Source organism: Trichosurus vulpecula, chromosome 4 (assembly GCF_011100635.1).
Source record: "Trichosurus vulpecula isolate mTriVul1 chromosome 4, mTriVul1.pri, whole genome shotgun sequence".
NCBI classification, from domain to species: domain Eukaryota; kingdom Metazoa; phylum Chordata; class Mammalia; order Diprotodontia; family Phalangeridae; genus Trichosurus; species Trichosurus vulpecula.
The window spans coordinates 156,994,250-157,138,428 of NC_050576.1; the positions used below are offsets into that span (position 1 = coordinate 156,994,250).

At 38.3% G+C, this 144,179-nt stretch overlaps 3 protein-coding genes and 2 pseudogenes across 3 annotated transcripts; 4 read left to right on the forward strand and 1 right to left on the reverse strand.

Moving 5' to 3' along the window:
• The first annotated feature begins 4,564 nt into the window (after positions 1-4,564).
• Positions 4,565-7,536, forward strand: LOC118846647 (C-reactive protein-like). Its single transcript, XM_036755401.1, has 2 exons — positions 4,565-4,730; positions 4,930-7,536. The coding sequence occupies exons 1-2, from the start codon at positions 4,661-4,663 to the stop codon at positions 5,535-5,537; spliced, it is 678 nt and encodes a 225-aa protein (XP_036611296.1). The 5' UTR covers positions 4,565-4,660; the 3' UTR covers positions 5,538-7,536.
• A 15,137-nt stretch (positions 7,537-22,673) lies between these two features.
• LOC118846866 lies at positions 22,674-23,962 on the forward strand (annotated as a pseudogene).
• A 4,924-nt stretch (positions 23,963-28,886) lies between these two features.
• LOC118846868 lies at positions 28,887-29,546 on the forward strand (annotated as a pseudogene).
• A 16,406-nt stretch (positions 29,547-45,952) lies between these two features.
• LOC118848144 (putative olfactory receptor 10J6) lies at positions 45,953-96,534 on the reverse strand. Its single transcript, XM_036756908.1, is given in 3 exon segments — positions 45,953-45,997; positions 46,000-46,842; positions 96,019-96,534. Coding segments are annotated over 3 exon segments (1,404 nt in total).
• A 36,096-nt stretch (positions 96,535-132,630) lies between these two features.
• Positions 132,631-133,972, forward strand: LOC118848694 (serum amyloid P-component-like). The gene is made up of 2 exons (XM_036757698.1): positions 132,631-132,823; positions 133,223-133,972. The coding sequence occupies exons 1-2, from the start codon at positions 132,760-132,762 to the stop codon at positions 133,828-133,830; spliced, it is 672 nt and encodes a 223-aa protein (XP_036613593.1). The 5' UTR covers positions 132,631-132,759; the 3' UTR covers positions 133,831-133,972.
• The last annotated feature ends 10,207 nt before the right edge of the window (positions 133,973-144,179 follow it).

The following is a 144,179-nucleotide window of genomic DNA, read 5'->3' on the forward strand; positions in this document are numbered from 1 at the left end:
ATGTTTGGTAGAATTCTCTTGTAAATACATCTAGTTCTGGGGATTTTTTTCTTAAGGAACTCATTTATGGCTTTTCAATTTCTTTTTTCTAAAATAAGGTTATTTGATTATTCTACTTCCTTTTCTAATAATTTGGGCAATTGGTATATTTTTAAATAAGTTTTGTTGTCATATAATTAGGCAAAATAGTGTCTAATAATTGCTTTAATTTCATCTTCATTGGTGGTGCATTCACCCTTTTAATTTTTGATGCTAGTAATTTGGTTTTCTTTCTTTTTTAAAATTAAATTAAATGACAGTATATCTGTTTTATTTTTTTTCATAAAACCAGCTCCTAATATTATTATTACTTCAATTTTTTACTTTTAATTTTATTAATTTCTCCTTTGATTTTTCAGGATTTCTATTTTGGTGTTTAGTTGAGGATTTTTAATTTGTTCTTTTTCTACTTTTTAAAATTGCATATCCAATTCATTGTTCTGCTTTTTTTTTGTTGTTGATGTAAGCATTTAGAAATATGAAATTTCCCCTAAGTACTGCTTAAGCTGAATCCCACAAATTTTGGTATGTTGTCTTATTATTGTCATTGTCTTTAATGAAATTATTGTTTATTTCTATGATTTGTTCTTTGACCCATTCATGCTTTAGGGTTAGATTATTTAGTTTCCAAATAATTTTTTTAACATATGCTTCCAAGGCCCTTTATTAAATATAATTTTTATTAAATAATTTGTTAGTGAGGTTTTTATGGCCTAATACATGATCAGTTTTTGTGTAGGGGCCATGTACAATTGAGAGAAAGATATATTCCTTCCTATTCCCATTCAGTTTTCTCCAGAGCTCTATCATATCCAACTTTTCCAAAATTCTATTCATTTCCTTAAATTCTTTCTTATTTATTTTATCCTTAGATTTATCTAGTTCTGAGAGGTCTAAGTTGAGGTCCCCCACTAGTATAGTTCTACTGTCTATGTCTTCTTGTAACTCATTAAATTTTCCTTTGAGAATTTCGATGCTCTGCCATTTTGTATGTATATGTTTAGTATTGATATTACTTCATTGTCTATGGTATTTTTTTTTTTAGCAAAATGTAATTTTCCTGATGTTCTCTTTTAATTGGGTCTATTTTTTTGTCTGGGATAATGATTGCTATACTTTCCTTTCTTTTTCCTGAGCTGAACCTTAATAGATTTTGTTCTATCCCCTTATTTTCACCTTTTTTGTGATACTTCCAAAGTGGTGTGATCCTGGGAGAGGTGTGGTCCCTGCTCTCATGGTCTGTGCTCTGGTTTTTACCTAGGAAGGACCCCTGCTCCCCTTCAGCCACAAGCACTAGTGCTCCTCTCTAACTTGAAACTACAACCAGGGCCCCCGCTTCCTTGCAGCCATAACCTCTCCTCTCTGTCCCTGAAATGTGACTCAGAACTGCATACGGTCAACAGATTTGCCAAACAGCAGCCAGTCCTCTACCCAGGGCCAGCTCATGGTTTCTGGTAATATCTTTCTGACCATTTGTCCAATCACCTAACCATTTTGGGACTGAGAACTCCTGAAGCTGTTGGTATTGTCATTGCACTTACTTCCAAGGTCCATTGCTGGTGTTGCTGATGCATGTGCTCTGGACTGGCCTCCACCTCACTGTCACATACCTCTTCTTCTGACCTCTTAAGTTGTCCTGGGCTAGAAAAATGTCTCTCTGTGACCTTTTGTTTGCTATGCCACTCCAGAATTGGATTTGAAATTTTATTTTAAAGTTTTTTAGAGAGGAATGTTGGGAGAGTTCAGCTGGGTTGCTGCCTCTGCTCTGCCATCTTGGTTCTGCCTCCAACTATGCCAGTTATTAGAGGAAGAAATCACAACTGACAAAATCATCCTGGAATCTTAATGCCCAAGCTATGACCCAACTGGTCAAACAACTTGGACCCTGAGCTGTTGCTTGGATAGTGCAGACCAAGACAAAAGTGAAATCTACTCAAGAGTACCACAAGTCTCCCACCTACTGGGTGAGCATAATAGCAGTGCTAAGTTTCTGTATTGGTTTAGAGATTTTTGTAGTCCTTAGAATGACTCATATAATTTTTTCTGTCTGAGTTCCTTTGCATCCTCAAATGTAGCAAATTTTCCTTTTATCTTAGACAAATAATTTAGGATTAATGGGTTACTGTTTTATAGTTTCAGAATTTGTTAATGCATGTTTATGATTCTTTTGGTTTTTAAGCATTTCTTCTATGCTGATGGAAATAAATAGTTGCCCTATACTTGATTTTTACTATTTTATATATAAGTACCTTTCTACTGGAACTCATGCCTTTGAGGGAAGACCCTGAAGATAAACCAAACCTAAGCCAGATTTTAAGAGATTTTCAGTAGGCCTTTGGAGGTGGATAAATAGTGAGCTAGAGTGTACCAGAAATAGCCTGACTCTTCTCTTTGGGGGAGGGAAGGCTCCCCAGGACTCAATCTAGTTTAGATGACCTTAGAGCTGGGACCTTTTGTAGACGGGATCCTTAAGCCTCCACTCCTTATGGGGCCTAAAATTCCATATTATTAAAAAGATGCTTGCTGAACCTCAAGAAATGGAAGTGGGATTTCAAAGAGAATAGGACATCCAGACTAACCTTATTTTCTTTTGGGGGGGAATAGGGCATTATTCTTATTAAACTAGTAGATCGGTAGAATACTTCTTATAGTTTAAGTTTCACAAAATATATGACAAAGTATTTAATGATTTTCTTATTTTAAAGATGAAGAGGTGTGGGATAGATGACAACTCAATGAGGTGAATTCATAACTGGTCAAGTGACCAGACTCAACAAGTTGTCATTAATAACTCAATATCAGTTTAGCAGAAATTTTCCAGTGGCACACTCCAGGGTTATGTGAATGTCTGTGTGCTATTTAACACTTGATCAATGACTTGGAGAAAGGCATAGATGGGATGATAACAATAATAAAATCTAACATTTACATAGTGCTTACTGTGTGCCAAGCATTGTGCTTTGCTCTTAAAAATTATCATTTCATTTGATCCTCACAACAAACCTGAAAGGTAGATGTTATTATTAGCCCCATTTTACAGATAAGAAAACTGAGGCAAACAGAGGTTAAGTGATCTGCCAAGAATCACATAGCTAGTAAGTGTCTGAGGCCTGCTTTGAACTCAGGTCTTCCTGGCTCCAGGACCAGCACTCTACTGTGCCACCTAGCTGCCCATGAAACACTCATCAAATTTACAAATGATGATATTGAATGGCTAGAACATTTAGTGGCATCCATTAAGATCAAATGTCAGATGGATGAATCTAAAATCTTACAAAATGGTTTAAAAAACACGCTTCTTAAATGCAAGGTAGAAATGTCATTGCTTGTCTTAAAAAATCTCAAAATTTTAGTGGACCACAAGCTCAATGTGAGTCGTAAGTATGAGGGTGGCAGCCAAAAAGTTTACTTTAACAGCATCAAAATGGGCAAACCCTTAGGAGTAAGGAAATAGTATTCCTCTAGTATCCTCCCAGTGAAAGCCAAACTGGGAATATTGCATTTGGTCCTCAGCACCACAGTTTAGGAAGTGTATTAGTATATTGGATAGTGTCTAGAGGATAGCAAAGGGAATGGAGAAGGACCTAAACTCTATTCTGAAGATCCATTGAAGAAGTGGAAATGTTTAGCCTGCAGAAGACTGGTTGGGAGTAGGAGTGGGGAATAGCTGAGTTCAAGTATTTATAGAGGGATCAAATGTCAGGTGGATCAATCTGATGGATGAATCAAATGGATAAATGAAGGGGGATCAGACTTTTTTCTGTCTTCCCCCAAGAGGGGTAAACTAGGAACAATTAGTAAATATTACAAAGAGGCCAAATTAGGTGTGATGACTGGAAGGATCTCTCAAAAGCAGAATAGGTCACCTCAGGAAATAGGGGGTCTGTTATCATGCCAGTCCCTTAGACAAAGTGGGTAACTACTTGTCATATATGTTGTAAAAGAGATTCATTTGTGCCTTTGGGTTGGATTAGGTGGCTAATAAAGTCCTTTTCCATTTTGACCTTCCATGATTCTGCAACAGCAGCTTAGGCCAGCCTAGGGTACCAGATGAGAGGCTCTGACATCTCTCTAATTTTATTTTTTATATCGCTCAGAGTGGAAGAAAATCAGGTCTATACCTCAGGACTGCTTGCCTAATTCACAATACTTCTTTGGATTCCTTGATATGATAGCTCCTAGACTGAAGGTATATTCTTGCCAGTAGGGAACTATGCTCTTTACTGTTCTTATAACCTGCGATGAGGCCTGAGCAGCCTTGTTTTCCTGCTTATACATTGAAGATATGGCCCTGAGACTCTTCCCACCAGGGCCCAATGCTGTTTGCATTTCTGCCTCTTCAATTTGTGCCCCCACCAAGGCTAAATTTCAACCATCTCTCTAATAAATAACTCACATCGATTTCTCAGTTTAGAGGTGATCCTGACTCTATGTCCCTGCCTCCCAAACCTCAAAGGTAGTTTTGGAAAATCATTTACACATTTTTGCTTACATCCTGACTGGTGTGGATATAAATAGTCACCAAGGGGATCCTTACAAAGAGAGAGCTCCCTGAGAGAGTCGGGGATTTCAGTCATAGATATTCTCTGCTCCCTGTGGTTTGATTGAGCAGAAGTGGAAAATGAACATGGAGAAGCTGCCCCTGTGCTTTCTGTTCATCATGAGTCTCTCAAATGCTTTTGAAGAGACAGGTAAGGGCTGTCTACAGCTATGTCTGAGATGTGATATGGAAGAGGGGTCTTTACAAAGAGCACTCAAATGCATTCTTCATAAGAGATGTGGGGAGGGTACTGGATTTTCTATTCTTGATTTTCTGTGTAAGTGAGGGAACTAATCTGTGAATTGTCTGAAACTTGACTTTCTTTTTCTGCCGTTCTTCCTTTCCTACAGACCTTAGTGGGAAAGCCTTCGTGTTCCCAAAACAATCTCAGGATTCCTATGTGACCCTAATACCACACCTGGAGAAACCCCTGAAGGCTTTCACAGTGTGCCTAAAAGTCTACACTGACCTGACCAGGAGCTACAGCCTTTTCTCTGTTGCTTCTCAGACACTGGATAATGAGATCCTCCTCTTTCATGAAGGGAACTGCAAGTTAAGCTTGTCTGTGGGCAATGTTGGGGTAGTGTTCCAGGTTCCTGTGGCTATTCCTGCTCCAAGACACTTCTGTGCCACCTGGGAGTCGGAGTCAGGCGTTGCTGAACTCTGGGTAGATGGAAAGCCCATGGTGAGGAAGGCCTTAAAGCAGGGGTATACTGTGGAGAAACAATCAAAGATTATCCTTGGGCAAGAACAGGATTCTTTTGGAGGAGGGTTTGATGAGAAGCAATCCCTGGTGGGAGACATCGGAGATGTGTTCATGTGGGACTTTGTGTTGTCACCAGGAGATATTAATACTGTGTACCTTGGTGGGAACTTTAGTCCTAATATCCTAGACTGGAGTGGGCTGAACTTTGAGAAAAAGGGCTATGTGGTCATTAAGCCTCAGCTGTGGGCATGAGCCCCTGCTGCCTTCTGAGATTCAGGCTCTTATGATTGCTCCTTTCCCCCAAAGAAATTAAGTTTCATTTTCCATATGTCTGAGTTCCTGCCATCTTTGTGTTTCCCCATATGCATATCTGTCTGTTGAGGGGGCAGAGCTACTATTGGGATATGTTCTGGGCTCCACACTTTGCCATTTTCACAGAAAAGAAGAGGATACAAGCAATGACTTGAGAAGAAATGAATCACTTTTGGGAGTTTTGTTCATTTCCAAAGGCATCAATCACAGAATATTAGAGCTGGGATGGACGTGAAAGATCCTCTAGTTAAAGTCTCCCATTTAATAAATGAAGAGTCTAAGACTAAGAAATGGGAAGTCATTATCTCATCATCACACAGCTAGTTTGTGCCAGATTTGGGTTGTAGAGTCATGGGATAATGGATAAAGATGGGGCATCAGAGGTTATGTAGTTCAATACTTTATTTTAGAAATGAGGAAACTGCGCTCCAGAGTTTAGTGACTTATACACCTTACTCAGTTAGTAAGTGGTAAAGGTAGGTTTCAATCTAGGTCCTTTGAATTCAGATCCAGTCCTCTTTCTAATTTTGGGCAAAGAGGAGAGTATGTTTAAAACCCGAATCCTCAATTCTCCTATCCAGTATTTTTTGTACATAATCACCTTTTCTTTATAATTTTATGATTTATTTTCTCCTAGAATATCAAAATCTTACCAGATATACAGTAGGACCATCCTAGAATTCTAGAGTTGAACGGAAGCCTAAGGACATCTAATCAATATGGCCAGCAGCCAAGACAATCCAGAATTCCCTTCTCTTTGAGGTCCGTTGTTAGAATCTCAAAAGAACCAAAAAGTTACAAAACTGGTGAAGACGTTTAAATGTAATCTTGTAGTTCCTTTACTTGGTTTCCACTTAGGTCTGTGCCATGTGAACCAAGGCTTGTTCTACAGGTTGTGAGCATTTAATAATTTGAATTTGAAATTTAGCAACTCTGGATTCAGTCAAGCATGAGAGGGACCCAAGAGGGCCTCAGGAGAGAGTACATTTTTATTGGTGAAACAAATGGTTCCAAGAAAGAGTGTTTTAAGCTATCTTTGCCATTAATCCTCTAAAAATAGTCTATAATGATCCCAGTGATCATCACCAAATCACTATTAAATAACCCATTTATACCTGGCTGTTCTATGACCAAGAGGAGCACAACTTAAGTCTGGCAATTGATAATTATGGTAGGAGCAGGTTTCCTTTTAAAATGGGAAGAAAGTTGACCTTGGGAATTGGTTGACAAGTAGAATTGGTAGATAAGTAAGACTTGACCTATTGGTTGGCCTTCCTTGTCACCGACTGCACTGCAAGACGCAGTGTAGCTGCCCTGGTGAATGGGGAGACAGAAAGGAACAACATCTATTTTTGGAAAATATCCTTTCAATCATTGTGAGTGCTGTAAATTTATTTTTATGGAATGTTATAATACATGAATGTTTTATTGCATTCAATCCTGAGCCTGAATCATTGGGTTGGCCTAAGCTAGACCTGATCCAGAATAATACCAAAAACCAGACCTGTGAAGATAGGATAGTCCTCCTGGAGTGCTGCAGGGAGAATTTGGAACAGCTCTTGGGTAGTTTGAAGGTCCTACTGCATGGAGATTTTTGTGATGAAACAGATCCCATGTAGGCAGAAGACTGGCTGAATGTAGGACCAAATAATTCACTTGGATTTATCTTTCTTTGTTTCATTTCATCTTACTGGCTACCAGCCCAAAGGCTTTGTTCAGACTCTAGGTGATACCTCCTATATTTCTCTGTGACTTTCCTCTGTGCTCACTTAACTAGGCATCTTGTTAATTTTCCCTTAGTGTACTGTTGCCAGGGTGTCATGGACTTAGCATAAGCATGCCCAAGAGAATAGGAAATGGTTTTGAAGGTGTAGTCAGTGACATAGCTGTTGATCAATGTGATGATGAGCCATGACTCCAGAAGTTTGAAGATGAAGCATGCTACGCAACTCCTACCAGAGAAATGATGGACTTCACATGCAAAATGGGACAACCATTTCTGAACATGGACAATGTGGGAGTTTGTTTTATTTTTACTATATGTATTTGTTATGAAGGTATTCTTATTTTTTTGTTCAATGTGGGGCGAAGGCTTTGGAGGGAGAGAAAAACAATTGCTTGTTAACCAGAAAAAAATAAAAGGACACAAAATTGTTATTGATCTTTTCCATTAAAGTAATATGGTGTAGTAGGACGAGCACTGGGAGGTAGAGCTGGGACACTTGGATTCACATCTGTGCCCTGACACTAGTTATATGACCAGGGCCAAGTCACTTAAGCTCCCCTAGCCTGAGTCTTCATTTATAAAATGGATATAACAATGTTTGCATAACCCACAGTGCCTTGAGAATCCTAAAATGAGTTTACAGTGATTCCTCCAGTCTGATCATCATGAATAATCCACAAACCTTTTCATGTTTTCTCTGTCAAAGACTTTAAGTAGTTCTTAGAACCAAAAAGTCACATATCATGAAGTAGGAAGAGAACAACACTCAGAAACACTAGACTCTTCAGAATAAGCAAGAATGGAGAAGGGCAAATGTCACAATAATTAAGGAAGGGAAGTGCTTAGAATGAGGAAGCTGTAGTCCTGTGAGCTGATTTCCTGAGGAAATTTAGAATGGATCTTTAAAGAGAGGATAAGGAATATCTAAAAAGGGAAGTGAGCGGCTAGGTGACACAGTGGATAGAGCACCAGCCCTGGAGTCAGGAAGAACTGAATTCAAATCTAGCCTCAGATACTTACTAGCTGTGTGACCCCGGGCAAGTCACTTAACCTGTTTGCCTCAGTTTCCTCATCTATAAAATGAGCTAGAGAAGGAAATGGCAAATCATTCCAGGATCTTTGCCAAGAAACCCCCAAATGGAGTCACAGAGAATCAGACATGACTGAAATGATCAAACAACAAAAATGGAAGCGGTAGTCTCAAAGAGCTATTGGAGTCACACTAAGAATGGGTCTTGCATCAGACTAACCTTATATCTTTTTTTAGATAAAGTTATTGATAGATTCACATTGATATTGATAAGTATTTACTGAGTATGTTGTGGGTGGGATTGATTTGTATATGTGGGTTGGATTCCATACCCGTTGAGAATTCTGAATGATTCCAACTCTGCCATTCTTCGATTCTGTAACAACAGTATAATGGGTCAACTTATGGCACCAACTGAAAACCTTTGACCCTTCCTATTTTTTGGTGCCTGTAGTAATTCAGAGGGGAAGAGAATAAATCTGGGAAATGTTCTTGATGTAGTTTAACTTAGATTCTGGTAAAGCATTCAATAAAACATATTATTCTATTACCACCGTAAAGATGGAGACAGATGGATGAAGGGGATAGTACAATTAGAGGGCTCTAGAAGAGAATGAATGACTGGATTCAAAGAGTGATACTGTAGACTTTATATGAGGTCTTTAGTAGCACATTATTTTAATTTTATCAATGACTTAGATAAGGGCATAGACTGCATCCTCACAAGACTAGAAGATAACACAAAACCAGGAAGGATAGATAGCACAACAGTTGACAGAATCAGGATCCTAAAAAGATCTTCACATGTCAGAAGATTAGGTTGAATCAATTAGTGAGCAATTTCCTATGAAAAAAATAGGCCTGAACAATTCGTTAATCAATTGGAGAGGAGTGTGAAGTGCTTTATTAATTGGGTGAAAATAGATGATGCTGCATAGGAAATGTCTTGTGATTGGCTGAAAGAATCAAACTCCTGGTTCCAGTAAGTCAGTACGAAATTGCAGATTCTAGCAGTAGGTGTATTGGAAGGTGCTGAGTCCCTGGGTGAAGGTCTCCTGAGAGAGAATTGGGAGGGGAAGGAGGGAGTTTCTTTATTTCTGTTTCCCTCTCCTGCCCCACTAATCAGGTGAAGGCCTTGTGAATGTTAAAAGAAGATTTGGAATTCCTATTAGCATTGGTAGCAGTGTCCACCAGAACCAGTAGCAATGCCCTTGGACCATGAGTGACTGACAGCAGTGTTTGCACTGAGATTTGAGAAACCCAGGTTTCTACAAGGGCACTGGAATCCAGCAAGGAGTTATGCCTGAGGAGATTTTATAAGGACTCCGTAAAGGGAGAAAAGTACTTGTAATGACCAGTAGCTGTGAATTTACCCTTTGATCATGTGTGTTCTTCAGGCACTTTCTATATGTAAGGGGAGAGTGAGCTCCTGGCTTGAGGGTATGTTTTAGTAAGAATTGTACTTTCTATATCTGCATAGTAAATACCCTTTCTAAAGCTAATTAACCTTGGCTAATATCAGTGGCAAGCACAACAGTGGAGACTTAAATCCCAGGCACTCAGTTTCCCCTAGACAGAGGTGGGGAACTGGTGGCCTCAAGGCCACATGTGGCCCTCTAGGTCCTCAAGAGTAGGCTTTGGACTGAATCCAAACTTCATAGAATAAATCCTTCCATTAAGGGGATTTATTCTGTAAGGCTTGGACTCAGTTAAAAGGCTGCATTCAAGGACCTAGAGGGCCACCTTGAGGCTGCAGATTCCCCACCTCTGCCCTAGAACTTTAAAGGGGGAGTGAAGGGCTAGGGACTCAATCTGCCAGGGTGAGTGGAAATTTTGAGAGTGGAGTTAGAGGGAGTAATATATAACTGCGAAATGGAAGCCAAAAAGCTAGTGTGAACTTGAGTAAGAATAGAACTTAAGTAAGTTCTTGTTACAGTAGTTAAGGTGGGACTTTTTTTTTTTTTACTGTTTTCTCTTTTGGAGCACTTATTTAATCAAGTGCCCTTGATGAGTCTGGTCTTTCTAAAAATTTTTTTTTTTATTAAATCAGGAATCTTTGATGACCTGCTTACCTCAAGGGAAAGCCTAGTTTACATGAGTTTGAGTCGCATGTTGTTATGCCCTTTGACCCTGAACAGGGCAAATAAACTCAGAGGTTGGCATTTTGTCTTTGGGGCTCACCCATGGAAGGAGTATTGATTCTCTGGGCAAGCCGTTATAACTTCCCCCCAGCTTCGCTAACCCAGACCCATTGGTTCTTTTCTGGTAACTATTGTGATTTGGTCAGACAGATAAGAGGCCTGTTGATTCATGTTTATTTGCTCTGTTTATATAATGTATGTTTGTAATTTGTTTGTATTTGCTCTGAAGTTCAGGGTGCTGGCTTTTTTCCCTGAACTAAGTGAATGATATATGCATGTGTGATTAAAGTGAGATTGTTAACTCCTTACAGTTGATTTCCTTAGAAAAGTAGATCAAAAAACCTGTGCTAGCAGCTCTTGTGGCTGGTCTTGTTGGGTCTTACACCCCTACGGCAGCTGCTAGCAACCTTGTTGTTACAGTTCTCTCTAAGTACTTAAGTAAGAAGTAACTTAAGTAAGAATCCTAGAGTTTCCTGGGAAAAGTAAGTGATAGTCCCGTTGTACTCTGCCCCAGTTAGATTACATCTGGAGTATTGTGTTTGAAGCATATCAGTAAGCTGGAGAGTGTCCACAGAAGGGTAACTAGGATGGTCAAGGGTCTCATATTCATATTATATGAGGATCATTTAAGTCTCAGTGGAGACATGATAACTTCTTCAAATTTTTGAAGGGCTGGACCATGTAAGAGCTATTAGAATTCTGCTTGTTCCCAGACAGTTTCTGAAGGGATTCTAGATACAAACCCTGACAGGTTCGCTCATGCTGGAGTACGATCCCAGCAGAAGGCTTTATCAGTTTTCTCAGGATTAGTTTGGTTAAATTTGCAGAGTTTCATCATCAGTAGGCTAGATGGTTGGTGATGAATTCTTTGACAATGGAAATGTGTGAGACAAAAGAAAATATAAATTGACCCTCAGCGTTGTGCAGTTGCCTTCTACTTCCAAAGTAAAGGTGTTAGAAAAAGAACAAGGGAAGCAAACAATTACACAGTTCTAAAATTGTCTATAAACTTCACTGCAGGTTTTCTTTTTTGTTTGTTTGTTTTTGTAATTGATATGTGAGATCCTCTACCAAAGACCAGCTCCAGTAGACATAGTATGTGAGAAACTGAATCATCTCAATATTGTCCTTTTTGCCTTAAAAAATGAGGAGATATCCTTGGATAGAAATAATAAAAGAATTTGAATCTTCAAAGAGATTTGCTGTCAGGAAAGAATATTACCAACATTCTGAGCTACAGAAATGTGAAATAAGCTGCCTTAGGAATTTTTTTACTGGTATTATTCAAGCCAAGGAAGGAAGAATACAACATGCCAGCCAATATGCTAAATGCCTTACAAATATTATTACATTTGATCCTCACAACTCTTTTTTAAAAAAAATTAAAATTTATTTTGTAAAATATTTCGTGATTATTCTCACAACATCTCTTGAAGGTGGGTGCTATTACTATCACCATTTTACAGTTGAGGAAACTGAGTCAAATAGAAGTTAAATGACTTACCCAGGGTCACACAGTTAGTAATTATCTGATTCCAGGCCCAGTGCACTATTTACTGCACCACCTAACTGCCTCTTAGTCTTGGTAAAAACTCACTGGGTGTGTTGTGGATGAAGTTGATTTGTGTATGTGGGTTGGATTCCATACCCATTGAGAATTCTGAACTATTCTGACTCTGCCATTCTCTGATTGTGTAACAGCAGTATAATGGGTCAACTTATGGCACCAACTGAAAACCTTTGGCCCTTCCTATTTTTTATTTGGTGCCTAGGATGATTCAGAAGGGAAGAGAATTTGGTGCTTACCTAAGGATTATTACTTACTGCTGTATGTATGTACATGTATATTGCTGTATATATGTATACTACTGTATATATGTATAATCATGATTGAAATCTGCAAATAAAAGAAACTGAGGCAAAAGTATTCCGAGCACAACCAGTTTATTAGCATTAGCTGGCAATTTATCAATAAAATGGATCCAAGTCCACTGATTTGGTACAAGGACCACATTATGAGCTTACAGAGCATTTTATAGGTATAAATGGAAAACATTAGAAAGGGGAACATAAACAATAAACGAGGAACATTGATCACAATTTGAAGAACATGATATTGATTAACATGGGTGTTCATGTTTTCTGATTGTCTGGGGGGGGTATTACATCATGGAAATCTGTCTTATGTAAGCATCTCTGAGAAGAACAGGGGACATTTATAGAAGTAGGGAACTTTAACAGATTGGCAATACTCAAGATGTGGGTATTCCTAGCCCCATGTGTCTGTAATTGATAGTGGAGTAATTATGATTTATCATCCATAACAGGACTTTTAATAAGAATGAGGAACCTAGCTCATCAGCTGAGCTCTGTAGGAGCTCAACTTTGCAAAAATTGAGAAGTTGGCTAATAGGGAAGTTAGCTAGAATCAATGCCCTGTCAGCTGGCACAGGGTTATATATATACTTCTTAACCTACTATGATTTATAAGAGCAAAATGATATATGTGATTAAAAGAAATTGATTAAAAGTAATTAATAGATTACAATATCAAAATTCCCCCCTTTGATTCTTGAGAGATATATCTTCCATGAATCACCTTATCTACAAACTTGGAAAATCAATTAAACATTTTTTTTGCTAATTTCCTGACTGGTATGGCGATGCATCCCCACCAACTGTATCCTTACATAAGGAGAGCTCAGAGAGTGAGCTGAAGATCCCAGCTACAGCCGTTCTCTTTGGAGGCTACCTCTCCAATGCCGGATTGAGCAGAAGTAGTGAAGGAACATGGAGAAGCTGCCCCTGTGCTTTTTGGTCATCACAAGTCTCTTAAATGCTCTTGATCAGAAAGGTAGAGGCTGTCTACAGCTATGTCTGAGATGTGATATATGGGAGGAGGCTTTGCAAAGATAAGTTGGAGGCATTCTTTTTTGTTTGTTTTGTAAATAGTATTTAATTTTTTTCCAATTACATGTAAAGATAGTTTTCAACATTACTTTTTATAAAATTTTGAGTTCCTAATTTTTCTCTCTCCCTCTTTTCTCTCCTACCTCTCCACTCCGCAAACAATCTGATATAGGTTATATATGTGCAATCATGGAAACATTTCCACATTAGTCATGTCATGAAAGAAGAAATAGAACAAAAGGGAAAAGGTGCAAAAAACAAACACCCCCCCCAAAAAAAACCTCCCCCAAAGTGAAAATAATATGCTTTGATCTGCATTCAGACTCCATAGTTCTTTCTCTGGATGTAGATAGCATTTTCTGTCATGAGTCTTTTGGAATTGTCTTGGATCATTGTATTGCTGAGAAGAACTAATTCAATCATAGTTGTTACTGTTACTGTGTACAATATTGTCCTGATTCTGCTCACTTCACTCAATGTAAATTCAAATAAGTCTTTCCAGGTTTTTCTGAAATCCACCTGCTCATCATTTCTTATAGCTCAGCAATATTCCATTACATTCATATTGTTCAGCCATTCCCCAACTGATGGGCATCCCCTCAGTTTCCAATTCTTTGCTGCCACAAAAAGAGGTGCTATAAGTATTTTTGTACATGTAGGTCCTTTCCCCTTTTTAATGATCTCTTTGGGATACAGACCTAGGAGTAGTATTGCTGGGTCAAAGGGAATGCACAGTTTGATTGTCTTTTGGGTGTAGTTCCAAATTGTTCTCCAGAATAGTTGGATCAGTTTACAATTCCAGCAGCAATGCATGTGTCCCAATTTTCCTACATTTATCATTTTCCTTTTCTGTCGTATTTACCAATCTGATAGGTATGAGGTGGTATCTTAGCATTGTTTGAATTTGTGTTTCTCTAATCAATAGAGCATTCTATCTATATGACTATAGATAGCTTTAATTTCTTCATCTGAACACTGCCTATTCACATCCTTTGGAAATCTATCAATTGGGGAATGACTTCTATACCTATAATGTTGGGTCACTTCTCTGTATATTTGAGAAATAAGGCCTTTTTTAGAAACGCTTGCTGTAAAAATTGTCTCCCATCTTTCTGCTTTCCTTCTAATCTTGACTGCATTGGCTTTGTTTGTGCAAAAAGTTTTTAATTTACTGTAATCAAAATTGTGCATTTTGTGTTTCATAACATTCTCTGTGTCTTGCTTGGTCATAAATTCTTCCATTCTTCATAAATCTGACAGTTAAACTATTCCTTGCTCTCCTAATTTGCTTTTTATGTCCAAATCATGTGCCCATTTTGACCTTATCTTGGTATATTGGTATGGTATGTTGGTCTATGCCTAGTTTCTGCCATACTATTTTCCAGTTTTTCTAGCAGTTTTTGTCAAATAGTGAGTTTTTATCCCAGGAGCTGGAATTCTTGGGTTTATCAAATGGTAGATTACTATAGATACTTAGTGCTGTTTCTTGCACACATAATGTATTCCACTGATCCTCCACTCGGTTTCTTAGCCAGTACTAAATAGTTTGATGATTACTGCTTTGTAATATAGTTTTGGATCTGGTATGGCTCTGTCCTTTGCATTTCCTTTCATTAATTCCCTTCATATTTTGACCTTTTGTTCTTTCAGGTGAATTTTATTATTTTTTTTGTAACTCTATAAAATAATTTTTTGGTGGTTTGACTTGTATGGCACTGAATAAGTAAATTAATTTAGGTAGAATTGTCATTTTTATTATATTAGTTCAGCCTACCCATGAGCAATCGATATTTTTCTAATTGTTTAGATCTGACCTTATTTGTGTGAAAGTATTTTGTAATTGTGTTCATATAGTTCCTGTGTTTGTCTTGGTGAGTGCCAAATACTTTACATTGTCTCCAGCTATTTTAAATGGAATTTCTCTTTCTATGTCTTGCTGCTGAGCTTTGTTGGTAATATATAGAAATGATGATGATTTATATTTGCTTATTTTATTAGCAAAAGTTGTTAATTATTTCAAGAAGTTTTTTAATTGATTCTCTAGATTCTCTAAGTCTAACATCATATATCATATGCAAAAAGTGTTAGTTTTGTCTCCTCATTGCCTATTCCAATTCTTTAATTTCTTTTTTCTCATATTGCTAAAGCCCAAATTTCTAGTACAATATTGAATAATAGTGATGACAACAGGCGTCCTTGTTTCACTCTTTATGTTACTGGTAAGACTTCTAGCTCATCCCCATTACAGGCAATGATGGCTGATTGTTTTAGATAGATATTACTTATCATTTAAGGAAAACTCCATTTATTCCTGTGCTCTTTACTGATTTTAATAGGAGTGGGTGCTGTATTTTGTCAAAGCTTTTTCTGCATCTATTGAGATAACCATATGATTTCTGTTGGTTTTGTTATTGATATGGTCAATTATGCAAATAGTTTTCCTAATATTGAACCAGCCCTGCATTCCTGGTACAAATCCTACCTGGTCATAGTGTATTATTCAGGTGATAAATTGATGTAATCTCTTTGTTAATATTTTATTTAAAAATTTTGGTCTATAATTGGTCTATAATTTTCTTTCTCTGTTTTGGCTCTTCCTGGTTTAGGTATCAGCACCATATTTGTGTCACAAAAGGAATTTGGTAGGACTCCTTCTTCACCTATTTTTCCACATAGGTTGTATAGTATTGGAATTAATTGTTCTTTAAATGTTTGGTAGAATTCACTTGTAAATTCATCTGATCCTGGAGACTTTTTCTTAGTGAGTTCATTGATGGGTTGTTCAATTTCTTTTTCTAAAATGGGGTTTTTAAAATATTTTATTTACTCTTCTGTTAATCTAGGTAATTTATATTTTTGTAAATATTCATCAATTTCAGTAAGATTGTCAGATTTATTGGCACACAGTTGGGCAAATAACTCCTAATTAGTGCTTTAATTTCCTCTTCATTGGTGGTGAATTCACCCTTTTCATTTTTGATACTGGCAATTTTTTTCTTTCTTTTTTTTTAAATCAAATTAACCAAAGGTTTATCTGTTTTATTGTTTTTCCCCCATAAACCAGTTCTTAGTTTGATTTATTAGTTCAATAGTTTTCTTACTTTTAGTTTTATTAATCTCTCCTTTGAGTTTCAGAAGTTCTAATTTGGTGTTTAATCTGTTTTTTTCTAACTTTTTTAGTTGTATGCCCAATTCACCAATCTTCTCTTTCTCTATTTTGTTCATGTAAACGTTTAGAAATATAAAATTTCACCGAAGTACTGCTTTGGCTCATAAATTTTGGTATGTTGTCTCATTATTGTCATTCCCTTTCATGAAATTATTGATTGTTTCTACAATTTGTTGTTTGACCCACTCATTCTTCAGAATTAGAGTATTTAAGTTTCCAATTAATTTTTAATCTATCTTTCTGTGGCCCTTTACTACACATCATTTTTATTGCAGCATGATCTAAAAAGGATTCATTTAATATTTCTGCCTTTCTGCATTTGATTGTGAGGTTTTTATGCCCTAATACATGGTCAGATTTTGTGTAGGTGCCACATACCACTGAGAAAAAGGTATATTCTTTTCTATCCTCATTCAATTTTCTCCAGAGCTCTGTCATATCTAAATTTTCTAAAATTCTATTCACTTCCTTAACTTCTTTTTTGTTTATTTTGTGGTTAGATTTATCTGTCTCTGAGAGGGAGATGTTGGGGTCCTCCACTAGTATAGTTTCATTGTCTATTTCTTCTGAAACTCACTTAACTTCTTCTATAAGGATTTGGATGCTGTACCACTTGGTGCATATATGTTTAGTATTGATATTACTTCATTGTCTATGGTACCTTTCAGCAAGATGTAGTTTCCTTCCTTGTCTCTTTTAATTAGATCTATTTTTGTTTTGCTTTCTCTGGGATCAGGATTGCTACCATTGCTTTTTTTTTACTTCAGTTGAAGCATGATATATTCATCTCTAGCCTTTTACCATTATTCTCTGTGTTCTTGTTTCAACAATCTGGCTAGCAGCTGTTGTGGGGGCAAAAGACCAACACAAGCCCAACAACAAGCATTCTACCAGCATGCTGCAAAAGCCCAGGTTCTTTTGATCTGCTTTACTAAGGAAAGCAACGTTAAGGGATTGACAAGTTTATTTTAATCCAGCATACAGACATCGTTCACTTAGTTCAGGGGAAAAAGCCAGCATCCTGAACTTCAGAGCAAAATACAAACAAATTACAAACATCGACAGACAGACCAAATACAATTTGTAGTTACCAACATCTAGGTTCAGCCTGGGAGCTCATAATAAGGGCTGGCCCAGAGTCACATGTACCACCAAGGCTGTGGGTAAGAGCTGAAAAAGAGAAAGCCAACCCCTGGTTTTATATCTTTTTCAGGGTCAAGGGTGAGTCACACATGTGACTCACCGTGTGACCTAGAATTGTCACAAAGAGGCAACTTAAACCCATGTGGTCTAAAAGCCTCTGATGTCCCAAACATGTCACTCAAACTTATGTGTAAACTAGGCCCTCCCCTGAGGCAAGGAAGTCACCAAGGACTCCCAAATCTAATCAAGGAAACAAAGACCAAACTCTTCAAGGGCACTTGGTTAAACTGAGTGCTAATAGCCCATTTTACTTACCAACACAGTTCCTCCCTGCTTCAGATGTGTTTCTTATAAACAACATATTGTAGGATTCTATTTTTTAATCCACTCTGCTATCCACTTTTGTTTAATGGGAGAGTTCATGCCACTCACATTCACAGTTATGATTACTGTGTATTTCCCTCCATCCTACTTTTCCCCTGTTTGTACTTTCTTCTCTTTCTCTCTCCTTTCACCCTGTGCCTCCTTACCAGTGTGCTTTTGACCACTGCCTCCCTCAATCTGCCCTCCCTTCTATCAGCCCCTCTACACATTTTTCTTTTCCCCTTCCTTTCCTACTTCTCTATAGGGTAAAGTAGGTTTCTGTACCCAACTGAGTGTGTATGTTATTCCCTCTTTGAGCCAAATTCAATGAAAGTAAGGTTCAAACAATGCTCACCCCCTCTATTATTTACCTCTGCTATAATAAGTCTTCCATGCCTCTTCATGTGAGATAATTTATCCCATTCTGCCTCCCTCTTTCCCCTTCTCCCAAAACAATCTCTTTTTTCACTCCTCAATTAATTTTTGTCCTCACGTCAAAGTCAACTTTTACCCACATCCTCTAAGAATATTTCTTGTAACTGCCCCAATAGAGATACGGTTCTTAAGAGTTACAAGTGTCATCTTCCCATGTAGGCATGTAAACAGTTTAATCTTATTGAATACAATTTTTTCCTGTTTACTTTTTTATGCTTCTCTTGAGTCTTACATTTGAAGATGAAATTTTCTGCTCAGTTGTGTTCTTTTCATCAGGAAAGTTTGAAAGTCACTTATTTCATCCATCTTTTCCCTGAAAGATTATGCTTAATTTTGCTGCGTAGTTGATTCTTGGTTATAATCCAACCTCCTTTGCCTTCCACAATATCATATTACGAATGTTCTAATCCTTTAATGTAGAGTCTGCTAACTCCTGTGTAATCCTGACTGTAGCTCCTTGATATTTGAATTGTTTCCTTCTGGCTGCTTGCAGTATTTTCTCCTTGACCTGATAGTTATGGAATTTGGCTACAGTATTCCTTGGAGTTTTCATTGTGGTGTCTCTTTCAGGAACAGGTTGGTGGATTCTTTCAATGACTGTTTTACCCTCTGGTTCTAGGATATCAGAGGAGTTTTCCTTGATAATTTCTTGAAAGGTGCTGGCCAGGCTCTTTTTTTGATTGTGGCTTTCAGGTAGACCAATAATTCTTAGACCATCTCTCCTGGATCTATTTTCCAGATCAGTTGTTTTTCCAATGAGGTATTTTACATTTTCTTCTATTTTTTCATTCTTTTGATTTTGTTTGACTGATTTTTGATGTCTCAAAGAGCTTCAACTTGCCAAATTCTAATTTTTAAAGAATTATTTTCTTCATTTTGTTTTTGTGCTTCCATTTGGCCAATTCTACTTTTTTAAAAATCTTTTTATTAAATAACTAATTTTTAACTTTTAACATTCACTTCCACAAGATTTTGAGTTCCAAATTTTCTCCCCATTTCTTCCCTCCCCCACCCCAAAACAGCATGCATTCTGATTAACCCTTCCCCCAATCTGCCTTCCCTTCTATCACCCCTCCCCCTTCTCTTATCCCCTTCCCTTCTATTTTCCTGTAGGGCAAGATTGATTTCTATACCCCATTGCCTGTATATCTTATTTCCCAGTTGCATGTAAAAACAACTTTTAACATTCATTTTTAAAACTTCAAATTCTCTCCCTTTCTCCCTTACCACCCACCTTCATTGAGAAGGCAAGCAATTTGATATAAGTTATACATGTGTAGCCATGCAAAACACTTCCATAATGGTCATGTTGTGAAAGATGAAGTATATTTCCCTCTATCCTATCCTACCCCCCCATTTATTCTATTCTCTCCTTTGACCTTGCCCCTCCTCAAAAGTCGTTCCTTCTGAGAACCTCCTCCCCTAATCTGACCTCCCTTCTATCATCACCCCTCATATCTCCTTGTCTCCTATTTTCCTGTAGGGTAAGATAGATTTTCATACCCAATTGAGTGTGTATGTTATTCTCTCTTTAAGTCAGATCTGATGAGAGTAAGGTTCACTCATTCCCTCTCACCTCCCCCCTATTCCCCACCACTGTAGAAGCTTTTTCTTGCTTCTTTTAGTGAAATAATTTACCATGAGAACATGGTAAATTTCTCCTCCCAGTACATTCCTCTCTCACCCCTTAATTTTACTTTTTAGATATCATCCCTTCATATTCAACTCATTCTGTGCCCTCTCTCTCTCTCTTTCTCTCTGTATTTCCTCCAACTACCCTAATACTGAGAAAGGTCTCATGAGTTACAAGTATCATCTTTCCATGTAGGAATGTAAACAGTTCAACTTTAATGAATCCCTTATGATTTCTCTTTCCTGTTTACCTTTTCATGCTTCTCTTAAGTCCTGTATTTGAAAGTCAAATTTTCTGTTCAGCTCTGGTGTTTTTATCAAGAATGCTTAAAAGTCCTCTATTTCACTGAATGACCATTTTTTACCCTGAAAGATTATACTCAGTTTTGCTGGGTAAATGATTCTTGGTTTTAATCCTAGTTCCTTTGATCTCCAGAATATCATATTCTATGCCCTCAGATCCCTTAATGTAGAAGCTGCTAAATCTTGTATTATCCTGATTGTGTTTCCATGATACTTGAATTGTTTGTTTCTGGATGCTTGCAATAGTTTTTCCTTGACCTGGGAACTCTGGAATTTGCCTGTAATATTCCTAGGAATTTTCCTTTTGGGATCTCTTTCATGAGGTGATCAGTGGATTCTTTCAATTTCTATTTTACCCTCTAGTTCTAGAATATCAAGACAGTTTTCTTTGATAATTTCTTGAAAGATGGTGTCTAGGCTCTTTTTTGATCATGGCTTTTGCTTAGTTCAATAATTTTCAAATTTTCTCTCCTGGATCTATTTTTGAGGTCAGTTGTTTTTCCAATGGGATATTTCACATTGTCTCCTATTTTTCATTCTTTTGGTTTTGTTTAATAATTTCTTCATTTCTCATAGAGTCATTAACTTCCATTTGCTCCATTCTAATTTTTAAGGAATTATTTTCTTCAGTAAGTCTTTGGACCTCCTTTTCCATTTGGCTGATTCTGCTTTTTAAGGCATTCTTATCTTCACTGCATTTTGGGGCCTTTTTTGCCCTTTGGGTTAGTTTATTTCTTAAGGTATTATTTTCTTCACTATTTTTTGGGTCTCCTTTAGCAAGCTGTTGACTCATTTTTCATGATTATTTTGCATCGTTCCCATTTCTCTTCCCATTTTCTCCTCCACTTCTTTTACTTGATTTTCAAAATCTTTTTGAGCTCTTCTATGGTTTTTGACCAATTCATATTTTTCTTGCAGTCTTTGGATGTAGGAGCTTTGACTTTGTTGTCTTTTTCTGGTTATATGTTTTGATCTTCTTTGTCAGCAAAGTAAGATTCTATAGTTTGAATTTTTCCCTGTTGTTTGCTAATTTTCCTAGTCATTTACTTGACTTTTTAACTCTTTGTTAAGGTAGGGCCTGGCTTTCAATGTGGAGGGTGAACTGTCCCAAGCTTTAGGGGTTTTGTCAGCTGTTTTCAGAGATACTTCTTCCAAGTTGATATGATCAAAGGAGATATGTTTACTCCTCTCTTGGCTTGTCCTCTCGTTTGTGAGTGACCACAAGCACTCTTTTCTGCCTTGGAACCGTGAGGAAGACTCCCACTCCATCGTGGCCACAAGCTCTGCCATGCCAGCAGTTCTCACCCCAGGACTGCCATCCAGGACTGTGATCCAGATCCAAGCACCAGCAAAACAACAAAATCCTGACCCAGTGCCAGCAAAGAGATCCCTGCAATCCCCTTCCAATCAGCCACTTGTTCCCCCCACCCTCTGTGGGCTGATGGCTCTAGAAGCAGCCACTGCCACTGCTGCTGCCACCCTTGGGCTGGGGCCGGACAGCACTCCTCTCTCACTCAGGTCCAATAGAGGTTTCCTACTGACCTAAGTTGTCTTTGGTGTTTGTGGGCTGAGAAGTCTGGAAACCACCACAGTTGCCAGTGATTCAGTGCCTTGAGGCCTGCTCCAGTTTTGCTGGAGCCTGGTCTCGAATTCAACTTTTAAAGGAATTGTTTTCTTCTGTGGAATTTTCCCTCCAATTTGGCCAATTCTGTTTTTTAAAGAGTTGTTTCTTCAGTCAATTTTTGTGCTTCCTTTTCCAAGATGTTGACTCTTTTTTTATAATTCTCTTGTGTAACTTTCATTTCTTCTCTTATTTTTCTTCTATCTCTCTTACTTGATTTTAAAAATCTTTTTTAAGCTCTTCCAAGAGAACTTTTTGGCTTGATACCAATTCATAGTCCCCTTTGAGGCTTCACATGTAGGCATTTTGACATTGCTGTCCTCTTCTGAGTCTGGGTATGGATCTTCCCTGTTGCTATAGAACCTTTCTATGGTCAGCACTTTTTTTGCTCATTTTTAAAAGTTTAGCTCTGTTCCTGTGGTGCAGGAGGCACTGCACCACTGTCCCAACCTTCTTGCACTGAGGGCTAGGGGCTTGGTCATTGGCTTCCTGCACTGGGGCCTCTGGATCTGGTGGCTTGCCCAGTGAGCTAGGGTAGCCTGACTTAGTTGTGCCTGTTCTGCCTTGGGTTCTGGGGCTGGCAGTTTGCCTGTTGTGCTGAGGATGGAGCCCTTACAGCTGTCCTGTTATGCCACAGGTCTGCTGAGCCAGGACCCTGGGGCCTTGGATGATGATCTGTGCTGTGTCTGAGAGCCTCACCCTGCTTGCCTGGATATCACCCATGCTAGGCTGCATTCCCCCTTTACTCAAGTGTCTCAGACTTTTCTTGAAGTCCTTCTAAGTTATCTTAGGCTGGAAAACTATTTAACTCTGTCTTTTTGTGGATTCTGTCCCTCTAAAATTCTTTTAGAGGCTTGATTTAACATTTCTGAGGGAAATGGGGGAGAACTCAGGCAATTTCCTGGCTTCTCTCTGCCACCTTGGCTCTGCAAGCCCCATTCCCCTCATTCTTTATATGGATTGTGGGGACGGTGTTGGATGGTCTATGGTTGACTTCATGTGTAAGTAAGGGAACCTATTCAAGATTTCTCTGGAGCTTGACTTTTCTTTCCTACCCTTCTGTCTTTTCCACAGACCTGAGTGGGAAAGCCTTTGTATTCCCACTAGAATCTGCAGATTCCTATGTGACCCTGACACCACTCCTGGAGAATTCCCTGAATGCCTTTACTGTGTGCCTGAAAGTTTACACTGACCTGACAAGGAGCTACAGCCTTTTCTCCTATGCCACTGAGTCAATTTTTAATGAGATTCTCCTGTATAAGAGAATGACTGGGACATACACCTTTACAGTGGGTAATAAAGAAGTATTGTTCCAGGTCCCTGAGGCTGATCCTGCTCCAATGCACTTCTGTGCCACCTGGGAATCAGAGTCAGGCATTGCTGAACTCTGGGTAGATGGGAAGCCCATGGTAAGGAAGGCCCTACAACAAGGATACTCTCTGGGGATGAAGTCAAAGATTATCCTTGGGCAAGAGCAGGATTCTTTTGGGGGAGGATTTCAAAAGTCTCCGTCCCTGGTGGGGGACATTGGAGATGTGTTCATGTGGGACTTTGTGTTGTTGCTGGGAGAAATTAATACTGTGTACCTTGTGTACCGTTAGTCCTAATATCCTAGACTGGAGGGGGCTGAACTTTGAGAAAAAGGTCTATGTGGTCATTAAGCCTCAGTTATGGGCATGAGCCCCTGCTAGTCTCTGAGATCCCAGACTTTTCTGATGACTGCTTCTCACCTGAGAAATTAAATTTCATTTCCATATCTTAGATTCTGCTGTTGTTATTTTCCTGCTGGCATGGCTATTTCCTTATGATGGAATCCTAATAAAGCTGCCCTCAGCCCCAATAGTCTGATGTTTTATGGTCTCCACTGAACAGTAGGCATGCCCTGATTTGACCACACAATCTGGCTTTAACCACACCTCAGGCCCCTGGACTCAATATAGCCATTGCTTCTAGCTAGCCACTGCCCCAACCTAGCCATTACCCCCAAACTCAATTCTCTAAGGACCATAGTAGCTAGCCAATTAGAAACAGCGTGACCAGGATGTTTTACCACTGAACCATAGGAGGGATCCCTCCCCATTACCTAATCCCTTAAGAAATCCCTCCTGCCTTCTTAATATTCATAATTTCTGTTGTGTAGTAAGCATCATTGCACTATAATTTTGCCTGTGTTGTCTTACTAAGTTGCTGGTTCCTCTTGGAACATAGCCTGCTTCTGAGGGGCATCAATTCTCAATAAATGCCTGTACTTGGATTAGAGGTGGTCTGACTCTGAATTCTTTGAGACTGTGCTGCCACAATACACCATGAAACTGCAACACTTATACTGTATTATTTCTATGCTCCTCATTCTGCCCTTATAGCAAAGGCAGAGAGCGCAAGAAATAATCCAAGAGCAAATGCGTTACTTTTGGAAACTTTACCCATTGGGCATTAGGTTCATAAATATTAGAACTGGAAGGGGACATTCAAGACCATCTCCTACAAATCCTTCTATTTTATAGATGAAGAATTTACGCTGTCAGAGGGGAAGTCACTGTCTCAAGCTCACACAGCTAGTTTTTGCCAAATTTATAGAATAAGACTATAGAACAATAGTCAAAGATGGCATATCTTATGGTATCAAGTCTACCCTCATTTTACAGAGGAAGACATTGATGCCCAGAAAAGTTAAATGGCTTACTCAAGGTGAATCAGGTGTAAAGTGATAGAAGCAAATTTGAACTCAGTTACTTGGGCTTCACATCTAGCATTCTTTCTATTTCTAGGTAAATGGGGGAGGAGCGTATCTAGAACCCAAATCTTCTGTCTCCTCCATTCAATGCTTTTCCCACTTTATCATCTTTCCTTTCTTGTTATATGACATTAATCATTGTAGAATTTTAAAATCCTAAAAGACTGTACTGGAATTCTGGAATTTTACTGGACCCTAGAAGTTATTTATTGCACCCTATAGCCAACACAGATCCTGATTAGTATGAATAATGAATCCCATGAAGTGGCTGCATTATTTGAATTTTCATTGCATGCTTCTATTGGGCTAGAACTAATTATCAAAATAATCAGACTTTGATTCCAGTGAAAAATATAAAGTGGATCATTAACAAGGTATTTAGGGAACATCTGGAAAAGGACTTAATGATTGCCAAGGACTAGCTTGCTTTCATTAAGAACAAGCTATGCCAGTCCAATCTTACATACTTTTTTTTGGATAAGGTTACTAAATCTGTGGATCAGAGAGGTATGATGTAGATCAGGCCTGCACAACATAAGGCCTATGGGTCATTTATGGCCTGCTGAAGGATTTTGGACAGCCCTCAAAAAATGTAGAGGATGTAAAAGAAAGTAAAGATGCAATGAGTGCTTTATCTGTGTAGTCACTATTGTGCCAGTCATGTAACTTGGTGGTGGGTTGCCACTGTGCACTCGCCTGTTTGTCACATGACCTGTGGCAACCAATTATCGTCAGTCTGTCTCTAGTCTGAGAGGAGCGAGAGTCATATCTTTTCGCTGTGTTTTCAGTCATTACTGGTATTGAACAGGGGCAAAGTGAGTGCAGCTATAGGCCAACACAACTGAGTCCTGCTATGTGATGAGTGGCAACAACACGAGGGCTTCTTCCCCTCCCTTGCTGCACAGCTGCCCTCTAAGTTACATGAATGTCTGGTGCTCTTTCCAAGGTCAGACACTCAGTTCAGTATTTCTTTGTATGTGAGCAGTTTCTGTGGAGATTTTTTTGGTTCTAACATTAAAGTTTTTGGGATGACTTTGTAAAATGAGTGATGAAAAGAAATGGAAGATTGAATCAGAGCATAGAGTGTTTAATCCAGAGTGAACAAATAGATACTTACATGAGAGACAAAATACTGTGCCTTGTTCATTGGGAAGTAATAGCTGTTCCGAAGGAATACAATCTTTGTTGCCTCTTCAAATCAAAATATCCTGACTTAAGCAAATTGGACACCAATGAAAAATCAAAGCAACCAAATTGTTGAAAAGTATCAGTGGGGAAGAATGGTTTTTCAAGAAAGTAAACTCAGAAAATGAGGTGGTTACTAAGGTTAGTTTTCAGATTTCTAAAGAAATTTAATTCAAACATGATTCTGTGTGTGATAAACTGATTGCTGACAAGAAGTGTGATGTGTCCCAATAACTGAGTGTAAACAGTAAGAAAACCTGAAAAATGTATTAAAACTTGTACTTCTTAGCAAATTAATTTTTTAACATTAATGTGACTTCATGATCAATAAAAATCTTAAGTAATAAGTGTAATTAATTAATATTAATTGAGATTCCTCCTTTTTAACCATGGCTTATTTGTAAAATAGTTTAATAATGAATTATACCTTTACTTGGAAAGTGAGCTGCTAAAAACCTATCTGCATTCTGAAGTTTAGCCTGTTTTAATTTTGGCCCATACTTACTACCAAGTTGTGCAGGTCTACTATAGATACAATTTACCCATATTTTAGCAAAGTATTCTTGTCCAGAAGATGGAGAGATGTATATTAGAATATGGTACTTTCAGATGGATTCAGGATGGTTTTTATAACTGACCTCAAGAACAATCACTATCAACTTGACAGGAGGTCTGCATTGGAGTACTCAAGGGAACTGTCCTTGGTCCTGTGCTGTTTGATATTTTATCAATGACTTAGATCAGGACAAAGAAAGTATGTTCATTAAATTAGAAGCTGACATAAAATTGGGAGGGATAGATAGTATGCTGGATGATAGAATCAAGACCCAAGAAGATCTTGACAGCCTAGAGTGTTGAACTAAAACTACAAAATTCAATTTAATAGAGTAAAATATAATGTCTTCCGTGTGAGTTACAAAAAATATTTCACAAGCACAAAAAATGAGAGGCATGGTTAGGCAGAAGTTTGTGTGCAAGGGGCCTTATAATTATAGGTGATGGCAAGCTCAATATGTCAATAATATGAAATAGCAACTATAAAGGTAGTATGATTTTGGGCTCTATTATAGTTGCTTAACTTCCTAAAATAAGGAAGTAATAATTCCAGTATGCTCTATCCTTGATCAGACCACACATGGAATATTGTGTTCAGTTCTGAGAATCAAATTTTAGGAAGGAAATCAATCAACTGGAAAGCAGACAAATGAGGGTAACCAGAATGGTGAAGGGTCTAGAGTTCATTTAGTGTGAGGATCATTTGAAGGAAAAGTGTATGTTTAGTATAAAGAAGAGAAGACTTAGAGGAGACATAATAATCATCTTGAAGTATTTAAAGAGCTGATCCATGTAAGGAAGTTCAAATTTGTTGAGTTTATTGCCAGAGGGTTCTTGAAGGCTATTTCACTGAAATGCAAACTATGCCTGGGTCTGGCAAATTGCAGAGCCTTTGAGTGCAGCCTCAGTGATAGACTTCATGCATTGGGGACCAGAATACCTAAAAATGAGAGGATCATCAGTAGCTAGAAGGCTCTTTGGTGATGAATTCTTTGACCATGGAAAAATGTAAAATGGTCTTTTGCCCTTTGTGTCACCCTATTCAACTTCTGAGGTAATGGTGTCAGAATGGTGTAAAACAGAATAAAGTATGCTAAGGATTACACAGTTGTTAGATTGTTTATAAACATCAACCCAACTATTGAGCCTTTACATGTGAGATTCTTGTCCAATGACCAATGAGTAAGTTTACCACTAGAGAAACCGAATCATATCAGAAAATAAAAGAAGAGAGAAGATAGTTGAAACAAAATGGAAGGATGGCTTTCAGATTCTTCTTAGAGAAGTAAATAAAGGAATTTGGAGCTACAAAGAAGCAAATTGAGGTATAGCTTTAGGGAAAAATCCTAACAATTTGAGCTCTACAAAAGTGTAATGGGCTTCATTTCTCTTTACTGAAGGAATTTTGGTAAAAGCTGGATAACTACTTGTGAGATATATTGTAGCAGGGATTCTTTAGTGGATATTGGGTGGGATTCAATAAGTACTGAGGTCATTCCAACTCATTAGTGGATATTGGGTGGGATTCAATAAGTACTGAGGTCCTTCCAACTCTGATGTTCCTTTATACTATGATTCTGCTACCACAGAATAGTGGACCAGCCTATGATGCCAGTTGACAGACTATGGCTTAGTATGTATTTATCTAATACCTGGGGTAGTTCAGGGTGGGAACAAAACTGGTGCCCATGACAGGGCAAGTGTGCACAGGTTCTGCTTAACTAAACTCATAAGACGCCTCTTCTGATATTCTTGATGTTGCAGCACCTTAGAGACTGAAGCAGGTGCTCTACATACCAGGGGGGTATGTTTCCTTGGATAGCTTTCAATGGGTTCTTTAGGAGCCCGAATTTTCTGCCTATTCCTCAAAGTCATGTCCTGGTATGTTTTCATACCTTTCTAAAAGTATTTATATTCTTCTGTCTTCTATTTATTGCTACCAAAAGTTGAAACTCCAACCATCCCTCTAATAAATAACTAACATCAACTTCCCTGGTCAGAAACAATCCTGTGTCTTTTGATGCTACCACAACCCTGATTCCTTAATCCAACAGGCAGTTTTGGAAAATCATTTATACATTATTGGTGACATCTTGACTGGTGTGGATAAAAACCCTCATCAAGCAGATCTTTACACAGGGCAAACTCAGACAGCCAGTCCTAGAGACTTCAGTACAACAGTTCCCTCCAGAGCCATATCCCCAAGGCCTGACTGAGCAGAAGCAGAGAATGACCATGAAGAAGCTGCCACTGTGTTTCTTCGTCATCATGAGTCTTGAGAGATGCTCTTTCTTAGACAGGTAGGAACTGTCTATAGCTGTGTCTGAGTTTTGTTATGGGGGATGAGGCTTTGCAAAGGTAAGTCAGAGGAATGCTCTGTATGGGATGTGGGAAATGTGTTGGATTTAATATTGTTGATTTAATATGTACGTAAGGAAACCTCTTTATGAATCGTCTAGATCTCGACTCTCCTCTGTTTTTCTGTCTTTGCCACAGAACTGAGTGGGAAAACCTTTGTATTCCCAAGATTCTTATGTGACCTTGATACCACATCTGGAGAAGCCCCTGAAAGCCTTCACTGTGTGCCTGAAAGTCTACACTGACCTTATAAGAAGCTGTAGCCTTTTCTCCTATGCCACTGAGTCAAATTAAAATGAGATGTAAGAGAGGGATTGGGATGTATGGTAGGTCCCTGAGACCACTTCTTCTCCAATGCACTTGTGTGCTAGCTGGGAGTCAGACTCACTGCTGAACTCTGGGTAAATGGGAAGCCCATGGTGAGGAAGGCCCAAAAGCAAGAATACTCTCTGGAGTTTGAGTTAAATATTATCTTTGAGCAAGAGCAGGATTCTTTTGGGGGGAGGCTTTGATAAAACTCAATCCTTGGCGAGGGACATTGGAGATGTGTTCATGTGGGACTTTGTGTTGTCAATGGGAGAGATTAAAGCTTGTACTTTGGAGGGATCTTTAGTCCTAATGTCCTAGAAAGGGCTGAATTCTGAGCAGAAGGGCTATGTAAGTTCAACTATTGGCACAAGCCCTTGCTACTCTTTGTAATCTAGGGTTTTCAGTTCATTCCTTCTCGCCCAAGAAATTAAATCTGATTGTGTATATATAAATATATATATACACATATATATGCATATGCACACACATATGTATGTATACATACACACATATTTACACATACATGTATACACCCATACACATAGATACGCATATACACATAAATATATACACACATATAAATCAAAATATATAAATGCAATACATACATATATGTACATATATTTATATGCATATATATAGATAGATAGGCTCTGCCATCTTTGTGTTTCCACACATGCTCAGCTTTCTTGTCCTGAAGGACAATTTTCCTATACTGTAAGGACTGCTACACTCTACTCCACAAGGACTCTTACTTTACTCTGAATGAGAATATTTTAAGTTATGCACATCCAGGCAAAGATCAGCACCTTTCTAGTCATCATATACAAGAACTTTTCGAAGGATGGGTGATGCCTTATCAGAGGCAAGGCAGAATGCATAAGGGGAAATGGGCCACTTTTGGCAGTTTTGCTCACTGGCATCAGAATCATAAAATTATTGGAGCTGGGGGTGGGGATATTCAAGCTTCAAATCTCTCATTTTATAGATGAAGACTAAGGCTCAGAGTAGCTAAATCATTGGGTTAAGATCACACAGATTATTTTTGGCAGAATCAGGTCATACGATCATTTGGAAAATAGATAAATATGCGAAACCAGGGGCCATCTAGTCAAATCCTCTCATTTTACCCAGGAGGAAATTGAGGCCTAGATAAGTTAAATGATTTGCTAAATGTCACGCAGGTAATAATTGGTAGAGACAAATATAAACCCAGTCTATTGACTGCAAATCTGTTGCTCTATTTCCCCAGAGTGGGTCTAGAATTCAAGTTTTTTATTCCCCATCTTATACTTTTCCTATAATACTATACTTATATTATGTAATACCTTTTATCCTATGAGTTCAAAACCCTAAAACACTGAAAGCTCTCCTAGAAACTTAGTATTGGAAGGGACTCCTGAGATTACCAGTCGCAATTAAAAGTCCCCTCCACCTGGAGGCCCATTATAATGGGTGATCAAGGGAGCTAAAAAGGTAGAGAATAAAGGAGGATATTTTAATGTAATCTTGTAGCTCCTCCGCTTGCTGTCTTGCTTATTCTGTATTGTGTGAACAATGCCTATGAGTGGCTGCAGCTAGGTGGTGCAGAGGATAGAGCACCGGGCTTGAAATTACGAAGACTCATCTTCCTGAGTTCAAATCTGGCCTCAGACGTTTATTAGCTATGTGACCCTGGGCAAGTCACTTAACCCTGTTTTCCCTAGTTCCTCATTTGTAAAATGAGTTGGAGAAGGAAATGGCAAACCATTCCAGTATCTTTACTCATGAAAAATCAGACATGACTGAGTCACAACTTAGAAGTTTTAAACAATGAAAACTCAGCAACTTTTCTCTTCCCTTTCTCTATGGTCAGGGAAGGAATCAGGAGAGGTCCAACTAGAAAGGTTCATTCTTTGCTTTTTTATTGGTTAAAAAAAAGATCCACAGAAGTAAGAGTTTAAGCTACCTTGGCAAGCAACCTTCCAACAACAGTTTTGGTGATCCCAGTATAATCATCACTAACATATTGTTGAAAACCCCCTACACCCTGACCTGCCATAGACCATTCTATAGTTATCCACTCCAGAGGAACACTGCTGGATGTAACTAATTGAGAGAAAGTCACTTGGAGGCAAGATAGGTTGGAGGTGGGGCTTGGAGTAGAGTTTGGGACAGCCAGAGGGTAATCTAAAGGTACAGTACCAGAATCTAGTCAGCCAATAAACATTGATTATGATTCGACTATATGCCAGGTCCTGTGCTAAGAGCTGGGAATACAAAGGAAGGCAAAAGACAGTTTCTACTCACAAGGAACTTACGGACAACATGCTATGTACAAACAAGATACAAGCAGGGTAAATTGGAGATAATCAGGAGAGGGAAAGCACTAGGATTAAGGAGGATTGGGAAAGGCTTCCTGTGGAAGGTGGGGTTTTAGGTGGGACTTGAAGGAAGCCAGAGAAGGCAAGAGGTGACAGTGAGGAGAGATAGCACTCCATGACTGGGGAATGGCCAGGGGAACTTCCTGTATATAGGAAATGGTATACCTTGCCCAAGGAACAGCAAGAAGGCCAATGTCACTGGAAGAAAGAGTAGGTGGTATCATGCGTGAAATTTAACAAAGAGGTAAACTGAGGCACTTTTCTCCAGGCAAGATAACATTAATGGGAATATACTTCCTTCAAATAAAAAAGTTAATGACACTGTCTCTGGCCCAACACCCTGAGAAAAAAATCTCTTGTTTTGTAGGTTTTGGGGAGTACAGAACAAAGAACACAATAGGGTAGGTGACATCATGAGGCTAAGGGCTACATGATTGGTTACAGAGCTGGGGGACAGGGAACGATATAACTGGTTGGAAGTTTGGTAACGAAGGGCTAGCAATGACTCCCTCCTCTCCTGAGACTAAGAAGTGCTCATTGTTTGAGTCCAGGTGCAAGACAGCTGTCCAGGTTTTTTGGACAGTGAACCAGATATTCTTGAAAGATAGCTTGGTGGTGTAAAGATATTAGGTCCAAGTCCCTTGTGTTCACACACATCCCCCAAGGTCAGCTAACTCCTTGAGGTAAGAATACAACAATGATTAGGGGGAGAGCTAGATTTTCAAACTCTACTTATTACAGACCAGCTGAATCCCTGAACCAAGCTCAGAGACAAAGAAGCATGGCTTAAGCAGTTACAGGACAAACGCAGTTACCAGACAAAATCGATCAATTAAAAATGATAAAGGATCAATTTTAATCTTTTCAGTGGGGAGAATACAGGTGTATGAAGACTGGAAGAGGGTAGGGGGTTATGAAGGGCTTTAAAAAGCCAAACAGAGGATGGTCTATTTGAGCCTGGAGATGATAGGGAGCCACTGGAATTTAGTGTGTGTGTGATGTGTATGTGTGGTGTGTGTGTGTGTGTGTGTGTGTGTGTGTGTGTGTGTGGGCTGTCATGGTCAGAGCTGCACTTTAGGAAGATTACTTTGACAGCAGTCATGATGAAACAGACCCCAAGCAGAATGAAGCCGGGCCTGACCCAGTCTCTTTGGGGTTTGCCTTCCTTTGTTCTATTCTATCTTCCAGGCTATCAATCCAGAGACTTCTTGTGACTGTTTCATAACTTCTTTCAGTGCTCACCACTGTTTGGTGCTGATACCCTTTTCAGTCTCCCCTTAGTGTGTAGTGAACTCCGCCATAAGCAGGCCCAAGAGAAGGGGAAAGGGCCCAGCTGTAATCAAGGACACGACTGTCATTGACCTTGTTCCATAGAGCAGTACTCTGTAGTGGAATGAGGACAATAGCAAACACATGGGTTCACACTTGTAGCTGTGAGACCAGGGCCAAGTTACTTGATCTCTCTTAGCTGCAGATTCATCACTTATAAAATGAATATAATAGTGTTGGTGAGCCTTGAACCTTTATAATGCTTAAAGTGCTATAGAAATGTGACCTAAATAATAATAGCTAGCAATTACACAGGTCTTTAAGGTTTACAAAGCACTTTACAAATATTATCTTATTTTATCCTCACAACAACCCTAGGAGGTAGGTGTTACTTATTTTATAGATAAGGAAACTGAGGCAAGCAAGGATTAAGTGACTTGTCCAGGGTTAAACAGCTTGTAAGTATCCAATACTAGATTTGAATTTAGGTCTTCCTAACTTCAGGTTTGGCATTCTAACCACTGAGGCACCTAGCTGCTTAATAGTAATAACATTGAAAATGTTTAAGAAATAGTTTATTTTTATTTCCAAATTCTCTCTCTCCCTAACTCCCTTTCCCACCTATTGAGAAGGAAAGAAATCCAATATTCATTATATATATGAAATCATGCAAAAACATTTCTACATTAGCCATATTGGGAAAAAAATCAAGAAAAATAAATAAAGAAAAAATATGCTTTAATCTGTCCTCAGAGTCCAACAGCAATAACTAATTGCAATTTCTAATAGACTTAACCTAATAGCAATTTCTTTTGCATTGTTATCATGACCAGTCACTAAGCCCTTTTGTTTTTCTAACCTCTTCTAGCCCCAGTTTTTACAACTATAAATGAATATACTAATATTTGCATAAGCTATTTCATAGTATTGCTTTGAGGAAAGCACTTTGCAAATCCCGAAAAACCACAGAAATGACTTAATCAAAATATTAGCAGAAGCATTCTATTTCCTGAATCCTTTAGTATTTTCTCTGTCTAAAACCTCATGTAGCTCACAACGCAATCAGATGTACAAGAGTCCTCCAGGGACATTGGAACATAAAGAAAGATACCTAGCAACCCCAGACTCCCAGTACCGTACTGTTGTGCTATGAAGGGGTCCTATCTGGCTCTATTTCTCTGTCTTTCCAACATATACAGCTCCATATCTGTAGTATGACAAGCTACCACCATCACAGGATGCTGGGCTCTTCCATCCCCGCCCCCCATCTATAGGCAACCTCAGGGTGAGAGAGAGGGCGTGCCCTCCATAGGGATATTTGGAAGAGCTGTACGCTTCTTCTAAGACTTAACTGATCTATTTCTCCTACTGGACTAATATCCGGAGAAAAGTTGGGTTTCCCACAAAGGACGTTGCTAGTGACAATTGAAAATAAGGCAAATGAAGAGAAGCTCATAGCAAAAGATCGATAACACATGTAGATCCCAGGAATTTTATCACTAATTTTACTTTTAATCCCTTATGTCCAGCATAGCTTCCTAGACTAATCAGTTCTTGCTTACAGCTACACAGGCCCACAGCAGGTGACTGTCTGGTGGTAGTTAGTCCTGATCTGTCTCTTCTACTGGACTAATATCTATCTAGACAGAAACATTGAGTTTCCCACATAGGACTTTACTAGTGACTAAAGAAAACAAGCTAAGTGAAAAGAAACTCATAGCACAGAACTGATAAATTGTAGATCCCAGGAATTAAAAAAATGCTTTAGTTCTATTTAGTGGGGCTGGTATGACTGATACCAACCAGATCTAAAGAACATTTTACACTGGTCCGAACCTCAGTGCTGGATCCACTCACTTCCTTAATTCGGACTCAGTAAAGGTCTTCGTATACAATAATAATTCAACAACCATTTTTAAGTGCCTATTGTATTTAGGGTACTAATAACTCATGGTCTCTACCTTTATGGAGTTTACTTTTTAGTGCCACAATCATTACTTCACAAGAGTGCCAAGAGTTAGGAGAAGAGACAAAATGGCTCCCAAAGGACCCTTAAGTAGGGACAGATCACAAATGTACTACCATCTATAGCTTTTCATGAGAGTATTTTTTATATTTCATTGATTAATTGCCTCCATTTCTGAATATATTCCAATCACCTTCTTTAGGCAGAGATTCTTCTCTTGTAACGTGGATTTATTAAGAAAAAAATTTTTGAAAAGTAGTTTAGTAAAATTAGCAGTATATACAGTATTTTGTACCCATAGTTCTCCATCTCTGAATTGAAGGGAGCATATTTCATTTTCTCAACCCTTCTTTGGGTTCAAGCACGGCCTTTTTAATATTTTATTTTTTTCTAGTAACATGTAAAAACAATTTTTAGCTTTCATTTTTCTAAAATTTTGAGGTCTAAATTCTCTGTATCCCTTCTCCCCTTGAGAAAGCAAGCAATTTGATATCGATTATACACGTGCAGTTGATGGGGTGCTTGAGCCCCAGCCCTAAGATCAATTTCTCAGCAGGCTCTTGCCCTGTGAGAAAATTTCCTCTTGCTGCAGAATACATTCTCTTATCAAAATAGACAGAGAGGTGCCTGGCCCATGGATTTTTGTCCCTGGCTGACCTAAGGACTCTCTTGGCATCAGATCCCCAAGGTCCATTCCTCTGGCAACTAAACAAAAAACACCTGTCTTTTCTCCTTCACTGTCTGGTATCTCTGCAAAGTTATCTCTGCAAAACTCCCTATGTGTTTCCATCCATAAATCACTGACACCTGTTCCCAAGATACCTGGACCCCTTAGATTACCTAATTATTCCTTTCCCTGCCCTGTTTCTAACATAAGCTTTAGATTCACTCCCATTAAGTTGCAAGTTCCCCAAAGGAACTTTACCTGCTTCTATTGGCATAACAATAAACCGCCTCTTGACTGAAAGACAGCTTGAGTGTGTGGATTCATTCCAGGCACCGTGACATTGGCATTATCGAGCTCTTAGTACACCTAACCTCTACCCCAAACCTCTTCACAGTCATGCAAAACACATTTCCACATTAGCCATATTGTGAAAGAAAATACAGACCAAAAAAAGACAAGAAAAATAAGGAAAGTAAAAAAAAAAAAAGTATGCTTTGATCTGTATTCATACTCCATCAGTTCTTTCTCTGGAGATGGATAGCATTTTTAAAAAAAAATCATAAGTCCTTTGGAATTGTCTTGGATCACAGTGTTATTGAGAATAACTGATTCATTTATAGCTGATCATTATACAATATTGTTGTAACTGTGTACAAAGTTCTCCTGGTTCTGCTCACTTCTGTGAGCCTCAGTTCATATAAGTCTTCCCAGGTTTTTCTGAAACCATCCTGTTCATCATTTCTTATAGTACAAAAGTATTCCATCACCATTATATGCCACAATTTGTTCAGCCATTTCCCAGTTCAGGGACATCCTTTCAATTTCCAATTCTTTGCCACCACAAAAAGAACTACTATAACATTTTTGTACATATGGGTCCTTTTCCTTTTCATTTGATCTCTTTGGGATACAGACCTAGTAGTGGTATTGTTGGGTTAAAGGGTACTGCTTCATAAACTTGTCTGAATACCAGAATTTGAAGAATCCTTAAAATCAGTTTGTCTAACTGGTATCTGTACTAGAATTCTCTGCATGATATTCCTGATAGCCATCAATATTCCTCTTGAAGACCTTTACTGCTTCCCAAATGTAGCTCTTTCTATATTTCAATAATTCTTTTTGGGAAGTATTATTTTCTCCATTGATCCATTTTCCCTCAATTTTTACAATTCTATCTAGTCCACCTTGGGTCAAGTGGAACAATTCAAATGAAAGACATTGGAATGTGAATCAGATGCTATAAATTTAAAGTCTATTGTATACTACTTGTGTGAACCTGGTTGAATCCTTATTATCTCTGAGTCTTTGTTTCTGCTTTTATAAAACAAGAGGGTTGGACTAGATGATCTCTGAGGTCTCTTCTAGTAATATAACTACAATTTATTATCCTAAGTCTGTTAAAATAATTAAAAGCTGATATCATGTCTTCCCAAGTCTTATATCCTTTAAGGTTAAATATTCTCAAATCCTTCAATGGATCTACTACAACTTTTTCACCATTCAAGATGTCCCTTTTGAATATATGCTCACTTGCCCATTTTCTCCCCTAAAATGAGTGCCCAAAGGAGCAAAATATTTTAGACCTGGCCTGGCTATGATTAAGATCAGTCCACCTCTCTACTTTGAGAAGCTATGGCTCTTATAATGGCTTAAATTCACATCAACCTTTTTGTTTATGTAAGAAGGAAAGCAATCTAGGTTGCTTGAAATATTTCAGGGCAAAGGCTGACTGCTCTACTATAGCTCCACCCCTCCCCTACAGTATTGCTAAGTGAAGGTCCAAGGAAATTCACATGGGCTTAGTTCTAACTGTCAGGACATATTGAGAACTGAAAAAATTTATTCATTCCAAACTAAATTATCAATCGATTCTGTGGTAATTTCTGTGAAGGAAAAATGGAATTGACAAAAAATCTTAGATATAGGGCTACTTCCTCTGCTTTGTGAGAATGGCTATGAGTCTAACTAACAAAAGAACTGCCATAGAATGTATACAGTATTGCAAAAGAGTAAGGAAAAACCCCTCCCTTTGAGGAAGAAGAAACTCCTGAGGAGAGGGCATCAGCTCAGAGGAGAATCAGTCCAGCAGTAACTGATAGCAGTATCTCAGTGGGGAAGAGGTCTGGAAACAGTAGCAGTAGCTCTATGGAGAAGCAGTAAGCATCTGATTCAGAGGTATAACAAGCAAGGCACAGTAGGATGCTGAAAGGTTAAGCTTATAGAATCCTGGGATATGTTTCATTTAGAATGCAACCCTAGGAATGTGATTCTGGCAACATGAGAATCTGAGTGTGGTTGTGCCACTTTGTGTGTGGGAGATTAAAAAAAGATGCTATCTGTTTTGCTATTCTAGTCTAACAAAATGCCTCCTGTGTTGAACTAATGTGTTTTTTGGTGTGGTCTGGATAGATCATGGTACTGAGAGATTGCCATTATAGATCTGAATAAATGCTGACACAACAGCACCTTGAACCTAGGAAGTAATGAAGGATTGCAAAGTCACTTGAAAGAGGTTGTGTTGGATTTGTGGGTCTTTTAACAATTACTAATGGAATATCATTTTGAGTATTGGACCAAACTGTGAGGCTACATGCCTACCACAGGGATCCATTGAAGATAATTTCTTTTTTTTAAAGTTACAAATTTGATAGTGAACTTTTAAAATGAAATTTGCTAGTCAGACCAATTGACTTAAGATAGTCAAGATACTGTTGTATGTCAACATGTCAATGAAGTTTTGTTGTTTGTTGCTGGAGTGACTGATATTATAAAACTGTTGTGACTTTCACATTTAAATATTGAGTCATTAGTTTCTATCACAAATGATGATTATTAGCAAACTTGTACTCAGTAATGAGTCTTGATCCTTTATTCGATCGTTTTATTATTAATAGTTTTCGGAGTGCCAGGATCAAATACAAAATCCTCTGTTTGGTGTACAAAGTCCTTCACAATCTAGCTCTCATACATTTCCAGTTTTTTTTAGCATCTTACCGCCTACCCTTCCATCCAGTGATCCTGGCCTCCTGGCTGTACCAAGAACAAGATACTCCATCTCTCAACTCCAGGCATGTATTTTCTCTAGCTATCTCCCATGCTTAGAATGTTCTTCCTCCTCATCTCTGCCTCATGTTTTCTTTAAGTCCTAACTAAAATCCTATCTTCTATAAGAATCCTTTCTCAACCCCTCTTAATTCTAATGGCTCTCCCTTTGAATTATTTCCTCTTTATCCTGTACATAGCTTGTGGGTATATATCTATGTACTTATTGTCTTCCTCATTAGATTGTGAATTACTTGAGGGCAGAGACTGTCTTTTTCCTTGGCGCTAGCTAATCATAGAAAGTAAACTGTCAGGCTATCAATATAACTACAAAGACTCAATATTGGGAATCCTTGTTTTTTTTCTGGTGGGCACTCTTACCCACCAGAAGAGAAAACCTCTGAGTCCTGTCTAGGATATGTCACAGAAGCAATATGAAAGTAACAGGCATCTGATTCCAAATATAAAAGGCCAATGGAGAATTTTTAGGGACTTGCTTTCCACTCTCTGTTCTTTCCCTTCCACAGCCATCACCCAGGGGAGCAAGCCTTGTGGAGATGTGACCTGGCAACTGCTTCTTTGGGTTCTGGAGCTCTTACCTTCTCAGCAAAGTTACTGAAGACCCAGAAAATAGGATTCTTGCCTCTAAAATCCTTGGTATTTTCAAATGGTTCAATATCAGAAATGGATGTGATTATCCACAGAAATTACATGAAAGAATATGCATTGCCATCTGCCTTGCTCCCACACTCTAAGGACTATGGGACCTTCCCATCTGACTTGCAGCTGAACAATTCCATATGTGTTGTCTCCCTCAATAGAACGTAAACTCTTTGAAAGCAAGGACTATCTTGCTTTTTGATTGCTTAGCATAGTATTATGTGCATAGTAAGTGATTGACAGATAATTTTTTTTCATTCATTCCAAAAAGTCCAGAGTCATAGGGCTTAAATGTATGTAGAGATTGAATGGAAACCATATTGGTACTGAGTACACAGAAATATGTATGTCCAATTCCTTAATATTGTTCATAATGAAAGACAGAATGTTCTTAACCTTATAATACACTTGAAAAGGCCTCTCTAGAGAGGCAGTGCCTGAGAAGTAGATGGACAATGTCAGATTTATCTAAATGAGCAGGAGTTTGACATATAATTAATCCTCATAGGTGTATTTATTAGTGAGGGAAGAACAAGGACAATGTCTTGGTTATTCAGAATTGCTGTATGTGATGAAGAATCTAGAACTAAAGATAGTGGAAAGAAAGAGAGGTTGGAAATGGAAGACATTGGTTCCACTAGCTCCAGGACATTTCTTTAGGTATGGGCCATTATAAACAAGAAGGAAACCAACAGAGATTATTTGAATTCCACTGAAAAAGGTTGAAGAAAGTCTGCTAGAAGATGTATCAGCATGCAGTCATTATTTAAGCAAGGGCAAAGAAGCTTGGGGCCACAGATAGTAAACTCACTGCAAGACCAGCATAAAGAGAGCACAGCTGAAGAGGCAGAGGTACACTGTGTCTGTATTCAAGATGGTCACATGCATGGGTATATAAAAGAAGAAATTCGGTACTGGTCTGCCAGAAGCAAAAGGCAGATGGATATGTATTTGGAAATAGAGATGGGTTTGGAGACAGGTTTATCTCAGACCCAGAAGGCTTTAAAATCTGACTCATCAACCTTGACCAACTAACCAAGGTCAGTCAATAAACATTTATTAAACACTTACCATATGCCAGGAATTGTGGTAAACACTGGTTATACAAATATGAAAAAAAGAAAGACAATCTCTGCCCTCAAGGAGCTTATAATCTAATGGGGGAAGATAACACCTAGAAGAAAGCTGAAAAGCAGGAGTTGGGATCCAGGGAAGGTGCTCAACACAGAGTGTGAACAGAGAAGTCCCATAAGTAGTATAGCCATGTGAGAACTGAGGAGATGTTTTGATCTGTGCTCTCTTCTTAAACTGGAGGTTCTGGAGTTCGTGGCTAATGCAGCAATGCTAGTGAGGATTAAAGATAAAGAATGTCCTGTTTTGTTGGATAGTGGATCTCCACTTGCACTACATGACCTTTATAGCAGAGGTTGCAGCCCAATACTCCTGAGGCAACCAGATTAAAATGTAATTGGGAAATACTAACAAAATAAGTAAAAATGCAAAAGTGTTCATAAGAGTCAGACATGACTGAAAAATGACTAAAGGAAAAAAAAGCTAATATGATACCAATAGAGATTGGTTTCTATTTGAGTTTGACACAATTACTCTACAGCCTATTAGAGAATGGGTCCCTCTAGACAAATATTTATCTTATGTTAGGGGAAGCTTAGAATTCTCAAGGGAAGATAGAAACATCAGCAAGATGGTAGCCTCTTGATCCTGGTGATCCAGACTTGGCAAACATCTTGGGAGGTATAACTTCCTGGATAAAAGAAAGAGCATTTAGATTAGATTTATATGGGCCATGAGTCAGTAGCAGGGTGAGGTGGACAAATAGGAGTGGTTGAACAATGCATCTCAACACTCCATCCCAGCACTAGTAACTTGAAACTCCATTCAAACACTAGTTATACTTTCTTTCATATAATTATTCAAGCAATATTTGTTGGTTGATTGATTGGCTGATATTTATTAGTTAATCTATTGGAGAAAACCCGACTTCATCTCATTCAAAATACTGGAAGAATATTAAAGGCAGTAAGCTGTAGTGTATTACCAGGATACCAAGATAATCCAGAATTTCTGTCCAGAACCTTGTAAGAAGATAGAGGTCAGTATTGTCAAAGGGTATCACAGGAGCAATGAACTCTTTATTCAAAGATGAAATCAGAACAGATGACTCTCCAATGCTTTAAGAATAGTTATATCATCAGAGGAAGAAATGGCATACCAGGGCTGCCCTGTTTTTACTGTGCGAATGACATGGAAGTGTTCCTGAGGAACTGCAGATACAATCCATCTCAACTATACCTCACCCCTTTGAGAACAGTCTCAGAAAATTTCCCTCTCTGAAATGCACAACCTCAGGGACCACTTGATGGAACTCTTAGTCAACTGCCTCATTTCAAAGTCATATTTTTTAGGCATTACCTGTAGTAGTGACACTGATGGACAAAGAAAGAATAGATTCATAACGTGTGAGTCTTTTAAGACCTTGAATGTGAGAGCTAACATGGATCAGGACAGCACACCTTAAGATGAGATAAATGCTCAGACTGCCAATCAACCTGCTGGGAGGATTTGAGATAATGTGGGCTGTGGACAGATGGAGAAGATAGAGGATATGAGGAATGGAGATACAGGCACTGGAGTGGTGGAGTTGGGGAGGACAAAGCTGGACAATATAGGTCTGCCTTATCAGCAACTTTACCACTGTTTTGCCCGCTTCTCTGTAGCATGAGTTTCAGAGGCAATAGATTACAATCCTTTGGTGATATGTATGATTGTGTATCTCAATTCCTCTGCTAAGTGATTTAATCCAGATTGAAAGTTTGGCTTTAAAAATGTATGTTTCTTGCCTGGTCTGCAAATCAAGATTCAAACTGAATACAGCTGATTTTTCAGCTTCCAGCTGGTTGGGAAGTCGAGCCAAATGAGTACTTTCAATATATCCTACGTGGAAGCTAATTGTTCACATGGGTTCAGAGTTGAGTTAACAGTTGGGTTCAAAACAATCAACTTTACAAGCACAATGTTGAGGGGATATGACTGAGATAGTAATGCATCTGAAAAAAAGATCTAGAGGTTTTAGTGGACCATGAGCTCAACATGAGTTAACAGTAACATGTGGTAGCAAATAAAGCTAGTAGGATTTCAAGTATTCCGGATTAAAGGGATGATAGTTCTATTCTACTCCATTCTGCTTTGACCTCATATGCATATTATCTGATTGGTTCCCAGAACCAATTTTAGGGAGGACATTAATAAATAAAGGCACTCTCCAGAGGAAGGCAATCAAGATGATAAAGGGACTCAAGATCATGCCATATGATGACTGAAGGAACTGCAGATGTTTTGCCCTTGGTAAGAAGACTCTTAAGGGGGAAGGAATACACTTTTTGGTCCCTGAAGGCAGAAGTGGGAGCAATGATCAGACATTGAAATGAGGCAATTTTAAGCTTGATGCAAAGAAAATTCAAGCTTTTGAAAAGTGTAGTGGGCTGCTTCAGGAGGTAGTTTGCTCCTTCTCAGTGGTTTTCTTTAAGTCAAGGTTGGATAACCATTTATAAGGTGTGATATAGAGTTTAGTTTTTTGTTCAAGTAAAATTTGGACTTCATGACATTAGAGGTCCTTTCCAACTCTAAAGATTCTGTGATTTTTGTGATTGGTGATTCTGACCCTTGAATATTGGAATTTGAGTAACTTAGAAGATGGTTGATACTATTGACACAAGCATTGAAACGGATAAATTAGGATGAGGAGCAGGGTTTTGGGAGAAGAGAATGAGCTACAATCATAAAGGATCTTCCTGAGGTTTTTACTTCAATTACTCATTTTTAAGCTGGCCTTTGGAAACTTGACTTTTGGCATATCCTTTTTTCTTTTGAATTGCATGTCAGCTGTTAGGCCTGACAAGATGATAAACTAGAAAGGCTTTCTGTTTTGGATGCGAAAGAATTACCGTCTAGTTGTGGTATAACTGTGCATGTTATAGGAATATTTACAATGGGAAGAAAGGCAGCAAAAAGGCATTCTTGAATTAGTTTCTCAAAAAGCCATTCAGAATCTTTCTCCAAATGTCTTCCCAAATATGCTGGAGAAAATCTCCTTTTTCTGAATTCCAAGACTTTCTAAAATTGTTCTTTCTAAAATTGTTTTGGGGGCAGTAAAAATAAAACTAGGGTTGTGAAAAAAGTTTTAAATGAGTCAAGGGTAGAAAGGGTGTTGCAATATATTGCAGGGTAGCAACAGATTGTGGAGAACCTTGAATGCCAAGGAAAATAGTTTGATTATTACTTGGTATGCTACAAAGGTATTTTGAGGAGAGGGATATCAAGATGAAGTCCTTCCTCTGACACAAAATGGTTGAGTGATCCTGGACAAGCCATTTAACCTCTCAAGTGCTCTTTTCAACATTCTAAAACCATGAATTGGTAAGAAGGTGCCTACCTGTATTGGTATGAGGAGTTTCCTCATTCAGAAATTTTCTAGAGCAATGCAATTCTTATTCTAGTCCCTATCCCTGTAACGAGATCACATCAGTGCATAAAAATTATTCTGACTCTTCATTGTCTTAACTCTGTTTCTGCCATGAAATTACTGTATGGTTTTGGGTAAATCACTTAAAACCTCCAGTTTTCTCATCAATATCATAAAATTGGCTCAGATGACACCTAAGGTCCATTGAACTTTTACATTCCATGATATGCTCTCTAGTACATGTATCAAATTATATACAATTTATTGTAATTAGGTCCTCTCTCAATCCATTTATGGACATCTTAGAAATCCTATACTGTACAGATATATTGAGCTGAATGAACATGGTGTTTGTAGTCACTTCTGTTAAAAGTGGCACATGAATTCATTGGCCAAGAATGTGAGTGCCTATTACATTATCTTCATGTTGGCAAATCAGATTTGATTTATAACATTTTAAGTTTTAGTGCCTTTAAAATTTAGTCCCTTTCCCAGGAATTCCAATTCTCATATTTCAGTGAGTTGAGGGGAATGAGTGAAAGAGCAGCCTTGATAGCTCTCGGGCCTAACTAGATTCAATCCCTGACTAGAAGAGTAGAAGCATGGGTAGAGACAGCTGGTCAATACCCTGGGATTGAGCCTATATGGGCTCATCGAGGATGAGAAGATGTCAAGATGGATGTTCCCTTATGGGAACCTGAAGCCTTTTCTCCTGGATGCAGAAAAGCCTGTTAATATTCAGTTTATCTTTTCACACAATATGTCTGGATGTACTTATTGGGAATCCAGTTGGGAAAAGTCAGTTGAAGGAGGAGCATCTCTGGAGAAGAAAGATAGATTTTTTACACTGAAGTATTTTGCCAGAACATTGTCCCTAGTGGCAGGAGGGAAGTAGAGGCATATTAAAGCCCATTTTTTAGTTCAACTGAAAATATTAAGAAATAATATTTTCTCCAGAACAAAAATCTTTTCATACTTTTCCCTTTAGGAAAGTGGATAGAATAAAAGTTAAGACCTTTTTTTTTTCAGGAAAATGGATTTTAAGGGCAATAACTAAACCTATTTTTTTGTTCTATTTAGATATTAGTCTTTCCCACTCTCTGAAGCCATTGGCCTCTTGTGACCAATCTCAGGGAAAGGTTCTCTTCTCTTCTTCAGAAAGGATTGTGATATTGATTGCCAAAAGGAAGCCTTTTTATTTCTCGGGTCGAGGAAGAAATTAAATAGTGACTATTGTTCTGAAATGTTAATCCCTAACTGTATTTTACTAACATACTATATATTTTAATATGTTATAATCTTTTCCTTGTTCAGGATTATAAACATTATAAAAGTTACTTCAATTTGTCTTTGGGTAGAGAGATGTATCTGAGGGCATGGGATAGAATGGCATGTGATTAGGCCAGTTTGGACATTCTCTCTCTCTCTCTCTCTCTCCTCTCCTAGAAATGCTTAGATATTCAATTAGTGTTAAATTTAATAAATATTCCCAGAACACAGAAGACAACATTAATGTTTTTTTTTCTTAGACAGGGCTTGGAGAGGACAGGACAGATAGACAGTCAGAGACAGAGACTCAGAGACAGATAGAAACCCAGACATGAACTGAAAGAAAAGAGAGAAAAAGACAGAAGAGAGAGCTAATTAGAGACTGTTTTGGTACAACTTCCTGGATCAAAGAAAGAGCATTTAGATTAGATTTATATGAGCCATGAGTCAGTAGTAGGGTGAGGTGGACAAATAGGAGTGGTTGAACAATGCATCTCAACACTCCATCCCAGCACTAGTAACTCGACACTCCATTCCAACACTAATTATACTTTCTTTCATATAATTATTCAAGCAATATTTGTTGGTTGATTGATTGGCTGATATTTATTAGTTAATCTATTGGAGAAAACCCACCCTCTATCTCCAGGCCAACTAAAGAGGGAGAATGGGCATTTCTGCCTAAGCCAAATGAATCTGTGTGGGCATTAATTAAACCTTCAATCAATCTATAGACACCAAGGATCCCCAAAGACCAGGCAAGGAGGGACATAGTGCCTACTTTCTTTTTCACCAATGTTTGCCCTGCCCAGTCTCCAGTTTCTCAACCCCATACTACTTATACATAGTAGAGAAGTATGAGTTTTGCTTCAAATTCAGGGACAAGTATATTTAGTACACTTGAACTGTTTATAATATTTGTGGTCAGCACATAAGGTTTATGGACCCAAAGACTGCTTGAGAAACACACGGTTGCTTAGGGCAGCTTTTTGCCCATGGCTCGCCTTAGGGCATCCTTGACTTCCTTATTTCTCAGGCTGTACACAACAGGGTTCAGCAATGGTGTGATCAGGGTGTAAGTAATGGAGAGTAATCTGTCTTGTTCTATTGAATTCTCTGACTTGGGCTTGAGATAGGCAATGGAGGCACAGCCATAGTGGACAATGACCACTGTGAGGTGGGAGGCACAAGTGGCAAAAGTCTTTTTTCGCCCTTCAGCTGAGGCAATCTTGAGGATGGCAGAGATAATGAGGATGTAGGAGATAAAGACTAAGCCCATGGGTACCAGGATCACCCCTGAGCTGACAACAAAGTTGATGATCTCATTGACTGTGGTATCTATACAGGCAAGTTTCATCATGGGGCGGATGTCACAGTAGAAATGGGCCACTTCAGCTTCACAGAAAGGCAAGCTGAATATGGATGTCAACTGTACAGATGCCATGGTTAGACCAATGGCACATGCCCCACCCACTAAGTAGGCGCATACCTTTTTATTCATGACAATCATATATCTCAGGGGGTTGCAAATGGCCACGTAGCGATCATACCCCATCGCTGTGAGCAGGAAGCAGTTGTTGATGGCCAAAGTGACAAAAAAGAACATTTGAGTGGCACAACCTTCCAGTGAGATTGACTGGCTCCATCCAATGAGGCTGGACAGCATCCGTGGGATGATGACCAGTGTGTACAAAGTCTCAGAAGTGGACAAAATGCTCAGGAAGAAGTACATGGGAGTGTGGAGATGGTGGTCAATGCAGATGATAGTCACAATGATGACATTGCTGGCCAGGGTTATAATGTATAAAGTGAGGAACACTGAAAAGAGTGTGATCTGGTGCTCATGGAAGCTGGAGAATCCCTGGAAGGTAAACATGGTCACCTGTGTGTAGTTCTTTCTCTGCATGGTGAAATCCTAGGGCCTGAAAGCAATGAAGGGAGTCAACATGGGGAAGTTTTCATTCTCAAGAGGACTTTAGTTTGTAGGAAAAGAAATGAGGACAGTGTCAACCAAAATGTGCTCAGTAATCTCCTTATGGCCAGGATGTTTCTTGGAAGACATATGAAAACATTCACCTAATCCCTGCCTTTAAGAATGAGCCTCCTTTGAGGCCTAGCAAACTCCTTTTAAAAGTTAATGTGGATAACAACAACAACAAGGATAACAATTTCCAGATTAGACTGTAAGAACCTTGAGGGCACAGACTATCTTTTGCCTCTTTTTGTTTCCCCAGTGCTTAGCACAGTGCCTGACACATAGTAAGAACTTGCTAAATGTTTATTGGTTGATTGATAATGAATAATAATAGCATTAGTATAATGCTTTAAGGTTTGCAAAGCATTTTATACAAATTCTCTCATTTGAACCTCACAACTGAGTCACAGAGAGGCCAAGTGGTCACACTACTAGTTAGGTATCTGAGGCAAGACTTTAACCCAGGTCCTTCTGATTCCACGTCTAGCCCTCTCTCCACTGTATTACCTGGCTGCTTGGATGAGGTATCACCGAATTGTGGCATATTCTCTGAGAATTTCTGGGAATGCCCTTCTTCCTCCCATTAAGTCATCAGAAGGTCTTTCAGGTGATGTATTCATATCTTTCTCCTTGTTTCTACTAGTTTGTATTTGTATTGTGGATAATCCAGAAGAGAGGTGATCAGATTAAATGCTTCTCAAGTCAATAACTTAATCTCTCACTTAAGAAAAACTTACTTAATTTGTAAAGTTTAAACCGATGAACATAATTATTATTTTAAAAAACTGTGACATTTTACCCACTATATCGTTCTTCTTATTCCATCGTGTTTGTGGGAGTGACCCAGTACCATTGACAACTGAAGTCTTAAACTCGATGTCCCACAAAGATGGGCCATTTCAGAGGCTCAGCAAGCGTCATTCCCACCCCCTCCCCACCAAACAGTTCCTTTTAAGGTATCCATCAGTGAACAAACATTTATCAATTATTTGTTTTCTTTGTTGTATGCTAAGCATTGTACTAGGTCCTGAGGATACGAAGAAAAAAAATGAAATGATCCCCACCCTCAAGGAACTTCATTGGGAGAAGATATGTACATTTAAAAGCACAGATAAAAATTATACTTACTCCTGGAGGGGTACTATCAGCTTAGTCATTAGCATGCTGGTTGTTTAGGAGTTGAGTTATAGGAGTCTATAGAGAGAGGAAATAATGAATGTGTTGGAGTAGCCTTCCAGAGCTTGTTGTACAAATGGACACTGCCCCCTCAACTGAAGCCTTGCACCATTATTCCAACACACCTTGATTATTTCTCCCCTGTGTAGGCTCCTATAAGACCTGGACTCAGGGCCAGCCACAGGCTTGACATTAATTCTATTCTGTATTGTGTTAGGTCTCTTTGTCACATGCATACATCTTGTCATTGCAAGCAGATTCTAAGAGCCTTCAGGGTCAAGATTGTATCTTAGACTTTACATATATTTTCTATAGTGGCTGGAACAGTTCTGGGCACATAGTATTTTGATTGATGAACAAATCATGCATATAATAAACAGATGCTGCTGCAAATCTTTCCCAGCTGGATCCATAAACAACAAACATGCTGAAGACAGAATAGCATATTCAAGGTGGGATTTATTTTTTTTTAGTTTTTTTATTTTAAAAAAATATTATGGGGATTTTTGCACATTTGTTTTATATTGTGGTGGCTATTTGCTGTTCTTTGAGGGGAGAGGGAAGAGCTAGAGCTCTGCCTCATGAAGCTTTTGCAAATAATGAAGTGGCTTCACATAACAGGCAGCTTGGAAGGCCACTCTGGGCTTTCTCTATGTGGTCCATATTCATAGCTCTCAGACTTGAGGGATTTTTCCTGTGCATTATCTTTTGACATGCTGAGGCCAAACTTTTTTTTTAAATTTTCCAAGTTTTTGTATTACTTGAAATGAATATGCCTTTTCTCTTTTCTGTAGGCACAAAAATAATGGGAATATCCTAGGTACTTTGGCTAACAATAATAGCTGTTAACTGTATACAATGACATATATGGTTATGCTTCTAACAATACGAGCCTGGGCTGAGCATTGGGGAGTTAAGCAACTGACACAGTTGACCCACATAAGTTTTTGTATAAACCTGTTCTATTTAAATGGTTATTGGCATTCTCTGAAATTGTGTTTGGCCTATCTACTGTTGCTAGAGGCTATCATCACTAGCCTGCTGAGAGAACATCCTGCACTCATAGATAGCCTGGTCCATAGTAGACGCTTAATAAATACTTATAGATTGGTTGGTTAGCTCACACCGTAATATACCTCCTTCTTGAGGTAAAATCTAAGTAAAGGGGTAAAATCATAGGATCATAGATTCACAGTGGGAAGAAATTTTAGAGATCACTTAGTCCCACCATCTCATTTTAAAAATGAGGAAACTGAGACTTGGGTTGTGATTTGTCCAAGGTCACATAGCTAATACCATAGGTGAGATTGGTTTTCAAGTGTTTTTTAGCTACGTCCAACACTTTTTTCACTACGAGTAAGGATTAAGTATGAATGCTGATTCCACTATCTATTGATAGCCACCAAAAGGGGTACTTTACATGGTGGGCAGAAAAATACTAATGATGATAAACATGTTGATAACTGCTGACATTTAGATATTACTTTTAAATTTTATGAAGATCTTTTCTTATATTATCATATTTGAGACCTACTACAATTCTATGAGGTTAGGATTATAGGCATTTTTATCCCTGTGTTAAAGCTGAGGAAATTAAAACTCAGAATAAATGGGAAGGAAAGAGCTTCATCTGCATCTAGGTAGATTTAAGCCAAATATCAGGCCATAGTAAGTCTTCTAGCTCTGGCATAGAGGAATGCTTCTTCGTGGAATTTGTGACTCTTTCCTGGGAGTCTTTAGTACAAAGGAATCTATTGTTAGTCTGACTAATTTGGGGAAATGAGGACCCTATAAACCGCAGAATGAATTATTAGAAGTATGGCACTTATGTGGCAATGTCCCGATTAAAGGTCAGGGTTCTGTAAATAGGGCAAGATTAGGAATAACCTTAACTCATGACCAGAGACTTGAGACTATTTACATGTGATAGTCATGCTAGGGGATGGGAACTATGGTTAAGAGATTTTGTAATGTATAAATGATCCCAGGTAACAGAACCGTGACAAGCAATTTTGTCATCTAGGTCAAGCTTCAGAATAAGACACTTTTGTAGGATCAAAGATTTAGAGCTGGAAGGGACTTTAGAGGTCATCTAGTCCAACCTCTCATTTTACAGATGAGGAAACTAAGTCACAGAAAGTGAAATGATTCACCTATTGTTACATAGTTAGTGGCAAAGCCACTATGTTTAAAAGTCCAGATTCTGACTCCAATGCATCATGCCTGGCAAATAGTAGGTGCTTAATAAATGTTTCTTGTTTAACTGACTGACTGCACTGCAACATAATGGCTCTCTAGACCAAGGCAGGAGAAATAGTTCATGATGATCTTTTTTAAAAAGTTTATTTAATTTTTAATTTAAGGAATAAAACAAGCATTTCCAAAACATAACATGATAAAAAAGATGATTGCGTGTGAAACTGCAAATCCATTATGAACAACTTGCTAATTTTTAAAATATATAATAAAGTTATCATGTAAATTTTTTCTTTTTTTTCTTCCCTTTTCCCCCTTGCCCCCACCCCACCCTGGAGATGGCTACTATTAGGTGAAGACTATAGGTACCCTGAGCTTATTGTTGGAAATATTAATGACAGAGTTAGGAGCAGAGTAGGTCCAGACCAGGTAAGAATCGGGCTGCAGAATCTAGTGAAATGAAGTCAACAATCTACTATTTTTCTGTTTTTACTAATTATTTTCACAAACTAGCTCTTAACTGAAAGGTACTGTGTTGTAGTATAATGGTATCAAACTCAAATAGAAACAGATCCCTGTTTGCCACATATTCCCTTAGAAGATCACAAATGAACATTATCTATGTTCTATTGTATTTTTATTTATTTTGTTAAACATTTCCCAATTGAATTTTAATGTGGTTTGGACCCTACTCAGGAGTTTTGTGGCCAAGTTTAATACTTCTGTTGTAATGGTTGACTCCTGGTATCAGGAAGACCTTAGGTTAAAGTATTACTTCTGGATGTGTTACCATGGGAAAGTCAATTAACCTCTCATTTCTCCCAAACAACTCCCTGAGACTGTAAGTTGCAGATGAGTTGATATTTTACATCAGTGGAGAGAAGCTCTGGGAAAGGGGTTTCCTGATGCTGATGAAATCATAGGACCAGATTGGGAAAAACAATGCCTCCCTCCTCTCCCAACTGAAATGCTAAATTTGGTTGTTTTTACTTGTTCAAAAAGAAGTGTAGTAATGTCCCTTTACATTTTGGAGTCATAGGGCAAAGCCTGAATATGTGACCTTGAGACAATTCTTCCAATAAAAGTAATAGTTTGGTTTGGGGTTTAGCCCAAAGACATAAATAGAAAACAGAATTAAGAGAAGATACAATCATCTGGGAAAGTGACTCAATTTCTCAGGTCCTCAGTTTCCTTATTTCTAAAATGAGGCATTTTTGCTAGATGCTAACAATCTATGGGTATATAGCCTACTTTGAAAATCTTTTCTTTAAGGCTTTAAAAGGATTGTTTCACAATAAAGGTGAGGCAGGAAGTTGTATCATGCCACATGAGGGTTTAATTATGTGATTCAATTGGCTGAAATGTTTAAGTTTTTACAACAAGGACTCTTGACTCCCTTTTCTAAGGAGGAATAAGACACAGTCTTGTCTGGCAGAAAAAAAAAACCCACGTATGTTCTATGCAAGAACAGGTCGAAGTGGGAGTGAAGCCTATGGGATCCAGATTTTAAGTGAAGTGAGAAGTCTTATACAGAACTAGACCACTCAAGAATGGGCAGTAACCCTCAACAACATCTCAAAGGAGAGGGGAGGCAGAAAAAGGATTTTTAATAATAATCCCAGGCAGCTAGGTGGCACAGTGGATAGAGCATTGGGCCTGGAGTTAGGAAGATCATTTTTATGAGTTCAAATCTGGCCACAAACCCTAATTAGCTGTGTGACCCTGGGTGAGTCACTTAACCTTGTTTGCCTCAGTCTTCTTATCTGTAAAATGAGCTGGAGAAGGAAATGGCAAACCACTCCAGTATTTCTGCCAAGAAAATCCAAATGGGGTCACAAAAAGTTGGACATGATTGAAAATGACCGAACAACAACAATAAAAAATAATCATAATGATAGCAATAGCAGTGTTTCTATCTAGCATGTTATAGTTTTCTTTACAAATATTATTTCATTTGAGCCTATCTATTTTTTTCTCTCTTTTTTTCTTTTTTTTTTGGAGGGGAAAGGCAGAGCAATTGGGGTTAAGTGACTTGCCCAAGGTCACACAGCTAGTAAATGTGTCAAGTATCTGACACCAGATTTGAACTCAGATCCTCCTGACTCCAGGGCCGGTGTTCTCCTCACTGCACCATCTAGCTGCCCCTGATCCTATTAAAATAAAAATAATAGCTAGTATTTATGTAGTGCTTTAAGATTTGCAAAGAAGTTTACAAATATTACCTAATTTGATCTCTACAACATCCCCAAGAGGTAGGTGCTATTATTATCCTCATCTTACAGATGAGGAAATACAGGCTGAGAAAGGTGATATTGCCCAGGGTCACACAGCTAGCAGGATTTGAACTCAGTTCTTCTTGAGTCCAAGTCCGGCATTCTATCTACTGTTTCTAAGAAGTGGAGGAAGAAGGAAGTGAGGAGAATTTCAGCTATTTGGGGACAAAGATGAGAAAAGCAGAGTAAAAGATGAAGGTGGTTGTAAGGATGGTTGAAAATGCAGATCTGGAATTCAGAAGAGAAGTCAGGACTAGAGATAGAGATTTGGGAAGGCTCTGCACAGGGGCCATAGTCCAAATAATGAGATTAAATATGCTTTCCCACTTTGGATTTTAGTTTTTTCATCCGTACAATGAAGGGGTTATACTAGCTGATCTCAGAATCTATGGGATGTTGATAAATGCTCATGGTGGGCATTGCAACAGACTGTGCATGAGGATATAAAAGATATCTGAGTGCCTATAATGTCAAATGCTTCAGTGGGTACAAAGCAGTCTAAGATAACTCCTGTCATCTAGGATGTTATGGTCTTGTTAGAATCAAGACACACAAGGTTAAGTAGGAGATTTTACAAAGGTCAAGAAAAGACAAGAAATGTCATAAGATAGTATGTGATTAATTGACATAAAATAGTATGGGATGGATTAATTAGCTGATAAATGAATGATGAAGATCTGAATCTCAGGAGGATAGAGGAAGGAAAGATAAGATCTGGTAATGGGAGTAGGAAGGCTTCATGGGGCAAGTGGCATTTGAACTGGGTGGTGAAGGATGAGCAGGATTTAAAGAAATATGGGACAGAAGAGGCAATTTCTGGAATTCTATTTAATCAGTCAATGAATAGCCATTTATTTAGTGCCTATTACAAACCAGGGAATCTATTTGATTTTTGAAGCCCTGACCTGACCCTTTCCTACCTTTCCAATCTCCTTACACATTATTCCCTTCCATTGAATCTGTGACCCAGTGACACTGTTCTTCACATAAGACACTCCGTCTCCTAACTCCAGGCATTTTCACTGACTGTCCCCCATGCTTGGAATCCACTCCCTCCTTACCCCTTCTTGGCTTCCCTAGCTTCTTTTAAATCTCAGCTCTGATTCTACCTTCTGCAAGAAGCCTTTCCTGCTCTCCATTAATGCTAGTGCCTCCTCTCTGAGATTACTCTCTCTTAGTGTGTGTGTGTGTGTGTGTATACACACACACACACACACACATATACATACACACATATATACACGCACACATATACACACATATTTATACATATATGTATAGTACACGCACACACACTCACACACATGTATAGTATGTGAGGGGAGAGTAGAAGCCACTGGGAGGAAAGGCCTGATGAATGAAGTGGTATTTGAACTGAGCTTTGATTGAAACTCAAGATGCTAAGAAATTGAGGTAAGGAAGAAGTGCATTCCAGGTGCGGGAAATAGCTTGTTCAAATGCACAGAGCCTGGAGATGAGAGGCTGCATGTGAGGAACAGCAATTAGGAGTGTTTGGCTAGGATGCAGAGAGCATGATAAGGATGAATAGAATTCTGGAAAGGTGGGCTGGTACTAGATTGTGAGGGTCTTTAAATGCCAAGTAGATATGCTTGAATTTTGTCATAGAGACAAGAGGGTCCCTGGAACTTCTTGAGCGGGCAAATGGCATGGTCAGACCTGCAATTTAGGAATGTCACCTTGGGAATTATGTAGAAGATGAATTGGAGAGGAGTGACTTCAAGTGAGGAGTCCAACTAGCAGGCTACTATAATAGTACAAGCTAGAGGTGATGGCAGCCTAAATTGGAGTAATAACCATGTGAGTGGGTGTTAGGGATGATATCAGAGATGTCATACAGAAGGAATGCTTGAGACTGGGCAACTGATTTGGCATGGCAGGAGTAGGGAGTTGAGGCAGAATGAGGAGTCAAGAATGACTCTGAAATCAGGGAGGATTCAAACTCTAATTAAATGCTTAGAGTTTTCTTCCTACGTTCAGCTATGACAGGACCCTATTCTTGAGGAGCTTACCATTGAATTGTTGGAATGGGACTGGGTGAGGAAGACAAGTCCACAGAAATATTTATGAAGGAGAGATCCAAGCAGAGTGTTATGGTTCTATGGAGGAAAGAGATATTTTTTACTCTTTTGTGGGAAAGGGTGAGGATCAAGGAAGATTTTAGCACCTAGCTTAGGTGTCACCTCCTTTCAACTAAGTGGGGAACTTAGAGTTGTCCTCAGACTCTAATGCCTATCATATATGGCTGAACCCTTAAGCCTGGTGGACCTAATCCCTGCATAAGAAGGTAGGAATAGGGAAGGCTGGATGGTGCTCTGATGGTTGGTGATAAAAGCCAGAAAAAATACCCTACAAAACAAATCACATTTTATCACCTTCCTCTAAACATGGAGCTCACCTAAAGTTGGTTCTATAGACTCTTTCCTTCTCCAAGGCAGTTAAATATGTAGGATTGTATCTCATAGTCTTTGTGTTATTTTTCTTCCTTCAAGACTTCCCTTGATCACTTTGATCTTGATTTCACCTGGGTAAAAATGTCTTTATATAACTGTGTGGGAAGAGTGAAAACTCACTAAGATCTACCAGATCAATGTGTCTGGTTTGGGGAGTGGGTGTTATAGGGTAAAAAGATAGGGTAGATAGCAAAAAGACATGAAGGAAAACAAAACATAATCAAAAATCAAAAGTAGAAGCTACTTCTTCAGATTTTGATATGCCTCTGTGCACACAAACATCTGTGTCTATATGTGCACACATATATGTATATATACAGTATATATGTATATGTAGAGTAATGTATTTGCCATAAATTTAATCTAAAATAGATTCTATTCCTTTCTGATTTACTATTGCCTGATGTGGTGAGTACACACCCCCTAATTACCCAAATGAATGATATTATATTTGCCTTTTCAATTTTTGTCCAAACTCCTATATTAGGACTTAACCTACCAAGTTTTCAGCCTCCTGATTGTCATTTGTAGTCCTGTGGGATCCATTCTGTAAGCTGCATCATCTATCATCCTCGTGTGATCCATTTAACATCTCTTTGGATATAAACTGTCTTCGCAACATCTTATTATAAGACCATAGAGTCCTAGAGTTGAATGGGAGTAAACTGGTCCAAATTTGTCATTTTGCAAGTGAAGAAACTGAGTCTTAGAGTGGTTTTGTGACTTATTCAAATCAAACAGACAAATGTGTAGCAGAAGGCTAGAACTGAGGCCTTGGATTCCCAAATGAATGAAAAGGCATTTATTAAGGATTTACCATGTGCCAAGTACTCTATGCTCTTAGGATATAAATAGAAAAAGTGAGACAGTTTTTGCTCTCAAGAAGCATACATTTCAATTGAGTACACAATACATAAAAGAAAATTCAGCTGCACGGCAAATGGAAAGTCCAGCGAGTCCCAAGAATACAGTGGTACTCTTGTAAGCAGGTAAGTGGGGCAGTGGATAGAGCATAGGATGTGGCCTGGGTTCAAATTGAGCCTCAGGCAATTATTAGGCATATGACTCTGGGCAAGTCATTTAACCTCCGTTTTCCTCAGTTTCCTCATCTGTAAAATAATAGCACCTACCTCCTTGGGCTTGAGGATCAAATGAGATAATAATTGTAAAGCTCTTAGCACAATGCCTAATGTATAGGAGACACTATATAAATATTAACTGTTATTACTATAGTGATGGGATGGATGCCAGGGTCCAAGACTGTCTCTATTATGTTATTTTGTCTTATTTGACATTATGTATTTATCAGTCTACATGTTGTACTTTTCACTCATATGCTTTAAAGGAAAACATCTGCTTTTCCTCATGGACCAACATTTTCCTTTTACAGGGTGGCCTGGGCAACTAGAACTCTATTCTGATCTTCTCAGACACCACACTCTTGGCCAGCATAATATGGACATGACTGAAACTGGTTCAGGCCATTTTACTCCCTGTCTAAGCTATGCTCCTGCCACATTTGGAGACTGAGATAAACCCTTGCCAAGACATCCTCCACCTCAGGGCTGCCTATGGAAGCCATGTCGTGTGGCTCATGTTCCTTGTGCTGCTTGCCATTCCCCTCCTTCAGTCAAGGTTCTTTTCTAAGCTGGTAGACTGAAGCAGCTGCAGAACTGCCTATGAGCCTTTGGACGGTGTTTGGAAACAAACAAACACCGCAATTGTCTCTGAAATAGCACAGGGGAGGTGCTGGCATCTATCTCTTCTGCTTTTCTAGTCAAAGCCTGGACAATGTGTAAGAGGTAGCTTTGGCTAGCTGTAAGAGGTAACTTTGGGGTAGATGTATTCTCCTTCTGGTTTGGCTGGATTAGCGACATTGTGGATCCCTCTGCTTCATATTCCTTCAACAAAGAAGAATGGAGGTATAGCAAGGCCAATGGCTGGGCAGAACCAGAGAAGGGCTCACTAGGCCAACTTGAAGGATTATGGAGGGTTAACATTGCCAACAAATTTTTAAGAAATTGGTGTGGTGAGTAGAGTGCTAGACTTAAAGTCAGGAAGCTCTTAGTTCAAATCCTACTTCATATACTTACTAGCTGTGTGATCCTGGGTAAGTCACTTAACCTCTGACTGCCTTAGTTTCTTCATCTGAATGAAGAAAAAAAGCATCCTGTGGCTGTTGTGAAAATAAAATTATTTGATCTATCCAAAGCACTTTGCAAACCTTGAAGTGCTATATAAATTACTAAATGATTTGCCCTCAAGTTATGGGTATGTGCACATATTTTTTAGAAATTAAGAAATGACAGATATCTAATAAAACTACCCAAAATGAGAGTGGAATGGTACAACTGATAATATTTCCGAGCTTTTAAATGAGTTCAAAATGTAAAGTTGTGGCATGTAGGATGAGAGTAGTAATGTGGAAGGCAAGCAAACTTTGGCTGCAGCAGGATGATAGAAGCCCAACAGGGATCATAAGCAGTTGAAATAATACCTTACTCTTCAGTATCTGAGGGGAAGGAAGGGATATATTTTTAATTTGATCCACATATGGAAGGTACACACATAACATTAAAAGGCCAAAAAGGACCCCAGACCATTGAGGGGATCCCCTTTGTAAAATCTGTGAGAAGACATGGAAAAGAAGGGCAGAGGAAGAGCCAACATGGGTGTATTTGGATTGTAGAAGGAGTGATCACATCAATGAGTTCGTGCATCTATTGAAGTACTAAAGCAAGGAAGGATCAGCAGATGTTTCAGGACAAAGGGTTTTAACCTATGATCCAAGAATTCCCAAGGGGTCTGGGGATAGATTTCTGGGAGTCTTGAACTTGGATGGGAAAAATTACACCTTGGTTTTTACCACCTTCTAACTGAAACCTAGCCTCCCCTTCAATTCTTTAAAAATATTATTGTGAAAAGGGATTCTTAGGCTCCACCAGCCTGCTAAAGGGATGTATGATACAAAGCAGGTTAAAGAATACTTTCTGTAAGGGAATGATCGTTTATGTGAAGAATGAGTTATTGACCTTTCAATAGAGAAATCCACAGATCGGGGAGTCAAAGGAAAAATGGCTAATAGAAAGGCACAGACAAGGAAAGTCCATGTGGAAGGCTGGTATTGAGGTGATGAAAAGGAGAGAATACCAACCCAGACAATGGACATCCCTCACCTGGCAATTTGTTTGCTTTTCTCTTATGCATTTTAATGTATTTTGTATTATTGTTTTCTGCTTATATGCAGTATTCCCTAACTATACTTTAGGTTTTATGAGGGAAGTATCATGTCTTCTCTAAACTTGGTATCCTCCCTGCACCTTACATAGTATTCTGCACCATAAGGTGCTTAAAGAAGGCTAATTAAATTGGGTTTCAGAACAATTAGGGAACCAGTCAGGTAAATGAATAGGGATGAAGATGAACCATTTAGGGGATGAGAAATTGTAAGAAAAGATGTCATGCAAAGTTTCTCAAATGGGCAGTGGGGAGAAAGACATTGTTCTGTAAATATTTATATGAAAATAGCTTATAATAAACCTGTGACATATTTATGTGAGGTCTGTAAAAAACAAAACCATGTCATTATGCCAAAGATAGGTAAAATGCCCTCTTGGGGAGTCTGTGATCACCTAAAACTGTTGAAGGGGCAAAGAGAGGAAGTACTAACAGTGCTGGACTTGGAATCAGGAAGACTCATGTTCAAATCTGGGCTCTGACACTTAGTGGCTATGTTTTTGTCCACAAGTGAGTTATAGCCTCTCTGTTTTCTCATCTTTAAAATGAGGGGGTTGGACTAGAAGACCCCTAAGATCCTTTACAGCTCTAGGACTATGATTTTGTGAATTCTGGCCATTGAAAAGAAAAAAATCTATAAACAGAGTGGCTTTTGAAAGTTCTCATTTTGCAAAAGGTACTTGTGCTGCTTTCATGCTCTGGATCTCCAGCTCCTGACCCGGGCTGGAGCGACAGCTAGCAGGGATGGGTCAATTAATAGCAATGCCAGTCATGATTGAACATGACCAATGTATAAAGGTGTTTGCAGCTGTTCTATGGAGCCCATTCTATTGAGAGGACATGGTTCTGATAACTACTGCTATAAACAGCAAACTTGGTACCCTTCCAGTCTTGCTATGAATTATTAAGTTTTGAATATCACTTACATCTCACTGGGAAGAACTGGATCCAACACTGTGATAGATTCACACCAAGCTCCTCTGAGCACAGAAGAGCCATCTATTGAAGATCATTTTAGTCCCTAGGAACAGGAGGTGTGGCAATGATGGTTCTGAGAGGTGGAGCCATCTTGTCTAGCCCTGGTCTCTTGGGTTCTTTCCTTGAAGACTTACTGGGGCTCAGAGGAGTTAGAATACAAATAGCAAGTTGCTTGGGGACATTGTTATCAGTGGGGTTCATTTCTGGGGAATTCAAGGTGGGTAACTAAAACAAAATAGAGCTCTGTGGCAGAAAGCTATGTTTCTTTTAGAAACAAATGTGATTAAGTTTGTATTCATTTGGTACTTCATACAGCATTTTTTTGAGGTTGACATACAGGGTGACATGTAGGGTTCACAACTATGAAAACAGTAACTTGAAAAAATTGGGGGCCAGCATAAAACTTAAGTGAAAATTGCCTGTCAGTTAAAGGTTAAAGATGTTTTAAATTTGGAGCCATCTTTTTTCTTCCTATACTGCAACCTGAATACCAGTCAGATGTTCATTTACGCCCACTATGACTATGTATACATGAGAAGCAGCAATGGGTAATGGACAGAATATTTGGAAAGACTTTGGTTCAAATACTACCTTTGACACATACTAGCTGTGTGACCTTGGACAAGTCACTTAACTTTTTAGTGTCCTAGGTAACTCTCTAAGGTGATAACTCACAGAGAAGGTGATGATTTGCATTGGTAGAAGATGTTTCCCACTGGAAGCTTCCTAAAGCAATGAAATTACAAGTCTGTTGAGAAAAAATCACCCTTTCCTAATTAAAAGCTTTGCTACTTTGATTCATGGGTCCGCTTCTGTTTGTAGAGAATACACTGGATGAGGATTTGAACTGTATTTGCATAACTATATCTAAAATGTGCCATCCTGACCCTGCTTGTGAGATGTTTCAGAGTTGTGGGGGTGGGGGTGGTTTTGGGTATTCAACTCACACACGTGAGGTTGTGAATTGGCTAGTTCTTATGGCTCCATCTCTCAACATTTGGTTATTTCTTTCACCTACTTCATGCCACCTCGGTAGTGGTTATTCTTATGTCTCAAGATCTGTTGTTTCCTATTTCTCAGCTGCTGTCTTTTGCTGCTGGATTTTTCTCTGATGAGTTGGCTTCTACTGCTGGGTGTGTTATCAAGATTGTATGAGTCTACCCTGTCAAAATGTGCCTATGGCATAGACCAAAAAAAAAAAACCCAAGAAAAATAAAGTTAAAACAGTGTGCTTCTATCTATATACAGACTCCATCAGTTCTTTCTCTGAAGGTGAATAGCATTTTTCATCATAAGTCCTTTGGAATTACCTTGGATCGTTGTACTAATGAGAATAGCCAAGTCATTCACAGTTGATCATCATACAATATTGCTGCTACCGTGTACAATGTTTTCCTGGTTCTGCTCACTTCAGTGAGCCTCAGTTCATATAAGTCTTCCCAGGTTTTTCTGAAACCAACCTGCTTTTATTTCTTATAGCACAATAGTATTCCATCACAATCATATACCACAACTTGTTCAGCCATTCCCCAATTGATAGGCTTCTCCTCAATTTCCAATTCTTTGCCACTACAAAAAGAGCTGCTATAAATATTTTTGTATATATTGGGTCTTTTCCTTTTCTTTGTTTTTTTTTTTTTGGGATACAAATTTAATAGTTTTATAGCCTTTTATAGCCCTGAACAGTTTTATAGCCCTTTGGGCATAGTTCCAAATTGTCCTCCAAAAGGTTGCATTAGTTAACAGATCTACCATCAGTTCTGTGCCAATTTTTCCACATTCCCTCCAACACATGTCATTTTCCTTTTCTGTCATATTAGCCAATCTCACTAATGTAAAGTGGTACCTCAGAGTTTTTAAAATTTGTTTTTCTCTAATCAATAGATTTAGGGCATTTTTACATGCCAATCTGCAGCCTTGATTTCTTCATCTGAAAACTGACTTCATATCCTTTGACTATTTCTCAATTAGGGAATGGCTCATATTTTTATAAATTTGACTCATTTTCCTGTATATATGAGAAATGAAAGCTTTATCAGAGAAACTTGCTGTAAAAATTTCCCTCAGTTTTCTGCTTTCTTTCTAATCTTAGTTGCATTGGTTTTGTTTGTGCAAAATCTTTTAAATTTAATTTAATGAATTAAAATTATCCATTTTACACACTATTATGCTTTTAATCTCTCATTTGGTCAAAATATTTCCCTTATCTATAAATCTTCCAGGTAAAATTTTCCATACCCCCTAATTTATATTATCCCCTTTATGTCTACATTATGTACCCATTTGACTTTATCTTGGTATAAGGTGTGAGATGTTGGCCTATGCTTAGTTTCTGCCAGACTGTTTTTCAGTTTTCCAGAATTTTTGGTCAAATAGTGAGCTCTTGTCTCAAAAACTTGGATTTTTGGGTTTATCAAAGACTAGATTACTATGATCATTTGCTACCATGTAGTGTGTAGTACCTAATGTATTCCACAGATCCACCACTCTATTTCTTGGTCAGGACCAGATTGTTTTGATGACTATTTCTCTATAATACATTTTGTGATTTGGTACTGCTAAGCCACCTTCCTTCATATGTTTTTACTTTATTCCCTTGATATTCTTCACCTTTTGTTCTTCCAGATGAAATTTGTTATTTTTTCCTAACTTTATAAAATATTTTTTGATATTTTAATTGGTATGGCACTGAGTAAATTAATTTAGGTAGAACTGTAATTTTTATTATATTGGCTCAACTTACCCATGAGCAATTAATATTTCTCTAATTGCTTAGATCTGACTTTATTTTTGTGAAAAACATTTTGTAATTGTTTTTATACAGGCCCTGAGTTTGTCTTGGCAGGTAGACACCCAAGTATTTTATACTGTTTGCAGCTATTTTAAATGGAATTTCTCTTTCTATCTCTTCTTGCTATACTTTGTTGGTAATATATAGAAATGCTGTTAATTTATGTGAGTTTATTTTAGATCTTGAAACTTTGCTAAAGTTGTTAATTATTTTAGCTAGTTTTTTAGTTGATTCTCTAGGAGGTAGGGCAAGCTAGATGTATACCACCATATTATCTGCAAAGAAGGGTAATTTTATTTCTACTTTGCAATGTTTTTTACCCTATTGCTCCAGAAATTGATTTGAAGTCTTATTTTAACGTTGTTTGGAGGGGAATTTGTGAGCATTCAGGTGAATTCCTGCCTCTACTCCTCCTTCTTGGCACTACCCTCACTACATTTTAATCTCAAGAACATTTTTTTTTCCAACCGCATTCACTTCTCTCTTAGTGGGACTTTTCCCAATACCCCCTTAATGCTTAGATTGGGGTGAGCAAATTCTTTTCAGTGTCCATCATGCTCCTGGCAACTAGCCTCAGAGTCATGAAAAGTATCCTATTGTGTGGAAAGGAGGTGTGTGGCAAAACTGTGGTGGGAAAGGCAGAGGTGGTGATCTTTCCCTTGTGTTCCTGTTGTGCCTTCCCTATGCTTATTTGAAGACTAAATATTTCTTTTTGTAACTCTAACTCCTTATTCCTAGTTCTGTCCCTACTACGTTTCTTGCCTTTTAAAGAATGTGATTATCATCGAGGCAAGTTTTTTTTTTTTAATCTGCCGCCTTCTTTTGGGCCCTCCAGCAGATGTCTAGGTAGTTAAATCCACCATTAATGCCTCTACCGCAGGTATTTCTTGAACTCCTTATCTAATTCTTCCTAGATTTCAATTACTCTCTAAGATATTTTCATAGTAGTATTGCTTTTGCTTCTCTATCGAGTCTCACCCCAGTGCTCTCCACTATATTTACTTCATTAAGTTACTGGGATTCCTTGTGTTCTTAAGATAAAATATTACTCTGCTACACTTAAGAAAATTTTTTCTTTTTTCTTTTTTGGAATATGTATCTCCTTCCAAAGTCAGGTTCCAGTTAAGAGGATCATTCTACCAAGTCTTAACAATACATAAGATAAAATTTGTCTCCTTGTGTTAGGATCTCTGTTCGGTTTACCCTGTTTATTGCTCATATTTTCTATAGTTGTGTAATGACATCTGAACTAATGAGTTCTCATTTTGACTCTTGAATATTACCATCTCTGAATTACTTGCCTTCCCCACTATTATTCCTCTTTCCACATTCTGCTTGCTATTCTTTGTTGTACCAGACTTGACAGATATACGTGGACAATTTTCTCTTTCCCCCTCCCTTTTTGCAACATAATGCCTTCTTTAGCAGATTCAAAAGACTCCAGGCTTTTTAAAATTGCCTTTCCTTAGCTGTACCCAATTTCTGACCATGAGTCTATTATCCTTATATTTTAAGCTATTGACTAGAGATCTAAATGTTTCTCATTCTCAGGCACCATCTTCTTAGTCAGCGGTTCACTTCTCAAAATCTGCTTTTCTCTTCTCAATCCCCTCATTTCAATCAGCAGCAATAACAAAAACACTACCTGTGCTCCAAAGATCTTCAGTGTTCCAATCAATCATTCATTAACAAAATCATCAAGTAATTACCATATGCCAGGCACTGCGTTAAGCAAAGAAACAGATTCTCCTCTCGAGATGCTTACAATCTATAGAAAAAAAGACAATGTGTATACATAAAAATATATATAAAATTAATACCAAGCAAATTTTTGGGGAAGGCCACTAGGAACTGTGTATATATATGTGTGTGTGAAGCAGGAAAGGTCTCATGTAGAGGTATTTGACCTGAGCTTTGAAGGGAACTGGGGACTCTGGGGGCAGAAGTGAGGAGGGAGTGCTTTCCAAGTAAGAAGGAATAGTCTTTTCAAAGGCATGAAGATGGTAAGAGGAATGGTTTATGTAGAACATTAACAAGGCCAGTTTGGGTGAACCACAGAGGGCCTAAAGTGAAGTAAAGCATAATAAACCTGCTAAAGTGGGTTTGAGCCGGATTGTGAAGAGCTTTAAATACTTTTTCTTGTTTCTACTTCACAAGTAAAGAACCTAAGCCATGTGTTGCCAATATCTTTTCTACCTATTTGCATTGGACCTTGTGCAACAGTGACAGTGAAGAATGAAGATGTAGAGTGTTTTGCTGAGTTGGACAGAGGATCCCAAGTAAAAATTATATTTTGGTTTTTTTGGGAAAGATATTTGCCAAAAAAATCTTTATGCCTTACTCCTGTTGTATTCTTTTTCAGTTAAAAAGCATTTCTTTTCTCTCCCTACTTCCTCATCCCCCCAAAAGAAACCATTAAAAATATGCATAGTCAAGCCAAACAAAGTCTAAAAATGTATAGTTTGCTTCTTGAGGCCATCATATCTCTATCAGAAAGCAGGTAGCATGCTTTATCTCTGATCATCTGGAATTGTAGTTATTATTGAGTTGACTGGATCTCTTTTGTCTTTCCAAATTGCTTTTCTTTATAATTTTGTGAAGAATCTTGGTACAAACTGTTTTTCTGGTTCTGCTCACTAAATTCTGCATCAGTTCATACAGGTCTTCCCAGTTTCCCCTAAAACTGTCCACTGTGTTATTTTTTATGCATGATAACATTCTGTTACATTCACATACCATAATTTGTTTTGCCATTCATCAATTTATTGGCATGTTTAGTGCCAATTTTTTCTACTGCAAAAGAGCTACTATAAATATCTTTGTATACATGAGTCCTTTTCCTTTTCCTTTGATCTCTTTGGTGTATAGTATAGGCCTCATCAGTGGGTGAAAGAGTATACAGTTCAGTGAATTTTGGGATATATTTCCATATTGCTTCCCAGAGTGGTTAGACCATTTCACATCCCCACTAACAATTCATTGACGTGCCTGATTCGCATATTCTCTCCAATAATTGTCATTTTAATTTTTTTTGTCATCTTTGCCGATCTGATGGTTGTGAAGTAGAAGTTCACAGTCGCTTCAGTTAGTATTTCTCTGATTATTAGTGAAATGGAGAATTTTTTCATATGGCTATTGCTATTGATATTCTTCCTTTGAAAATTGCCTTTTCGTATCCTTTGTCCCTTTATTTATTGTTCTTATAAATTTGAATGAATTTATAATAGATTTTAGAAAGCTTTTCATCAGAGAAACTTGCTGCAAAGATTTTTCTCCTAATTATCTGTTTCTCTTCTAATTTCATTTGCATTGGTTTTGTTTATGCAAAATATCCTAAATCTGATACAATTAAAATTCTCTAATTTATCTTATATGCTCCTCATTATCTCTTGGTCATAAACTCTTTCCCTAGCCAAAGATTTGAAAGGTGATTTCCTTCTGGCTGCGAAGATTTGCATGCCAACCTTTATGTGAGTCATGTATTCGTTTGGAGCTTATTTTGGCATATAACGTGAGATATTGGTTTATACTTAATTTCTACCAGACTACTTTCCAATTTTTCCAGCAGATTTTTAAAAATAGTGATGTCTTGCCTGCGGAATTGGGATGTTGGGTTTATTTTACTATCCTATTGTGTTCAATTATTTCCATATGTTGCTTACTTAATCTGTACTATCAATAGACTTCTCTATTTAAAAAAAAATTAAATCATTTTGATGATTACTGTTCTGTGGTCTAATTTGAGATCTGGCACTACTCCTTATCTTTCCACTTAAAAAATTATTTCCTTTGAGATTCTTTCTTCACCTATTTCTCCATATTATTTCATTTATAGTTCTATAAAATAATCCTGTGTTTCTTTCATTGATAGGACATGGAAAAAGCAAGTTAATTAATATACCATTGTCGTTATATTGACACCACTCACCTGTGAACAACTAATATTCCTTCAATTATTTAGATGTGTTTATTCCTCTAAAAGTCTTTATTCCTGTATTATTTGTAATCATACAGTTCCAATGTGTGTCTTAGCAGATTGATTTTGAAATAATTTTATATTTTCTATAAAATTTACATAATAATATAATGCAGCATTAGTTTCTATAATGTTAATATACCATAATTTTACAAATAATACTTGTATATTTTAAATATGACATTTTGTATATAGAAATGATTTTACATATGTTGTTATTTTAAATGGAATTTCTCTTTCTGCTGCTGGATTTTATTGGTAAAATACAGGAAACCAGTTGATTTATGAAGATTTATTTTCTATCCTATAATTTGATTAAATTTGTTTTAACTAATTATCAATAATTTGGTGAAGTAATTTTTGGTTGACTCTTTAGGATTCTCTTGATAGATTGTCATCTTACCTACAAAAAACCCAGTAGTTTTGTTTTCTCTTTTCCTGTGTTTATGCTCTTGATTTTTTTCTTATTGCCATAACTAACATTCTAGCCTTTCTCCATTACATATGATGTTTGTTCTTCATTTTAGATAGAAACTTAACTTATCATATAGAGATACTACTTACCACATTAAGGAAAAGTATATTTATTCATATACCATCTAGTGTTTTTTTTTTGTTTTTGTTTTTACAAATATGGGTAGTGATTTTGTCAAAAGCCTTTTCAGTATCTATTGTTATAATGCTGTGGGTTTTTAAAGATATTTTTGTTGCTAACGTCATCTGTTAGGCTATTATGTTGATTTGTTTTCCTTATATTAAGCCAACCCTGGAATCTTGGTATAAATCCAAATTGGTCATCATATAGAATCTTTTTAATATGTTATTATAACCCCTTCACTAATATTTTATTTAGAAATTTTTCATTTATGTTCATTAGGATTTCTGGCCTATAGTTAGTTTTCTTTCTCTGGTTTGGGTATCAATATCATATTTCATTACAGAAAGAAGTGTGAAGGGTCCTATTTTTTCAAAACAGCTTATGTAATATTAAAATTAATTCTTCATTGAATTTTTTATAAATTCACTTGCAAATCTATTTGGTCCAGGAGGTTTTTTTTTTGGTTGGGTGTTCCAAATGACTTACATCCCTTTTCTGATAGTGAATTATTTAAATAATCCATTACTTGTTAATTAATGTGGGCATTAATTATTAACTTGGACATTTTATTTGTATAAAATATTAATCGATGTCATCTGAATTATCATCATTATTAACACACAGTCAAACAAAAGAGTTTCTTTATTTTATATAGTTTTGTTTACATATCATATATTTTATATAGTTTTATTTATCTATTTTATATAATTTTCTGCATTTAATTTTCATGAATTGAAAATTTTCTATTTTGATTCAACAATTTGGTTTCCTACTCTCTTAAAAAAATAAAGTTAGCTAACTGTTTATCTCTTTTACTAGCTAAAAAAGGTATAGCTCTTATTTATTTATAAATTCAATGGGGTTATTTTTTGCTCTTAATTTTATCATCCTCTTTTGATTTTCAAAATTTTTAATTTGATATTTAATTATGGGTTTTTATTTGTTATTTTCTCCCTGGTTTTTAAGTCAAATGATCAATTAATTTATTTGTTCTTTCTAATTTTTTTATCAAAGCATTTTTAGATACATGAAATTTGCCCTCATGACTGCATTGTCTACATTTCTTAAATTTTGGTGCGTTGTCTTATTGTTGTTATTTTCTTTGATTAAATTTTCTACAATTTTTGTCGTCTGTTCTTTGAGCCACAAATTCTTTAATATGAAATCATTTAATATTTAATTATTTCTTCAAAGGTCCTTTATTGAATATATTAATATATACATGCATATTTATTGTGTTTCAATCAGTAATGTGTTTAATATTTCTTTTTTTTTTTGCTTTTTGGGGTTAAGTTTTTATGCTTTAATACATGTTCAAATTTTCTAAAGTAACTATGCATAGCTGACGAATATGTAAATTACTTTCTCATTTAATAATCATCAGAGTTCTATCATTTCTAATTTTCTTAGAGTTATATTCAGGTCCTTTAATTTTTTTTTGCTTCTCTTTTTTGCTGGATTTGCCAGGTACTCCCCATTATAGTTTTACTATCTCTCCTTGCCATTCAACTAATTTTTCCTTTAAGTATTTAAAGGCTATGCTTTTTTGGTGCATATATTAAATATTAATATTGATTCAGTTAAGCATAATATACTTTTCCTGATTATTTCTTTTTATTGTATCTATTTAATGTAGCCTAATCTGAAACCATTATTGATACCCCTGCTTTTTTCTAGTTCATCTGAAGTACAATAGATTCTGCTCTCATTCATCATTTTAAGTGTATATGAATCTTTATATTTCAAGTGTTTCTTTAAAAAGCATATTATTGGATTCTGCTACTTAATCCATTTTTCTCTCCTCTTCTTTCTATGCTCTTTTATGGGTGAATTGTTTACATTCATGCTTACAGTTAGGATTTTAATTGTATATTTCTTTCTATTCTGTCCTCATAGTTTGATCTCTCTTTCCCCCAATTCCCACCCCCCCCCCCTTTTTTAAATAGGAAGGTAGTTAGGAAACTCTCTCAGAAATTCACAAACAGTAACATAACTTTGAATGTGAATGGGATGTTTATAGCATCTCTCTTCGTTGTGGCAAAGAACTGGAAATTTCAGGGATCCCCATCAACTGAGAAATGGCTGAACAAGTTGTGGTACATGGTTGTGATGGAATACTACTGTGCTATAATAAATGATGAGCTCAATGATCTTAGAAAGGCATAGAAAGACTTGTGTGAAATGATGCAGAGTGAAGTAAGCAAACCAAGAGAACATTGCATACAGTAACAGCAATATTGTTTTAAGATTGAATTTGAGTAATTAAGTCATTTTGACTATTATAAACACAAAAATTAAAAATAAAGGACATATGAAGACATTATCTGCATCCAGAGACAGAACTGACAAATAGAAGTATGTATAGAATAATTTTTCATATATATGTATATATATATATATGCACACACACACATAAGTACACACATGTATACATATGTAACATATATACCTATTTGTATCTAGTGGTAGCCATCTCTTGGGGGGGAAGAAAAAAAAAGAAAAAAGATTTACATGATAACTTTGTTGTATATTTGGAGAGAATGAGTTGTAGTTTCATGTGCAATCACTTTTTTATTGTACTGTGATATGGAAAAGCTCGTTTTGTTGCATGAATTGAAAAGAAAATAAATTTGTAATATGAAAAAAGAAACTCTCCAAATAGGTGGCAGTTGGTCAGTGGTTGGTGTTGGTAGTGGTAGAAATGGTGGGTCCCTTCTCCCTCAGGGTCGCTCGGCTGAATGTTGGCTGGGTACTGAATTGGAAGCACAGCAGATGGTCTGGAAGTATCGCTTTTCCTGGGGCTCAGTGTCTTGTCCTATTTTCATTGAAGATGTTATGGGATTATAGGAATTGAGGTGACACTAGTGATTTGATTCACCATGTACATGTAACCTCCTATTTCCCTTAGGATGTTTTGTTGCTTCAGCTAGGCTGACTTGCCTATCCCAACAATGGCAGTTGGTGTTCTTGCTACCTTACGAGGCCATGGGGAAGTGCCTTATAAACTTAGGTCATCATTCCCTATCTAAGTGGATTTCCTGCTAATAGCCTGCTATTAACCTTCACAAACAGACTCTGTGTAACAAGGTAAGTAGATCATACTCTCACCTACTTTTTCATTTTTTTCATTAAAAACACATATATTAGCAAAACAAATATTCAAACAAGCAAATAAAACTAAAACATTGAATTATACATAAAACCACAGGCCCAAGCTAGTTGAACACAAACGACTGGGTATATTGATTTTAACTAAATAATAATAATGCCCCCTTGTTCTCATTTACTTCTTTTGAAAGCTCTCTTTGAATAATTTCTTTTATACATTGTCAGATGATGTTGCTATAACTTTCTTATAACCAGAGTTAGTGTGCACAATATTTGAATTCTCTTTTCTTTCTGGGTACTTGCTCCCATTCCCAGGAGAACCCCCGGAAAAGCTACTTCATTTTGAGATATTCTTGAGTTGAGTACTCATTCAAAACCATAACCTATGTGTCTCTATTGACATGTTTAACTTTTATTTTTAAAAGTTTTATTGCAATACTTTTGTGGAAGTAAGAGAAGAAACATAATAAAAAACATAATTTTCTCAGCTAAAATGTTCAAGAGAGAGACACAGACAGGGAGTTTGGATAGATAATTGCCCCATAAGGGTAAGTGCACAGTGAGCCTATTTGAGGGCTGAGAAATGACTAAATTAATGACTTTGGGGCATTATGGTCCATCAGGTTGAATTGCATATGATTGTTTTTAGAATTTTAAAAATTATAACTTACAAAGTTGTAAAACATTAACTCTTTGGAGACTGTGGGAAGATTATATAAGGACTATATGGTTCAGAAAACAACAGAAAGGTGTATCTCTTAAGTTTTATCTCATAATTACAAATAGGCTTTGCTTTGAGGCATTGAGAGAAAACTAAAAAACTAGCTGTGAAGAAGGGAGCAGGAGAATAAGGTAAGAGGAAGGCTTCTGGTACTCTGCTGAGAGCCTGCTGATTCTGCAAGAGGTATTGCTTTGTTGATTGGCTGGAGAAAGACTAGAGCATCTACCGAGAAACTCATTAGAAAACAGTAGAATTCTAATGCTGTTTGAGTTTATTGTCCTCCAGATGATCTCGAGCTTGAGAAAAGGGAAGCCTCCCTGAGGTGCTTGGTTGCTTTCCACTCTCTAGTTCAAGAGGTGAAAAGAAAGGGGAAAGGGCAATCTTTGCATCTGTTCTGCTGTGAGCAGGGGCTATTGGCTGAAAACTGATTCTTCTGAGTTTAATCTTAATTTTCCAGAGAAACTACCTGAGAAGTTTTGCTGTGAACTCTGCTTTGCTTTAAGAAGAGGAGAGGGAGAGAGCAAATATTTATTAAGTTTCTGCTATGTGCTGGGCACTGTGCTTTACAGATATCTCTTTTGATCCTTTTTTTGTAATTAAGTTTTAAAAATACTCATAAAGGTACCCACACTCCCAACTCAGTTGGAATCAAGCCATCAGCTGCCTTTAGTTCAGCTGTGGTCAGAGACATGGCTCCTAAAGAGACCTGTCCCTGCATGGTATGGTCTAGCATGAGGGCCATCTCATCGCTTCCCTGGGATACAGCTTCTTGTCAAAGTCAGGCTGTCGGGTCCCACAGAGCACCACACTGCAGTAGAAATACATATTTTGTGAGGTAGGTGGTTATCCTCATTCCACAATTGAGAAAACTGAGGCAGACAAAAAAAGTAAGTGACTTGTCTAGGGTCACACAGCTGCTAAGTATCTGAGCTTGTTTGAACTCAAGTGTTCCTGTACACCAGGCTTAGCACAATATGCACTGCACTGCCTTTCATCTAGCTGATGTCTTGAATTATGTTGCCCATTCAATTATGTTGTCATTCATTCTAGTCAATTAACAAACATTTATTAAGCACTTACTTTTTGCCAGACAGCATGTCAAGTGATTATTGGAACCACACAGGTTTTGTTTTGTTTTTTCAGATGACTATTAACAACATGTGTTTCTTTGAAAACTGCTCATTCACAACTTTTTGCTACTTATCCCAGTGGATACTGAGAAAAATATTTTTTTCATGTTTGAACATTGTGTCAGGCTGAGGTTATTTCTTCTAGCATTTCAGGATTTACTGAAGATTTTTTCCAATTTTTTTCCCACTTCTCTATGCTGTAATTGACAGCTCAAGGTTATTATTTCCCACAGAAAGCTTTCCTGAATAGAACAGCTATTGTTTCATTATGTCTCATGCTATGGTGTGTCAAATATCAATTTGGCGTTTGAGGTTTCTGATGTGCTCTTACAATATCTTTATTGTTGATCACTGATACATTGTTGAAGTACATTTTGATAGAGTTGAGCTAAAATATTACCACTGCTCTTTGTGCATTGGTGAGAATGGAACCTGTTCAAAGAGTGTTAATTTTAGGAACATTATGTGATAGAAATTGATTAGGCCTAGAATACAACAATATAGCAGTACAGACAGTGGAAGATGAATTCCACTGGTGAAGATATTGAAAAGACTTTTCATAGTGTGGACAATTTGGAGGAATGTCAGCTAGTATCTGTATAAGATTGGAGAAAAATTACAGAAAAATGAATATTCCTGGTCGATTGCTTGATATAGGGGTACATTCAAGTATCCACAAAAATAAGAGCTAAAGATTCTGTTGATTAAGTACTAGACATCTAGTCAGTTTCAGGAGTTGGAAAACAGAAGGTATAAAACACTAGTAGGAGGAGAAGGTTGGTTGAAAATGTCACAAAATTACTGCTATAAGGTAAGGCTTGAGTGGGTAGAGCTAGCTAGAAATGGAGATGTCATCCTGCTGTTACAAATATCAAGGACTTACTATTTGAAGTTAAGGCTCTTCTCAGGGGAGCATCGGTTCCCCTCTGTGGAGGAATCCTTTGAAGAGCTGGCAAAGACATGTTTAATAGTGGCAGTGTACTGATTAAGAGGGATAGAGGGTGATAACGGAAAGTCTAACTGATACTTGCATATGTGTCTTGATTGCATACCCAGTCACACACACACACACTCTCTCTCACACACACAGTCAGAAAAGCTAATAAACATTTAAGAGCCTGCTATTTGCCAGGTACTGTGCTAAGAGCTGGGGATACAAAAGGAGGCAGAAAACAGTCCCTGCCCACAAGGAGATTTTAATCTAAGGGGTAGGGGGAAGACAACACAAAAAAAGGAAGCTGAAAAATTTGAGGAGGGGAAGGGTAGTTGGTCTTGGCCTTGATGAAAATCTAGAGGGGTACAACCAGCTGAGGAATGATGAGATAGCTACTCTCAGTGTCTTCCTTTAATGGAGGATCTGGGAGGATCTCCCCATTGTCCACCCTTCACCATCTCCAGAGGGAGAGATACCAGCAGCAGAGGTACTGAGGGGGTGTGATCAGAGTCGTCATGATCTTGTAGGATAATAACATTCCAGAGGGCATGATCAAAGTTCAGAAGAATTCAGCCAGGTGGGAAATGAACACACACACACACACACACACACACACACACGCACACACACACATATGCACGCGTGCTTCTCTTTGAGGATTTATTTAGCTCAAATGTCCTCCATCCACTCAAGTCTCCCAAGTCATCGTGTGGTGCTGTCTTAGCCATAGAATAAAATGTCTTGGGTGGTTCTAACTGCTTTCTAGAGCCATGTGTGGGATCAGTGATAGTCTAGGACAGAATTCCATTGGATAGCTCCAAAGGTTCTTTGGACATGGCCAGCTGGTGAGTGCTTTGTTCTTCTCTGTATCAGAGCTTACTCATGGCTGAGATGCTATGTGATACATAAGAGGCTCTGCAAAAATGCCACTTGTCAATTTATAATGTCAGACCAAGCTCTTTCTGCCAATATAATACTTTCATGGAAACCTCCTGGCTTCCCTGGCTTCCTTAAAATCTCAGCTAAGATCCCACCTTTTGCAAGAAGTCTTTTTTATTGTGCTTAATGCTAGCATCTTCCCTTTATTGTTTATCCTTAGTTTATCGTGTGGCAGTTTTGTAAGGGAGCAGATCTCTGCTGCCCTGATTATGCCAATTGCAGGGTGGCATGCCCTCTGAGAAAATACTGAGATATGGGGCAGGTAGGTGGTGCAGTGGATAGAGCACTGGCCCTAGAGTCAGGAGGACCGGAGTTCAGACACTAGCCATGTGACACTGGGCAAGTCATTCAACCCTACTTGCCTCCGAAAAAGAGACAATACTGAGATACTGAAGCAAGAGGGGCCATGCTCGCTTGGTCATTAATAGGTTTTATTAGGGTTAATTGGGTAGTTTACTTGCAAGAGGCCAATCATCCTGGGAGCAGCAGGACAAAGTAATATTGTGGATCCCTTCACCAATCCCAGGTCAGGCCAGGTATTATATAGAAACAAAATAAAGAAGGTATGGTGCCAGGGATGGGCCAGGGTCATGTGCAAGTTTTCTCATGGGATAGTTGGAGCTTCTTTTGATGTTCATGTTTACTCAAGGTAGTTTATATCTTTCTGTGGAGTCCTAGGTCACATTCCCACTCTGGCTACAACCATACAAATCTATCTAGTTGTTATAGCTTATTTGTATTTTGTTTTTTCCCTGTTGTTTCTTCCATTGGATTGTAAATTCCTTGTGACTAGGGACTGTCTTTTGCCTTTCTTTGTCTCCTTTCTTTGTCTTAAGCATGGTGCCTGATGCACAGATGCTTAATAGATGCTAACTGACTGACTAATTAAACTAAGTCTGCAGTTCCCTCTTGAATGCATCCAATGTCCACATGTCCCTCTTGACTACAGTCATAACAAAAAAAATCACTACCTCTTTGGTTCTATTCTGCTCCTGATATACTTGTGTCTAGCTTCTATGACTTCTGGTGTGGTGCTAAGTGATTTTGTTCTTTTGGGAAAAAAAAATTTTTCCCATTGTTTCATTTCTCAGGAATTTTATAATAATAGCTAGTATTTATATAACACTTTAAGGTTTGCAAAGTGCTTCACATGTCTTATGTTATTTGATCCTTATAAGAACCCTGTGAAGTAAGTGCTATCATTTCCCCCCTTCTACAGATGAAGAAATGGAGGAAGAGAGAAGTTAAGTGACTTGCTCAGGGTCACACAGTAAGTGCCTGAGGCCGTACTCAGGCCTTCTTGACTATGAACCTAGCACTCCCCACTCTCCATCTAACTTCCCCTGATTTCCTGCCTTTGGATCTTGTGATCAGGGGTGGTGTCTTACTTTGTTTCTACAGCTCATACACATGAAGGTGCTTGAGGTGGTTTCCATTAGGCTTGCTATTTAATAAGTTGATTTTTGCTGGAAAAAAGAAAACAAAACCCTATTGGATGAGTCAAGAAAAACACCTGAAACCTAGGTACTAAACCTCTTATTGAGGAAGAAGAACGGAAATAAAACTCAAGAACTTCCTGCAGTACAATGATCTGAGACAACTCTGACGGACTGATGAAGAAAAATGTTATCCATCCCCAGAGAAAGAACTGATGATGTCTGAACACAAATTGAAGCATGTGTTTTTTACTTTCTTTATTTTTCTTGAATTTTTTGGTCTGTTTTCTTTCACAATATGACATTATGGAAATGTTTTGCATGACTACACATGTATAACCTATATTGAATTGCTTTCCTTCTCAACAAGGTGGCGTGGGGAGGGAGAAAGGGAGAGAATTTGGAACTCAAAGTTTTAAAAAAATGTTAAAAATTATTTTTACATGTAACTGGGGAAAATAAAATCCTAAAAAAAATAACTTCCTGCAAAAGGATGAACTTTCTGAAGATGCTGACCAATGTATGTATGGGAAAAACAGACATCTGGAGGTGCAGATCAAATTGGATACAAGCCAGGGCAAGGCTTTCATTATTGTAAGTTACATTTCTTTTCAGGAAAGTTGCCATGTTTTGTTGGCAAGGAACCATTCCAGTTCTGCGTAGGATAAGCCATAATGACACTGCAGCAGGGCAGGTGACTGTGATACTGAAAAGGAGGAGGCTATTCAACATTCTCAAGGGATTCACTTTCAATCCAATGTGTAGTCTGAAATCTTAAAAGCCTTATGGTGGAGCATTGGCATGCTTGCAATGGCTAAGGGATGCAATTTGGCATTACAGAGAATCTACAGCAATCTTATATTAAATTTTTCAACGCACATTAGTATGAAGGGGAAGATGCCTGCAAGTTCATGTTACCCTTGAAGAGACTGCTTCAGAGATTTATAGTCAGAGGAACAGTGGAACCAGGAGGTATAGACAATATTTGATTGTCTCAAGTAAACAAATGAACTTACAGGTATCAGGCAGATGCTGTTATGAGAGCACCTGATTGGACTTAAAATGATGAAAAAGCAGATTGGGCACAATGCGCTGATGGACAGGATACTTGAGCAAAAAGCTGACTCACTGGGGAGTCTCATGCACACCTTGATAGTTTGTGCAGGTCCAGCTAGAGTGGAGATACTGAGTAAGTGCCTTGCTCTGTGTGGTTGCCAGAGAATCAATGACCTGTCTCAAGTCTGCCTTGCTCTATGGTGAGGTGAGCTCATTGTCAAAAAATCTAAGAATTCATTGATCTACCCAGTTATAACTTAGCTCTGAGCCCCCTCTCACTAGCAAAGCCACACATATCTTAAAAATTTGCTATATTTCCAGTGAGGGTTAGTCATGTTATGCTAAGGCCTTTTCATGTGCTCACTTAGAGTGAGGTAACACCCAGTTAGTGAACAGGCCTCTTTAAGAAGTGAGTAAAGGGATGGCCCCATCATTTCCCTGATGCCATGGTCCTCTTTGAAAATGAAGGACAAACACAATCTGTGAGTAGACTGAGCTGCCTGAATGAGGACCCAGCTAGTTGGGTAACTCAGCTTGTCCTCTCCTTCTCCCTCTCCCTCTCCTTCTCCTTCTCTCCAAAGGAAGGTAAATTTTGATGGCCAGAAGCTGCCCACTAACTTGGGGTTTACTGACTAGATTCCTTCTTTCCTTCCTTCCTTCCTTCCTTCCTTCCTTCCTTCCTTCCTTCCTTCCTTCCTTCCTTCCTACCTTCCTTCCTTCCTACCTTCCTTCCTTCCTACCTTCCTTCCTTTGTTTCTTTCCTTCTTTCTTTCTTGCTTCCCTCCTTCCTTCCTTCCTTCACAAAACCTTAAACCCAGTTCACTCTGAAGCTCATAGATTGGACCAGAATAGGTCCCTGCCCGAGCTCCACTTAATGGCTGTATTTTTGGATCCTCCTGCCTTAGAATGAATGTCAATGGTAACTGTTTCTCTTTGGAACAGCAACCCCGAAGGTCTTCCCCTCCCAGCTTGATTTTTTCTTTTTTTTTTTTCTAATTAAAGGGGCCAACCCCTGACTCACTTCTTAAAGAGGCCTATTCACTGAATGGGCATCACTCAAAGTGAGAACCTGAAAAGACCTTAGCCCAAAAGGGCCAAGATCTCCCATTGCATCCTGGGTTATCTCCAGTCATTCTGATGAATATCTGGTCCTTGGATCCAGAAGGCTCTGGAGGAGAAAGTGAAGCTGGTGACCTTGCACAGCCCTCCCTTGCTCAAATCGAAGTCAACTGCAAGTCACATCATCATTTCCCTGATGCCATGGTCCTCTTTGAAAATTAAGGATAAACACGTCATGTTATATTGTCACAATGGAATTGCATCTCCATGGAAGATGAATTTTTGATATGTAAAGTTTCAGTTGGTTATTTCCCAACTGCTACTCCCCTTGAGAATACACTTTATACTCAATTCTAGACAAAGAGGCAGAAACTCAGGAAGAAACCTGGGACTCATGGCAAGTGGAATGGATTCAGGATCTGAGTAGACTCAGTATCTGAATCATCTTGGGATGTAGAATTTGACCATGACCATCTCATCATTGTTGGGGACCTCAAGCTTCTCCTGGCCACAACCAGCCCATCATGGAGCAGGGTGAGTGGACTCAGCAGCTGGCCAGAGCAAGGAGAAGTCTGCTGAGGACATCATTTCTTCCCACATTAAGTACTTCTCTTTGCTAATATTGTATCATACCACTTCCTCTCTTGCTTCCACAATTCAAAGCCCCTGTTGCTCCACACAGCTGTAGGGAGAGGCAGCTGTAGACTGAGGGGAGCACAATACCCAAGCTCTGTCTTTAAGTGTAGGCAATGTACTAAGCTCTGGAGATCAAAAAACAAAAGCCAAACAATCCCTGGATTACTGCAAACAATTGATTTTTTTTTCTGTACTACTGTTGTAATTTGGAAGGACCATACCTTTTTTTGTTTATTTCTGTTGAAAGAAATGTAATGAAAATAATGGGGATATCCTAGGTCCCTTAGATCAATGGTATCAAACAGAATAGAAACAGGGGCCACTAAACCCTACACAAGCATCTCTGTGGGTTCATACTGCCTTAGAAAACCCACATAAACATTATTTACATCCATTGTAATTTTTATTTATTTTGTTAAATAATTTCCCATTACATTTTAATCTGGTTCGGCAGTACTCTGGAGTGTCATGAGTCACAATGCATCGTGCTTGACATCTCTGCCTTAGATGATTATAAAATTGAAGTCTATATATATTTCTATATAAGATCTCCTAGGATCTTTGAAACACAAACCCGTACCAGCCACTTGGGAGCTAAAAGCTGGAACATTTGACCCAGAGCAGTTTCAGTATAATCCTGTTTCATTTACATGGTTATTGGGGTCCTGTGAAATTCTATGAGCTTATCTACTGTGGCTGGGGGCTATCACCACCAGCTTTTCCAGAGGACTTCCTGCTCATGTAAGACTCAAATTTTGTTAGACCACACCATAATACCCCCACTCTTTTCTTGCAGTAAGACTTTTTGGAGAATGGTGGAAAATGATGAATAATTTTTCAGCATGAATGATGATTCCAAAGAGCACAGTGACCCAAAGTGATCTTTGGGAGAGGATGATAATAATGATAATGTTGCTGCTGTTGATAATTGTCGACATTTAGATAGCCCTTTAAAGCTGGTGAAATTTTTGTATGTGTGATCTCAAATTTGAGTCTTATTCTAGTCCTGTGACATTAGTACTATAAGTATCTTTCTTTCTTTCTTTTTTTTTTTACAGATCAGGAAACAGATTCAGAGTGACAGGAAGCAGTAAGGTTTCATCTCCAGCTAGGTAGATTAGGGCAAATATTGTAGTCCATAAGGAGTCTTAGCAAAGGGAGATTATTACTCTTTTGTCCCTTCCAGCTCTGATATTGTATGAGAACTTTCTCAAAGGAAGCTTCTCTTTGGAATTTGTGATATGGGGAGATAAGCAGCTGCCAGATGAGAAACCATACCGGAAAAGTGCTACTGTGAATGAATCTGAGATAGATCTTTGCAGTCCTATTAACCTGGGGAAACAAACACCATGTAAGATACAGAGTGATTTATGATAAGTATCGTACTTTTCCTGTGGCAAGATCTGGTTTAAAGGTCATGATTCTGTCAGCAGAATAATATTGAGGATAACCTTAAGTCAGGGTGGGACCAGACACTATGTGTGTGTTAGATGTGACAGCTACAACGGGGGATGAGAATTATGGCTATGAGACATTGTAATGTATAAATGGGCCCAGGCCATACAGCAGCTACGACTATTGTCACTTCTGTCAAGCACCACAAAGTGAGACACTTCTGTAATATTATAAGGTCAAACATTTAGAATCTGAAGGGAGCTTAGAAGTCATCTGGTTCAAATTCTTCATTTTACAGATAACGAAAATGAGTTTCAGAAACATGGAACAACATGTATAAGGTTCAGAAGCGGCAAACCTAAGGTTTAAACTCATATCTTATTTCAAATTCAATGTGCTTTCCACTAAACTAGTGGCTGAACAGGCACAGGGAAGGCCTCACTGGACCAACATGCAGGATTATTGAGAGGCAGCATTCCAAACAATTTGCATCAAGTTATGGGCATACATTATATTATATATATACTTTTTAGAAAGTAAGAAACAATGACTGTATGACACATGCTACACAAAATCGGAGTGGGTTAGTATGACATATCGGCAAACTTTAAAAAAGAGTTCCAAGCCAAAGTCATGAATGTAGGGTGGGAGTAGTATGGAAAGCAAGCAAATTCTGTTTGGAGAAGGATGGCAGGCAGGTAGGTGGCACCATGGAGAGAGTAACAACCTGGAGTTAGAAAGATCTGAATTTAAATCCAGCCTCAGATGTGTACCAACTGTGTAACCGCGGGCAAGTAACTTGATTTCTGTTTGCCTCACTTTCCTCAACTGTATAATGGGGATAACCTATCTTTCCTACCTCAGAGGGCTGTTGTGAGAATCAAATGAGTTAATGTTTGTAAAAAGTGCTTAGCATAGTGCCTGGACATAGAACACACCATATAAATGCTTATTTCCTTCCCTATACTTCTCTGGACAAATCACTTAATGTCTTTCTCTGCCATAGTGTCCTCATCTATATAAGGGGAATGATAATAGGTCCTACCTCCCAATGTTATTGTGAAGGTCAAAGGAGATATGTGTGAAGTGCTTTGCAAACTTTAAAGCTATGTATAAATGATAGTCAAATAAGTAACTAAAAAAACTAGGATGGTAAACATCAGAAATAGCTTACTTTTTAGGGTCTCAGGAGAGGGGAGGGCTAGGTTTTGAATTTTACATATGTGCATTACATATGTGCACTGACCCAGTGCAAGGAAGGGCATCCCCCCATCTCCTTCTATCACTCCTATTATGTTTATGGGATGGGACTAAGTGCTTGAAACCCAATATTCTGTGTGGTTGTGACAACCTATTGTTGTTGTTGTTTTGAGGTCACGACATTATACTCCCTACACATAAGAGCAATATGTAAAATTTTAATATGTGCCTTCTGGGAAGTCTCTTCATCTCGCATTGTGTCATAGTGGTAACCCTGAATCTTCAAATGCTATGTCAATGGAAAGTGATAGATTGTATTTCTGACATCTGAGGATCAGTTTAGCTAAGTTCAGGGAGGCTCATTTTGAGTTTGGACACCAGATGGTGATTTTTAAAAAATAGACTTTGATTGACGTCTTTGTTTTTAAATTACTTAGATTTTCCCCTGTTTCCTTTCCTTTCTCCCCTCTCAGAAAACCGTCTTTAATACCAAACAAAATTTTTTTTTGAAGAAAGAAAAAAAAGAGAAAAAAAATCAGCAAACCCAATCAACATCAATGATGAGGGTTTTTTTGGGGGGGGTGGAGGAGAGGAGAGAAGACATTAACTGTTAAAGATTATCCCCGAAGTTAGCATGGTGCAGTGGAAGGAGGTTTTGGAGTCAAAGGACCTGAGTTCTTGCCTCTGTCACTGCCTATGAGATCTTTGATAAATCACTTTAACCTCTATGGACCTCAGTTCCTCCATCTTAAAATGATGGGTTTGGACTAGATGTTTTCTAATTTCCTTCTAGCCCTAAGTCAATGATCTTGAGTCATAGAGAGGTTGCAATGTGCAGAGGAGAAGTACCCTCATGGGCACAGTAATGGATCCTTGAAGTATTAAATTATTTAAAATATATACATTAGCACTCCACTGTAACACTGGTGCCGGAGGACAAACACCCACATTATGAGCTTTCTCTGATACTTAGTAAGGGAGGTGATAGCAACAGGAAGTTATAGACAGGCAGTTTTAGCTTATGGCAGAGAAAAGCTTTCTGACAATTATAGCTATCTGATAAGTTCTTTTTATTCAGGGAATTCCTTGTCACTGTAAATGCTTAAGTGGAGACTGGATGACCACTTGTCAGAGATTTGTTCTTTATCAAGAAAGTCATGCTGAATGATCTTCCAGGCCCCTTCCAGCTGTAAGATTCTATGATTTAATAATTCAAGTATGAAAAATTCAGTTCACCTTAGGGTTTATTCTTATAATACAAAGGCAGGTATGTCTTACATTTGAAGCTGCTAGTGCCAATGTTACGGCAGCTCAAAAAAATGGAAAAAATACTCTTTTGCTGGTAGGAGAATGACTAGCAACTTGCTGCCTATGCTTACTTCAGGGACATTTACAATGGAGAGAAAAGAAGATAAACATAAATACCTGGATCAATTTTTTAAAAAGCGGTCAATCAAATGCTCTTGGATCTCCCCAAATGTCTTCTCAAATGGACCTATGAAAATAGCCCCAGTGATACTTTTCAGAACCTTAAGGAATTGTCCCTTACTTTGTGCTTTGCCTATAAAAACATGGCAGTAATTGTGGGAAAAATAAGAACTTTTTCCTTGGGGGCAGCATGCTATCATGAGAAAAGCATTGGCTTCATAGGAATAAGGAGACTTTTTGACAAGTATTGAGTATCTACTGTATGCAGTATATTATCTTAGGGAGGGAGGACCAAGATAAATAAGATTTGATTTCTGTCTCATTGTGCTTACAGTCTAATAGGAGAATATAGCACACATAAATAATTAATACACAAAGATAAAAGGATAATGCTTCTTGAGTTTTAAGGGAAGGGATTTATCACTCACTTGGGAGATCAGGAAAGCCTTTATAGAGGAGGTGGCATTTAAGTTGGTCTTTTAAGGATGGGTAGGAATTCAACAGAAAGAGTTGAGGAGCTTGGGGATGGAAAGGAGGTGATTCCAGGCATAAGGAATAGCATGAGAAATGTCATGGAGGTGATTTATTGGTGGGTATTATGGGGGAAGGTAAGATTTCCATTCTGACTGGAGTATTGAAAGGCATGAAATAAAAATGGAAAGGCAGGGTAGCACTGCATTGTGGAGAAATGATTGCTAGGGAAAGGAATTTGAAGGTTACTTAATGGAGGCTTTTGAAGGGTTTTGAATAGACCAGTAAGTACATGGCATCATTCTGAAAGCAGTATAGCCTGTAAAATAAAATTCACTATGATTTAGTGTGATTAGTTGCTGGGTCTCCCCTTCAAATCAATTTGTGTATGCTTTGGAAATCATCATGTGGTACAAATATATTGTTCTTGAGTAACTAAGGTGCTTCTGGTCATTAGTATAAAACATTGTGAATGAAGCCTTTGGTCATGAATGTGACCATCTGTGTGACTATACATTATTTTTGTATGAAAGATTTGGATTAGACTTAAATTAGTTTGAATTAGGGTAACTTTTCTCCAGCATATAAACTACTATAAGCACAAGGACTGATAATATCGTTCTTAAGAAGGCCAGAAAGGGAATTATATATTATAGAAGAATTTCAAGCAAGAACAGTTAAAGTATAAAAGTTCTCCAGCACAAAGAGAGACAATTGATTATTCTGAAAATTGTTATCCAGACAATTCAGTTATGTGGAATACTTCTTTCCCCACCACAAAGAGTTGGTTTGAAGATGAAATGAGATAATGTATGCAAAGTGTTTGCAAATCTTAAAGTGCCACATAAATATCATTATTATTATTATTGTGTGGGATAAATGATAATAGTAATAGCTAGCATTGACAATAGAGCTTTGGAGTTTTCAAAGCACTTTATAAATATTACCTCATTTTGTGAGATGACACTTCACCACCTAGGCAGCGCAAATAAAGAAGTAAATGTTAATGGATGAAGGACTTTTGCTACTTTGGGCATTATTTTTGGTTATCCAAGGCCGAGAGCTCTTTCTAATGTTTTGTTTGGGGGTCCAAACTTAAGGGACCATGAAGAAGTTGTCCCTGCAGCTTCTTTTGCTGCTGTCTCTAGGGCCTTTGGCAATAACTGAAGGACAAAGGTCCAGTTGGCTAAGGAGAAAGGCATGGGGGGTGGGTGGGATAAAGGAAAGTTCTCAAAGTATAAATGTCTAAGGCAAAGACATGTTATAATACCTATAAAGAACTGATGCCATGTTGGAAAAGGGCATGCATTTCTTACCTGGGACCAAATGCAGTCCTACTTAAGTATTTTCTTTATTTGCTCTGGTCCTACCCCCAAAGCTTCTGGAGTGGTAGTTGCTCCAGTCTTTTTGATTGGGGTGGGGAGAGGAGAGAGGGAGAGCTTTAAGTTCTGATATGGACAATAAAATTAGGGGTCCTCTCCTTAGGTAAAGAGGTGGCAGTTCACATGATGAGGCCAAGCCTAGATGCTAGAGTCGGAGGCCTTGGGAGCTGTACTAAATTGTTGGCTGGATTATGTATATTTTTGGGTAACATTTCTAGGTTTTAAACCTCACAAATCCATGTTCCACATTTTTTTTTAAATTTACCTGTTTTCATATAATGTTACTTAAGTTCTTTTGGAGAAGTCCATACTGTGTGTCCAGGTGAACTAAGGAGAAAAAAAGTGTCCTCGCCTAAACCAGAGAATACACAAGGGAATCTAGGATTGCCAGGAACTGGGCAAGAAGGTGTGTAAGCAGTAAGAGAGGAGTGCCCAATTCCTCTTTAAGAAGTGCAGACCCAGGTGGGCACAGCCAAGACAGTGGAGTAAAAGCAAACACTTGCTGTAGCTCTCCCCCAAACTCCTCCAAATACCTGTAAAAATGACTCTAAAATTCTAGAGCAACAAAACCCACAAAAAGACAGAGTGAAACAAATTTCCAGCCCAAGACAATCTGGAAGGTCAACAGGAAAGGTCTATTGCACCAGGCTGGGAGAGAAGCACAGTCTAATGCAAAAAGCACCAGCACAGACCAGGACCCAGGAAACCTAGAGCAGGCATTAGGGGACTGAATCACTGACAACTGTGGTGATTTCCAGATTTCTTAACCCACAAACACAAAAGACAACTTAGAAGGTCAGTAGGAAAGGTCTGTCAGACCTGGGTGAGAGAGGAGTGCAGTCTGGCCCTAGCCCTGGGGCAGTGGCAGCTGCTTCAGGAGCTTTCTGCCCACAGATGGTGCGGAGATCTAGTGGCTGATCAGAGAGGGATCACAGGGATCTCTTTGCTGGCACTGAGGCAGGATTCTCTTGCTTTCCTCATGCTTGGTTCTGGGTCACAGTCCTGGGTGGCCTTCCTGGGGTGACGAGGAGTGCTGGCGTGGCAGAGCTTGTGGTGGCAGTGGAGAGAGAATCCTCTCCATAGTTCCAAGGCAGAAAAAGGTCACTCACAGAGCAGAGTATAGGCCAGGAGAGGAGTAAATACCTCTCCTTAGGTCATACCACCTTGGAAGAACTGAAAATTTACAAGTTGCTAGAAGTATCTCTGAAAATAGTTGCACAAAACCTTGAAGCTTGGGACAGTACACCCTCCACACTGGAAGCAGAGCCCTACCTTTAAAAAGAGTTAAAAAGTCAAGTAATTGGCTGAGAAAATGAGCAAATAGTGGAAAAACTCAGAATATAGAATCTTACTTTGATGATAAAGGAGATCAAAACATTCAACCAGAAGAAGACAAGAAAAATATGAATTGTCTCATGCCATGGAAGAGCTCAAAAGGGATTTTGAAAATTCAATAAGAGAAGAGAGGAAAAATTGGGAAGAAAAATGAGAGTGATGCGCAAAAATCATGAAAAACGCATCAACAGCTTGCTAAAGGAGACTCAAAGAATACTGAGAATGGGGGCAGCTAGGTGGAAAATAACACCTTAAAAACAAACTAATCCAAATGGAAAAAGAGGTCCAAAAAGCCAATGAGGAGAAGAATGCCTTAAAAAGCAAAATCAGCTAAATGGAAAAGGAGGTCCAAAAGCTTACTGAAGAAAATAATTCCCTAAAATTAGAATGGAGCAAATGGAAGCTAATGACTCTATGAGAAATAAAGAAATTATAAAACAAAACCAAAAGAATAAAAAAATAGAGGATAATGTGAAATATCTCATTAGAAAAACAACTGACCTGGAAAATAGATCCAGGAGAGATAATCTGAAAATTATTGGACTAGATGGTGGCTGGAAAGCAGGGACTAGTGAGAGCTCCCCACCAAGTCCCCCCGAAAACCTATAAAAATGGCTCTGAGCCAATTCTAGAACTGCAGAAGCCACAAAATAGCAGAGGGAAGCAGGGTTCCAGCACATGACAGCCTGGATGGTCTCTGGGTGAGGTCTATCCTGCACTGAGCTGGGAGCAGAGCGGAGCGAAGCGGAACAGAGCTCAGCGTGGGCGGCGCGGACCAACCAGACCAGGAGCCAGGTGGTGCATGCCATAGTGCCCTGAATCAGTGAGCTGCAGCAGTTACCAGACTTCTCAACCCACAAACACCAAAGACAACAGAGAAGGTTACTGGCAAGAGCTGCAGGAGTGGAAGGAGTTTGCCGTTTGGCCACCGCCTGGGGGCAGCGGAGGTGGTGCAGCTCTGAGGAGCTACAGCTGCAGTTGCTTCCGGCCCCAGGCCCACCTGGTGGGAAGAATTAAGTGGCAGATCAGAGCAGGAGTGAAGATCCTGCTGAAGATCTAAGTCTAATCCGCATTGGGGGTTCTTGGGGAAGGAGGAATGCTGGTGTGGCAGAGCTGGCGCATCCCCCCAGGCTTGGAACATAGTTCTCTTTACTCCACAAGCAGTCATACCCCGCTGAAAAACTCAAGGGTAAAGTTAGTTGGCTGGGAATATGGCCAGGCAGTGAAAATGCACCCAGATTCAGTCTCAGACTTTGGAATCTTTCTTTGGTGACAAAGAAGACCAAAACATACAGCCAGAAGAAGTCAACAAAGTCAAAGAGCCTACAACAAAAGCCTCCAAGAAAAACATGAACTGGTCTCAGGCCATGGAAGAGCTCAAGAAGGATTTGGAAAAGCAAGTTAGAGAAGTAGAGGAAAAATTGGGAAGAGAAATGAGAAGGATGCGAGAAAACCATGAAAAACAAGTCAATGACTTGCTAAAGGAGACCCAAAAGAATACTGAAAAATATACTGAAGAAAACAACACCTTAAAAAATAGACTAACTCAAATGTCAAAAGAGCTCCAAAAAGCCAATGAGGAGAAGAATGCCTTGAAAGGCAGAATTAGCCAAATGGAAAAGGAGGTCCAAAAGTCCACTGATGAAAATACTACCTTAAAAATTAGATTGGAGCAAGTAGAAGCTAGTGACTTTATGAAAAATCAAGATGTTATAAAACAGAGCCAAAGGAATGAAAAAATGGAAGACAATGTGAAATATCTCATTGGAAAAACCACTGACCTGGAAAATAGATCCAGGAGAGATAATTTAAAAATTATTGAACTACCTGAAAGCCATGATCAAAAAAGAGCCTAGATATCATCTTTCAAGAAGTTATCAAGGAGAACTGCCCTGATATTCTAAAGCCACAGGGCAAAATAGAAATTGAAAGAATCCACTGATCGCCTCCTCAAATAGATCCCAAAAAGAAATCTCCTAGGAATATTGTCACTAAATTCCAGAGCTCCAAGATCAAGGAGAAAATACTGCAAGCAGCCAGAAAGAAACAATTTGAGTATTGTGGAAACACAATCAGAATAACCCAAGACCTGGCAGCTTCTACATTAAGAGATCGAAGGGCTTGGAATGTGATATTCCGGAGGTCAATGGAGCTAGGATTAAAACCTAGAATCACCTACCCAGCAAAGCTGAGTATCATGCTCCAAGGCAAAATATGGATTTTCAATAAAATAGAGGACTTTCAAGCTTTCTCAGTGAAAAGACCAGAGCTGAATAGAAAATTTGACTTTCAAACATAAGAATCAAGAGAAGCATGAAAAGGTAATCAAGAAAAAGAACAAGAAAAAGAAATTGCCAGGGGCTTACTGAAGTTGAACTGTTTTGTTTACTTTCCTACATGGAAAGATGATATGTATGATTCGTGAGACCTCAGTATTAGGGTAGCTGAAGGGAATATACATACATACATATATATATATATATGTGTGTGTTTATGTATATATATGTGAGTGTGTATGTATGTATATATGTATGTGTATATATGTATACATATATGTATATATTTATGTATACATATATACATATATGTGTGTATGTATGTGTGTGTATATATATACATATATACATATATATATATATATACATATATATATATATATATATATAAATAGAGAGAGAGAGAGAGAGAGAGAGAGAGAGAGAGAGAGAGGGCACAGGGTGAGTTGAAGATGAAGGGAAGATATCTAAAAGAAATAAAATAAAATTAAGGGATGAGAGAGGAATATATTGAGAGAGAGAGAGATAGGGAGAGATAAAATGAGGTAAATTATCTCACATAAAAGTGGCAAGAAAAAGCAGTTCTGTAGGAAGAGAAGAGAAGGTGTGTTGGTAACCAAAAATGGGCTCCTTAGCACTTAGTCAACAAGTGCCCTTGACTAGTTTGGCTTTTTCCCCTGAACTGAATGCTGTTTGTATGTTGGATTGGAGTAAGCTTGTCGGCCCCTTCACCTTGCTTCCCTTGCTTAAGCTGATGGAAAGAACCTGTGCTTTCCCGGTCAACCCCTTCACCTTGCTTAAGCAGATTGAAAGAACCTGTGCTTCCCCCCCCCCCCCCCCCCCCCCGTGTACCTTACACCCCCCCCCCCCCCCCCCCGCAGAAGCCGGATGCTTAAAAACAGCTTCCGTTGGAGCCAGAGGCTGCTATAGCTACAGCTACAGCCGAAGCTGAAGCAGGAGCTGCCGGTAGCAGAGCTGACCTACGGGAGGAAGCTGAACAAGGACTTGAGGCCAGTGGGTAATCTTTTTACCGTAGAGAGGAAGCATGTATATGATTTTGCTGTACACCATCATGCTTCTCTGTGGCCTCCTGGTTGCTCTTGTGCGGTGTACTTATTGGGCCTGGAAACTTTTGATCAATATGTCAAAATGGGGATGCTGGTTCTTGGGTTGGTTACTGTGGAGCCTAAATATATGCTTTGATTCTTCTGCCTCTTATCTTGAGAATTTCTTATATCCAGCGGTTCTGAACCTTTCAGACATATATATGATCCTCTTTGAGATTATAAACTCTGCCCTCCTAATACAGAAGGTAGGTGAGGGGGAATGAGTGAATCTTGCTCTCCTCAGATTTTACCTGAGGAGGGAATACCATACATACTCAATTGGGTATCTTACCCCACAGGAAAGAAGGAGCAAGAAGATAAACAAGGGGGGATGATAGAAGGGAGGGCAGATGGGGGTGGAGGTAATAAAAAACAAACACTTTCAAAAGGGGACAGGGTCAAGGGAGAAAATTCAATAAGGGGGGATAGGTTAGGAAGGAGCAAAATATAGTTAGTCTTTTACACCACGAGTACTGTGGAAGGGTTATACATAATGATACGCATGTGGCCTATGTTGAATTGCTTGACTTCTTAGGGAGGGTTGGTGGGAAGGGAAGAGGGGAGAGAATTTGGAACTCAAAGTTTTAAAAACAGATGTTCAAAAACAAAAATAAAAAAAAAGTTTTTGCATGCATCTAGGAAATAAGATACACAGGCAATGGGGCGTAGAAATTTATCTTGCCCTACAATAAAGGAAGGAAAAAGGAGATGGGGAGGGGAGTGGGGTGACAGAAGGGAGGGCTGACTGGGGAACGGGGCAACCAGAATATATGCCATCTTGGAGTGGGGGGGAGGGTAGAAGTGGGGAGAAAATTTGTAATTCAAACTCTTGTGAAAATCAATGCTGAAAACTAAATATATTAAATAAAAAAATAAGGAAAAAAAATAAGAGAGAAACAATCATTTCTCTCAGTAGTATGTAAGCTCCTGAAGGGCAGGAACTATTGCATTTGTGTTCTGAATACTCAGTGCCCAGCACAATGGCTGGTCCACAGTAGGGGCTTCCTAAATGGGTATTGATTATATGATGGATTCTGAAATGGTTTAGACTAGCGACTTCTAATGTCCCTTCCCACTTTGAGAATGTGTGAAGCATAAAAACTTAGAGATGGATATGATCTTAGAAAAATGTGGCAAAAGGGAGTAAAAGAAATTGAATTATAGTATTTTGAATTTATTTAGAACTTTAAAGTTGGCAAAGTAGTTTTCAAAAAAAAAAGAAAATTTTTGGACTACTTGAAAGCCATGATCAAAAATGAACCTAGACATCATCTATATGTATGTGTATGACTGTATAATATACATATAATATTTCATTTATAATATTAAATAAGTACTACATAGTAATATCAATATATTATTATGACAACTATAATTAAAAGTAGAATAGTCTGGTGAAATTTTTATAAGTAAACTAATAAATTAGCTATAACTTACAGGCCCAATGTTTATATGTCCATATGTGCTTTCCAAGTCTTCAAAAATATATTTGTCCTCAAACTGTATTGTATTTTTTTGCAATTTTTTTTACAACCTTGTTTGTTGAATTTCCCCTATAATCTTAGTTGGTTCTATCAGTTTACTTAACAGACACTCTTCTCATAGATCAAAAGTAAACTTCAGTCCAAGACAAGTCAAAATTTTCTTAAGTTCCGAAGTAGAAGAGTCAACATATCTTGAGTTTTTTATATTTATACTATATCCAGGTATTCAAAAGCTGCATACATGATGACCTTTTGAAAAGATCTAATTTTCAGCGCACAGATTTGAATAGCACAGGACCAAGGACAAAACCCCAGGGAATTCTACCGGAGACTTCATTCCAAGTCGACATTAAACCATTAATAACTACTTTTTTGGTCCTTTTCTCTCACCCACATATCTCCATCTTTTCCACATTAATAGTATGAGAAAAATTGGCAAATAACACTTTTGCTAAAATCTAGGCAAATTATATAGCTAATATTTGTCTGATCAACCAATTTACTAATCCTGTCAAAACAGGAAATAAGGTTAGTCTGCCCTGACCTGTTCTTGATGAAGCCATCTTGGCTCTTTGTGATCATGTCCTTTTCCAGATGTGTACTAACCATCACTTTAATAATTAGTTCTAGAATTTTCCCATAAACAGAAATCCAGCTCATTGGCATATAGTTTTCAGAGTATTCTCTTCCTTTTTTGAAAAATGGGTTATTTTACCCTTTTAAATCCTGTAATAGTTCTCTAATTCTCTGTAGCTTTTATGTCACTGACAGTGACTGTCAAATCATATTCATCAGTTCTTTCAGTACCCTAATGAAGTCCACAAGCATATATTGAGTGCCTGCACTCTAGCATGTACTATAATAAGGGATAGAGATACAAAGAAAGGCAACAATTTAATTTAATTTAATTCAAAAATTAGTTCCTCTTCTGAAGGAGCTCAAAGTCTAATAGAGGAGAAAAGATGCGAACTATGTATAAACAAGATATAGACAGGACAAACTGGAGATAGTTTCACAGGGAAGGCATTAACATGAAGGAGGACTGGGAAAGGCTAATGACTAACAAGACATTGATGTCCATTTCAGATCACATGGCCAAAAAGCTACTGTAAATATTTTTGCAATCTAATCCTTTTTTTGTATTCTTTCTTTGGTATATCTGTCCTGACATTAATATTACAAAGCCTTTCATATTGTTTGTATGCTACTTTTCTGCTGACTTTCCTTGTTTTTATCATCTACACCGATCTTTGCAAAAATCTAAGTTGGGTGGTGAGTTATCTGTGCATCCATACCATCCACTTCAGAAAATTCACTTTTCTTCCTCATCAAAATTATATTCCTTTATGTCCAGAATTTCATTCTTGAGATTTTCACATCTCTCCTCAACTTTGGTCCATAGGATCCTACCTATTCAATGGCAAGACAAAAGTCAGGATGACTTGTGATGGCCTGAGATGCAGTGAGTGACCATGGCATCTTCAATGCCTGACCAAGCTCTAAGCATCCACAGCACCTGCTTCAGCCACCTTCATGGGGGGTGGAGCCAAAATGGTGGAGTAAAAGCAGGGACTTGCTTGAGCTGTCACCCCAAATCTCTCCAAACACCTGTAAAAAGTGACTCTAAACAAATTCTGGAGCTACAGAACCCACAAAATGACAGAGTGAAACAAGTCTCCAGCCCAAGATGGCCTGGAAGGTCATTGGGAAAAGTTTATCACACCTTGCTGGGAGCAGAGCACAGCCTAGTGTGAGCCATGCTGAACATACCAGGCCAGAGAAGACCAGGCATAGCAGGCCTCAGGGCACTGAATCACTGGCAGCTGTGGTGGTTTCCAGACTTCTCAACCCACAAATGCCAAAGACAACTTAGCAAGTCAGTGGGAAAAGTCTGTTGGAACTGAGAGAAGGGCATGATCAAGTCCCAGCCCCAGGGTGGTAGAGGTGGCTATAGCAGCAGCAGCAGTGGCTGCTTCCAAAGATCCAGTCCCATACATGGTGAGGGGATCAAGTGGCTGATCAGAGCAGGAGTGCAGGGATCTCTTTGCTGCCACTGAGGCAGGATTCTCTTGCCTTGCTCTGCTTGGATCTGGATTGCAGTCCTGGGTGGAGGTCCTGGGCTGAGGAGGAGCAGGCCTTGTAGTGGCTGTGGAGAGGGAGTCCTTCTAGCAGTTCCAAGGCAGAAAACAGTGCTTGAGGTCACTCACAGAAGAGAGCGCAGGCCGGGAGAGGAGTACATAGCTCTCCTTGGATCATACCACGTCAGAAGAACTGAAAATTTACAGGTGCCTACAAGTAGTTTTGTATATTACTTCTCTGCTGACTTTCATCAGTTTTGCTGTGCAAAACTCCTGAACTTGGGACAGAGCACTCTCCACTCTAGAAACAGTCATACCTTGACAAAAAGCTCAAAAGTCAAGCCATAGGCTGGGAAAATGAGCAGATAGCATAAAAAACTCAAACTATAGAATCTTACTTTGGTGACAAAGTAGATCCAAACATACAACCAGAAGAAGGTAACAAAGTCAAATATCCAACATCAAAAGCCTCCGAGAAAAATAAGAATTGCTCTCAGGCCATGGAATAGCTCAAAAAGAATTTTGAAAATCAATTAATAGAAGCAGAGGAAAAATTGAGAAAAAAAATGAGAGTGATGCAAGAAAATTATGAAAAATGAGTCAACAGCTTGCTAAAGGAGACTCAAAGAATACTGAAGAAAATAACACCTTTAAAAATAGACTAACCCAAATGGCAAAAGAACTCCAAAAAGCCAGTGAGGAGAAGAATGCCTTAAAAAAACAGAATTAGCCAATTGGAAAAGGAGGTCCAAAAACTCACTGAAGAAAATAATTCCTTAAAAATTAGAGTGGAGCAAATGGAAACTGACTATGAGAAATCAAGAAATTGAAATATCTCGTTGAAAAAACAACTGACCTGGAAAATAGATCCAGGAGAGATAATTTGAAAATTATTGGACTACTTGAAAGCCATGATAAAAAAAGAATCTAGACATCATCTTTCAAGAAATTATCAAGGAAAACTTCCCTGATATTCTAGAACCAGAGGATAAAATAGAAATGTAAAGAATCTACTGATCACCTCCAGAAAGATAGCCCAAAAGGAAAACTGATAGTAATATTATAGGTAAATTCCAGAGCTCCCAGGTCAAGGAGAAAATATTGCAAGCAGCCAGAAAGAGACAATTCAAGTACTATGGAAATATAATCAGGATAACACAAGATTTAGCAGCTTCTATATTAAGGGATCTGAGGGCTCGGAATATGATATTCCAGAGGTCACAGAAACTAGGATTAAAACCAAGAATCACCTACCTAGAAAAACTGAGTATAATCCTTCAGGGGAAAAATAGACATTCAATGAAATAGAGGACTTTCAAGCATTATTGATGAAAAGACCAGAGCTGAATAGAAATTAAGGCATAAGAGAGGAATGTATTGGGAGAAGGAGAGAGGTAGAGGTAGAATGGGGTAAATTATCTAACATAAAAGAAGCAAGAAAAAGCTTTTACAATGGAAGGGAAGAGGGGAGAGGTGAGAGGGAATGAATGAACCTTTACTCTCATTGTATTTGGCTTAATGAGTGACTAATATACACACTCAATTGGGTATGAAAACCTATCTTACACTACAGGAAAGTAGGGGGGAAGGGTTAAGGAGGGGGTATGATAGAAGGGAGGGCAAATGGGAGGAGGGGGTAATTGGGAGCAAATACTTTTGAGGAGGGACAGGGTCAAAGGAGAGAATAGAATAAATAGGGGTGGGATAGGATGGAGGGAAATATAGTTAGTCTTTTACAACATGACTGTTATGGAAGTGTTTTGCATGACTACACATGTCTAAGTTATATTGAATTGCTTGCCTTCTCAATGAGGGTGGGTAGGGAGGGAAGAAGCTCAAAGTTTTAAAAACGAATGTTAAAATTGTTTTTATATGCAACTGGGAAATAAGATATACAGGCAATGGGATATAGAAATCTATCTGGCTGTACAGGAAAATAGAAGGGAAAGTGATTATAAAAGGGGGTGACAGAAAGGAGAGCAGATTGGGGGAAGGGGTAATCTGAATGCCTGCTATGTTAGGGTGAGGGGAGGAGAGAGTTGGGGAGAAAATCTGGAACCCAAAATCTTGTGGGAGTGAATGTTAAAAACTAAAAGTAAATAAATAAATAAATTTTAAAGATTAAAAAAAAATACAGTAGTGGATCAGCAGAATAGATTAGGCACACAATACACAGCAGAAAACAGGAGAGTAATCTTGTGTTTGATAAATGCAAAAATCCAAACTTTTGGGACAAGAACTAACTCTGATAAACTGTTGAAAAAACTGGAAAACAGTTTGGCAGGAACTAGGTATAGACCAACACTTCACACCATATACCAATATAAGATCAAAAGGAATACGTGATTTAAGCATAAATGGAGATAGCATAAATAAATTAGGGGAGTGTGGAATAGTTTACCTGTAAGATCCATGGATAAGGGAAGAATTATGACCAAACAAGAGACAGCACTACAATATACAAAATGGATAATTTTCATTACATTAAATTAAAAAGGTTTTGCACAGTCAATATAGCCAGTATTAAAAGGAAAACAGAAAACTGGGGGAATTTTTTAAAAGTAAATCTTTCTGATAAAGACTTCTGTCAAATATATAGAAAATTAAGTTAAATTTTTAAGAATGTGAGTCATTCTCTGATTTATAATTGGTTGAAGGATGTGAATAGGTAGTTTTCAGATGAAGAAATCAAAGCTATCTATAGATGTGTGAAAAATGCTCTAAATCATTATTGACTAGAGAAATGCAAATTAAAACAATTCTGAGGTACCCCTTCACAATTATTAGATTAGATTAGACTAGTTTGGTCTAGTATGACAGAAAATGAAAATGACAAATATTATAGGGGTATGGAAAAATTAGGACAATGATGAGCTATAAGTCATAGAGTTATGAACTGATCCAACCATTCTGGAGAACAATTTGGAACTATGCCCAAAGAGCTATAAAACTGTGCATGCCCTTTGATCCAGTAATTACACTTCTAGGTCTCTACCCCAAAAATATTTTTTTAAAAAAGGAAAGTGAGGGGATGCCCATAAATTGGGGAAAAGCTGAGCAAGTTATGGCACGTGATTGTGATGGACTACTATTATGCTTTAAGAAATGATGAACAGGATGGTTTCAGAAAAACCTGTACTTACATGAACTGATGCAAAGTGAAGTAAGCAGAACCAGGAGAACATTGTATGTGGTAACAGCAATATTGTATAATGAACAACTGTGAATGACTTAGCTATTCTCAGCAATACCAAGATCTAAGACAATTCTGAAAGACCTATGATGAAAAAATGCTATCTACCTCTAGATAAAGAAGCACAGTAGGATTTTTTTTTACTTTGTTTTTCTTGAGGGTTTTTTTTTTTTGGTCTACGTTTTCTTTCACAGCATGACTAACATGGACATTTTAAATAAATAAATAAATAGATTTTTAAAAAGGATACTAGCTATTCACAAGTCATTATTAAGGTAAATTTGCATTTCACCAAAGAAATCAATAGCCTGGTAAATGCATAGTTCCTTATATTGCAGAGTGTTCCAGCTAGCTCAACATTTCAATACTAATCATTTCTCAGATCATCTGTCACAAAATTGCCTTGCATGTATGATCTCTGTAATAAAGGCTTTCAATGACACTTCTTAAAAAATTAAAAAAAGAAATGGAGACCCAAATCAGATTCCTCTCTTGTTGACAATTCCTCCAATGAATTAAGAGACTTTATGCAAATTTTGGAATAAAAATGATATTTAATATACTAGGACTGTTTGCAATATTTGTGGTCCGGGCATAAGCTTTATAGGCCCAAAGGCTGCTTGAAAAACACACAGTTGCTTAGGGCAGCTTTTTGCCCAAGGCTCGCCTTAGGGCATCCTTGACTTCCTTATTTCTTAGGCTGTACACAACAGGGTTCAGCAATGGTGTGATCAGGGTGTAAGTAATGGAGAGTAATCTGTCTTGTTCTATTGAATTCTCTGACTTGGGCTTGAGATAGGCAATGGAGGCACAGCCATAGTGGACAATGACCACTGTGAGGTGGGAGGCACAAGTGGCAAAGGCCTTTTTCCGCCCCTCAGCTGAGGCGATCTTGAGGATGGCAGAGATAATGAGGATGTAGGAGATAAAGACTAAGCCCATGGGCACCAGGATTACTCCTAAACTGATGATAAAGGTGATGATTTCATTGATTGTAGTATCTATACAGGCAAGTTTCATCATGGGGCGGATGTCACAGTAGAAATGGGCCACTTCTGCTTCACAGAAAGGCATGTTGAATATAGATGTCACCTGTATAGATGCAATAGTTAAACCAATGGCACATGCCCCACCCACTAAGTAGGCGCATACTTTTTTATTCATGACAATCATATACCTCAGGGGGTTGCAAATGGCCACATAGCGATCATACCCCATCGCTGTGAGCAGGAAGCAGTTGTTGATGGCCAAAGTGACAAAAAAGAACATTTGAGTGGCACAACCTTCCAGTGAGATTGACTGGCTCCATCCTATGAGACTGGACAGCATCTGTGGGATGATGACCAATGTGTACAAAGTCTCAGAAGTAGACAAGATGCTCAGGAAGAAGTACATGGGAGTGTGGAGATGGCAGTCAATGCAGATGACAGTTACAATGATGACATTGCTCACCAGGGTCATGATGTACAAAGTGAGGAATACTGCGAAGAGTATGATCTGGTGCTCATGGAAGCTGGAGAATCCCTGGAAGATGAACATGGTCACCTGTGTGTGGTTCTTTCTCTGCATCAAGAAATCCTAGAGTCTGAAAGCAATAAAGGGAGTTAGTGTGTATGTCCCAAGTTTCCATTTTTTTAAATAGACTTTAAGGCACAGGATAGGGGCTATGCTGATCAAAATGTGTCCTAAAGTCGTCTTTTAGTTAGGAGAACTTTAACAAAGTAAAGAAATATGTTTACCTAAAATCTTTACTGTTAATTTTTCCTTTAATCATTAACTTAGAAATTGCCCCCTTTAAAGGCTGTAGCACATCTCTTTTTAGAGGTTAATGATGAGTCGTGTCACTGTTTGTTGGTATGTTTTCCTGAGCAAGCCTTTCTTGAATTATCAGAGGGTCTCTCAGTCTGTCTAGTAATATTTTTCTCCCTGTTCCCACTCTTATCATTCAAAATCGTTTGGAGGGGGTAGAGTCAAGTTCAACATGTCTCAATTTATTAAAGGTATTGCTCACTTAAGAGAATTTAGTTAATATGTAAGAGGGACCTCTCAAAATCTATTCTTACCTTAAGCAATTATGGTTGCACCTACCATATTGTCTTGTCCTGTCTTCTTAATAGAAGGGATCCAGGTTATCTGATAGCTAAACTTTATATCCAGTTGATCTTCAACAATGACTGGCCTTTTTCCATCGTACTATTTGCACTAATAGTCTCTCTTGAGGCCACCAAACATCATTTAAATAAGCAAAATATTGAGTAGGAATATAAATTTCATCATGAGCAATCTATTAAATTGTTTGATTTTGACCCAGCAAATACTTGGATAGGTTTTCACTTCTCAGCAAGGACTTCAGCCCTCAGTTTCCCCAATTATTGTTTACTCCTATGTAAATATTCTTGGGCCTGTATCACAAGGGATACCCAGGAGAGAAATCTCCAAAGAGTTACATAAATTCAAGCAATTGAAGCCCGAAGGAGTGAAGTTAGAAGTATTATGACGGTTTGAAGCTGGTTAAAAAGGCAATAGAATTTCAAACACTTCAGAGATTGAGATGATCCACAAAAATGGAAGGCAATATGATGACCCTTTTCTTAGAACTTCTAGGATCATGCTATATTTAATACTTGTTAGTTTCATTTTGTGACAGTCACAATATTGTGAATATTTTGACTTCTATTAACTGCAAAGCAAATGTCTGATTTCATCATGGTAATCAATGGAAAAATGCAATTCATTAAATAGAAATATACATCATGGTATTGTTGGAATACACCATTTTAAAAAGTGTGGTCTTCACCAATAAACTATAAATTCCTTGAAAGCACTATTATATGGAACATACTACGGTTTCCCTACATACTGTGTTTAGCACAGCGTAAAATGTTAAATATGAAAGGGACCTTAGATTATGAAATCCAAGCCCTTCATTTTATGGAAAAGTGAAGTGAGCTTCAGAGTAGTTATTGGTTTGTTACACAGAAGAAACAAAATAATAGGATTATAGGTTTAGAGTGGGCATGGAATCCAACCTGACTCATTTGAACAGATTAAGAAACTGAGGAAAGTGTCTTAGACAGGATTCAAACTTAGTTCTTCCTGATTCCAAGTCCAAGGTTTCATCTGCTGCACCAACTAGCTGCTTCTGAAATATATACATGATAAATTTCTTGGCAATTACTAGGGGACATCCCAAAATTCTTACTGTGGTTTTGAGCTTTAATAGCTCCAAGGTCACATGGCTATCTGAGGCATGATTTGTACCTAGGTCCCTGAATTCTCTAGATACCTAGGTGCCTTTGCCACTGTAGCACATTGCCTTCTAATGCCTATTATACTATGAATAAGGCCTTCTCAGCTGAAGTCTGGTCTCTTCCAGAAAGCCTTCCCCTACCATTCTAATACATGCTGATTTCCCCCTTATCTGGACTCCTCACACAGCTTAGTATTAATTTTACATTGTTTTGTTTTGTCTTCTCTTTTACATGGTTATGTTTTGTTTTGGCAAGCGGACTTCTAAGTGCCTTGAAAACAGGGCTATGTCTCAGAATTTTACATAAATTCTCTTTAGTGCCTAGCTGCACAGTGCTAGGTATAGCATTGATTGACACACAGATTATACACATATGACAGACAGACTTTATTTCAAATATTTCCTAGAAGGCTCCATAAGCAACAAATAAATTTTAAAAAAATCCTAGACATTGACAGGTCTCCTTATAAAGGTGGGCTTATCGGGAGACAATTGCATACAGTTGGACTTTCTGGAGGATGTCAATCCCCACTAGCCTTTCCATAGAAGATGCTGCTGCCATAGACTCATATTATTATTAACTTACACCTTAAAACTTTTGTTTGTAGTAGCAAAATCTTTAGGAAAGCAGGAAAAAATCATGAATGAGTATTAAGTTTGATGATAATTACTTGAAGTGATTCTTTTCCAGAAAGATCATCATCATCAGTGCAACTGGTATTTATATTGCCCTTTAAAGTTCGCAAAACGCTTTTCACATATTTAAGCCTCACAACAACCTGGTGCTGTAAATGCTACTGGCATTATTATCCCATTCTGCAGAGGAAGAAACTGAAGCACTGAGAAGGCAGGAATGAAAGAAGATGCATATGTAAATGGGTACATTTAGATAAAATATGATGGGCCATAGGAAACCCTTTCAGCTCTGACATTGTGTAAGTCCTCTTTCAAAGGAAGTCTCTTTCTGGGATTTGTGGTATAGAGGAAATAAATAGTTGCCTGACAAGAGATTTTGTTCTGGGAATCCTTAGTATAGTGTATAATGTAGATCATAGATTGAGAGCTGGAAGAGACTTTAGCAAGGTAATACCTTCATTTTATAAATGAGATGAGGAAAATGAAGCACAGATAAGTTAAGTGGTTTGCCTAGGGTCACAGAGCAAACAAGTGTCTCAAGCAAGATTTAAAGCCAGGTCTTTCTGATTTCAGGTCTAATACCTTATCCAGTGTGCTATGCTACCTGCTGGTGAATTTGAGACTCATCTTCGTAGTCCTACTGACCTGGGGTTGTAAAGACCTTTGGCCATAATGTGGCCAAAGTATAGGGTTTTTTGTAAGGTGATAAGAGAAAAGGACATGATTCTGTTTGGAGAACAGTATTGGGTATTACCTTAAGCCATGACAGGATCACAGATTTTTTGGTTCCATTTATAGACAACAGATACGACAAGAAATTAGAATAATGATTAAAGGGACACCGTAGTTTAGCAATGAACTCAGCTGAAGCAACAGTATGGACCTAGGAGCAGAATTATACAACAGAAATGAGGAGGAAAAAGAAATTGACCGAGAAAGACATTTAACCTTTAATGGCTTCCTTTCTGCAGTCATAAAAAGTTTTTACTAGATAACCTCTAAAAGTCTATAAGTCTAAAAGTCTATGACCTCTAAAAGTCTATATGCCTGCTAGAAAACTCTCACTTTGGACTTGAACAAGGGTTACTCCAGAACAAAGATTAGCCGGAGAGATGTTGCCCACCCCATTTCTTTTTGCGTATTGTTTTCCCCCATTATCATGTAAGTTCCTGGCCCTGCTTGTGAATCTCTAGATTTCACCTTCATGCCTCAGCTGTCTTCTGGCCCTGAAACTTCCTTTGGCACCTGGGTCTTTTGTATCCTGGAATGTTCTTCCACTTCTGTGGCCCCCTTCTCTCATTGGTGAGTTCCTCTGTGTCCTCCATTTTGTGTAGAAGCCCAGGTTAGCCAAACTTCATTCCCCTCCTGGGTCTACTCATGACCCTCTGGATTTTACCACCTGCCTCTCTGCTTTTTCAGCTTCTATTTGTATGTTGTCTTCTTTCATTAGAATGTAAGCTCCTTGAAGGCAGGGAATAACTTTCCTTTTGCTTGTATTTGCATCCTCAGTACTTAGCACAGTGCCTGGAATGCTTCTTGCCTGCCTGCCTACCATTTGAATGTTTAAATGTATGATCAGTAGTATGCTGGTAAATGTTTAACAAGCAGCTCTCTGAAAAAAATTATATATACATACATTAGATATATATCTTTATATATATGTATATATGTATGTGTATATATGTGCTTATATATACACATACATACACTTTTAAGCTTAATCTGATTGTTAACACTTTTTTCCATTACTTTCTTAAGTCCAGACAATCAATAAAATAGTTTGTTGATTTTGGAGACATAAATGTTCACACCGAAAATGTAACACTTGGCTCTCTCCAGCAAGCTTCAGCACATCCCTATATGTAATGCACTTGGGAGGAATATTTCAGAAGCTGGAGCAAGGACAAAATGGACTCCCTGTATCAAGAGAGGATGGTGTGTGGAAAGAAAGGATTCAAATGCATGTATGCAAGAGTAGTCCAGGGGAAATTGGGAGGGAAGCCTATGGGACCCAGGTTATAGGGAAAGAGGAAAGAACTCTCTGTAGAACTAGTCTCTGTTCAGGGATGCTCTTGAAGATCACTCAAAGATGGGGGAAGGTAGTAAAAGGATTTGAAATGAGGTTTGTAGGAAGCAAAGGAAGAAAGAAGAAAGGAGAATTTTAGCTGTCAGTGGGGACAGAAAGGAAAAGAAGAGCAAAAAAAAATGGAGAAATTATAAAGTTAGAGATTCAGATCTGGAACTCAGAAGAGAGGTCAGGCCTAGAGATAGAGACTGTGGGAATCACATACAGAGATGGCAGCTGAACCATGACAGCGAATATACTTTTCTTACCCTGGGCTTCAATTTCCTCATCAGTACAGTGAAGGGGCTTCACTAACTGATCTCTAAATTTTACATTATGACTATAAATGTTCATCTTGGACAATTTGATGGGTCATAAGGGAGGTAAAGTATATTGAGTGCCTACAATGTTAGGTGCTTTAGGGGATACAAAGGAGTTTAAGACAACCTCTGCCCCGAAGGATGCTACAATCTGCTTGGAAATAAAAAGATACTGCAAGCTAAGTACAAGCTTTTTAGACAGTATGAGGGAACACAGAGATGTCACAAGACATTATGTGATTAATTGCTAAATGAATGGTGCATATCTCTGCTTTAAGAAGGTACAGGAGGGAGAGATTGCTTCTGGCTAGTAGGAATTATGAGGCTTCCTATGGCAAATGGTATTTGACTTGAATGGTGTAAGACGAGTAGGATTTGAAGAAAGTAAGGTAGCTTTAGGAATTCAAATACTGATTAAATTCTAACTATGTTCATGGCCCACAAAGAGAAGGGGATTCCTGTAGGGAGCCTACCACATAACAAGTAATAATAATAAATAGGCTTGCCTCCTTTTTCTCTCCCCCTTTTAACATTTTTCTCCTCACTCAGCTTCTCCCTAACCTCATTTTAGTCATGTCTGACTCTTTGTGACCCCATTTGGAATTTTCTTGGCAAGGATACTGGAATGGTTTGCCACTTCCTTCTCCGGATCATTTTATAGATGAGGAACTGAGGCAAATAAGGTTAAATGACTTGACCAAAGTCACATAGCCAGCAAGTATCTGAGGGCAGATTTGAACTCAGGAAGAAGAGTCTTCCTTATTCTAGTTCCAGTGCTCTACAGGAGAGAAGACTCACCTTCCTGAATTCAAATCCAGCCTCAGACACGTACTAGCTGTGTGACCCTGGGCAAATCACTTAGCCTTGTTTGCCTTAGTTCTTCATCTATAAAATGATCAGGAGAAAGAACTGGCAAACCACTCTAGTATCTTTGCCAAGAAAAACCCAAATGATGTCATGAAGAGTCAGAAATGACTGAAAATGTCTGAACAACTCCCCAACCTAGTTCTGTTTTAGTCTTCATTCCATAACACCATTTTTAGTAGTAGCCTTACCATATTCTGAGATCTCTTTCCATAATGGCTAATATCTAGGGGTCTTCTCTCCTTCCCTCACCTCAACTAAATTTTCCTAAAAAAATTGACTTGATGGCAAAATTTGTGTAACTTGTCTTGGATACATTTTAGCTGCTACTACAACTTATAATTAAAACTTTTTGGGGGCCTGGGGTGGGACTGGACCTATGATTTTATTGGTAGACCTAAAATCCCTATAAGGAAATTCCTATACCAATGCAAATTAGCATTTGATCTGAAATTTACAGTTTCAGAGAATCGCCTAGACTGAACACAGAAAGGTTAAGTGAATTGCCCAGAACCACACAGGCAGTATATGTAAGGAATAGTACTTGAGTCCAGCTATTCCTGATTCTGAAACTGGCTTGGTATATTATCCTACACTTATGTGATTAAGACTTTAAGGTTTACAAAGAGCTGTTCTCTCAACAATCCTATGAGTTAGATAATGCCAATATTATTATTTCCCCCATTTTAAGGATATTAAGTCAAGATGCTTAATACAAAGCAGGACATTTAGCGCATGATGAGAGTGGGCATGGGTGGCCTTCTATTTCTCACTTGAGCAGATTAATCGTATAGGAGTGGGGCTCCTATTTAATATTCGTTATGTGAAAGATGAATGGGAGGGGGTGATGAGGATGGCATAACAGGGGTAATGGGAATGACAGAGTGAAAAAGATTATGTTCCTTAATGTTTTTCTTTTCACACAACAGACATTATAAACAGTTGGCCCTCTTTCTATATCAACTAATATTCAGACCGGTCCTCAGGCTCTGGTGACTAGGCTTTGGAGTTCCCCAAATCTGTTGATTTAATGATTGATAGGGGGCTAGGGAGAGAGAGAGAGCAGAATGATATTCTGAAGGCTCATGACAAAAGCCAACTGAGACCCTTCCTCAATAAAACAGCAATAATAATTGTATTTATATAACTATTCCTCAAAACCTGAAGCTCATTTCTATATACAGAACCCTTCATTCCCTAAGGCAAAAAAAATGGTGAGACTACCACACAGCCTTAGAGTGAGCATTTGTGACGTTCCCTTTCAAGAGTGTCTGTGGAGGGGCAGAGCCAAGATGGCGACTGGAAAGCAGGGACTTGCATGAACTCCCCCCAAGGTGCCTCCAAAAACCTATAAAAATGGTTCTGAACAAATTCTAGAGCTGTAGAACCCACAGAATAGCAGAGGGAAGCAGGGCTCCAGCCCAGGACAACCTGGATGGTCACTGGGTAAGGTCTATTGCACACAGAGCTGGGAGAAGAACAGAGCAGAGCCCAGTGTGGGCTGTGCCCGGACCAACCAGACTGGGAGCTGGACAGAACAGGCCCTAGCACCCTGAATCAGTGAGCTGTGGCAGTTACCAGACTTCTAAACCCACAAACACCAAAGACAACAGAGAATGTTAGTGGGAAAAGCTGCAGGGACAGAGTGAAAGGAGTTCATGGTTCAGCCACCTTCCTGGGGGCAGTGGAGGTGGTGCAGCTCTGAGGAGCTACAGCTGCAGTTGCTTCCAGCCCCAGGCCCACCTGGTGGGAGGAATTAAGTGGCGGATCAGAGCAGGAATGCAGAGCCTGCTTAAGATCTGTGTCATAGTCTGGGTTGGCGGGGGGGAGGAGGAGCGTTAGTGTGGCAGAGCTTGCTGTGTAGAAATAGCTCTGAAAACAACAGCACAACTGCTCAAGCTTGGGACAAAGCACTCTCTACTCTACAAGCAGTCATACCCTGATGAAAAATTCGAGGGTCAAGTAGTTGGTTGGGAACACGATCAGGCAGCGAAAATGGACTCAGATTCAGACTCATACTTTGGAATCTTTGGTGACAAAGAAGACCAAAACATACAGACAGAAGAAGTCAACTAAGTCAAAGAGACTACATCAAAAGTCTCCAAGGAAAACATCAACTGGTCTCAGGCCATGGAAGAGCTCAAAAAGGATTTGGAAAAGCAAGTTAGAGAAGTAGAGGAAAAATTGGGAAGAGAAATGAGAGTGCTGTGAGAAAACCATGAAAAACAAGTCAATGACTTGCTAAAGGAGACCCAAATAAATACTGAAGAAAATAACACCTTAAAAATAGACTAACTCAAATGTCAAAAGAACTCCAAAAAGCCAATGAGGAGAAGAATGCCTTGAAAGGCAGAATTAGCCAAATGGAAAAGGAGGTCCAAAAGACCACTGAAGAAAATACTACCTTAAAAATTAGAGTGGAGCAAGTAGAAGCTAGTGACTTTATGAGAAATCAAGATATTATAAAACAGAACCAAAGGAATGAAAATGTGGAAGACAATGTGAAATACCTCATTGGAAAAACCACTGACCTGGAAAATAGATCCAGGAGACATAATTTAAAAATCATTGGACTACCTGAAAGCCTTGATCAAAAAAAGAGCCTAGACAGAGCCAGAGGGCAAAATAGAAATTGAAAGAATCCACTGATCGCCTCCTGAAAAAGATCCCAAAAAGCAAACTCCTAGGAATATTGTCCCCAAATTCCAGAGCTCCCAGATCAAGGAGAAAATACTGCAAGCACACAGAAAGAAACAATTTGAGTATTGTGGAAACACAATCAGAATAATACAAGATCTAGCAGCTTCTACGGTGAGGGATTGAAGGGCTTGGAATATGATATTCCAGAGGTCAATGGAGCTAGGATTAAAACCAAGAATCACCTACCCAGCAAAACTGAGTATCATGCTCCAAGGCAAAATATGGATTTTCACTAAAATAGAGGGCTTTCAAGCTTTCTCAGTGAAAAGACCAGAGCTGTATAGAAAATTTGACTTTCAAACACAAGAATCAAGAGAAGCATGAAAAGGTAATCAAGAAAGAGAAATCATAAGGCACTCACTAAAGTTGAACTGTTTTGTTTACATTCCTGCATGGAAAGATGATGTGTATAATTCATGAGACCTCAGTATTGGGGTAGCTGAAGGGTATATACATACATATTTATAGACAGAGGGCACAGGGTGAGTTGAATATGAAGGGTTATCTAAAAAAAATAAAATCAAATTAAGGGATGAGAGAGGATTATATTGAGAGAGGAAGAAAGGGAGAGATAGAATGGGGTAAATTATATCACATAAAAGCGGCAAGAGAAAGCAGTTCTGTTGGGAGGGAAGAGGGGGCAGGTGAGGGGGAATGAGTGAATCTTGCTCTCATGGGATTTGACCTGAGGAGTGAATACCATACACACTCGATTGGGTATCTTACCCCACAGGAAAGAAGGAGGAAGAAGATAAAAAAGGGGGGATGATAGAAGGGAGGGCAGATGGGGGAGGAGGTAATCAAAAGCAAACACTTTTGAAAAGGGATGGAGTCAAGGGAGAAAATTGGATAAAGGGGGATAGGATAGGAAGGAGCAAAATATAGTTAGTCTTTCACAACATGAGCATTATGGAAGGGTTTTGCATAACGATACACATGTGGCCTATGTTGAATTTCTTGCCTTCTCAGGGAGGGTGGGTGGGAAGGGAAGAGGGGAGAGAATTTGGAATTCAAAGTTTTAAAAGCAGATGTTCAAAAAAAAGTTTTTGCATGCAACTAGGAAATAAGATATACAGGCAATGGGGCATAAAATAATCTAACTTGCCTTATAAGAAAGTAAGGGAAAAGGGGATGAGGGGGAGTGGGGTGTCAAAAGGGAAGGTTGACTGGGGAACAGGGCAATCAGAATATATGCCATCTTGGAGCGAGGGGGGAGGGTAGAAATAGGGAGAAAATTTGTAATTTGAACTCTTGTGGAAATCAATGCTGAAAACTAAAAATATTAAATAAATAAATAATGATTTAAAAGAAAAAAGAATGCCTGTGGTCACTTTTACTTGATTCCATCATAAAAAAAAATGCTTTTGGATGGATGGGTGTGGGAGTCATGTGATTTCTACAGGGCAAGAACATATGATAGGTAGTAAAGAGAAATGGAGTCATCCTAGCACAGTGAGAAAAAAAAAAAACTCTGGCTGTGGACTCACGGGGCCCAAGTTCAAATATTGCTCCTGATGCTTACTAGCTATGTGACCTTGGAAAAGTCACTTAACCTTCTCGGGCCTTAGCTTCCTCATCTGCAAAATGAGGGAGGTTGAACTAGATGTGCCCCAAGGTCCCTTCAAATTCTAGATCTATGATCATGCAAGCTGTTAAGATTTGTTTCTCAAAATAAAAAGTGATATATTTGGGCATACAGGCTAATATTTGGTTATATATACATGTATTATTTTACATACCACAGAGGATGCTAGCTAATATGAAAATAGAGTGTAACTAGAATGTATAGTGAGTGATGTATTCTTTGCAGATTCTATTGGTTTCCAATATGTCATTACCTCTTGCGATGAATACAGATTTGTTGTTATTTCCATTTCTGTCCAAATCCCTGGATTACTGGCTCACCTCACCAAGATTTCCACCTCCTGGTCAGCTGTTTGTGGTCCTGCGTGATCTATTTTCTAAGCTGGGTCATTTACTTGCTGTTTATCATTCTCACAGGGGCAGCTTGATAGCACAGTGGATAGAGCACTGGCCCTGGAGTCAGGAGGACCTGAGTTCAATTCTGGCCTCAGATTCTTGACACTTACTAGCTGTGTGACCTTGGGCAAGTCACTTAACATCAATTGCTTCCCCAAAATTTACTTATATTTTTTTCCACTTCTTTTTTTGGAGGGGAAGGCAGAGCAATCAGGGTTAAGTGACTTGCCCAAGGTCACACAGCTAGTACATGTGTCAAGTGTCTGAGGCCAGATTTGAATTCAGGTCCACCTGATTCCAGGGCCAGTTCTCTACTCACTGCGCCACCTAGCTGCCCTAAAATTCAGTTCTTAAAGAGGCCTGTTCACTGAATGGGCATCACCTCACTCAAAGTGAGAACCTGAAAAGACCTTAGCCTGAAAGGGTCTCCTAATGCATCCTGGGTCATCTCCAGTCATCCTGGTGAATATCAGGCCACTGGACTCAGATGGCTCTGGAGGAGAAAGGGAGGCTGGTGACCTTGTTCAACTCTCCCTCACTCAAATCAAAGTCAACTGCAAATCGTGTCATCGTTTCCCTGATGTCATGGTCGTGTTTGAGAACAAAGGACAAACACTACTATCCTTCTCACATGACACACCCAGGGGCTTTTGAGGATCAACTTCCTCTAGTATGTCTGCTATCCTTGGCCTTATCATAAGATCATAGGAGCATAGAGCTGGGAGGGACATTAGAGGTTGTTGAGTCCAATTCATCTCTCTCATTCTACAGATGCAGAAACTGAGTCTCAGAGAGGTTAAATGACTTACCCATCACAGAGTCAGAGTTGCAATGAAAAACTAGGTCTGACACCCTAAGGCACTACCACTTTTACCATACCACCTTTTTTATTTGTCATTCTACACATCACATTTTCCCCTGGTGGCCCAGTGACAATGAGCCTCTCTTTTCCCTCACAGACCAACATCCTTATGCTCAAGCAGGCCTGGGCAGCTAGAGCTTACGGCCCTGTTTTTTTTTCAGGCCCATCATTATTGGTCTGCATTGTGTAGATATGACTGAAGCCGAGCCAGGCTACCTTATCTTTTAGTCCCTTTTCTGTCCAAACTGTGTTCCTGCCAAAGTTGGTGACTGAAGTAAACTCCTGCCAAGGCATTGTACATCTCAGGGCTACCTCTATGCATATCACGCCCTATGGGCAATGTTCCTTATGCCTTTGGCAACCGCCTCATTTTATCAAGGTTCCTTTCTAAGCTGAGATGCTTCAGCAGCCAGAGAACTGCTTGGGAGCTTTTGGATGGTATTTGGATACAAAATACAAGCATCTCCAACAGAGCAAAAGGGAGGTTTTGGCATCTGTCTCCTTTTCTGTCTTTTTTAGCCAAGGTCTGAACAATACACCAGAGATATCTGCAAATAGTAGGGGGTTGGATGTGCTCTCTTTCTGGTATGGCTGGATCAGCAACTCAGAAATCCTACTATTCTCCCCACTTTGGTTCAACAAAGCAAGTAGCTAAGCTAGGCCAAGGAAGAGGGCTCACCAAACCAACATGGCAAATCGCTGAGTCAGCACTCTGAACAATTTGCTACAAATGATTAAGTGTCGCTACAATAAATCTGTGATCTCTGAGAGGTGAGTGCACAATGCAGTGGGTGCAGATTTGAACTATGCATTCCTGCCCATAATCATGTGACTACAATTCATCACCACATATACATTTGCAACAGTGGGTCCATCTTTCATTCAATATAACTCCAATTGGGTAGATGAACTGTTACAGTCAAGAAAAGAGGGTCTAAACCACAAGGTGGCAGTTCTTCTAAGAAGAATTACATAGAAATCTATGGAAAGAATCTTATTTGAATGTATTGCCCCATTCATAGCCGTAAGTTCCATTTCTTTCTGAGAGAAGCTTATAAATTACTGTGAATTCTTTATGTATTTTTATATCAGTTTATGTGTTATTGTGAGTCTTTTCTTCTTTCTCCCTTTTCTGTGGAGTAAAAGAAAGACCGTTCACTAACCAATTTGTATTTGTTACCTTGAGTGCTTGTACAGGAGATAGGGGCCCTGATATCCACATTCATGAAAATCTAGGCATAAGTAGAATTGAAAATTTAGCAGAATAAACTCTAGGTGAGAATAAAATGAGTTTAAAGAGATTACTTTTGGTCAATGCCTGGGGCTAGACACAATCCATGTGAGCTTAGAGCTTCTGGAGCTCTGGGCCATATGTTCCTTCCTAGGGAGTTAGCTATGATTCCTTGATGAAGGAATCAAGGGGAAAGGTTGATATCTAATCAAATCTAAATATCTAATCACTTTTTGGAAACTCTACACACATTGGGGTCTCATTTGCATTACAAATATAGAACACCTACCCACACAAAAAAGTTGGTGGAGGGAGAGAATGCTTTTGTTCTTTATAGAAGTTCCAAGGGGAATATTTGCCTTTCAAGAGTGGGGACCATGTGCCTAGGCAAGTAAATTCTGCTCAAAGCAGGATCATACAATTTGATAAGGATGGTTAAAGTTCAGAAGTTCTTCATTTTTCAGAATCCCAGGGAAGTGAGAAATATACTTAAAAAGTTTAATGTATATGGCTGGCAATATTAAAAAAACAACAACCCTATCGTAAATCCTCCAGAACATTGAGTAGATTCCTTCTGTGGATGTGGACAGAGTATGGACAAGAGCTGTACAGGATCAGGTATTCTCAAAGATTTAATGAAGCATTGAACTATGAAAGGATTAAAACAAGATGTCTTAAGGGGAGTAATTGTTTTTTCTTTCTAAAATATTTTATTTCTAACTTTTTTGGGAGGTTGCAGGAGAAGACAGAGGAGAAGAAAGAAAACCCTCATAAGAATAAGGAGAAGGAAATTATGTAAGTGATTTGGAGAAATTTGTCATCGTTGTTGTTTGTCCTTCATTCTCAAAGAGGACCATGACATCAGGAAGCTGATACCGTGATTTGTAAGTGAATCAGATTTAAGTGAGGCAAGGCTGTGCAAAGTCACCGGCCTCGCTTTCTCCTCTGGAGCCATCTAGGTCCTGTGGCAAGATATAGATCAGGATGACTGGAGACGGCCCTGGAAGAACTGATTTGGAGGGATTTAGATTTATGAAGAAGGCCAGAGATTGAATTTGGAAAGGAGAAATTTGAGAGAAATTGAGGAAAATTTGTTGGAGAACAATCCCCAGGTCTAGATTCCACTTCTGGCTTCTGTGGGAGAAGGTTGTAGGAGGAGTGGGATTGAAGAACATTAGGGAATAAGGACCTAAAGAGATGGAAAGGAGAAGTTAAAGGAGAAGGTAGTTGGCAAAGTAAGAAAAGAAGTGGATCTAAGGAGAAGCAATGCGTCAGTGGAAAGAGATCTAAGTTTAAATTCCAACTCTGTTGCTTACTTTCTGCATGGTCTTAGGTAAGTCACTTGGTCTCTCTGGGCTTCTGTACCCTCATTTGTAAAATGAAAGATTTGGACTAAATGGCCTCTGAGGTCTCTTCCTCCTCTAGACCTATGATATTATAATCTTAAATTGGTGGGCAAAACAAATTGGCACATCTTAAGCACCTAAATGCTTAAGCCTCATGAAGGCAGGTCCCATGTCATCTCTAAACTCTGACCCTCTCCCAGCATTGAACAGAGTGCTATCCACAGATTAACTACTTAATGTTGTTGTTTGTCCTTTGTCCTTGAAGAAGACCATGACATCAGGAAGGCGATGCTATGACTTGCAAGGGAATTGGATTTAAGTGAGGGAGGGCTGCAAAGTCACCAGCCTCACTTTCTCCTCTGGAGCCATCTGGATTCAATGGCAAGATATAGATCAGGAGACTGGAGATGGCCCCTGGATGCAGTGGGAGACCTTTACCTTTTTAAGCTAAGGTTTTTCCCAGGTCTCAGTTTGACTGAGGCAATGCCCATTCATTGATTAAAGCTAGGTGAGAAATGAGGCAAAGAATGGGTTCTTTTACCTAGTCAAAAAACAAACAAACCCAAAATTGATGTGGGAGGGGAAGACCCTCAGAGTTTTGGGTCAAAACAGAAACAATTGCTGTTTACACTCACTCTGAGCCATCAGGGCCAAACAATGACCAAGTGGGGTGACACAAATTAAAAAATTATAAAAAGAGGTCATAGAAAGGGAGTTTCTAATTGTTCTACCTGCCTCTTTATCTTTATCTTCCACAAAACTAATAAAATGATACTTCTAAAGCATGGGATTGACTATATCACTCACTTACCTGATGAATACCCTCCAGTAGTTCCTGATTGCTTTTTGGATCAAATACAAATCCTTTTATTTGCAGTTTAAAATCCTTCACAGCTTGGCCCCAACCTGTATTTCCAGCCTTACTATACATTACTCCCCTTCATGTACTCATGTCCAGCTCATTTCTCCCCCATCCCCCCCCCAAAAGGTCTTGTTGCTGTTCTTTGCACAGGACATTCCATCTCCCATTTCTATCTGCACAGGCTGGGCCCATCCATGGAAGTCTGCTCACCTCTCTTCTGCCTCTTCAAAGGCACAGTTTCTTTATAAGCTCAGCTCAAATGCCATCTCCTACCCAAAGCCTTTTCTGCTCCTCTAGCTGACAGTGCCTCCTTTCCATCAAATTGCCTTGTATTTGTTTTAGCTGGATGGCATAGTGGGTAGAATTTTGGACTTGGAGTCAGAGAGAACTGAGTTTGAATCTTACCACTTACTACTAGCTGTGTGACCCCAGTTAAATCATTTATCCTTTCATAGCCTTAGTTTCCTTGTCTGAAAAATGGCCATAATAGTAGTGCCTACCTCTCAGCTAACTTATGTAAAGTGCTTTGTAAACTTTGGCATATTATATAAATGCTAGCCATTTTAGTAAAAATGTTTTGCAAACCTCAAAGAACGATGTAAGTGCTTCCTATTTTTTATTGTTCTAATATATTTATATGACTACACATTTTTTCTCCCCTTATAGAATGGCATGTAGTAAGTGTGATATAAATGTTAGCTATTGCTACTTTTATTTTGTTTTTTTACAAAGTCTCTAAAATGCTCACCGTGGAAAGAGGTGATATGGGTCATAAATATCTTATAGAGTGGGACAGGAAAATATATATTAAAGCATGAATGAACCTACTCAGGGAATGACTTAACAATGAGATCGGTGGATAGTGAAGGAGGTAAGAATGAGGGAAAATATGTAAACATTGCCAGGTAAGACATGCTGGCACAGAATATGAAGGCTTCATAATGCCGAGCATCTTTTAAGGCTTACATATTGCCTCACATTTATAAAGGTTTCTGGCATTTGACTAATATCTGAATTAGGGAAAAGGAAAAGGGAACAAGCATTATTTAGTATCTGTTATGTATCAGGCACTGTGCTAAGCACTCTACATATCTCATTGGATCCTTACAACATTGGGAGATAGATGTTGTCATTATCCCCGTTCCTGTCTAGGAAACAGGGGAAGACAGCAGTTAAGTTATATACCCCTGATCACACAGCTACTATGTGTCTGAGGCCCAATTTGAACTTAGGTCTTCCTGACTCCAGGCTCTGTGCACTATGGCGCCACCTAGCTGCCCCAACAAGAAAATTACCCCGTCCCCAACCTTTTTTTAGATACGCTAACTAAACTCATTCCTCCTTAGTAAATGGTTTATATTTAAATAAGGTAAAGACATTTTATTTTGATTACTCAAGAGGATTGTTCCATTCAATTATTCGAATGATCGCCCAATTGTTGTCGAGTTGTTTCAGTCGTGCCTGAGTCTTCTTGACCCCATTTTGTGGTTTTCTTGGCAAAGATACTACAGTAGTTTGCTTTTTCCTTCTCCAGCTTATTTTACAGATGAGGAAACTGAGGCACATAGGATTAAGTGACTAGCCCGGGGTCACACAGCTAATAAGTGTCCGAGGTCTGATTTGAACACAGGAAGATGAGTCTTCCTGAATTCAGGCCTGCCATTCTATCCACTGTGCCACCTAGCTGACACCTAGCTGAGAAGAACTTAGTTAAAATCTTGCCTATAATGTATACCAGCTGTGTGACTTTGGGCAAGTCATTTAACCTCTACCTGCCTCAGGAAACTCCCTAAGATTTATCTTCTCGCTAACTGAGGGGTTCAACCTGCTGTTCCTTCCTCTCACACTGATAAATAACAGATGCTTCAATTATATGCAGCAACATATAAAATGCTTAACCTGAGGTATATTCTTGGGTTCTTTTAAAAAACAAAACCATTTCTCATGCTCAGGATGAATAGGATCACCTCATGAAGAATGTATGATTTGTTGAAATATTTGAGAGGACAAGGAAAGGGAAAACAGAGTTGGTTAAAGGAAAGTCATAACTCTGGCTAGTAAAAAAAATCTATAAAACAGTAGATTTTGAAAGTTTTCAAAGTACCAGAGGTATCTGTGTTGCTTTTATGCCCCAGGTCTCTCTCCAGCTACTAACAAAGGCTGAATCATCAGCGAGTAGGGTTGGAAGTCAGCAGGGATGCCCCCCACCCTTCCCACTAAATGTGACCTGGGTACAAGGGTGCTTGTGGCTTTTCTATGGATTTCTATCAATTGAGATAACCATATAGCTATAAGAGACCTTTATAAAATAACAAATCTTATGCCTTGCACATCTTGGTATTAATTATTAATATTACTATTTTTGAGGTTCACTTACATATTACTAGGTAGCACTGGCTCAAACACGGTGTCAAGAGTTACTTTAGGCTTCTGAGTAGAAGCCTTCCAGTAAATCTGTTCATTAAAAAGAGATCCACCTTTTAGACTCCGAGAGCTGGAGGTAGGGGTAAGAGTTCTGTGAGATGAAGTCATCTCGTCTAAACCTTGTCTCCTGGGTCCGCCTGCAACTTGCTGGAAACCCAGAGGAATCGGAATTCAAATAGGCAGATTCCTGGGGACCTTAGTACAGATGGGATTCAATCCTGTGGGAGCTTCCAAGCAAATTTGACTTTCTGATGAGACTCTCTGGCAAGAAGCAGGATTTACTTTTGAAACAAAGAGGTAGCTAAACCCATCTGTGTTTTTGTTCATGGTACTTTATTGAATCTGCTCTGTGGGTCTCACAATCTTGGAAATGTGAAATGAAACATTGGATATAATTTAAGCGACCATTGCCTGTTGGGGAACGGGTTAAGGTTATATATGTCACTGATCCTCTTCCCATGATAAAGACCGTTTAGATGTACCATTGTCCTCCAATGTGTCATTTTTGTTGCCAAAACAGCCCCCATGGCAGGCCATCCCAGGTCCACTTGTGGAGAAATGCTACTTTATGTATGCTAACTCAATCAATCAGTCAACAAACATTAATTAAGCACCTAAAATGTGCCAGGATATTGAGAACTGCATCCAACAACTAAAAGCTTTTTATAAGCTGTCTTCTCTCCATTATACTCGTTACTCTCTGGACTTTACAACCATGCCTCAATTGCCTTCTTACACTTTGGCCCCTTTTTCCTATTGTTGAATTCTTCCTGAACCTTCAGTTTGTGGAACGGCCTAAGCCAGGCAGTCTTCATTTCCTTTTCTGGATCTGCTTTTGACTCCCCAGACATCAATGTGTTGTCTTCCCCCTTTAGAATGTAAGTTCCTTGAGGGCAGGGACTATTTTCTTGCTTGAATTTGCATCCTCAGCACTTACCACAGTGCCTGGCATATAGTAAGCACTAATAAATGATTGTTGACTGACCAGATGCTAGCAATACAAAGACGAGGATGAAACAGGCTCTGATGTTGATGACTTTACCGGGGAAGACAATATGTGCCCAGGGTAACACTGTGGGAGCAGAGGCAAAGACTGTCCTGGGGCAGGAGAAAAAGTCCTTGGCGGAGGGGGGATTTTAGTAAGAAGCAATCTTGTGGCAGAAATTGGGGATCTGTGCAGGTAGGATTTTGTCTTATCGTCTGAAGAATTACAACTTGTGCACAGATAAGAGACTTTCATTGCTAGTGTCCTCTCCTAAAAGACTCTGAATTGAGGTGAAAGGTTTTGTGGACTCCAAGTCCCAGCTTTGGATATAGTGTGCCTGCATCCTTGGGGGATGGTGATGCTGGGAATACCAAGGGACCAAGAACTTAATGATTTCCTTCTTAGTACAATAGATTCCATGTCCTGCGTTTTAGATTCTGCCCTAGTTTTGTTCAGCCTGGACAAGTGAAGATAATGACAAAGAATGGGTGAGCACAGAGCCCTGTACTCGTTGTTGTTGTTCAGTTGTTTCAGTTGTGTCCAACTCTTTGGGACCCCATTTTGGGGTTTTCTTGGCAGTGATACTAGTTTACCATTTTCTTCTCCATGTATTCATTGAGCTTCTTTCATGTTAAATATATATATATATATATTCATGTACATATATCTATACATACATTATATATATATATAGATCTATTTTTTAAAAAAATGTCAATTAATTATTTAATTTATGGAATAAAACAAGCATTTCCATAACATGGTATAATAAAAAATAATTGCACATGAAACTGCAAATATATTACATACAACTTGCTACTCTTTTTAAACATATAATAAAGTTATCATGTAAATTTCCTCTCCTTTTTCTTCCCCCCCTTGCCATGGAGATGGTTATCATTAGACACAAATAGGTATGTTTATGTAAGATTATTCAATACATTCTTCTATTTATCAGTTCTTTCTCTGGATGCAGATACCATATTTGTTTGTATGTTCTTTATAGTTAATTTGGGCATTGATAATTGTCAAAATGATTTATTTGCTTAAAGTCATTCTTAAAACAATAGTGCTGTAACTATATACAGTGTTCTCTTGGTTCTGCTCATTTTGCTCTTCATTATTTCGTGCAAGTCTTTCCATGTTTTTCTAAGATCATTGAGCTTATCATATACAGTAGCATTCCATCACAATTATATACCACAAGTTGTGCAACTATTCCCCAATTGATGGGCATCCCTGCAATTTCCAGTTCTTTGCCACCACAAAGAGAGTTGCTATAAACATTTTAGAATATGTATATTCTTTACCTTTTTCTCTAATCATCTTTGGAAATAGATCTAGTAGTGGTATTGCTGGATCAAATGGTATAGGCAGTTTAATAACTCTGTGGGCGTAATTCCAGATGGCTCTTCAAAATTATATATGTATATATATGTGTATATATATGAGCTATTTATTAATTTTTCTTCATCCTCCTCCTCCTCTTCCTCTTTCTCCTCCTTCTCAAACCCACCTCTGACCTTCTTGGAAAATTTGACCCACTTAGATTCTGACCTGGGTTAGCCCACCCCTCCTTAGACAGTTTCATGGGCCTACTATATTGGTGTTGGATTTACTGAAGACATTTGATCAGCTTTAGCTATACTGCAACTCTTTATTCAACAGCTTCCAAATCCCCCAGCATCAGGGACAACAGGTGTGTACCATCACGCCTTGATTTTTTAAAACTATTAATCTTTATAACCATCTTTAGCTATTAATCTTCATAACCATCTGTGAAGCAGTCAGATGACATGGTCTCCAAATTATAGATTAGAAAGTTTATATCCTTACTCAATGTGTTTTGAAGCAGAAATTAGATAACCACTTTTGGGAGATGTTGTAGAAAGCAATCATTCTTCGGATAGTGATTTGGTTAGATGTTCTTTGGTTCCTTCTAGCTCTGAGTTTGATGATTCTTGTCACAAAAATCCAACACCAAATTAATACATTAAATGTAACTCTCAGATGCCAAGATCATAGGAAAAGAGTGCTACTGGAAAGAGTCTGAATGAAAGTGAAATATTCAGGTTGGAAAAAATGGATATAATGTCCCATTTCTTAAGTTATAATTTAATGATGTTAAAATAAAGAATATAGTGAGGACACATGTCTATGACATTTCCACTAGGGACTTTTCATTTTGGTTCAGGTCATGGCCGAGTCCCTTTGATATTACTCAGCTTTTCTAGGACTGCAGATTGACCTGGGTGGCTCGGAATCACCGGGTCTTATACTACTTCATAGGTATAGTACCTGTAATTTTGTTGTCGAAGGGAACTTCTGGATAAAGAACATCTCTATCAATGTGGGTGAGCACCATAGAATGCAGTCTGGAGCACTAAGAGAGGGGTTAAGTGACTTGCCCAGGATCACACAGCCAGTATGTGTCAAAGGTGGGACTTGACCCCAGGTTTGGCTGACTGAATGCAACTCTCTCTATTCACTACTTCATGTTGCACCATACTTAGTAGTAAAGGAGATCTATAGTTTTTTTACCAATGCACAAAGGCTAAACAGACTCAGGGTACTTTTGCAGCTATTAATTACAACATCAAAGATTTCAAGTTGAAAAGGACCTTAGTGAGTATCTAGTCCAACGGTCTCATTTTATAGATCAGAAAACTGAGGCCCAGAGAAGTTAAATGATTTGCTCAGGGTCATAAGGCTACTAAGTGTCTGAAGTAAGATCAAACCTGAGTCTTTCTGACTTTCTAGTGCTCTATCCATTACATGAGTGGTTCTCAAAGTTTGGTTCACTGACCTGTGGGGATCCTTATAGTCAAAACTATCTTCACAATGATACTAAGATATTATTTGCTCATTAGAGTTGGTCCACTGACCTCTGGGGATCCTTAAATTCAAAACTATCTTCATAATAATATTAAGATGTTATTTGCTCATTAAAATACTCTTCCCTTTTCTAATTACACATTTGTGTGAGGCTGGATTTTTTTTTCACGTACTTCAACCAAAACAAGATATCGTAACAAGTTGAAAGCAGAAGTAGATAGGAGAACCTGGTTATCTTTTATTAAGCCAGATATTAAACAGACATCCTGTGTCTGGCATTCAAAGCCCTTCATCACCTAGTCCCTTCCTATCCTTCCAATCTTTTTATACCTTACTCCCTACCATGTACTCTTCTATCCACTATCCTGCCTGCTATTCCATAAGCAAAACACTCTATGTCTTGGATCTACCTATTTGGCTGTTTCCTCTTCCTGGAATGCTCTTCCTCTTTATCTCTGCCTACTTCCCTGGCTTTCCTGGTTTCCTTCAAGCCCCACCTAAAGTCCCATCTTCTACCAGAAGCCTTTCCCACCTCTCTTAATTCTAGTACTTTGCCTCTCTTAATTGTTTCCTATTTATTCTGTGTATAGCTTGTTTGTACCTACTTGTTTGCTTGCCCTCTTTTCCACGAGATTGTGAGCTCCTTGAGGGCAGAGACTGTCTTTTGCCTGTTTTTGTATCCCTACCATTTTGCACAGTTCCTGGCACATAGTAGGCCCTTAATAAATGTTTATTGACTGATTGACATTAAAAAGATTTTTTTTTTTTGCTTTTTGGCAGGGCAATTGGGGTTAAGTGACTTGCCCAAGGTCACGCAGCTAGTACATGTGTCAAGTGTCTGAGACCGGATTTAAACTCAGGTCCTCCTGACTCCAGGGCCAGTGCTCTACTGACTGCGCCACCTAGCTGCCCCAACATTAAAAAGATTTACAAAAGCACATAACACAGTGCTACCTTTCTCACTATTTTTTTAAGGAAAATATTGTTTTTTAAAAATAAAATGCTATTTATGTTAACATGTAATGTGTTTAATATTTTTTTTTGCAGAGGAAGGCATTTTATTACGCTCCTCGAGACAGCAGGTGTAGTGCTCATGGGAACACTCACTGTGTTTAATATTTTAAAAAATGAATTAAAAGAGAAATATTTAAAAAATTTTTCAGTTTTAATTTCTAGTATGGTAAATATCAATAAATACAATCCACAAAACAGAAGTTCATGTGGAGGGATATTCAATAATTTTGAAGAGTGTAAAAGGTTCTTTCTGGAGAAAATTGAAAGGAGATAGAAAGGAATATTACATTTTCTCATCTGTACTTGGCCTGTACAGGTCAAGAAACTAACCATTGTTAGGGGATCAAAACTTCAAAAACAAATGCAGAAATATTTCAAACCATAATGTAAGAAAAATCAGATTCAAAAAATGGATAGGGAAATAAAGATTAGAAATTAATTAGAAACTAAATAATCTAATTCTAAAGAGTGAGTAGGTCAAAGAACAAATCATGGAAATAATAATTTCTTTAAATAGAATGACAACAATGAAACAACATGCAGTTAAAGCAATACTCAGGTGAAAATTTATATCTCTAAACACATCAATAAAATAAAAAAGAGTAGCTCAATGAATTGGGCATACAATAAAAAAATAAGAAAAAAATAAAATCCCCAATTAAACACCAAAATGAAGCTCCTGAAAATCACAGGAGAGATTAATAAAATTGAAAGCTAGAAACTCTTTGGACTAATAAATAAAACTAGGAGCTGGTTTTATTAAAATGATAAATTAGATAAACCATTGGTTAATTTGATTAAAAAAAGAAAAAAACCAAATTGCCAGAATCAAAAAATGAAAAAGGTGAATTCATGATGAATGAAGATGAAATGAAAGCAATTAGGAACTATTTTGCCCAATTATATGCCAATAAATCTGGCAATCTAAGTGCAATGGACAATATAAATTGTCCAGATCAACAGAAGAGTAAATAGCATATTTAAAAAACACTATCTTAGAAAAACAAATTAAAAATTCATCAATAAACTTTCTAAGAAAAAATCCCCACAACCAGATAGAGTCACAAGGGAATTCTATGAAATGTTTAAAGAACAATTAATTCCAATACTATGTAAACTATTTGGAGAAATAGGCAAAGAAGGAGTCCTACCAAATTCCTTTTACAACACAAATATGGTATTGATACCTAAACCAGGAAAAGCAAAAACAGAGAAAGAAAACAAAAGACCAATTTCTCCAATGAATATCAAGGCAAAAATTGTAAATAAGATACTAGCAAGGAGATAATAGCAATATAACACAAAGATCATACAAGGTTGGTTTAATATTAGGAAAACTATTACTATAATTGATTATATCAATAAGAAATACGACAAAATCATATGATTATCTCAATAGATGTAGAAAAAGCTTCTGACAATATAACACTCATTCCTATTAAAAACACCAGAAAGCATAGGAAAATATGGGGAGTTAGAGAATTTGTAACTGAAAATATTTAAAAAATGAATACTAAAGAGTATAAAATGGTATTGAGACCAAAAAGTTTGAGAACCACCGTACTACAACATGTTAATTCCAAATCCGGTGGATGAAAGAGGGTTGGTAAAATACCTTTGGTTTTCAATGATTTCTATTCATTAGTTTTTCTAGCTGTTTCTGTCTATTCCCTACCTCCCCCCTCCCCTACCCCACCTTCCCTTTATGGGAAAGGCCCTACTCTGACTAGACTGTGGCAGCTGATTTAATAAAGAAGTTGACCTTTTCCTATTCATTTTAATCCTATGTATATTAAAGCTTTGATGTCTCATGGACTACTGATGACATGTAATATAGAGTTTCATCAAAATATAACACATTTATGGTCAAAGTATCCATATAAATATTCAGAAATTAAATTATATGTATGCCACTAATCAAACTGGATGAAGACAGTTTTCTTTGATGCGACACTGCTTTATCTGCTGGGTGGGATCTATTGAAACGATGCCTAGGCATGCTCTGACATTTGAGAGAGCTATTTCTATTCCTGGACTATGTTTCTTAGTTGCCTTCCACTTAGGAACAAAAAATATCACACCTCACCACAATCACTACACAGAGTTTTTCACAATCCTCCCAAGACTCATACTATTATTTTATAGTTTATACTCCTTGAAAGGTAAACATGATGTGGAGCTTACACAGTGAACAAACCTTGTCTCACTAAGCTTATACTGCCTGAGTAACTCTTTGGCTTTTGTCTCCTAGTAGGACACAGCACAGGACCCATTGAACTTGGTGGTACCTGCAAGGAAACTCTCAGACCTGATATTATTGCCCAGGAAACCTCCTTTCTCTGCTAGGCTAGATTTTGAAATCATGTTGCCTAAGGAATGAAAAATTCTCTGTCCTCTATACAGAGCAGTAGGGTTTGATACCCTTGGGCTACCCTCTTAGGTCACAAGCACACACTTCCCATTTCCATGTGATTCTATTACTTCCCCTAGTGTAAGGGGAGCAAGGAAGGGAGAGAATTCTTTTTAGTAATTTTTCTTTCTAGGAATGTTTATATTTTCTCTACATATCCTATCTTGTTTCTTTAAGAGTTCCATATGTTCTTATAATCTTGTTGTCTTTTGATTTTGTTCCATTAATTTTCCTTTCTTTTCAGCATTTTGTATTCTAATTCTATTATTCTTTTATTTTTTATAGAGAATCTGCTATTTTGAAAAACATTCTGGTTAGTTATTCTATTTTCTTCAATCTTCATTTTTTCTTGGTTTTTATTGGTCTTTTCTGTCACTGCAGATTTTTCTGTGGTGCCTTTACAATAAATATGTCTGCCTAACCATCAGTCCTTTCCCTTCATAGACCTAGTGGTGAACAAGCGCCAGCTGCCTATTCTCAGTTCTCACACTGTTAGGGTTGAATAAGATCTCTGGTCTTTAAAGAGTAGAGGGTCTGTGTGGGAGGGGTGATCAATGAGACCCAGACACAGGGAGACCTGGAAAGGCCACTCTTCCTAGATCTACTCTTCTGGGATCCACTCTCCTTTCAGTAACTTTCTGCTTTTCTGAGGCTGACTCCAGGGGCTACTCATATCCCAGAGCCCTAGTCTACAAAGGGGCTGGAGAACGTTCCCTTGAGACACTTCTGAGAGTGAAGTTTGCCTGTCTGTTACCTCCTGTGAAATACTGAATAGTCCTAATCAGCACTGGACTTTTGGGTTTCTTCCCTCCTTCATAGTCTTCTAGAGCTCGACTTTTTCCTACTTTTATGTCTCAGGCTTATCTGGTTCATATAAGTCAGTCTGCCCTGGAAATAGGGTTCCCCATGGAACACTTCAGAGGGAGTACTTCCAAATATTGATATCTATAATTGAAGCTTCCACAAGGGATACATGACTGCCCTGGGCTAGCATGACCACAGGCTCTGTGTGTGGAGGGCAGGGGAAGGACTTGGAGTGCCAAGACTAATGGGCTGATGAAAAGATCTTCAGTATTTTTTTCTATAAGAATTGAATTGTGGAGGGTTCTTTCTGGCTCTTTGCTGCCCTGCTTTTTTCCCCTTCCTGCCCATTGTTGAGCAATTTCTTTCTGTTTTGTTTATCTGAGATAGTAATGGTAATTGAGCCCTGGGCTATCTTGCACATATTCTCAGGAATCTCCCTCACCTTATTCGTTATGCCTGGAATATGCTTTTCCTCACCTGCTTGAGATATCAATCAGGGAAAAGGGGGAAAAAGGAAGAAATAGTTATGTCTGTAGAAGACATTATTATTTCAATTTCCCTGTCTATAAAATGGGGGTAATAATAGTACCTACTTCTCAGGATTGCTGTAAAAATAAAATGTTTGCAAATTTCTTTGCAAACTTTAAAGCTCTGTGTAAGTAGTAGCTAGCATTATTTCTTTTACTAATCAATTTCATCTTACGTATATAAAATTTGTAGTATTCATATATTGTGTATCTAAATTGATGGGTAGGAAGGGAAGAAAACTGAGAGTGAGTTCTCCCTTTGGTTCTAGCCAGAGCTAGATGATTATAGCAATTCTTATTTTTAAATGTTAATGTTTAGTCTCCTACACTAGGACTTGGTAAATTGTAGTGCTGTTGTAAAGGTGTGAGGCTACCTCTGAGACTAAGCAAAGGAAAAATCAACCTGCTCCTTGTGGAAGCACTTTGGCATTTTGAGCACAGGGGAGCTCTGTGTTGTGACCAGGTGGGATATTGCAACCTACTCAAAGTTTGGCAGCACTTTATGGGTGTAGCCCACTAAGCTTAAGAACTCCTTGAGAACGAAGCAACTGAAGTAGAATCCTACCTGGCGGCTAACTCATATACAACATTCTGAGGAAATTTAGACCCTTGACTGGATTTTAGTATCTGTAGCAGTACCAGTTAATCAGCACCTAAACACCAATGCCTCATATGATGGCAAAATATGAGGAAAGGTGAAGAAAAACTTAACTTGAACAGCTTTTGAGTTATCATAATGAATCATATCTTTTATCACCTTCTGAATTTCCCTTATCAATGCTGGGGATGAAACAAATGATGATTTCCTCCTTTTTACACAAATCAAGTGACAATAAACTACCAAGATATACAACAGGTCCTCCAAAGTAATTTTTTTGTGCAAAATCTAGGTGGTATATTTAGTACTTTATGTAAATTTTCTGAGAATTTTAAAATATTTGTATCATATGATTTATGATTCTTCACTTAATCCTCTATTGAAATCCAGCCCTGCATTAGAGTAACAATAGAGATTAAAATGCTTTCCCAGGATGCAATTGGGTACTGAGGTCATTAACTGTATGAAGGCTTCAGGATTTGTTCTCAAAGAGTTCTGGGAGAAAAACCTGGAAGAAGAATAAGAATGAGAAGAAGAAGAAGAAGAAGAAGAAGAAGAAGAAGAAGAAGAAGAAGAAGAAGAAGAAGAAGAAGAAGAAGAAGAAGAAGAAGAAGAAGAAGGTGGAGGAGGAGGAGGAGGAGGAGGGGGATGAGGAGAGGGAGGAGGAGAAGAAGAAGAAAGAAGGGGAAGGGGAAGAAGAAGAAGAAGAAGGGAAGGGAAAGAAAAAGGAGAAGAAGAGGGAGAAGGAGAAGGAGAAAGAGAAGCAGAAGAGAAGAGAAGGAGAAGGAGGAGAAGGAGAAGCAGAAGCAGCAGCAGAAGTAACACCCATGATACAGAGTGAAAGGTTAGGTCACCTCCATCTTCAAGTTTCATGGGCATTTTGCAGAGTCAAGTACTTAGCATCAAATTTATACTTATCTATTCTCTCCTTCAAAGACCTTGAAAGAAGTGGTTGTTAGCACAGAAGCAGTTGCTGGGTTAACTGTGCAGCTGAGGTGGGGGAAGAATGACTGTGACTAGTGATGGCTGAGCCTAGTGTACGACATCAGTTGAGTTGATCCATGTTTTCTTTTTTTTAAAATTAATTAATGTATTTTTAGTTTTCAACATTCACTTCCATAAGTTTTAAATTTTCTCTCCCTTCCTCCCCTCTCCCTCCCTATGACAGTATGCAATCTGCTATGGGCTCTACACATACATTCCTGTTAAACACATTTTCATATTAGTCATGTTGCATATAAGAATTATAACAAATGGGAGGAATCATGAGAAAGAAAAACAAAATGAAACGAAAAAGAAAATAGTCTTGTTTGCTCTGCAGGCCAATTCCACAGTTCTTTCTCTGGATGTGGATAGCATATTCCATCATGAGTCCTTTGGAAATGTTTTAGGTCCTTGTATTGTTGAGATGGGCTAAGTATGTCAAAAATCAGTGCTCCCACACTGTGGCTGTTACTGTGTGCAACGTTCTTCTGGTTTGGCTCACTTCACTCAGTATCAGTTCATATAAGTCTTTTGAGGTTTTTCTGAAGTCTGCCTGTTCATCATTTCTTATAGCACAATAGTATTCATATACCACAACTTGTTCAGCCATTCCCCAATTGATGGTCATTCCCTCAGTTTCCAGTTCTTGGCCACCACAAAGAGAGATGCTACAAATATTTTTGTACATGTGGGTCCTTTTCCCATTTTATGGTCTCTTTGGGATACAGCCCTAGAAGTAGTATTGCTGGGTCAAAGGGTATGCACATTTTTATAGCCCTTTGGGCATAGTTCCAAATTGCACTCCAGAATGGTTGGATCAGCCCACAGCTCCACTAACAATGAATTAGTGATCCGACTTTCCCACATCTTCTCCAACATTTTCCAGTTTTGTCATGTTAGCTACTCTGATAGGTGTGATATGGTACCTCAGAGTTGTTTTGATTTGCATCTGATCCCTGTTTTCTTTAAAGACACTTTCTTCCTCTTATGGTGTTAGGGCAGGGAGAAATATATTCTCTCATTTGGGGCTTTCATGGGAAATATTATTATCCTCATGTTTCAGATGAGGAAATGCAGGCTCACATTCCAATGTGGAAGACAAAATGTGAACAACTATGCATATACAAGATGTATACAGAACAAATGGAAGATATTCTCTAAGGGAAAATACCAACAATAGGGGGATGGTGTGGGGGGAAAAGTCTTGCAAAAACTGGGATTTCACTTGAGTCTTGAGGGAGACTAGGAGAAACAGGAGGAAGAGGTGAAGTGGGAGAACATTACAATGATGGAGAATTCATGGAATTGAGGGATGAGGTATTGTGTGCAAGGAACATCAAGCAAGCCAACGTTACTGTATTATAAACTAGAGGGGTGTTACATGTAAGAAGCCTGGAAAAGTAGGAAGGGACCAGATTATAAAGAATTTTAAATGCCAAATAAAGGATTTTCTATTTGTTCCTAGAGGTAATAGGGAAGCACTGGAGTTTACCGAATATGTGTGGTGGTGGTGGGGTCACATGGTCAGACTTGGGCTTTAGGAAAATAATTTTGACAGCTGAGTGTGGGATGGACTCGAGTGGGGAGATACTTGAGGCAGGGAGATTAACCAGAAAAGAAGCAAGGCATAAACTCCAGAGGAATGTTGCAATTAATGGCAGCTGCCATTTCTCCTGCTCAGAGCCATGGAAGTGGAAAATTTTCTGTAGGGGCAACAGGGGTCATCTCATCCAACCTGGTATCCTAGGCCCAGTGCTCATTCATCACAATAATTCTCTCTCCTGCCTTTGCTGCATTGTTAACTGGAACAGTTGCTGTGTTAGCAACAGCTGCTTTTTCAGTCTTTGAAGGGAAGAGAAACAACAAAAAAGTACAAATCCACCATTAAGTGCTTTACTCTGCAAAAAATCTTCATGGCTTCAAGATGGAGGCAACCTAGCCTTCTATCTCTAGGTTGTGACTTCTTCTCATGACCTCTCTGTCAAAAAACCCAGAAGGCTTCACATAGTCCCTTAGTGACCAATTGAATCTATATGCTTATCCTGATATAAAGCCAGATTACAACACAGAGCTACAGACCCCTGGTCACCTCTACTTAATAGGACTTTCGCAGACCATGGCATACATTTTTGTTTCTTTTTTATATATTTTTATTTATTTCATAAAACATTTCCCAATTACATTAAAAAATCTGTAACATTCATTTTAAAAAATTTTGAGTTTAAAATTCTTTCCCTCTCTCCCATCCCCATCCCCACACCTTGAGAAGGCAAGCAATGTAATAGCGATTATACACGTGAAGTCACATGAAACATATTTCCATATTAGTCACATTATAAAAGAAAACATAAAAAATAAGAAAAGTAAAGAAAGTGAAACAAGTATGCTTCAATCTTCATTCAGAGTTTATCAGTTCTCTCTCTGGAGGTAGATAGCATTTTTCATCATGGGTCCTCTGGAATTGATGACATACATTTTCACAACAGAAAACATGGAGTACCACTATTAGTTGGTGACAATGGTACATATGAAGTGGTTTTCCCCATGCTTGTGTTCTCACATACGAGATTGAGGGAAGGTTACAGGTGAGGTGGACTATTTTTTTGTGTATGATCTTTTTGCTTTGCAGAAAGAATTTATGTTTTTTCTTTCCTGTAGAAATGAAATTAACTAGGGAAAATTCTCTTAGATACAAATGTAGGCCAGTTATGAATGGGTTAAATATCCCTAAAACTTACCCAGAATTTCAAGCACAATCCTCCCAACTGGCTATAGTTGTTAACATCCTTTGAAATTCTCCTTAGCCAAGTTTTTATAACCATGCTGCCTGCCACAAAAATAAATTACATTTCCACAATGGTAGGCTGTCAGATTACTGAATAATCTTTTCCCCCTATCTTTATTGCCCTAAAACATGTGTGGAGACAAATGAAGGGAAGTGAAAAGGTGGTATGAAGGGATATGCCATAGAGCATGGTGACCAGAAATTCTCTCTTTTCACTGAGGTTAGAACAGGAAGGAAATAAGCTTCATAAATAGGTTTAGGTTAAATATGAGAAGACTTTTATGACAGAGGGAAAGACTGTAAAGATACAGCCTTAGGTGATCTAGTTAATGCTGTGGTGTAGAAAGAGCATTTGATTTGGAGTCAGAGAATCTGGATTTGAATCTTAGCTCTGCTACCTACGTGGCTTTGAGCAAATCAATGTGTCTCTCTGGGCCTTTGTCTCCTTGTCTAGGAAATGAATGTCATGAGACTAGATCAGCTCTAAAGTCTCTTTTCAGTCCTAAATCAAAAGCAAGGTTACAAGATCTCTTTCTGCTGAATGTGGGAACAAAGCATAAGGCAAAAAGGGAAGGCTCCTGGAGATTCTTAGTTAATAAGGAAGGTGGCAATGGGAAGGGTGATAGGTACAACATCGAGTGGTTAGGAGCTATGATGATTGGGAGAAGAAAGGGGAAATCGCAGTGGAAACTGACTTTTAAGACTTAGAGATAAGTAGGTTGGGATTCCTGTAGTTTCTGTATCTAGAACAGGGAGTGAGTCTCCTAGGACAATGGTAGCAAGAGAGAACTCGGATGTTGGAAATTGATGATGATGAGAAATGATTAATTGACAAGTATTTTTAAAAATTCCTTCTATATGCCAGGCACTGTGCTAGATATTGGAGATATAAAGATATAACTGGAATAGCCCCTTCTCACTAGGAGCTTTACATTTTGTAAAAGAAGCCAAGTATATGACCAGGTATTTGCCTAAGAGTCTCCTCCTTGGAAACTAAGTATTCACATAAATATCATCTAGGTGGTAAAGTTCATAGAGTACCGGACCTGGAGTCATAGAAACCTGAGTTCAAATCCTGCCTGAAATACCAGTTGATTGACCCTGGGAAGGTCACTTAAACTCTGCCTCAGTTTCCTCATTGATGAAATGGGGATAATAATATTTATCTCCCATCATTGCTGTGAAGATAAAATGATATATTTGCAGGGTATTTGCAGACCTTAAAGTGCAGTATAAATGACAGCCATTATTATTATAAAATTCTCCTTGTTGGTGAACAGAATGATTACTTTATGCTCTGTGCCAATGAGAGGGACAGAGTCGGAGAAGAGCTTTGAAAAAGAGAATTGTTTTGTGGCTTCTGGCTTTAAAAGAGAATACATTATTTCCAGGCTCTCTTCAGGGAGATGTTGCTGGGGAAGGAGAAAGACTCTGGAAAGAAGCCAACATGTAAAGGATCCAGCACCTCAAATGTTCTTCTATTTCCAGGTTGTTACATTAAAGACCAGGAAATTTCTCCTTGGGTGAGACTTTAGAGTCATTATCTCTCTCTCTCTCTCTCTCTCTCTCTCTCTCTCTCTCTCTCTCATTTTCTGTCTCTGTCTTTGTCTCTGTGTCTGTCTGTTGGTCTGTCTCCTCTCTTGTCAATATGACTGAATAATTTTGTATAAGTGAGAAGCACGATTGTTGGGGTTGAGGAGCTACAGTGGTAATTTTTAGGAGTTTATTCTTCTGCTCCCAAGAAGTTTACTCCTAGGATCCTGAAATAATTGAGTCATAACTGTATGTTGGCAGCCCTTTTCTGTGTGTCATATAGGGGTGAGAGACCCAGCCTACAGATGGAGTTGTGGGGGGCATATAATGTGAGTGTTATACTGATCTTGTAAAACCTAATCAATTTCATTTTTTAAAAGGTGGTATTCCTCATGTCTAGTGCCTCTCTGATTTCTTTTAAAGAAAGCATTCATCATGTGTCAGTCAACTGATCAACAAGTATTTTGTTAAGTGTCTATTATAGCTTTAAAGGCACTGTGCTAGGTGTTGGTGATACAAGTATGAAGGATAAAACAATCCTTCCTCTCAAGGAATTTATAATCCAATGGAGGAAATGGTATGTATGTCCAAGTGTATGTAAATTTCAGTAGAGGTAGCAATCTGCATTGCCAAAGGAATGGAACGTTTGAATGGAAGTTTTCTATATCAAAATCAGAAGACCAGTCCTAATGAGAGAGGTACTGAGGAGAAAGTATTAAATGTTAGGCAGCAGACCTTTTATTTTATCCTGAAAACTCCAGGAAGTCACTTATAATTTTTGAGCAATGACATGACATTATCATACTGGTACCTTAGGAAGATCATTTTGTAGCTGTATGAAGGATTGTTTGGAAATGAGAGAGAATGGAGGCAGGAGATTCAGTTCAAAGGTTATTTGAGTCATCCAGGCAAGAGGTGATGACAGTTTGAGCTAGGGTGCTGGTAGTGTGTGTTGGAAGATAAAGATAGATATAAGATATGTTGTTTAAATAGAATTGAGAAAACTTTGTAACATATTGGCTAATAGCCAGCTAGTATTTTTGCATTAAGTGCAAAGTACTTCACACATGTTAAGTCATTGATCCTCACAAACCCTGAAATACAGGTACTATTATCCCCATTTTACCTATAAGGAAACTGAGGCTAAAAGAGACTAAACGACTTGCCAAGAATTATAGGCTAGTAAGTATTTGAGGCAGGATTTGACCTCAGAGCTTCCTGACTCCAAGCTCAGCACTCTATTTACTGTGCCACCTAGCTGCCCTAGGTCATATGGTCATGGATTGGCTAATTATAAGGGAGAGGTAAGAATCAAAGATAATAAAAAAGTTTTGAGCTTGGGTGACTGGGAATATCATGGTGCCATCAGAAGAAATAGGGAATTAGGGAGAATTGATTAGGTTGGGGGTGAATTCAGTTTTGGACATGTTGAGTCTGAGGTGTCAGTGCAACAGCTAAGTGGAGATGTCCTATAGGTAGCTGAAGATATAGAACTCTGGGAAGAGACTATGGATGAAAATATAGATTGTGAGGTAATCACTGAACCCCTTGAAGAAGATAGATTACCAGGGAGGGAAAGACAAAGAAGAGGTTCTAGGCTAGAGCTCTGATGGATACCCACACAGACTGGGGGAGTGGTCAGACAGATGAGAGGAGACACAGAAGAGGGTAGTATCACAGAAGGCAAGGGAGGAGAGAGTGTCTTGGAGGAGGGGATGGTCAATAGTGTTGAATGCTGCAGAAAGGTTAAGGAAAATAATGACTGAGAAAAGACTATTGGAGTAATTAGAAAATCACTGTTGACCTTTGAGAAATTGGTTTCATCAAACTAGGGTAATTGGAAGTTGAATTGTGATAGGTTGAGGGACAAATTAGTGCTGCACAAATGGACAGTGAATAGAGACTATTATTTCTAAAGATTTTACCAGGGAAAACAAAAAAGATAAATAATGATAGCTTAAAAGAATTACAGAATCAAAGCAGAGTTTTTAGGGATATCAAAAAACTAAGTTTGTAATTAGTTGGTTAAATGGAGAAACAGTTGAGAGAGGAATTGCATGGCTAAAGAAGCGAAGTCCTAGAAGAGAGAGGAGGGGAAAACCACAAGTGGAGGGATTAGCATTGGCAAATTAAGGATCACCATATCTGAAACTAGAGCTAGGCAGAAGAGGAGGGTGAGATTGAAAGAGGCTTTGAGGTATCAAGTAGGGGAGATGAGGGAACTCATGATGGATGCCTTTGGTTGTCTCAACAAAGTAAAAGATAGCTCTCTTTTACTCTGGGAGAGGGTATGGGGCATAGAATTAAAGGAAGAGGAAAAAATTTATGACAGCCATTATTGGAAGCATGAGAGAGAGTCTATCAGAGGTGTAGCAATAAGGTCCTAGGTGAGATTAAATAACATAAATTTGGAGTGGACAAAGTCTCCATAGTTTCATGACTTCTTTCTGCAACATTCAATGACTTGAGAATAGACTGGAACATGGGAAGCAGCTAATAGCTGTACCAAGGATTGAGGATTAATAGAATATAAATGGTTCAAAGTCAAGGGGGCAAAAATTCAACGTAGAGGACAAAGCCTTGTAGAATTAGTTTTATTTTAGGGACAGTCAGTCAACAAACATTTATTAATCATTTACTATATGCCTGATACATGATAAATACTGGATATACAAAGAAAGGAAAGGAAAAAAAACTATCTTCTCTCAAGTGTCCATATTCTAAAGGAGGAGACAACATGCAAATAACTATGCATATATAAAATACATACATATCCATACACATACAAAGATACATACAAATATGTGTTCACATGTGTATATGTTTATCTGTATCTTATATATGTATATGTTTGTATGTGTATGTGTATGCATGTGTATGTGTGCTTGTATGTGTGTAAAGTAATCTCAAAAGGAAAGCTTTAGGGGAGAGGAGGGAGACAAGGAAGGGCCTCCTATAGAATGTGGTACTTGAATTGCATTTGAAAAGAAGAGAGGGAATCTATGAGGTAGAGGTGAGAAAGGAGAGCATTCTTGGAGTGGAGTTGAGAGATTGATGTCTTGTGTGAGGAAGAACGAATAGTAAGTGAAACCCCGCATTCTGAAAAGTTAAAGGAAGGTCCTACTTCTCATCCTCTTTCTCTGTTGCAGACATGAGATGGAATAGAATAGTCCAGTTTAGCAAAAAGGTAGGAAGGGGCCAGGTAGTTAAGGGCTTTAAATGAAAAAAATAGAGAACTTTCTATCTGATCTTAGAGGTAATAGGAGCCATTAGAGTTTACAGGCTCTCTCTCTCTCTCTGTGTGTGTGTGTGTGTGTGTGTGTGTGTGTGTGTGTGTGTGTGTGTGTGTCTGTAGGGTGGATGGTAGCATGGTCAGACCTCTTTTAGAAAATCACCTTGGCAGCTGAGTAGAGGATGGATGAAGGAAGAAGAGACTTAAAGTAGGAAGATCACTGGTGAAATAGTTCAGGTGAGAGGTGATGAGAGTGGCTATGTGAATGGAAAAAGGGGGACATGTATGAGCGATATTATGAGGGTAAAAAGGACACAATTTGGAAATGGATTGGATTTTGGGAAGAGTTTAATGAAGAGTAAAGGATCATACTGAGGTGGTAAATCTGGGTTATTTAGGACCACGATGGTGCCAACAGTAAAAGAAAGTTTGGAAGAAAAGAGGGTTTTTGGGAAGAGATGAGGGTTTTTTGCCAGTTTGAGATATCCAAAAGGAGTTGAGTTAAGATTTTGAAGGCATGAAAGTAAGGACAGAGTAGGTGGGAGATAGAGTAGAAGAACAGGGAAGGATTGAGGCAAAGGAGTTTACAGAGATGATATATATCAAATTTTGAAGGTAGGAGTCAGTGGGAGACAAAAGAAGACAGAAATCATGGATCTGAGATGGGAAATTTCCAAGTTTAAAACCTGGTAGAATAATTTTGAATGTAAAGAAGTCAAAGGGCCCAAGATGGGAACAATGGGCGGAATATAAAAGAAGATGTATTTTTACCTCACATAAGGGAAAACTGCCTACCAATGTTAGTGTCCAAGAATGAGTTGGTCTTTTTTGTGAGTCTAAGTACCCCATCACTGGAGATGTTTAAGCAAAGATGGAATGACCACTTTTCCAGGATGCTGTAGATAGTATTTGTGATTTGGGTAGAGGATAGACTAGATAAAACCTAACCTTACACATGAATGAAATAAGGACCAAGTCATGAAAATGAAGCCCTTTGGTTGGCCCGGGCTCCAGAAAGAGCTTTATGAATTCAATTAGAATATATACTGTGGATCAAGAGAACCCTGGAGTAGCGCAGAAGCAATAGGCAGACGGAAACTTCTAAAGGGAGCAGGGCCCCTATTTCAATAGGAAGGAGCATTGGATGGGAGCCCATTTGTTATTACTTATCTCTCACAGTCATCCACTGATGATGCTCCTGGATTCCCTGAACTACTGTCTTCCCAAACCCTGAATCTGTGTCACAGAGCTGGAGCTCAGGCAGTCACTGGAGTTTCTAATAAATAACTTCCATTGATTTCCCACCACAGTCCCCCAATGGAACATGCCAGATCAGCACCTCTGACTGTGGCCGAGCTGGGAAATATCTTACACAATATTTCTTCCCCTCCCCCATCCTATGCATAAAATCCCTGAAGGCACTGAGGCCAGAGATGAGGAAATCATCACTGGCAAGTGAGGAATAGTGGATCCTCAATTTCTGATCTTTCTATAAATACTGCTCCCAGAACTATTGCCACTGCTATAGGCACTTCTAGACTGAGAAGATGAAGAGAATCTTGTCTGGTGCTTTGGTCCTTTACAGTCTCTTAGGAGCTATTGCTCAGACAGGTAGGAAGTCTTTGAATTGGTTCGGGGGCTGGGTCTAGAGCAATTGTGTTAAACTTAAATAGAAGTAGGGATCACTAATCAATATATATGTAGCCCTGTGGGTTGCATATTGACTTAGTTTTAAAGGGTATTATTATCTATGATTTAGTATATTTTTATTTTATTAAATATTTCTCAATGACATTTTCTTCTGGTTCAGGCAGCATGCAAGAGTGCTTGCATCTGATACCTCTAGTCTAGAGCACAGAGCTGGGGGTGGGTTGATATGGTGAAGGAATAGAAGGAAATGTTTGCTAGGAGGGATGTTTTCATTCTCAATATGTAGAGTCACAGAACAGGTGAAACCCTGTATTCTGAAAAGTTAAGGAAGGTCCTACTTCTAATCTTTCTCTGTTGCAGACATGACAGGGAAGGTGTTTGTATTCCCTAAAGAATCATTGGTACACCATGTTCTCCTAATTCCCCAGATGAAGAAGCCACTGCAGAATTTCACTGTGTGCCTGCGTGCCTACACTGACCTCACCCGTTCCTTCAGTCTGTTCTCCTATGCCACCAGAGAAAATCACAATGAACTCCTACTATTCAGGCCCAGAGTTGGGGAGTATGATCTGTACATTGGGAATGAAAAAGTTTCTTTTAAGGTCAATGATGACCTTTCTTTCCCAGTCCATTTTTGTGTAAGCTGGGAGTCAGCTACAGGCATAGCTGAACTGTGGATAAATGATAAGCCCCTAGTGAGAAAGGGCCTGAAGAAGGGGTATTCAGTGGGAGCACAGGCAAAGATTGTCCTGGGGCAAGAGCAAGATTCCTTTGGGGGAAGTTTTGAGAGCAGTCAGTCCTTTGTGGGAGAAATTGGAGAAGTTCACATGTGGGATTTTGTACTTTCTCCACACCAGGTTCATTCTTTGTACAAACGTGAGACCTTGAGTGCCAATATTCTAGATTGGGGAGCATTGAATTATGAGATAAAAGGTTATGTGGTCATCAAACCCCAGCTGTTGTCCTGAGTGTCTGGGCCATTAGCATGCTAGTAAACATAACTGACCAACAAGTGGATAATTCCTTCCCTAGCAGGTTAGATCTCATGTACCTAGATCTGAGGGTCTTTGTGCTACTCAGTTGAATAATAAAGAATTAAAATACCCTTAATTTGTATGTTATAGTATGATCGTAGCAATTCAGTTACTCATAAGTTATTTATGTGAAATCTCAATGATGTGGAACCTATCCAGAAATTAGACATTCATAAAGACCTCTAATTAACATGAGTTCCCACTGCATTGATGTACATTACTTAAAAGGATCTGTGATTTTTTTCGCTGTGTGTCCACTTCACTGATATTGACCACAACCTCTCTCTAAATTAGTAGATGGTCTACAAGAGATTTCATGCCCTCCCCCACTTCAAATCACCTCTGAACCAATCAGAGTATGAGTCTCTATAAAGAAACTTGATGTAAGGGGAAAAGTTCCTAACAATTAGAGTTATCCCAAAGTGGAATGCACTACTATGAGAGGTAATGGGTTTCCCCTCACAAGAGAACATTGAACAAGGCTGACTTGTCTAACTAACTAATAAGGTTGACTAACCTTTGCACTTGTGTGTTTCAGAGAAGTTCCCTTTTCAGTCACAGGTGGCTTGAGTTGGCCTCTGAAGTCCCTTCCAACACTGAGGTCTGCCATTCCGAATTTAGCAAAGCTTATATGGGAGACAGGGTAAATTATGGAGACAGGGTAAACCATAGATCAGTATAGTACGTAAGCAGGGGCAGATCTAAAACCCATCATGGAGCTCATTCTGGAAGCTTTTCCTCCTTGGTAGTTCTTGTTTTCTGTTGACATAGCTTTTGAGAACCAGAGTTACTTCTTTAACTTGATGAGAAATCAGGGCAAGACTTCAGTGGACAATTGATAGGTTACATGATGTCATATAATATTAGTAGATATTTTATTACTGCAGAAAACTTGGGAAAGTTCCATTAAAATAGAACTTAAAGGTTTACAAAATGTTTTGTTTTATCTCATCTGATCCTCACACAAAAACCCTGTTAGGTAACTAATACAAACTTAAACACTCTCATTCTACAGATGAAGAAACTGAGGCACAGAGAAGTTAAGTGGTTTGTCTTAAATCACAAAGCTGTTAAGTGGTAGATTTGGGGATTTATTTGGGGAATATTTGAGCTAGATCTAGAAGGGAACTCAGGCATTAGCTAATCCAATTCTTATTTTACTCATGAGGAAACTGAGACTTAGAAAAGTTTAAATAACTTGCCCTAAGTCATAGGAGTATCAAAGAGTAGAAACCAGGATTAAGGGGCAGAATCCAGTTAACTCTCTGATTCCAAAATCAGTAGTCTTTCCACTATGTCTCTAAACCTAGTGACATTACACAGCCCTACCTCACTGAAATCAAAGTCAACTGCAAGTCATGTTATCATTTCCCTGATGTAATAGTCCTCTTTGAAAATGAAGGACAAACACAACCTGTGAGTAGACCCAGCTGCCTGAAAGGGGACCCAGCTAGTTGGGTAATTCAGCTTGTGTTCTCCCTCTCCTTCTCCCTATCCCTCTCCCTCTCCCTCTCCCTCTCCTTCTCCCTCTCCCTCTCCCTCTTTCCAAAGGAAAGTAAATTTTGATGGCCAGAGGAGCTGACCACTTAACTTGGGGTTTGCTAGCTAGATTCCTTCCTTCCTTCCTTCCTTCCTTCCTTCCTTCCTTCCTTCCTTCCTTCCTTCCTTCCTTCCTTCCTTCCTTTCTTTCTTTCTTTCTTTCTTTCTTTCTTTCTTTCTTTCTTTCTTTCTTTCTTTCTTTCTTTCTTTCTTTCTTTCTTTCTTTTTCTTCCTTTCTTCCTTTCTGTCACAAAACATTCACAAAACTCTGAAGCTCATAGATTGAACCACAATAGGGCCCTGCCCAAGCTCCACTAGACCCTCTTGCCTTTGAGTGAATGTCAATGGTAACTGTTCCTCTTTGGAATAGCAACTCAGAGGGTCTTCCCCTCCCAGCTAGATTTTTTAGAATCTTTTTTTTTCTAATTAAAGGGGCCATCCCTCGATTCACTTCTTGAAGAGGCCTCTTTACTGAATGGGTGTTACCTCACTCTAAATGAGTACATGAAAAAGCTGTAGCCTAAAAGGGCCAGAGTTTCCCATTGCATCCTGGATCTTCTCCAGTCATCCTGATGAATATCAGGTCACTGGATCCAGATGGCTCAGGAGGAGAAAGTGAGGCTGGTGACCTTGCACAGCCCTCCCTCACTCAAATCAAAGTCAACTGCAAGTCATGTCATCATTTCCCTGATGTCATGGTCCTCTTTGAAAACGAAGGACAAACACAACAACAAACCCTGGACTTTTGATTTCAGACTCAGTGTACTTTCCATTGCACATTGATCTCTCTCCACATGAGCTATTTCCCATTTGGGAAGAGTGATATCTCTACTGCCTCAAATAGGCTTCCTCTCCAAGTACTCCAATGAATCTGCTCTCTCCAAGGTTTCCAATGATCTCCTGGATGTCAAACCTAATGGTCTTCTTTTAGTCTTCTTTCTAGACCTCTTTGCAGCTTTTGCTCCTACTGGTTACTGCTCTATATTGAAAACTCATAGAGGAGATTTGTAAATCCTAAAAGTTTATATACACCTAGGTATTATTTTTATTCTTCTTCAGCTTCAGAGACACCATGCTATTCTGGGGCTCACTCTACTTCCCAAATTGCTTATTTTCTGTCCCTTTTGTTGGCTCCTTTCTCTCCTCCCAACACCTCAATATAAATGTTTACCCATGGTCTGTCTTTGAATCATTTATCTTCTCTCTATATACTGTCTCCCTTGATAATCTCATTTACACTATAGTGGTAACCATGCCAATGATTCCAAGTCAATATTTCTAGTCTGTACAACTCTCCTGAGCTCTAGACCTGCATCTGCATCTCTAACTGACTTCAAAACATCTTCACCTGTGTGTTGCACCAGCAGCTCAAAGTCACTAAAACATAGAATGTTATTGTTCCCCTTAAGCTTGTTCTTCATTCTGACTTCTAAAAACTACCTCCCACATTTACAACCTTGGAGTTACAAATTCTTTCCTCTTCTTGATCTCCATGTCTAATCATTAGCCACCACATCACACAAATTAATTTCCTCCTGTCTATTCCCACTACCATTAACCTTATATAAATCTCTTTAGCATCCTTTTGGACTATTTCAATAGCTTCCTTTTCATATTTCTGGTCTCCATTATTTCCTCTCTTCAATTCATTTTTAATGCTATTGTTAAAATAATCCTTCTTAGACATTAGTTTGTTTATATTCCTCCTCCACTCAAAAATCTTAAGTGGCTGTCAGATTGGCCAATATGACAAAATAGGAAAATTATAAGTGCTGGGAAAGATGTGGGGAAATTGGAAGACTAATGCCTTATTGGTGGAGTTGTGAACTGATCCAACCATTTTGGAGAGCATTTTGGAGCTATGCCCAAAGGGCTATAAAATGTGCATACCCTTTGACTCAGCAATACCACTTTTAGGGCTGTTTCCCAAAGAAATCGTAAAAATGGGAAAAGGACCCACACGTACAAAAATATCTATAGCAGATCTTTTTGCACTGGCAAAGAATTGGAAATTGAGGGTATGCCCATCAATTGGGGAATGGCTGAACAAGTTGTGGTATTTGAATGTAATGGAATACTATTGTGCTATAAGAAATGATGAGCAAGCAGACTTCAGAAAAACCTGGACAGACTTATATGAACTAATCCTGAGTGAGGGGAGCAGAACCAAGAGAACATTATACACAGTAATAGCCACGTTGTATGGTGACTAAATTTGATAGACATGGCTCTTCTCAGCAATGCAAAGTTCTAAGACAATTCCAAAAGGCTCATGATAGAAAATGCCATCCACATCCAGAGAAAGAATTATGGAGTCTGAATGGATATTGAATCATACTATTTGTTCTCTCTCTCTCTTTTGTTTTATTTTGTTTCTTCTTTCTGGTGGTTCATTCCATTGGTTATAATTCTTCTTTACAACATAACTAATGTGAAAATATGCTTAATATGAATGCCTATGTAGAGCCTATGGGGAGGGGGTAGGGAAGGGAGGGAAAAAATTTAAAACCCAAAAGCCTGTGGAACTGAATTGTAAACTAAACTGAGTTGTAAACTAAAAATAAAAGTTTAGTAATCAAGGACTTCTACAACCTATTGGCACCCTACATTTTCAGCTTTATATCATGTCTGTGGACTCTTCCATATAGTCAAATAAACAAATGTTTTATCCCTGAACCTTATCACATTTCCATACCTTAATTCAGTCTGTTCCTCATGCCTGGAACATTCTCTCTCCATGTCTCCACTTGTTGATTCTGAATCAGACTTTAAAATAGGGATTCTTAACCTAAGATCCATGAAGATGCTTTTAAAAGAAAAACATTTAAAATGTGTATCATTTGGTTTCATTTGTAATCCTTTGTACTTATTTTTTGCATTTAAAAATATTATTCCAAGAAGGGGTAAATAGGCTTCATCAGATTATCAGAGACTCACGATGCAAAAAAATGGTTAAGAACCTTTGTTTTCAAGACCTAGTCAAATACCATCTCTCAGGAAAACTTTTTCTGATCCCACTTCTTGATAAAAGTTTTCCCTCTCACACCTCAGATAGAGTTCTTTAAAATTCTCTAATCCAGTAGCCTAGCAGCAACTAGAATGTAGGAAGCGTTGGGATTTTGTCTTTGTATCACCAATGCCTACCGCAGTGAATATTTAATAAGTGCTTACTTGAATTATTGTGTAATGCTGTGTATTATAGCTATGTTGGTGTCTTATCCATTCTAGACTAGAAACTCTTTGATAAATGGGATCTTCTCCTTATTCAAACTTATATCTACCTAGAGGCTATTAGTTTAATTTTCTCATAGTTATTGCTTAGGAACTTTTTGATTTGCTGTCTTGTCTTTGAAACCAGCAGCCAGAACAGTCTTTTCCTCTTATAGTCTTTCCTCATGGCTCCTTGTTTGTACTCCTATTTTGTACTCACAGTTTTCCATTTTTGTATGATTGCCATCTGAGTATCTTAATAGACTGATTTATCATCAAAAGCAGGTATCCAGCTTTATTTAACTATCTATCCCAACCCAAAACCCTTTTCTACCATCCAGTGACTGGAATGGTGGATCTGAGATCTTATCAACAAGGGTAATATATTCACAGGTGCAGACTCCTACACACCCATGCCTCTTCATCCTGTGCTATTTCTGTCTATGTTCTTTCATAAATCTTCAAGATTTCCCCTGTATTATGGAAATCTTTCTCTAGTTCTGTTACTACCCCCCAACATTTCTTTCTTTCTTTACTTTTAACATTCATTTAAACATGTTTTGAGTTCCAAATTCTCTCCTTCCATCTTTCTCTTCCCCTTCCCATTGAAAAGGCAAGCAATGTGATGTCCATTATACATGTGAAGTCATACAAAATATATTTTCACTCTAACCACATTGCAAAAAAGCAAGAAAAACAAAGAAAATAAAAAATTATGCTTCAGCTTGCCCTCAGAGTTAATCAGTTATCTCTCTGAAGGTGGATAACATTTTTTTTTATCATAAGTCCTTTGGAATTGTTTTGGATCATTGTATTGCTCAGAGTAGCTAAGTATCACAATTGATCATCATTATAAAGTTGCTGTTACTGTGTATAATGTTCTGGTTCTGTTCACTTCACTTTGCATCAGTTCATATAAATCTCAGGTTTTCTGAAATAAAGCCCCTCATTTCTAACAGGACAATAAACGTGTCTTGGCAGGTAAACTCCCAAATATTTTATACTGTCTGCAGTTATTTTAAATGGAATTTCTCAATCTCTTTCTGCTGGGTTTTGTTGGTAATATATAGAAATGCTAGTGATTTCTGTGAGTTTATTTTATATCTTACAACTCTGTTAAAGTTGTTAATTGTTTAAACTAATCTTTTAGTTGATTCTCTAGGGTTCCCTAAGCATACCATTATATAATTTGCAAAGAGTGATAGTTTTGTTTCCTCATTGCCTATTCTTATTCCTTCAGTGTCTTTTCCTGTCTTATTCCTGCAGTTAGCATTTCTAATATAATATTGAATAATAGTGGTCATAATGGAATATTTCCTTTACTCTTGATTTTATTGAGAAGGCTTCTACCTTGTCACCATTATAGATAATGCTTGCTGATGGGTTTTAGATAGTACCACTTATCATTAATAACAAAACAAAACTTCACTCAGCCCTATACTTTCTAGTGTTTTTTTAATAGGAATGGGTGTTATATTTTGTCAAAAGATTTTTCTGCATTTATTAATATAATCATATGATTTTTGTTGATTTTATTATTGATATGGTCACTTATAGTTACAGTTTTCCTAATATTGAACCAGCTGTGCATTCCTAATATCAATCCCATCCCATCATGGTGCATAATCTTTGGGATACATTGGTGTGGTTTCCTTGCTAGTATTTTATTTACAATTTTTGCATCAATATTCATTAGGGAAATTTATTTATAGTTGTCTTTCTCTGTTTTTGCTCTCCCTGGTTTAGGTATCAACACCACATTTGTGTTGTAGAAGGAATTTGGTAAGACTCCCATTCAACATTTTTCCCCCGAATAGTTGATATAGTATTGAAATGAATTGTTCTTTAATGGTAGAATACACTTGTAAATCCATCTGTTCCTGGGGAATTCTTCTTAGAGAGCTAATTTATAGCTTCTTCAATTTCTTTTTCTAAGAAAATATTATTTAAGTATTCTATTTCCTCTTTTGTTAATCTGATCAATTTACATTTTCATAAATATTCATCCATTTTACGTGGTTTGTCAGTTTTATTGGCATGTAAGTAGGCAACCTAGCTCTAAATAATTGCTTTATTTTACTTTCACTGGTGATGCACTCACCCTTTTAATTTTTTATACTAGTAATTTGGTTTTATTCTTTCTTTTTTAAAAAATAAATTAACGAGTGGCTTATCTATTTTATTGTTTTCCCCTATAAAACCAATTCTTAGGTTGTTTTTAGTTTAATTTTTTTTGCTTGAAATTTATTCTCTCATTTGGTTTTCAGGATTTCTATTTTTGTGTTTCATTGAGGATTTTTAATTTGTTTTTTCCTAGTTCTTTAGTTGCTTGGCCAATTCATTTATCTGCTTTTTTCCCCTTTTATTGATGCAAGTCTTTAAAGGTATAAATTTTCCCCTAAGTACTCTTTTGCCTTCATTCTACAAATGTTAAAATATTCTTTCATTGTTGTCATTATCTTTAATGAGATTATTAATTGTTTCTATGATTTGTTCTTTAACCCATTCATTCATTAGCATCAGATTATTTAGTTTCCAATTAATTTTTAATCTATACTTCAAAGGTCTGCTTTTCTGCATTTGTTTACAAGGTTTTTGTACCTTAATACATCATCAGTTTTTTGTGAAAGTACCCTGTACAATTGATAAAAATATTTTCTTTCTACTGTCATTAATTTTTCTCCAGAAGTCTAACATATCTAACTCTAAAAATATAATATTCATCTCCTTAACTTCTTTATTATTTATTTTATGGTCAAATTTATTTGGTTCTGAGTAAGTTGAGGACTCTCACTAGTACAGTTTTATCATGTAGTTCTTCCTGCAACTCATTTATCTTTTCCTTTAAGAATTTAGATACTAAACAATTCGGTGCGTATATGTTTAATATTAATATTACTTCATTGTCTATGGTACCTTTTAGTGAAATGTATTTGATTCTGATTTCTAATCCATTCTGCTCTCTGCTTCTGTTTTATTGGTGAGTTCATTCCATTCAAATCGAGTTATATTTACTAACTTCATTTTGCTCCATCTTATTTTCTTCTATTTATTCTCCTCCTCCTCCTCCTTCTTATTCTCTCTTTTCAAATGTCTTGCTTCTGACCACTGGCTCCCTCAATCCACTGTCCCTCTTATAAATCTTTTCTTCTCTTATCTTCTTCCCCTTCAACTTTCCTGTTCTGTAGGATAGATTTCTACACTCAGCTGAGTGTGTGTATGTATGTATGTATGTATGTATGTATGTATGTATGTATGTATTCTTCTCACTTTGAACTAGTTCAGATGAGAGTGAGGTTTAAACATTGCTCACCATCCTTCATTTCCCACCCTCCACTGTAAGAGCTCTTTGCACATCTCTCCTGTGAGGTAGTTTCCCCCATTCTTCCTTTCCTTTCCCCCTTCTTCCTATGCATCCCTCTTTCTCATCTTTTCATTTTTTAAAAAGGATCATCACAACATAATTGACTCACATTCACACCTTCTTTCTATGGAGACTCCTTGTGACTGCTGCAATAATGATGAAGTTCCTATCAATTACATGTATCATCTTCCCATAAAGGAATGTGAACAGTTTAATGGTGAAACTTTAACCTTATTAAGTCCTTTATGATTTTTCTTTCATATTTACCTCTTGAGTCTTGTGTTTGCATGTCAAATTTTCTATTCAGCTCTCATATTTTCATCAGGAATACTTGAAAATTCTCTATTTCATTAAACGTTCAGGATTACTTTTAAAAGATTATATTCAGTTTTATTGGGTAGTTTATTCTTGGTTTTAATCCTAGCTCCTTTGTCTTCCTGAATATCATATTCAAATCTCTCCACTCCTTTAATGTGGTAGCTGTTCAATCTTGTGTGGCTCCATGGTATTTGGATCATTTCTTGCTGGCTTCATTTAATATTTTCTGCTATACCTGGGATTTCAAGAATTTGGCTATAATATTGAGGAGAGTTTTCATTTTGATATCTCATTCAGGAGGTGATCAGTAGATTCTTTTAATTCCTATTTTCCCCCTCTGATTCTAAGATATCAGAGCAGTTTTCTTTGATAATTTCCTGAAAGTTGTTGTCCAGGCTTTTTATATATTGTGGATTTCAGGTAGTATAATGATTCTTAAGTTCTCTCTTCAATTTATTTTCTAGGTCAGTTTTTTTTAATCCAGTGAGATATTCACATTTTTTTATTTTTTATTCCTTTGACTTTCTTTTATTTTTTATTGATATCTCATCGAGTCATTAGCTTCAATTTGCCCAATTCTGAATTTTAAGGAATTCTTTCTTTAGTGAGATTTTGTACCTCTTTTGCCATTTGGCCAATTCTGTTTTTTAAAGTGTTATTTTTAAAAATTTTTTATGCCTCTTTTTACCAAGTTGTTAATACTCTTCGATTAGTTTGCTTTCATTAGTCTCATTTATTTTCCCAATTTCCTTCTACCACTCTTATTTGATTAATTTTTTTGTTCTTTCTTTAGCTTTTCCAGGAATTCTTGCTGGGGTTGTGTCCAATCTGCTTTTTCCTTTGAGGCTTTGCTTGTAACTATTTTCATATTGTGGTCTTCTTCTGAGTTTGCATTTTGATTTTCCATAGTAGATTTTTACAGTAGCCAACATAATAGACTTTTACAATCAGGTTCTTTGTTGTTGTTTGTTCATTTTTCCAGCCTATTTCTTGACTTCAAATTTTATGTTAGAGTTGGATTCTACCCAATTCTCAGTGTGGGGGTAGGGTTCACTGTCCCATGTTTAAAGCTTTTTTTGTGTGCGTGCTGCTGTTTTCACAGCTTGTTCTGAGGGGGTGGGGTGGGGTGGTCCATATGTTTTCTGTACTTCCAAAGTGGTGTGATCTGGAGAGAAGTGTTATCATTGCTCTACTGCTCTGCTCTCTGGTCCTTACCCAGGAAGTGCCCTTGCTCTCTTCAGTCAGAAAATACAAATGCTCCTCTCCACATTGGAACTGTGAACCAGATCACAGTATTCATCAATGAAGTTGTCAAGCACTGCTGGTTCTTGCTACCAGTAAGCTCAGGAGTCCTCTGTAATCTTTCTGACTAGTCATCCAATCTCCTTAACATCTTTGAGCTGAGAGCCACTGTTGTTGCAGCTGTTCTCACAGCTGCCTGTGAGGCCCACAGCTGGTGTTGCCACCTTTTTTACTCAGGGCCAGTCTTACCCCAGTGTCACAGACCTCTCCTTCCAAACTCCTAAGCTGTTTCGGGTGGGAAAAAGGTTTCACTCTGGCCTTTTGTTGGCTATGCTGCTTCAGAATTTGATTTGAGTTTTTTTTTTTAAAGTTGTTTGAGAAAAGTGTTGAAAGCGTTCAGCTGGAATCCTCCCTCTACTGTGCCATCTTAGCTCTGCGTACTTAAAAAATTACCAGTTTCTTTGTTACTTTTTACTTGGCTTTTTTAAAGCAATCTATCTCTTTCCTTGCCTATGGAGCCAGTCATCTTGCTCCCCATATTCTCCAAAGCTTATACCAGCTATTCTCAAAGTGTGGTTCATAGACCCCTTTGAGGGGGATCTACAAAGTG

What these genes read in the sequence shown, in the direction of transcription:
- LOC118846647 (XM_036755401.1), top strand. Translation starts at nt 4,661, where the DNA reads ATGAACATGGAGAAGCTGCCCCTGTGCTTTCTGTTCATCATGAGTCTC. An exon ending in AAATGCTTTTGAAGAGACAG is followed by an intron (nt 4,731 to 4,929) that starts GTAAGGGCTGTC and finishes CCTTTCCTACAG; the next exon opens with ACCTTAGTGGGAAAGCCTTC.
- LOC118848694 (XM_036757698.1), top strand. Translation starts at nt 132,760, where the DNA reads ATGAAGAGAATCTTGTCTGGTGCTTTGGTCCTTTACAGTCTCTTAGGA. An exon ending in AGGAGCTATTGCTCAGACAG is followed by an intron (nt 132,824 to 133,222) that starts GTAGGAAGTCTT and finishes TCTCTGTTGCAG; the next exon opens with ACATGACAGGGAAGGTGTTT.